Genomic DNA, 144,179 nt, shown 5'->3' on the forward strand with positions numbered 1-144,179 from the left:
CAATTGTGCTGGAGTTCTGTCAAATAATTCTTTCAAACTTAAATTCCTAGCAAATCTGTAAGAATCTGTCTGCCATTGGATTTCATCGAATTTTCCAGTAGGAATAAAGGAAAGTCCTCTGTTAAGGATACTCATTTCAGATGGGGTCAGGTTCCGGTCTGATAAGTTAAAGACTATACTCATTTCCTTTTCTTTGGCTGTTTTTTTGTGGTTCCTCCTCCACTGTCCCCCCCGCCTCATACAGGTTTTCCTGGGGCGCCCCGCTGAGTGCGTGTGCGAACCCCTAAAGGGGGCTTAGCTGTACTGGACATGGTAGATTCCTCTCGTTCACTGTGCGAGATATAATCAGCACTGGACGTGTCTGTGTCGAAAGTCCTAGGAGCCCTCCTTCTTTCTCTGAACCTCTGTTGGCGTGTGCTGTTGGGGTTCTGTACCCAAGCATAAACCTTCCCTTCCTGGTAATCCCTTTGTACCGCTGATAGTTTATCTCTTTTGTATTTGATAAGATTTTGTTTATAAGAATCAACTTGCACCTTGAGCTTATCCAGCCAGTCAGTTTGCTTATCAGTTTTTAGAGACTCCATGTGGGCATTTTCAAAAGATGTAATTTCAGTCTTAATAAGTCCAAGTTCCCGGGCTGACTCCTCAATGACTAGGAGGATCAAATCATAGCTGCACTTATTAAGCACAGCTACCCATCTCCTGCAAAAGTCATGATTATACTTCCCTATGGTCGGGGTATTTTTAATCCTGAATCCTCTAGGGATATGTTTACTTTTGTGATAATCGGAGAGTGTCACCCCGTGCATGAAAAAGTCCAACTCCTTTTTCTTGAGCCTCAGAATTTTATAGTATAGTTGTTCATTGGAGAGTGAACCTCCAGTTGTCTCAAAATCCTCATTGAAATAGATGTCACTTGCTTCTGCTTCAGAAAAGCTTAACGTCTCCCCGACAGGGAGTACAATGTTACGGTAACCTCTGCCATCCTGCGCCATGTTGTTAAAGGGTTGGTGCACTCTCACCACACACCCGTGTCACTATGTACAGGTGAAACACCATGTAAACTCCACACCAATGTCGGTTCACAGTGAAAGAAAAATGCAACCGGTTGCCTTGCTTGATAACTGGTATATATATATATATATATATGTGTGTGTTTGCCTCTGTCTCTCTATACGTGTGTGTTTGTGTATCTCTCTCTCTCTCTCTCTTTGTAACGTAAACACATACTCAGACCAACTCCACCTGTATATTATGTACCTGCCTGGGTGCCCTCCCAGGTATCCAACTACATATATGTATGTAGCTCAAGTACAATGAATGTGTTGCAAGTGCCACCTGCAAAAACATCTATTATTTTATATATATATATATATATATATATATATATGTGTGTGTGTGTGGGGGGGGAGGCATTTGATATGCCGGCTGTCGGGATCCCGGCGCTCAGCATACCGGCACCGGAATCCCGACAGCCGGCATACCAACAACTATTTTCCCTCCTGGGGTGTCCACAACACCCCTGGAAGGAGAATAAATAGCACAGCGCGCCACCATGCCCACAGCGAACCCGCAAGGGGCTCTTTTGTGCTCACCCCGCTGCCGGCATGCTGGCGATTGGGATCCCGAGCACAGGCATACCGTAGTAGACCCATGTGTGTGTCATAGTTATTGCAGAAGAAGAGACCGGCACTTCAAACTTAGTAGCAATGATCAGCAACGTTTCAAACACTCAGGCACTTTCTTAAGCCAAGGGTCCAAAACTTTGTATATTGCCAATAAACCGCTGTGTATAAGTAAATGATAGTTTAGAGTGCCGGTTTCTTCCTTTGCATTAACTATCAATATTTAATAAAGAATCTTCAACATTTACAATGTTATGATTTTAACTTTTACTTTAGGGCCCCCCTGTCTTAAGTGCTCTGGGCCCCCCATAGCCTTAATCCAGCTCTGAGGATGGTGTCTATACTGACCCCTCAGATTCTGACCCTGATAGTTCTGATGGGAAGGCTGGTTCACAGGTAGATGTTCCTGACTTGTTGGAGGCGATCAGGATGATTCTTCAGATCACTGATGCCATTCCTAAGAAACCGGACAGGTTCAAACGTAAGAAAGTGGTTAAGCATGTTTTACCTCACTCTGACCACTTAGTGGACATACGTCAGGAATTCTGGGAAACTCCAGGTAAGAAATTCACACCTCACAAGAAGATACTGGCTCGCTATCCTCTTGCTGCGGAACTAAGTAAAAATTGTGAGACTCCCCCGCCAGTGGATTTGCAGGTGGCGCGGCTGGTAGTATCCTCAGCTCTGCCTGTGACTACCGTCACATCTCTGAAGGAACCGACGGATAAGCGTGTGGAGGATTGTTTAAAGGCGATTTACACCCTAACTGGTGCTGCGCATGGACCAACTATTGCAGCAACTTGGATGCAGAGGCCATTGAGGCGTGGGCCCAGGAGTTGGAGGCAGAGTTGCCTTCCAATGCTTCTGATCACGCTAGACAATGCCTGTCGTATATTGTCACAGTTTCTCATTATGTGAAGGAGGTGGCTTCTGATGCCGGTATTCTGGCCGCCAAGGCTTCTACTACATCTATCCTGGCTTGCCGGATTCTTTGGTTGCGGTCATGGTCCGTAGATCTGGATTCCAAGAAAACCCTGTAGGTGCTCCCTTTTAAGGTAGACATTCTTTTTGGAGAAGACCTCAACAAGAATGTGGCTGACTTATCTTCTGCTAAAACGGCATGTCTGCCTAGTACTGCTCCTTCGGCGCCGAAAAGCAAGAGGTCAGGCGTACCCGAAACACGTTCGCACTTCCAAACCTGCTAAACCCAAACCCAAATGGGCCTGGGCTGCCCGTCAGCCTGCTTCCAAAACTGACAAGCCTGCTGCATGATGGGCCGGGCCTCCCCCTGGGGAATCCCAGGGTGGGGGGCCGACTTCTAGGGTTTACCCAGGAATGGTTGAAGACCATTTCTGATGCCTGGGTACTGGAAGTCATCACTCGAGGTTACGCCGTATCCTTCAAGAAACGTCCCACTCATCGATTTTGCCTACCAGACCTTCCGTCGGACCCAGGGAAGGCAATCACCTTTCAGTCGGTGGAACAATCCCTCCTGGACACAGTGCCTCGGGCTCAGAGAGGCAAGGGGTACTATTCACCGCTGTTCCTAGTCCCGAAACCGAATGGGTCCTCCCGGCCCATTCTCAACCTCAAGTCCTTGAACAAATTTGTCAGGGTTTCCAAGTTTCGTATGGAAACCCTTCGCTCTATTATTCTGGCCTTGGAACCTGGGGCTTATATGGTCTCCCTGGACATACAGGATGCATACCTGCATATTCCCATTGCAATGTCACATCAGCAGTACCTGAGGTTTGCGGTTGGCAATCTTCATTACCAATTTCAGACATTACATTTTGGCTTGACCACGGCTCTGTATGTTTTCACCAAGGTCATGGTGGTAATGACGGCTGTACTCCGCCGTCAAGGGGTAACGATCCTACCGTATCTGGACGACTTGTTGATCCTGGCGAATTCCCCAGAAGTTCTCCTATGCTATCTGGATCTGACAATCCAGTTTCTGCAAGCCCACGGGTGGCTTATCAACTGGAAGAAATCTTCCCTGGTCCCTGCGCAGAGCATGGTGCACCTGAGAGTGTTGTTGGACACCCACAGCCAGCGGTTGTTCTTGTCTCAGGAGAAGGTCCTGAAGCTTCAGGACAATATTCGATACTTCCTATCTCGTCCGCAAGTGTCAATACATTCGGCGATGCAAGTGCTAGGTCTCATGGTGTCAGCTTTCGCATGGTGGAGTATGCTCAATTCCATTCACGCCCTCTGCAGAAACTGATTCTTGCCAAATGGGACGGCCTGCCTCACCGGATCAGGTCTCACATGATCTCCTTGTCTCTGGAGGTCCATCTGTCACTGAGCTGGTGGCTGCAGGACCGACGTTTGAGCAGGGGTTGTCCCTTCTGGATCTCCAACTGGGTCCTTCTGACGACAGATGCCAGTCTGAGAGGCTGGGGCGCGGTGTTGGAGCAACACTCCCTCAGTGTCGGTGGACCAAGGAGGAGTCTCGCCTCCCGATAAACATTCTGGAACTGCGGGCGGTGTTCAACGCGCTAGACCTGGCCCAGCATTTAATTCAGAACAGACCGGTTCAGGTACAGTCAGACAACGCCACCATGGTAGCGTACATAAATCATCAAGGCGGCACTCGAAGCCGCATGGCAGTGAGGGAAGTATCAAAGATTCTTCAATGGGCGGAACGCCATCTGCCAGCCATATCGGCGGTGTTCATCCCGGGGGTCCTCCACTGGGAAGCGGACTTTCTCAATTGTCAGGACGTGCACGCCGGGGATTGGAGCCTCCATCCAGAAATATTTCAACTCCTCGTGGACAAGTGGGGCACTCCAGATGTAGATTTGAGGGCGTCTCGACACAACCACAAGGTTCCGGTCTTCGGAGCAAAAACAAGGGATCCTCAAGCAGCATTTGTGGACGCACTGGCAATCCTGTGGAACTTTCGGTTGCCATATGTGTTCCCTCCAGTGTCTCTACTGCACAGAGTGATGAGGAAGTTCAAACAAGAAGGAGGCATACTACTTCTGATTGCTCCCACGTGGCCCAGACGGCATTGGTTCTCAGACCTACAGGGGGCTTCTCGTTAGAGCGTCCCCTTCTACTTCCACAATGACCAAACCTCGTTCAGGGCCCTTGTGTCTACCAGGATTTGGCCCGACTGGCTTTGACGGCGTGGCTCTTGAAGCTTCCGTACTGAGGGCCAAAGGTTTTCGGAGGCAGTCATTCAAACTATGTTGAAAGCCCGTAAGCCGGCTTCTGCTTGGATTTACTATAGGGTCTGGAATTCTTACTTTGCTTGGTGCGCGAATAACAATCATGACGCTTACAGGTTTAGTACAGCCAAACTTTTAGCTTTTCTACAGCAAGGCCTGGACTTAGGTCCTCGTCTGGCCTCCCTCAAGGTTCATATTTCTGCCTTGTCGGTATGGTTTCAGAGAAAAATTGCATCTCTGCCTGATGTTCATACCTTCACTCAGGGTGTGTTGCGCATTCAGCCTCCTTATGTCCCGCCTGTGGCCCCTTGGGATTTGTCTGTGGTTTTGGAGGCCATGCAAGAATCTCCATTTGAACCTCTTGCATCCGCGGATCTTAAGTGGCTTTCCCTTAAGGTCTTGTTTCTGCTAACGATTGCTTCTGCTAGACGCGCTTCGGACTTGGGTGCCTTGTCCTGTAAGTCCCCCTATCTTATTTTTCACCGTGATCAGGCAGTTCTTAGAACGCGCCCTGGTTACCTACCTAAGGCGGTGTCTTCCTTCCGCCTTAACCAGGAGATTGTGGTTCCTGCCTTTGATTCTCCGGAGTTGTCTTCCGGAGAGCGGTCTTTGGATGTGGTACGGGCTCTCCGTATCTATGTGAAGAGAACTGCTTCCATTCGGAAGTCTGAATCTCTCTTCGTACTGTTTGGTTTTCACAAACGTGGCTGGCCTGCTAATAAGCAGACCTTGGCCAGGTGGATTAGAATGGTGATTGCACATGCTTATGAACAGGCTGGTATTCCAGCTCCTGCTACCATTAAGGCCCATTCTACTTGGTCTGTTGGACCTTCTTGAGCAGCCCGCCGTGGTGCGACCCTTGAACAATTGTGCAAGGCGGCTACGTGGTCCTCAGTGAACACGTTCCTAAGGTTCTATGCCTTCAATACTTTTGCCTCCCAGGATGCTTCCTTTGGATGCTGGGTTCTTGTGCCCGCTACAGTGCGTCCCCTCCCATAAGGAACTGCTTTAGGACATCCCTGATGTTATTCCCTGTGGAGCCCAGTGTACCCCGCAGCAGAAAATTAGATTTATGGTAAGAACTTACCGTTGTTAAATCTCTTTCTGCGAGGTACACAGAGCTCCATAGGGTGCCCACCCTGACGCACTTAGCTTCTTTGGGTTGGTATGGCATTAACCGCTGACACCCTCTCCTGTTGTGAGTGTGTAGTGTATGTGGCTACTAGCGATTGTCGTCTCTTTTACCTGCTACTTCATTGGACTGGTTGACAAAAACTGAGTTCCTGTGCACGGAGGCAGGGTTATAGAGGAGGTGGCGCTATGCATTTTGGGAACAGTCAAAGCTTTGAGCCTGTTGGTGCCTCGCATCAAGATCCTACTCTACCCCCCCCCCCCCCCCCCAGGGATGTTATTCCCTGTGGAGCCCAGTGTACCTCGCAGAAAGAGATTTAACAACGGTAAGTTCTTACCCTAAATCTCATTATTTCTCCAATATTTATCAATAGATATGTGGTTTGATTTTATGGAACCTGTGATTTGCCGAGTGCATGGAGTAACACTTCTCACACATGTCTTTCATACTGTTTCTTTCTTATATAGTTTAAACCTGTGAAAATATTCTATGGTGACTTGCATTGTATTTGACCAATACTGTTTAATGATAAATGTGAATTCTATGAGTAGCAATTGTTTGTTGAAATACATCCTTACGATTTACATTCTATATGACTGGCGTGCATTCTTCCATGAATAGAACATTCCTAATGATTTAAAGATATATGTCTTGGTAGAACCTCTGAGAGTATGTTATTAAAAGGTACACAGTTAGTGATTAATTATTATAAATCACTAAATGGTTAAAATTATACATTTGCTTCAAAGATATGAAATACAGTAATATAATACAAACAATGGGAACAGACAGAGAAAAGGAGGGATAGAGCAAAATACCCCTTATCACTGCCGAATATGTCCAGTGGTACTGCCGTTTAAATCTAGTGGTACTGGCATATGAATCCAGTCCAGTGATACTGCCGTATATGTCCAGTGGTACTTCCGTATAAATCCAGTGATACTGCCGCATATGTCCAGTGGTACTGCTGTATAGATCCAGTGGTACTGGCGTATAAATCCAGTCGAGTGATACTACCGTATATGTCCAGTGATACTGCCGTATATATGTCCATTGGTAGTGCCGTATAAGTCCAGTGGTACTGCCATATAATTCCAGTGATACTGCCGTGTAATTCCAGTGGTACTGGCGTATAAATCCAGTGATACTGCCGTATAAATCCAGTCCAGTGGTACTGCCGTATAATTCCAGTGATACTGCCATATAATTCCAGTGATACTGCCGTAAATTCCAGTGGTACTGGTGTATAAGTCCAGTGATACTGCCGTATAAATCCAGTCCAGTGGTACTGCCGTATAAATCCAATGGTACTGCCGTATAATTCCAGTGATACTGCCGTATAATTCCAGTGATACTGACGTATATGTACATTGGTACTGCCGTATAAATCCAGTGGTACTGGCGTATAAATCCAGTCCTGTGGTGCTGCCGTATTAGTCCAGTCCAGTGGTGCTGCCGTATAAGTACAGTGGTGCTGTCCTGTGCTGTATATTATTTACTCCAAATAAAGGGGTTATTAATATTTAATCCAAATAATTTTCACAGGGTTTGCCCTGTGTGGTGTAGAGGTACACTCGCCTGTGCTGCATATTATTATAGTAGCTCCAAATAAAAGGGTTATTATCATCCAAATTAATTTTACAGGCCTTGCCGTGTGTGTGTGTGTGGTTTAGGGGTACGCTCTCCTGTGCCACCAATATTGTGCGTGTATTACATCTGGGCAAATTCCAGCATGCCCATGTTGTTTGTGCCACACACTTGTGTCGCTTAGCTTAGTCATACAGCTACCTCATTGCACCTCTTTTACTTCTTTGCATGATGTGCTGTTTGGGGCCTAGTTTTTTTTAAGTGCCATCCTGTCTGCAACTGCAGTGCCACTCCTAGATGGGCCAGGTATTTGTGCCGCACACTTGTGTCGCTTAGCTTAGTCATACAGCTACCTCATTGCACCTCTTTTACTTCTTTGCATGATGTGCTGTTTGGGGCCTATTTTTTAAATCTGCCATCCTGTCTGACACTTCATTGCCACTCCTAGATGGGCCAGGTGTTTGTGCCGCACACTTGTGTCACTTAGCTTAGTCTTACATCCACCTCGGTGCAACCTTTTGGCCTAAAAACAATATTGTGAGGTGTGAGTTGTTCAGAATAGACTGGAAATGAGTGGAAATGAATGTTATTGAGGTTATTAATACCATAGGATCAAAATTACCCCTAAATTCTGTGATTTTAGCTGTTTTTATGTTTTTTTCAAAAATCATCCAGATCCAAAAACCAAAACCAAAACTCGAAAGGGTGGTTTTGGCAAAACCAATCCAGATCCAAAACACGTGCATGGAAACAGAACCAAAACACAAAACACGAAAGTGCCCGCTGCACATCTCTTCTTTCATTACACAAAATCTTTTTGTGCATGTGTGTTATAAAGTAGAATCACTCACACACCTAATCAACACTCAACATGGGAAGCCCCACTCTGCAAAACTCCTCCCTTTTTGCACCACTCATGGATTCAGCAATCTTGACTCACAAATCCATATGCCTATCATTAACACCAGCGGCAGGATGTAATGGCGTCCAAAATCGCTGGAGGTGCGGGATGACGGACGTTCTCAGACGTTTTTTTTTAAAGGGTAATCACTTACAAGGCAAAAAAAAGGACCAGATGCATCATCACTTGGAAAGTGATAAAATGGAGAGTGAAAAAGAACCAGGCAATCAGCTCCTAACTGTCATTTTACAGGCTGTGTTTAAAAAATGACAGTTAGGAGATGTTTGGCTGGTAGTTTTTCACTCTCCATTTAATCACTTTTCTCTGACGTCCTAGTGGATGCTGGGAACTCCGTAAGGACCATGGGGAATAGCGGCTCCGCAGGAGACTGGGCACAACTAAAGAAAGCTTTAGGTCACCTGGTGTGCACTGGCTCCTCCCACTATGACCCTCCTCCAAGCCTCAGTTAGATTTTGTGCCCGGCCGAGGTTGGATGCACACTAGGGGCTCTCCTGAGCCCTTAGAAAGAAAGTATAGATTTAGGTTTTTTATTTTCAGTGAGACCTGCTGGCAACAGGCTCACTGCATCGAGGGACTAAGGGGAGAAGAAGCGAACTCGCCTGCTTGCAGCCGGATTGGGCTTCTTAGGCTACTGGACACCATTAGCTCCAGAGGGATCGACCGCAGGCCCAGTCCTTGGTGTTCGGTCCCGGAGCCGCGCCGCCGTCCCCCTTACAGAGCCAGAAGCAAGAAGAGGTCCGGAAAATCGGCGGCAGAAGACATCAGTCTTCACCAAGGTAGCGCACAGCACTGCAGCTGTGCGCCATTGCTCCTCATGTACACCTCACACTCCGGTCACTGAGGGTGCAGGGCGCTGGGGGGGGGCGCCCTGAGCAGCAATATTAACACCTTGGCTGGCAAAAATACCACAATATATAGCCCCAGAGGCTATATATGTGGTAAATACCCCTGCCAGAATCCAGAAAAAAGCGGGAGAAAAGTCTGCGAAAAAGGGGCGGAGCTATCTCCCTCAGACACACTGGCGCCATTTTCTCTTCACAGTGCAGCTGGAAGAAAGCTCCCCAGGCTCTCCCCTGTAGTTTTCAGGCTCAAAGGGTTAAAAAGAGAGGGGGGGGGCACTAAATTTAGGCGCAATATTATATATACAAGCAGCTATTGGGGAAATTTCACTCAGTTATAGTGTTAATCCCCACATTATATAGCGCTCTGGTGTGTGCTGGCATACTCTCTCTCTGTCTCCCCAAAGGGCTTTGTGGGGTCCTGTCCTCAGTCAGAGCATTCCCTGTGTGTGAGCGGTGTGTCGGTACCAGGGGCGGAACTACTGGCGGGGCAGGCAGTGCATTGCACTGGGGCCCCGCCGCACTCAAGGGCCCACAGCCGCCGGCCGGCATTACATGAATGAGTCACAATGACTCATTGTATGTCATGCCGCAGCCGCACACCAGCGCTCCCGTGACCCGCCCGTCATAAGGAACGATTCTGGCCACCCGCACACGAAGGAGGGAGGAGGGTCCGTCCCTCCCTCCCTCATATACAAACAGGTCACAGTCTCTCAGTGAAGGAGAGAGCCGCAGCAGCGCTTTGTTACTGGTGGAGGCGCTGCTGCTGCTGCTCCTCTGCTTCACTATAGGCTGTCTCTGAGAACAGCCTATAGGGAAGCAGAGGGGCAGCAGCAGCAGCGCCTCCACCAGTAACACAGCGCTGCTGCGGCTCCCTCCTTCACCTCCCTCCTCCTTCTTCTCTACTGCCCGGGAAGCTGCACCGAGGAGCCTGAGCCAACAGAGAGGGTAAGTATAATTCTTCTTTCTTTCTTTCTTTCTTTCTTTCTTTCTTTCTTTCTTTCTTTCTTTCTTTCTTTCTTTCTTTCTTTCTTTCTTTCTTTCTGTCTCTTTCTTTTTTTATTTGTTGGGACTGCCTGCCGCAATGTGTAAAAAGGGGGGACTGCCTACCGCTATGTATAAAAATGGGGAATCTGCCTGCCGCAATGTAAAAATGGGGAATCTGCCTGCCGCAATGTGTAAAAATGGGGAATCTGCCTGCCGCAAAGTAAAAATGGGGAATCTGCCTGCCGCAATGTGTAAAAATGGGGAATCTGCCTGCCGCTATGTATAAAAATGGGGAATCTGCCTGCCGCTATGTATAAAAATGGGGAATCTGCCTGCCGCTATGTGTAAAAAGGTAGAATCTGCCTGCCGTAATGTGTAAAAAGGGCACGCTATCTGCCGTTATGTGTAAAAGTGTATGGTGTCTGCCGTAATGTGTAAAATGGGGACGCTGTCTGCCGTAATGTGTAAAATGGGGACGCTGTCTGCCGTAATGTGTAAAAAGTGCACGCTGTCTGCCGCTATGTGTAACGAGGGCACGCTGTCTGCCGCTATGTGTAACGAGGGCACGCTGTCTGCCATTGTGTAAAAAGTGTATGCTGTCTGCCGCTATGTGTAACGAGGGCACGCTGTCTGCCGTTATGTGTAAAAAGTGCACACTGTCTGCCGTTATGTGTAAAAAGGGGAATCTGTTCGCTGTAAGGAGTAAAAGGGTCTCTACCTGGTGTAGTGGTGCTACTGTGCGGCGTAATTTGAAGAATGGAGACTACTGTGCACCGTTTTATGAATTGGTATTATTTTGTGGACACACCCCTTCCCCACGAAGCCACGCCACTATGTATTTTTGCGCGCGCCTACGGCGCGCACTGCCCATGGGGTGGACTTGGATGGGATGTGGGGGGGGGGGGGCCAAAGCATTTTGTTGCACCTGGGCCCACCGCTTGCTTGTTCCGCCACTGGTCGGTACAGCTGTGTCGACATGTTTAATGAGGAGGCTTATATGGTGACGGAGCAGATGCCGATAAATGTGATGTCGCCCCCTGTGGGGCCGACACCAGAGTGGATGGTTAGGTGAAAGGTATTAACCGACAGTGTCAACTCCTTACATAAAAGGGTGGATGACGTAACAGCTGTGGGACAGCCGGCTTCTCAGTCCGCGCCTGCCCAGGCGTCTCAAAGGCCATCAGGGGCTCAAAAAACGCCCGCTCACTCAGATGGCAGACACAGATGTCGACACGGAGTCTGACTCCAGTGTCGACAAGGTTGAGACATATACACAATCCACTAGGAATATCCGTGACATAATCCCGGCAAAAAAAAAAAAAATGTGTTACACATTTCTGACATTAACCCAAGTACCACTAAAAAAGGGTTTTATGTTTGGGGAGAAAAAGCAGGCAGTGTTTTGTTCCCCCATCAGATGAATGAATGAAGTGTGTGAAAAGCGTGGGTTCCCCCCGATAAGAAACTGGTAATTTCTAAAAAGTTACTGATGGCGTACCCTTTCCCGCCAGAGGATAAGTTACGCTGGGAGATATCCCCTAGGGTGGATAAGGCGCTCACACGGTTGTCAAAAAAGGTGGCACTGCCGTTTTAGGAACGGCCACTTTGAAGGTACCTGTTGATAAAAAGCAGGAGGCTTTCCTGAAGTCTGTATTTACACACTCAGGTACTAGACTGAGACCTGCAGATCGTGCTGCTGCAGCGTGGTCGGTGACCCTGTCACACATGAGAACATATTAAAGACGTCGTCTTATATATGAGGGATGCACAGAGGGATATTTTGCCGGCTGGCATCCAAAATGAATGTAATGACCATTCTGTCAGGAGGGTATTAGAGACCTGTCACTGGACAGGTGACGCTGACTTTAAAAGGCGCATAGAGACTCTGCCTTATAAGGGTGAGGAATTATTTGGGGATGGTCTCTGGGACCTCGTATCCATTACCTCCGGTTTCCTCACAGACTAAGAAAGCACTGTATTATCAGGTACAGTCCTTTCGGCTTCAGAAAAGCAAGCGGGTCAAAGGCGCTTCCTTTCTGTACAGAGACATGGGGAGAGGGAAAAAGCTGCACCAGTCAGCCTGTTCCCAGAATCAAAATTCTTCTCTCGCTTCCTCTGAGTCCACAGCATGACGCGGGGGCTCCACAGGTGTAGCCAGGTACGGTGGGGGGCCGTCTCAAAAATTTCAGCGATCAGTGGGCTCGCTCACAGGTGGATCCCTGTTTCATTCAAGTAGTATTTCAGGGGTACAAGCTGGAATTCGAGATGTCTCCCCCCCGCCGTTTCCTCAAATATGCCTTGCCGACAGGGAGGCTGCGCTAGAGGCAATTAATAAGCTGTATTCCCAGCAGGTAATACTCAAGGTGCCCCTACTTCAACAAGGACGGGGTTACTATTCCACACGGTTTGGGGTACCGAAACCGCATGGTTCGGTGTGACCCATTTTATGTTTAAAATCCTTGAACACATACATAAAAAAATTCAAGTTCAAGATGGAATCGCTCAGGGCGGTTATTGCAAGCCTGGACGAGGGGGATTACATGGGATCCCGGGACATCAAGGATGCTTACCTGCATGTCCCCATTTACCATCCTCGCCAGGAGTACCTCAGATTTGTGGTACAGGATTACCATTACCAAGTCCAGACACTGCCGTTTGGACTGTACATGGCACCGAGGGTGTTTACCAAGGTAATGGCCAAAATGATGATACTCCTTCAAAAAAAAAAGGGAGTTTTAATTATCCCGTACTTGGACAATATCCTTATAAGGGCAAGGTCCAAGGAGCAGTTGCTAGTCGGGGTAGCACTATTTTGGAAAGTGCTACAACAGCACGGTTGGATTCTAAACAGTCCAAAGTCACAGCTGGTGCCTACGACACGTCTACTGTTCCTGGGGATGGTTCTGGACACAGAACAGAAATAAGTGTTTCTCCCGGAGGAGAAAGCCAAGGAACTGTCATCTCTAGTCAGAGACCTCCTGAAGCAAAAACAGGTATCGGTGCATCATTGCACGCGAGTCCTGGGAAAAAATGGTAGCTTCCTACGAAGCAATCCCATTCGGCAGGTTCCATGCAAGAGGGCCGCAGGTTTGGCATACAGGACTAGGTCCTAGTGACCATGGATGCCAGCCTTTGAGGCTGGGGGGCAGTCACACAGGGAAAAAACTTCCAGGGACTTTGGTCAAGTCAAGTGACTTCCCTACACATAAATATTCTGGAACTGAGGGCCATTTACAATGCCCTGAGTCAGGCAAGGCCTCTGCTTCAAAACCAGCCGGTACTGATCCAATCAGACAACATCACGGCAGTCGCCCATGTAAACCAACGGGGCGGCACAAGAAGCAGGATGGCGATGGCAGAAGCCACAAGGATTCTCCGATGGGCGGAAAATCATGTGTTAACACTGTCAGCAGTGTTCATTCCCGGAGTGGACGACTGGGAAGCAGATCTTCTCAGCGGACACGACCTCCACCCGGGAGAGTGGGGATTTCATCCAGAAGTCTTCCAAAGGATTGTACACCATTGGGAAAGGCCACAGGTGGACATGATGGCGTCCCGCCTCAACAAAAAGCTATAAAAGATATTGCGCCAGGTCAAAGGACCCTCAGGCGATAGCTGTGGACGCTCTGGTAACACCGTGGGTGTACCAGTCGGTTTATGTGTTCCTCCCTCTGCCTCTCATACAAAAGGTACTGAGAATAATAGGAAGGCGAGGAGTAAGAACGATACTCGTGGTTCCGGATTGGCCAAGAAGAGCTTGGTACCCAGAACTTCAAGAAATTATATCAGAGGACCCATGGCCTCTGCCGCTCAGACAGGACCTGCGGCAGCAGGGGCCCTGTCTGTTCCAAGACTTACCGCGGCTACGTTTTGACGGCATGGCGGTTGAACGCCGGATCCTAAAGGAAAAGGGCATTCCGGAGGAAGTCATTCCTACGCTGATTCAAGCCAGGAAAGATGTAACTGCAAAACATTATCACCGCATATGGCGAAAATATGTTGCTTGGTGTGAGGCCAAAAAGGCCCCAACAGAGGAATTTCAACTAGGTCGATTTCTGCACTTCCTACAAGCAGGAGTGTCTATGGGCCTAAAATTAGGCTCCATTAAGGTACAGATCTCGGCTCTGTCGATTTTCTTCCAAAAAGAACTAGCTTCAGTACCTGAAGTTCAGACATTGTAAAAGGAGTGCTGCATATTCAGCCCCCGGTTGTGCCTCCAGTGGCACCTTGGGTTCTCAACGTGGTGTTGAGTTTCTTAAAATCACATTGGTGTGAGCCACTAAAAACCGTGGATCTAAAATATCTCACGCGGAAAGTGGTCATGTTATTGGCCTTGGCTTCGGCCAGGCGTGTATCAGAATTGGCGGCTTTGTCATATAAAAGTCCTTATCTGATTTTCCATATGGATAGGGCAGAATTGAGGACTCGTTCCCAGTTTCTCCCTAAGGTGTTATCAGCTTTTCACTTGAACCAACTATTGTAGTGCCTGCGGCTACTAGGGACTTGGAGGATTCCAAGTTACTGGACGTAGTCAGGCCCTTGTCCGTAGTGGATGCTGGGCGCCCATCCCAAGTGCGGATTGTCTGCAATACTTGTATATAGTTATTGCCTAACTAAAGGGTTATTGTTGAGCCATCTGTTGAGAGGCTCAGTTATATTCATACTGTTAACTGGGTATAGTATCACGAGTTATACGGTGTGATTGGTGTGGCTGGTATGAGTCTTACCCGGGATTCAAAATCCTTCCTTATTATGTCAGCTCGTCCGGGCACAGTGTCCTAACTGAGGCTTGGAGGAGGGTCATAGTGGGAGGAGCCAGTGCACACCAGGTGACCTAAAGCTTTCTTTAGTTGTGCCCAGTCTCCTGCGGAGCCGCTATTCCCCATGGTCCTTACGGAGTTCCCAGCATCCACTACGGACTACGAGAAATAGATTTACCGGTGAGTAAAATCTTATTTTCAAGTGATGATGCATCTAGCTTAAAACCATGATTTGTAAGTGATTGCCCCTTAAAAAAACATCTGAGGTTGTCCGGCATCCCGTATCTCTGGCGATCTCGGACGCTTTTACATCCTGCCCCATATGTTTGAAAAAATAGATTTGAAGAGAGCATTCACCTAATCTTTTTGCTTATTATGGCTTTAGAGCAAAGCTTCACTCTTAAACAATGATTGCAAAATTAAAATTACGGGATTGTATAATGTAAATAACCTTTGATTTAATTAAGAAAATAAATAATAAAGATGATGGTGACTGCACTTTTGCAACTTAATAGTAACTAACTAACACGTAGTAAATTATACTAAAACATTACAGAGGACTTTTGTGTGTAGGGGACAAATAAGGACGCAGATGTGATGGAAAATGAATGGAAAAAATCTAATTAATAACTGCAATTCCAGCTGACAGCTTCATAGGGACACGTGGCTGGGTTTGTTAGTCTGACATAAAGGTAGATTAGGAGTTTCTCTTTCCTTTGAGATATTAGCCATCAATGATCTGCATGTAATGCACTCTGCCCTTGTAAGATTGATGTCCTTTAGTTGACTCATTGGACTATAACCAGGTTAGAGACTGAGATGGTGAGGTAATCTTATCTTCTCTGGGGCCCTCATTCCGAGTTGATCGGTCGCAAGGCGAATTTAGCAGAGTTATACACGCTAAGCCGCCGCCTACTGGGAGTGAATCTTAGCATCTTAAAATTGCGACCGATGTATTCGCAATATTGCGATTACTAACTACTTAGCAGTTTCAGAGTAGCTTCAGACTTACTCTGCCTGTGCGATCATTTCAGTGCTTGTCGTTCCTGGTTGACGTCACAAACACACCCAGCGTTCGCCCAGGCACTCCCACCGTTTCCCCGGCCACTCCTGCGTTTTTTCCGGAAACGGTAGCGTTTTCAGCCACACGCCCCTGAAACGCCGTGTTTCCGCCCAGTAACACCCATTTCCTGTCAATCACATTACGATCGCCGGAGCGATGAAAAAGCCGTGAGTAAAATTACTTTCTTCATAGTAAAGTTACTTGGCGCAGTCGCAGTGCGAACATTGCGCATGCGTACTAAGCGGATTTTCACTGCGATGCGATGAAAAATACCGAGCGAACAACTCGGAATGAGGGCCTGTGTTTTTAGCATTGCACGTGGGGCTGCTAATTTAACCTTTATGAGAAAGGGATTCACATGCACTTAATGTAGTTAATGACTCTTCTTCGTAAATTACAAAAAAACCCCAACAACAATATTTTGGCATGCAATTCCCAGTTTTTCACGCAAACCTGCATTTCTTTTAAATGGATTAAAAAAGAAATTTAAAAATGACAGAGCTGTAGACATGTCTTCCTTGTGAGGCACACTTTGCAAAACAAAGTACAGTGACTCTTTTACTGGCTGACACATCTTATACTGCAGTTATGGTCAACTGTAAGCTTAATGGCGAAGCTAAATGGTTCACTGTAGTTACAGGGTGCCCTGATGTTGGTGCATAATCCCCATGTGGAAGCTAAATGGTTCACTGTGGTTACAGGGTGCCCTGATGTTGGTGCATAATCATCATGGCCAATGCTTAAAGTGGTCCTAGAGAGGTGGTGGAACTCCCCCCCCCCCACACACACACACACACACACACACACACTGCCCATGTACAGTAATAAAGGGATTGCGCTCCAGAAAAGGGGCATGGTCTCAAATAGAAAGGGGCCGTGGTCATGTAATAGTATCCCCATTTAAAATTATGCCGCACAGTAGCCCAATCTTGTTCACATTACTCCACATAGTAGTGTCCCTTATTCATGTTATGACACACATCAGTGTCCCTTATACACAAAACCCACAGTAAGAGCAATCCTAATACACATAATGTCCACAGTAGTAGCACCCCTAATACACATTATGCCCACAGCAGAAGCACCCCTTATACAATGCCCAGAGTAGAAGTGCCCCTCATGCAATGTCCACTGCAGTGGCAGTGCCCCTTATGTAGAGACCATTGTAATGGTGCCCCTTATGCAATGCCCCCAGTAGTAGTGCCCGTTATGTCCCCAGGAGTGAAGTGCCCCCTATACAATGCTCTAATTAGTCCCCAGCAGTAATGCAATTAGTGGTAATGCCCCTGTGTAGTATTGCCCCAGTAGTAGTAAAGTAGTGCCACCTGTAGTAATGCCCCCAGTAATTATTCCCCCAGTAGTTTAGCCCCCAGTGGTAATGCCCCCAGTATTTATGCCCCCAGTAGTTTAGCCCCCAGTGGTAATGCCCCATAGTTATGCCCCCAGTGGTTTAGACCTCAGTGGTAATGCCCCCAGTAGTTTAGACCCCAGTGGTAATGTCCCCAGTAGTTTAGCCCCAGTGGTAATGCCCCCAGTAGTTATGCTCCCAGTAGTTTAGCTGCCGTAGTTATGCCACCAATAGTTATTTGCCCAGTAGTTTAGCCCCCAGTGGTAATGCTCCCGTAGTTATGCCCCCAGTAGTTATGCCTCCTGTAGTTTAGCCCCTGTAGTTATGCCCCCAGTAGTTTAACCCTCTGTAGTTTAGCTGCCATAGTTATGCTCCCAATAGTTATCCCCCAGTAGTTTAGCCCCCTGTAGAAGTGCCGGCGCTTACACACACACACATACACAAAAACCACTATACATACTAAGTCCCGCTCATGCTTCCGGACCTCTGCCCTCCGTCTGTCGCCTGCTCCTCAGAACTATGGGAGAGACGTCATGACATCTCTCCTATAGAGCTCAGCTGCACACTGCCAGAGCCAGAAGCCAGAACTCAAGAGTGAGCTTCTGCCTCCGGCTGCTGCTGTGGGGAGGGAGTCAGGCGACCGCAGGTAACACAATCTCTGCGGGTGCTCAGCATTTCCCTGATTCCGTCTCCAAATGAGACTGATGGAACGCATGAGGAGGAGACGCTGTAGAGGCTGAGGAGACGCTGTAGACGCTGAGAAGCCGTAAGCCGGAACCGGAAGTGACGAGCGAGTACGGGTGCGCGGGAGCGCGCGCACGAGCAGGAAGGGATGGTACGGAGGGGCAACTGTAAGGTGCAGGTGCCGCTACCAGTGCCGAGCCGAGTGCGGGCGGAGGGCAGTGCGGCAGTGCGGCGAGGGAAGGGCCGCACATTGAGCCAGGGAACCGCGCCAAGAGGGAGATCCGAGCAGGGAGCAGTGCCAGGAGCCTGAGCCTGAGACGCTGCACCTGAGAGCATATAAGAAGAAGGGAGCAGATAAATATCAACTTTATCCTTTACTGTAAAAATTGTATTATTTAATTTCTATACGTATCAGTTCTTTTTATTTATTATTTATCTATTATTTATTGACCCCTCATACCTTATATATTGTCCTATACATATAGATTGTCCCTCTCTTTTTATCTGTCACTTACTGTTCAGTGGTACTTTGTATTTGTACTTAATTTATTCCACTTAATTTATCCTTTATTGTCCCTTATTTATCTGATTATTTATTGTCTTTTGTCCCGCATTTATTGTATTTTATATTGATTGTCCCTGTGTTTTTTTCTCTTTAAGGTAACAGGGAGTTAGTACATATTAAAAATGGGTGGAGCCGAGATTGGGGATCTCACTCAGTGCGTGTCATGCATGATGTATGCGCACCTGGCTCAACTGTCCGAGTGCGGGTACATCTGTGCGAAATGTGAGCGAACGGCTGCCCTGGAAGCCCAGGTAACTGATCTAGAGCAGACCGTTAAGCGACTGAGAGACATTCACAATCGAGCAAAGTTTAGACAGAATGGTGGAGGAGTTGCAGGGGGGATCACTGGTAGATGAGGAGGATCAGGTAGCCAGCTGAGTCACAGTTAGAAGGAAGAAAAAAAGGGGGAGGGGGAGACAGGACACTTCCGATCTGCCAAACCCCAACAAATTTGCCTGATTGGCCAAAGATTCTGGGGATGACATTGAGGAAATGACGGAACTGGAGGAGACTGTTTCCTCTAGCAACCAGAGGAGCGGTCCCTCCGGTAGAGATGGGAAAAAAGATAGTGAGGTACCTAGTCAGATTGTGGTGGTAGGGGATTCTATCATCAGGAGGACAGATAGGGCAATCTGTTACAGGGACCGTGATCGCCGTACAGTCTGTTGTCTCCCGGGTGCTCGGGTACGGCAAATCGCGGACCGGGTAGATAGATTGTTGGGAGGGGCTGGTAAAGACCCGGCGGTCTTGGTGCATGTTGGCACCAATGACAAAGTTAGTGGTAGGTGGGATGTCCTTAAGAAAGACTATAGGGAATTAGGCAAGAAAATAAAGGCAAGGACATCTAGGGTAATATTCTCAGAAATATTACCAGTGCCACGCGCTAGCCCAGGGAGACAGAGGGAGATTAGGGAGGTAAATGTGTGGCTTAGAGACTGGTGTAGGAAGGAGGAGTTTGTGTTCTTGAAACACTGGGCGGACTTCTCAGTCAGGTGCCATCTTTTTTGTCGTGATGGATTGCACCTGAATGAGGAGGGGGCTGTGGTGCTGGGGGGGTAGGATGGTTAGAAGGTTGGAGGAGCTTTTAAACTAGGAGCCTGGGGAGAGGGTTTAGCTAGTATCTACGGGACAAAGAGGGAGAACAGTAAAGATCGGGGTAAGGAACAATTTGGGGGAGGAGAAGGGGGGAGCGAAGGATCAGCAGGCAAGGGTATCTGCATGAGTATTGACACCGGATTTATGGACACTGGTATTGTCCGAGATATTCCAAAATTATTACCTACGGATGAGTATTCCACTACAATGCAGAATATAGAAAAGGATGTCCAAAGCATAAGGGAAGATACTAACATCAGGGGGCAGGACATAGAAAGACTTATTACGTCAAATAGTGCTAGTAGTGAGGAAGGAGGTATTAAATATGATGGGGGTGGTAATGGGGGGAGGAGATTAACAATAGGTAAGAGTAATTCCAGAAAGACACTTGTAAATACAGATAAGATACCATTAAAACAAACCGTCAAGGGAAACACTATGCTAAAATGTATGCTTGCGAATGCAAGAAGCCTATCGGGTAAAATGGGAGAATTGGAATGTCTTGCATCAAAATTCCAATACGATATTATAGGTATTACGGAAACATGGTGGGACGACTCTCACGACTGGGATGCGTTTTTGGAGGGTTATTCTCTTTTTAGGAGGGATAGGGCTACCAAAAGGGGAGGAGGGATATGTCTCTTCGTTAAACCATCTCTTAAACCATGCGTAATAGATACTATCTTCAAGGGGATTGGAGATAACGTGGAGTCGCTATGGGTTGAGATCACAAGTTAGGGCACTGAGGCAAAGAAACTAGTCATTGGCACATGTTACAAGCAACCGGATATCAGCATACATGAGGAGGAACAACTCCCACAACAAATAGAAAAAGCAGCAGGAATGGGGGACATCCTAGTGTTAGGAGACTTTAACTATCCTGATATAAATTGGAGGAACGATTCATGTTTAAAAACTAGAAACAGCAGGTTTTTAAATCCATTGAAGGATCAATTCCTGACACAATTAGTCGAGGACCCAACTAGAGGTAAAACTATTCTGGACCTAGTTATTACCAATAACGTGGACATTATATTAAACATTAAAGTTGGGGAGACCTTGGGAAACAGCGATCATTATATGATCACTTTTGACATCAGTTTCAAGAAAAATAGCTATAAGGGAGCAACCAAAACATTAAACTTTAGAATAGCTAACTTTAATATGCTGAGACGGGCACTAAACGGCATTGACTGGGATGAGTTGTTTCATGGCAAGGACACTTCGGAAATGTGGGATACTTTAAAAGGGTTGCTAGAAAGCAATATTCACAAATTAATTCCAATGAGCAGTAAACGCAGGAGTATTAAGCACAAACCAATGTGGCTTAATAAGGAGGTCAAAGAAGCAATGGCTAATAAGAGGCGTGCTTTTAAAACATTTAAATCTAATGGAGGGGAGGAGTCATTCCGGTTTTACAAGGAATGCAATAAAAGAAGCAAAAAAGTAATAAGAGCAGCTAAAATTGCTAACGAAAAGCAAATCGCTATTGAGAGTAAAACCAATCCTAAAAAGTTTTATAAATATATAAACAGTAAAAGGTTGAAGAAGGAGAACGTGGGCCCATTAGAGGATGAATTGGGATCCTTGACAAACGATGACAAATTAAAAGCTGAAATATTGACCAATTTTTTTTCATCAGTATTCACCAGGGAGGATGCACAGGTGACAGTATTGCTTAACGACAGTGAATGTAATGACTCTTGGCTAGATACCTGTTTAAGTGAGGAAGTAGTCCTGGAGAGAATAAGCAAAATAAAGATTAATAAATCACCATGCCCAGACGGTTTTCATCCGAGGGTTATAAGGGAGCTTAGGACACAGCTAGCTAAACCCCTATACCTGATTTTCAGTAGTTCGATTAGATCAGGCATGGTACCAAAGGATTGGCGCATAGTTGAGGTAGTGCCTTTATGTAAAAAGGGAACTAAAAATAATCCTGGAAACTATAGACCAGTTAGTTTAACCTCTATAGTGGGTAAAATATTAGAAGGCATTTTGAGGGATAGCATAGAGGAGCACCTACATGCAACTAAGTTTATTACTAAAAGTCAACATGGGTTTGTAAGGAACAGATCATGTCAAACCAACTTAATTAGCTTCTATGAGGAAGTGAGCAGGAATCTTGACCATGGAAAAGCAGTGGACGTGGTTTACTTAGATTTTGCAAAAGCCTTCGATACAGTGACACATAGGAGACTGGTCCACAAATTAAGGGAACTTAGCCTAGGAAATACTATTTGTACTTGGATAGGTAATTGGTTGGATAACAGGGAACAACGAGTAGTGGTAAATGGGATGTTCTCCAGCTGGGCACCAGTAGTCAGTGGAATACCACAAGGGTCTGTTCTTGACCCACTGATGTTCATTATATTTATCAATGATCTAGGAATAGGCCTGGAAAGCACAGTGTCAATCTTTGCAGACGACACGAAACTGTGTAAGATAATTAACTCAGAAACCAATGTGGAGTCTCTACAGAATGACTTAGTTAAACTGGAATTCTGGGCGTCTAAATGGAAAATGAGGTTCAACATAGAAAAATGCAAAGTTATGCATTTTGGGACAAAAAACACACTTGCATCCTACACTCTAGATGGAGAAAATCTAGGGGTAACTATGGTGGAAAAAGATTTGGGGGTGCTCATAGATAATAGACTTAGTAACAGTACACAATGCCAAACTGCAGCAAAAAAGGCAAGTAAAGTGCTTGCGTGCATTAAACGGGGCATTGAGACCAAGGATGAGGATGTAATCCTGCCGTTGTACAAATCATTGGTACGCCCACACCTGGAATATTGCATTCAGTTCTGGGCCCCATATTACAAAAAGGATATCGTGGAACTAGAAAGAGTTCAAAGATGAGCTACTAAATTGATTAAAGGTTTAGAGACACTCGAATATGAGGAGAGGCTTACTAAATTAAATATGTATTCACTAGAAAAGAGGAGACTAAGAGGAGACATTATTAATATCTTCAAATATGTAAAGGGGCATTACACGGAGCTAGCAGCAGATTTGTTTATTAAAAGAACTCTGTATAGGACGCGTGGGCACTCACTGAGGCTAGAAGAGAGAAAATTCCGTACGCAACGTAGGAAAGGGTTCTTCTCTGTAAGGGGAATAAAGATTTGGAACTCACTGTCGGAGAAGGTAGTAATAGTAGACTCTGTAATTGCATTTAAAAACGGATTGGACAAATTTCTAACAGGAAAACGTATCAAGGCTACTAATGTGGGCTTTGTGCATAAGGAGCACTACTAATGTGTGGTGTAATATTAGTAAGACTGTGCTACCGTGCGGCATGATTTGAATTGGGGATACTATTGGGTGACCACGCCCCCTTTTTTGCGGCACGTGCAATCCCTTTATTTCACAGCCGTGGTGGTGATGGTGGGGGGGGTGAGTTTCACCTCCTCTCTAGGACCACTTTAAGCACTGGATGAGTCATTAACACTAACAGTGCATTTATGTGAAGAATTGATACTGAACCAATCAGCAATTAGCGTATCTGTCTAATAGGCCCTACACACTGGCCGATCCGCCGCCGAGCTGCCCGACGGCGGATACGGCCGGCGGGCGACCCGGCGGCGGGGGGGGGGGCAGTGACGGGGGGAGTGAAGTTTCTTCACTCCCCCCGTCACCCGGCTGCATTGAAGTGCAGGCAAATATGGACGAGATCGTCCATATTGGCCTGCATGTACAGCCGACGGGGGACCAGCGATGAAAGAGCGCAGGGCCACGCAACGTTCATCGCTGGAGCCTCCACACTGCACGATATGAACGGTATCTCGTTCATTAATGAACGAGATCGTTCATATCGTGCTGTCATGTCGGCCAGTGTGTAGGGCCCTTTAGACATTGAATGCAAATGTATTATTGGTTGCTGTGATTTAGTGCAAATGCATATGGTGAGCATAAATGCAATGTTTACTAAATGAGCCTCAGTGTAGTGAACTGCTGTTATATATAAGATAAAGACGACTGAACAGTAATGTAGGATACCTCCTAGTGCTTCATTTTTCGGCCAGTCCCCAGTAGTCAGAGCAATGAAGAATTGTCCTAGCTCAGTGGTAATGTGATTAATTCCTTGAGCTGGACCTTAATCAAGAAGAATGGGATTAGTGACAGAATATAAATCCTTTGCCAGGTCATATGTGTTAGTGGACAGTTTTATGACTTCTTTCCAGGAGAAAAGCAGCAGACACTAATCTTGGTACATAATAGGTACAGCATATCATACCAAGTTTATTTGGTAGTAACAGCACTTATAGCTCTTAAAGATTCCTGAAAGTTGCGAGGCCATGTGCTTTTACTTGCAGTGTTTATTGACTGCATAAATGCCAACTGTCTCTAATTTCCAGGTTTAAATGATTTGTCCCTGAAAATGTCCCTATTTTTTTTTTAACTCAGACTAATTGCATACCTCCCAACACGACCCTCTCCAGGAGGGACAGAATGCTCTGCTCCTGGACTTCCCTCTTAATGTATAATTTCCATCACCTGTGCTGAAACAACTTTCTTATCCATGAACCTGTTCAACACAGGTGATGGCAATCCTAAATTAAGAAAAAAGTTCATAAGCAAAACATTGTGTCCCTCCTGGAGAGGGTCATGCTGGGAGGTATGTAATTGTCCCATACAGTCATTTATATATATTAAATGCAATTCTCACTATCTAGCCTATATTCTCTTTCTACATTAATACACAGGTTCTCAAACTCAGTCCTCAGGAGCCCAAACAGTTCACGTTTTCCAGATCTCTTCACAGAATTACAGCTCCACCTGTAGATTTTTTTTAAATGTATCAGTGATTAATGAATACACCCGTGCACCTGCTAGGTCAGAGGTTCTCAAACTCGGTCCTCGGGGGCACACACAGTGCATGTTTTGCAGGTAACCCAGCAGGTGCACAGGTGTATTAATTACTCACTGACACATTTTAAAAGGTCCACAGGCGGAGCTAATTATTTCACTTGCGATTCTGTGAGGAGACCTGCAAAACATGCACTGTGTGTGCCCCCGAGGACCGAGTTTGAGAACCTCTGTGCTAGGTGATCTGTTAAACATGAACTGTGTAGGGTCCTGAGGACCGAGTTTGAGAAGCACTGCATTAATATATACTGAATGCCAGCATTTTGAAACAGAGATGTGCACGGGGGAGGCATTTGATATGCCATCTGTCGGGATCCCGGCGCTCAACATACCGGCGCCGGAATCCCGGCAGCCAGCATACCGTCAACTATTCTCCATTTTGGGGTGTCCACGACACCCCTGGAGGGAGAATAATTAGTGTGCCCGCAAGGGGCTCTTTTGCACTCACCCCGCTGCCTGCATGCCGGCGGTCGGGATCCCGGCGCCGGTATGCTGAACGCCGGAATCCCAAGCGCCAGCATAACGTACTACACCCGTGCACCCTCAAGTGCTTTTGTTCGGATTTGGATTTCAGTACAGTTTAAAATTGGTTAAAAATAAATAAATCAATAATCATTTCTAAAAAACAACAACAATAACATCGCTAAAATCATGTAATATTTACAATCCAAAACACAAAATTTTAATTTACAATACGAATTCAGAACCGTGGGACGATTCGAACAGGGACTCGGTTAGGATTCAATCTCCTTGGGTGTTCAGGACCGGTTTTGGTCCAGTTTGCATCCACAAAATTCAGGTGGATTTGGATCTCTGGAGAACTGAACCACACATCTCTAGCTTTAAATAAAAAAAAGCTAAATTATAGCTACTTTAGTAAACATATTTTATGGAGATTATAGTACAAGAAGGTATACCAAGGTAACAGTGTGCATGTTATTAACATGTCTGCCCAACAATGTCTCCCTGGAAATTATTTTAGAATATAGGTAATTATATGATTGCTGGTAGGACAACATAGCACAGTAAAGGTGTGTACAGACAGTGGGATATTGATTATCTCTGATTTTGACTATGCAATTTCCCTTGAATTCCCCCAGAGCCCAGAAGCACCAATTTTGACTAACTGTACCTTTAATTTTGACTATGTGCGATTTTGACTAAGTGCCAATTTTGACAATTCCTTGTACTAGATAGTAAACTATACAGTAAGATTGTTTTGCCTGCACAGGCTATCTTTCCTTGCGATACCGACCCCGCGGGAGTGCACATCGGTATCGCAAGCTGACTAACACTGTGCGATCTGCACTAACTTTCCTTGCGATTTTGACTATATAGGCAAAATCTCAAGGATAAATCTCACCATGTGTACATACCTTAAAACACAGTGCATGCTACATAGTACACCAAACCTGCGTACTCTCCCAGAATGTCCAGGAGGCTCCTGAACCTTGAATGACTCTCTCGGACTTCGGGAAGAGTAGTAAAGTTTCCTGGGGGCTGTCAATGTGTTACACCTCTACAATTTATTGTGTATGGCCTGCAGTACCTTTGTACTGCCAGAGGTGCTGCTGTTCTGTCTGGTCTACAGTACCTCTGTGCTATCAGACGTGCTGCTGTCATGTTTCTGGCCTGCAGTACCTCTGTGCTGCTATCAGAACAGTATTCTTCTATTTGCATCTCAGCTGCAGTATATTATTGCCTTAGGTCCTGTGTGCAGCATACTAGCTGCAATGTATTCTGTAATCAAGGGGGCTGGGGTGCCATTGGTCATTGCTCCTGATAAAAGACAACCAGCCCTACACAAACCTGTTGGTTATATTCCTTGTGTTACCTTGTCCTGAGGACATTACTTGTATTCCTTGTGTACCTTGCCCTGAGAACATTACTTGTATCCTGAGAATCCTGTCCTGCTTGTACCATGTATTACCTCAGTGCTAAACTGTGTTTCTGAGACACAGAGGTCTATTTACTAAGCCTTGGATGGAAATAAATTAGATGGAGATAAAGTACCAGCCAATAGGCTCCTAACTATAATTTTTCAAACCCAGCCTGTAACATGGCAGTTAGGAGCTGATTGGCTGGTACTTTATTTCCGTCTGCTTTATCTCCATTCCTGGCTTAGTAAATAGACACCCTAGTCTGGGAGTCTGCTCAGCCGGCTCCAGCTCCAGCCTTGCCTAATCCTGCCTGGTCTTGCCTTGCCTGGAGTCCAGGAGACACTCTCTCTCTAGCTAAGTGACCTTGTTTTCATGCCTTGCTGTGTTCTGCCATATTCTTAAAAGACTTAGGGGGATATTCAATTTGCCCCAAAGAGACAGTGGGAGTAAAAACCCCCGATGTTTCTTTGGGTGCTGCAGTCGGTAAAAAGTGCATATACACCCGTAAACACACAGGTTCAGTGAAACCTGTGTGTTTTCGGGTGAAATGGCCACGTTTTCGGATGAAAACGGGGCTGTTATCAGGGATTTTACTTCACCTGACGAAGGCAGGTGAAACAAAATCCCAGATAAGCCGCGGCACGTGCCGGCTTATCGGGGTTAATTAGATAGCCCCCGGCGACGATACATTACACCCAACTTGCTGTCGGGGTAATTGAATATCATTGTTATACCTAAGTTACCCAGTGCCTGAGGTCTGACATTACTGTGGACTTCATCTTTACCTGCATGCATTCCTGTACCTGCTCTGCAATCTTTGTTTCATTGGATTCTTGTTCAATTGCTTCATTACCCCACTGCAAATCTCATACTGGACTGCCATTTAAACTACAGATGTAGCCATGCATATCTTTGCTGCAATGGAACATGTTGCAACACGGCTTGCTTCATGGCACGCCAGGCTGTGACTATTCGCAGCTGTGACAGGCTGTGACAGTATTTCTTTAGATTCAGTTAAGGGGTCAGCTTGCTGGGGGTAGCTTGCGTGGAATTTATTAAGTGTGGATTTAATAAGTGTGTTATCCGAGCAGTTAAAAAAACAGTTGAACAAACATTGAACAACATCAAGGAAAGGTAACTTACTTTAACAACTTACTCCAACTCCACTTAACCCATAAACCACAAACAACCTCAGCATGTTCATCAAACTACTGTTTCTTGTTTCAGTTCATGGAATTCTCACCAAATTTAACACATTCTACACTCACCCTGAAACTCACCCCTCTGTACATATTACAGCTTCTATTCTCCACTCCCCTCTTCTAAACACTCATGAGCTTTATACTTACTTCTCTGCAAGTACTTTGACAACCACAATTGGCCACCAGAATAAACACTCGCAAACATCCACCAATATTTATCTCACTCTTCTGCTTTTATTAGCTGGTGACATATCACCAAATCCAGGCCCCAACCACCTTTCCCTCTCACACTCTGCTGTCTCAAAACAACATAGAAATCCATCTAACCTCATAAATATCACGTTTCTCCCATCCCCCTCCAAGTCACTAAAATTATTGAATGCACACTCTGTAACAAATTAACATCCATCCATGACCTCTTCATATCTCACAACTTTAATCTGCTGGCTATAACAGAAACATGGCTCACACAATCAGACACTGCCTCCCCTGCAGCACTGTCACACGGTGGTTTCCACTTCTCACACACATCTAGGCCAAACAATAGTAAAGGTGGTGGGGTTGGAATCTTACTGTCACAGTTTTTCACATACACTGTTCTACCTCAGGTTCCATCGCTCGCATTCACATCATTTGAAATTCACTCTATCAGGATTTTCACCCCCTTCTCTCTGCGTGTTGCAGCTATCTATCGCCCTCCTGGGCAACCTAAACAACAATTTCTAGAAGATTTTTCTGCCTGGCTCCCACACTTCTTATCCTCTGACATCTCCACCATCATTATGGGCGATTTCAATATAGCTCTTGACAGTCCACAATCTGTTCATGCATCCAAACTCCTCTCTCTAACCTCCTCTCTTGGCCTAACCCAATGGTCCGACTCCTCTACTCACCAGGAGGGCCACTGCCTTGATCTTGTGTTCACCAGGCTCTGCTCAGTTTCCGAATTCATTAACACTCCTTTCCCTCTCTCTGATCACAACCTGATCACTTTCACAATCTCTTTTATTACTTTAAATTCTAGGACACTAAAACCAAGCAAGCCTCCTCTAACCCGCAGAAATACTAACAATATACATTTTCAACAACTTTCCACTTCTCTGCAACAACTGCTCTCACCAATCTCTACATTTACCACACCTGACACTGCTGTATCCCACCTGCACCAGACCCTAGAGAGTGCACTTGATGAAGTGGCTCCAGCTACCCATCACACTCCATGTAGGCTTAGATGCCAACCATGGCACTCTAAATCAACAAGACACCTACAAAAACTGTCACGTAAAGTAGAACGTCAGTGGCGGAAATCACAGAATCCAAGTGACTTTCTCACATATAAGACTACCTACCACTCCTATCGTCAGGCCCTGGACACTGCCAAACAAACATATTTCCAATCTCTCATCTCTTATCATGCCACCAACCCCAAGCGACTTTTTAATACATTTAAATCACTTCTTTACCCTCCCTCACCTCCCCCACTAGCTACTATCCGTGCACAAGAACTTGCTTCCTACTTCAAGGATAAGATTGATAAAATCCTAAATGAAATGGTATGCTCTAACTCAGCCAGTGAGCTGCTCAATTCCCTACCTGAACCCTCTGGCACTTTCTCTTCATTTGATCCCACAAGTGAAGATGAAGTATCAACACTCTTTTCATCCTCCTACTCCACTACCTCTCCTCTTGATCCTATACCCTCACAGGTCAGTAAAACTTTGTCTCCTGTGCTTATCCCAACCTTAACTAAAATCTGTAATCTCTCTCTCTCTCTCTACTGGTATATTTCCCTCTCTGTTTAAACATGCAGTGATTACTCCCATTCTAAAAAAACACAATTTTGACCCAAACACACTCTCTAACTACCGTCCCATTTCTCAGCTACCCAGTCCCTCCAAGCTACTTGAGAGACTTGGAAAAAAACACCATGAAAGCAATTGCGCATACAACCCACAAGTGCAGCCCAGGTCAACTCAGATGGCTCACCACACCATAATCAATATATACAATGGAAAAGAGAGAGACCCCGTGGCGCAAATATGGTAAAAAACAATTGTTGATATACAATACAGTCCCCCTTTATTTCCCTTAATAGGGTTAGCAGATTCTCTCCAAAAATGTCGTTCTCCTTTCAAGGGATTCACTCCAGACAAATACCTCAAACAGGGAAGAGAGATATTCTTAGTGTAACACTGTTGTATCTAGATAAATCACACTTTTAACATATGATGTCGCACTCACATTTTATAAGTAAAATATATTTGCCCATCATCCTCCACATGTGTAATTTCTTCCTTCACCGCAGTACATAAAACTCGAATAAGGAAAAATATTTAGTGCAACACTGTTTCTTAAAAGCAAGAAAGATTTATTACAGGGTTACACTCACAATGATTAAAAGGAAACAAAGCACATAGAACCTCCTCAGAGGATCAAATTACTCTCACGACAGCAGGGTTCGGAACCAGCCGGTCCAGCCGCCAGAAGCGTCAGCGTCCCCAAGATGTTCCCGGAGGGAGTCCAAAGTCCAGAGCACAAAATCCACCTGCTTTACATGTTTCGGACTCTAAGGTCGTTCGTCAGTGATGTTGATGAAAAAACCTCAGCATTCATACTGGGAGGTATAGAATTTATTTTGAAAAATAACTATTTCTTTTATGATGGATCCTACCATTTGCAGTCTGTTGGAAGTGCCATGGGTACCAGGTTCGCCCCCAGTTATGCCAATCTTTTCATGTCCTACTGGGAGGAGCAATTTATTTGGCACAATGGTTCTCTGGGGGCGGGCCTGGTATCCTGGCAAAGATTTATAGACGATATATTTTTCATCGGGAATGGGACAGAGGAAGATCTCCATGTTTTCTGTAATTCTTTAAATATTAATGATTTCAATATCACTCTTACCTTTCAAACAAGTAAAAGTGAAATATTTTTTTTAGATTTATTGATATATATCAAACACGGTAAGATTCAAACAAAGAACTACCGAAAGCCCACTGACTGCAATAGTTACATCTATAGGGATAGTCAACATCATGACAACTGGCTGAGCGGTATTCCTTTCGGGCAGTATAGCCGCATTAAGAGAAATTGCTTAGAACCTGAGATCTGCAAAGAGCTTATTAATGAAACAAAAGGACGCTTTTTGGAAAAGGGCTATACAATGGAAGAATTAAATAAGGCAGAAGACCAACTTGATAAAATAGAAAGAAGCGATCTGCTAAAGAATAAACTAAAAGTATCAAATGATAACAGCTATACGTGGGCATTTACAAGTAGATTTAGCTCCAATTCTAAAGAAATAGAGAAATGTATTAAGAGAAATTGGTTCCTACTTCGTAAAGATCCAATTATTGGGAAGGAGCTTCCATTTAAACCATCCTTTATAGATAGAAAAGCCCCGAATTTAAAAAACAAATTGGTGCGTAGTAGCATTGATGAAGTTAAACGAAGTAGCCTTAGAATACAAGGTTTTCATCGATGTGGATCCTGCCTAATGTGCAAGACCACTACTAAGAACAATCCTTCTAAAATGAGAGAGTTTTTTGTAAATGGTAAAACTTACCCTATAAGGGATCTTATGACATGCAATTCTAAAAATGTTATTTACGTTATACAATGTACCTGCAATTTACTTTATGTGGGTAAAACAACAAGAAATTTAAAAACTAGGCTAGCAGAACACGTATATAATATTAAAAAGGGCTTAGAGTCACATACAGTATCGGCCCATTTTAAAGATAAACATCAATCTAAGGAATGCCATGTCAAATCTTTTTGGGGTATTCAATTAATACAACATAATTGGAAAACAAGGGACGTAGACCTTAGATTATCTAAAGCTGAAATGAAATGGATTTATCTATTAAAGACTCTGGTTCCCAAAGGTTTAAATGGGGACTTTGAGCTTAAACATTTCCTCTAGACTATAGTGCACTTTCTTTATTACTTTCTTTTTTACTCTTTGAATGGATTTCTCTTTCCTCTTATGATATTGTTACTTAAATTACTTATTGTGTTGTTTTAACTTACTAATATGTATTATATTCATTCTAGACCACTTTCACCCCAAGAGAATGTGAGCCGCTGTAAATGCTAACCGCGTTACTATGGAAACCCCTATTGATATGCTTCCGAATCAGCGTGTAGACAGCGCATCGATGGAAGTTTCAAGTGCGGCCGCTATGGAACGCGGTGCAACGCAATTGTCACTTCCGGGCGTTACCTGAAGTGACGTTACGAGGCCTGACGATCTAATGGAACGCGGTGAAACGCATATTTCTACTTCCGGAAAATAAGAAGTGATGTTATGGAACTTGAAAAACGGCTCTGTTTATACTATTGGTGGTTTTTGAATTTGGCGCCCATTCTCCGGTGGGGTGGGGGTGGTTTTCTTTGTTTGTATTTGGGTATAAAAATCCAATTAGTTTGTACCTCCACCATGCTTCTGACGAAGGACCTTAGAGTCTGAAACGCGTAAAGCAGGTGGATTTTGTGCTCTGGACTTTGGACTCCCTCCTGGAACATCTTGGGCACGCTGACGCTTCTGGTGGCTGGACCAGCTGGTTCCGAACCCTGCTGTCGTGAGAGTCTTTTGATCCTCTGAGGAGGTTCTATGTGCTTTGTTTCCTTTTAATCATTGTGAGTGTAACCCTGTAATAAATCTTTCTTGCTTTTAAGAAACAGTGTTGCACTAAATATTTTTCCTTATTTGAGTTTTATGTACTGCGGTGAAGGAAGAAATGACACATGTGGAGGATGATGGGCAAATATATTAATTATAAAATGTGAGTGCGACATCATATGTTAAAAGTGTGATTTATCTAGATACAACAGTGTTGCACTAAGAATATCTCTCTTCCCTGTTTGAGGTATTTGTCTGGAGTGAATCCCTTGAAAGGAGAACAACATTTTTGGAGAGAATCTGCTATCCCTATTAAGGGAAATAAAGGGGGACTGTATTGTATATCAATAATTGTTTTTTACCATATTTGTGCCAAGGGGTCTCTCTCTTTTCCATTGTATACTTGAGAGACTTGCCTACACTCGCCTTACACACTTTCTTAACTCCCACAACTTATTGGACCCACTTCAGTCAGGCTTTCGTGCCCAACACTCCACAGAGACGGCACTGACCAAAGTAGTGAATGATCTAGTCACTGCTAGATCAAAAGGCCATTACACACTACTTATTCTTCTAGATCTCTCTGCTGCTTTTGACACTGTTGACCACTCTCTTCTCATACAAACGCTACAGTCCCTAGGTCTTCAGGACACAGCCCTTACTTGGTTCTCATCCTACCTATCTAATCGCTCTTTCAGTGTACACTTCTCTGATTCTACCTCCTCTTCTCTACCTCTATCAGTTGGAGTACCGCAAGGCTCAGTCTTAGGTCCTCTGCTTTTCTCAATCTATACCTCCTCTCTTGGTAAACTAATCAGCTCCTTCGGATTTCAGTATCATTTGTACGCTGATGATACTCAAATCTACCTATCCTCCCCAGATTTGTCACCATCAGTATTGGCTCGTGTCACTGGATGCCTGTCTGCCATTTCATCTTGGATGTCATCTCGCCACCTCAAACTCAACATTTCCAAAACAGAATTAATTATTTTCCCACCAGCTAAGAGTAGTTACCAACCTGATATCTCCATAACTGTTGACAATGCAACTATCCACCCTACCCCACAAGCTCATTGCCTAGGTGTCACCCTTGACTCTGAGCTGTCCTTTGTTCCACACATTCAATCTGTCTCTAAATCATGTTACATGCACCTTAAAAACATATCCAAAATACGCCCTTATCTTACACAAGACACTGCAAAAACTCTAATCCATGCACTCATCATCTCCCGCCTTGATTATTGTAATAGTCTCCTTACTGGTCTTCCCAAACATAGGCTCTCACCACTTCAATCCATTTTAAATGCAGCTGCGAGGCTAATCTTTCTCGCCAGACGTTCTTCATCTGCTGATCCGCTTTGTCAGTCCCTCCATTGGTTACCGGTATTCTACCGTGTCAAATATAAAATACTTTTACTTAAATACAAGGCTATTACCCAAACTGCACCATCATACATCTCCTCACTCATCTCAAAATATCTCCCTACCAGACCTCTCCGCTCTGCCCAAGATCTGCGTCTCTCATCCACATGTATTACCTGTTCCCACTCAAAATTACAGGACTTTACCCGGGCTTCACCCACTCTGTGGAATGCACTCCCACGCACAATAAGAATCTCCTCTAGTCTCCAAACCTTTAAACGTTCCCTGAAAACTCATCTCTTCAGACAAGCCTACCAAATTTCAGACCCACACACATAACCTTCAATGCTTCCCTATCCAGTTACATCCCCTCTGTACACATAACCTCACATTTTGTCTTCCAACATTGCTGGGTGATCATATCATACAACCCATTAAGAACCTAGCAATCTGGGGAACCATTATGTAACAGGTAGCATCTATCCTTGTGTATCAATACCTATTTCCCTATAGATTGTAAGCTTGCGAGCAGGGCCTTCCTACCGCTATGTCTGTCTTTGCCCTGTTTTGTTCTATAACTGTTGTTCTAATTGTAAAGCGCAACGGAATATGCTGCGCTATATAAGAAACTGCTAATAAATAAATAAAAATATTCGTAGCCAGCGATCGCTTCATTAATTCCTAAAGGAATTAATGAAGTCACAGCTGGCTACGTATAGTCACAGCATGGCACGCCATGCAGCATGCCGCATAGCAGTATGATGAGCATGACTACATCTGTATGCATCTGTTTTACCTTAGATTATCATTGTGACTCCACTGCAATACATTATCACTCTACTGCCTTAATAAAGTGCTTGTATTCCATCACTTCTGTGGTCATTCCTCACCTGCAACAGTGATTATTGTGTTACATTCTAATCCTGCATTCTGATTATAACTGTGTGTTCACTCATCTGCTGGTTCTCACCTAAGTATAGTGCTGCTCTTCAGTCTCCACAGTCTGCCATGAGTTTAACATTATTTTAATATTACCTAAATGTGCTAATGAGCAATTGGAGGAGAATTTAGAAAATTGTCCTTCGAACCATTAAATTCGAATATTTAAATTTTTAGTAAGCATATCACATTTCCTATACATGTAATTGGGAAATGCGATCTGGTCGAATTTACTAAAATCTAATTGTAAAAAAATACTGGAGGAAGCCCTGTGATAATAATGCTATCTCCAGATAGCTATGTCAGGGCTTCCTCCTGTTTCCCTTACTCTACCTCAGCCTTCCCTGCATTCTGGCAGTGAAGGCTGAGGTCGGAAATGCTGACAGAGATCAGCCATGTGTCTAAATAGATCACAGGCTTAGTAAAAGAAAACTTACCTACACACTGCTGTAGCCCCGGATTGGTGCCTGGTTCCTTATCTGTCTGTCCCCGGTCAGCTGATGCTGTGAAACTCTCACTTTACATCACTGATGCCAGTTGGGAGTTTCACAGTAGCAGCTGACCGGAGACACGCAGAGAAGGAGCCAGACACCGATCTGTGGCCGTAGAAGCGTGTATGTACAGTAAGTGATAGGTCAGCGGGGAATGGCGCGGGGGTCATGAGGTAGGGTATTTTTCGTGAAAATTACCCTGAGAATTGCAATAAGTGGATTTGCAGGACAGGGCTTTCTCGCAAGCTCTGTCCCTACATTATATTTTCTGCAGCGGGGTACACTGCATTCCACAGGGAATACATTGGGGTGTAGAGATGGATCTTGATCCAGGCACCAACAGGTTAAAGCTATAGCTGTTCCAAGATGCATTGGGGCCTCCTCTATAACCCCGCCTCCAGGCACTGTGAGCTCAGTTTTCCTGCCCTGGAGCTGCTTCACACTCTCCCTCACTCCCTGACTGAGACACTGGGCGCCATTTTCTAAAATAGATGCGACTGGTCTCCGGGACTGCAGGGCAAGGTCTCCTTTGTAAACTCGCCTGTACATCAGCATTGTATTCTACATTTCGATATTAAGTATTCTACATGTCGGTATTAAGACAGCGTTAGTTAAGAACAAGTGTACCTGTGCCAGAATATATTGTACGAGTATTCTGATGTATAATTCCGGTCTTAAACCGCGTATATATATATATATATATATATATATATATAAATTTATTTATTTATATGTGTTCATATAATAATCCAATGCAATTTTATTGTCATGAAAATAATTATCTGCATTGCAAACGTGACTATGTGTGCCTGTATCTGCTATGCGATTTCACTGCGGTGTATTTCAGATATACAGTATCTATCATTGTATACTGTACCCTAGGGGACTAGGTGCGTCTGGGTCAATATATAGTGCCTCGCAGTATTTACCTATTACGTGTAATCTACTGTGTGCTCAGTCACATAATACTGGATTTATTTGCAGGTGTTGTGTACTGGGTACTCAGTCACATGCTAATGGATTTATTCGTAGGTATTGTACTCTGTCTGGCTTCATCGTACTAAACCATTCTCTGTTGCATTTGTGTATAATGTTTAACATGTAGGGCAGTAAATCTGGGGAAGCTCCTGCATCCTGCAGAGCATGCGCAACGGATTTACCTGAGGACGAAGTTTTGTGTGATGGTCTGCGTACTATGTGGGTCATTCCGAGTTGATAGCTCGCTAGCTATTTTTTGCAGTGCTGCGATCAGACAGTCGCCGCCTGTGGGGGAGTGTTTTTTCGCTTTGCAAGTGTGCGATCGCTTGTGCAGCCGAGCGGTACAAAACCAGTTTGTGCAGTTTCTGAGTAGGTCTGAACTTACTCAGCTGCTGCGATCACTTCATCCTGTGCGGTCCCGGAATTGACGTCAGACACCCGCCCTGCAAACGCTTGGACACGCCTGCGTTTTTCCAACCACTCCCTGAAAACGGTCAGTTGACACCCATAAACGCCTTCTTCCTGTCACTCTTCTTGCGATCGGCTGTGCGAATGGATTCTTCGTTAAATCCATCGCCCAACAGCGATCTACTTTGTACCCGTACGACACGCCTGCGCATTGCGGTGCATACACATGCACAGTTTTGCTGAGTTTTGACCTGATCGCAGCGCTGCAAAAAATAGCTAGCGTACGATCAGGTCGGAATGACCCCCCGTGTCCCATACATCTCCCAGTCAGTCCGCAGCTCCTGTAATCAATCTGGAGCCAACCTGTGCTGCATTCTCAAACCTACTGGGTACTCTAGTTGAACGCTTTATGCCCCCTATGGGACCACCTGTAACATTACAGTCACTGATGTCCCCATGGTTACTCCGCTTTGGGTGGGAAAATTTGACCTCACTTACCTTACCAAATTGATATGTTCACACATCAGAGGGTAAATAAAACTCTGTTACCACAGTCTGACCATTAAGTGTACATTATACAAGACCGATGATCTAATCCAGGGAAGACATTCCCACTGTCTACAACGGGCATTAGCTCGATATCCTCCCCCTGCAGAGTTCTATAACAAGAAGGTAATTCACTGGTGAACTCATGTGTGAACTTATGTGTCCCTCATCGGGTGTCGTCCACTCTGCCTCTCACCACTGTCCCCTCACTGTAGGAACCGACAGATAAGCGTGTGGAGGGATGCCTGAAGTCTATTAGTCCCTTACGGGTGTTGTACATAGACCACAATTGCATCCTCTTGGGGCTGCAAAATAGATTGATGACTGGATCAGGCATTAGAGGAACAGCTGCCCGAGGATATATCTGACAATATCAGACATTCCCTGTCTCACAATACCACCGCCACCTTTTTCTACACCAGGGGGTGTCCCCTGAGGCGGGTGTGTTGGCTGCCAAGGCGTCGAATACGTCTGTCCTGGCTCGCCGTATTCTGTGGTTGAGGTCATGGAAGGTGGATCTGGACTCCAAAAGTCCTTGGAGGTATTCCCCTTTACTGGGGACATCTTATTTGGGGAAGACCTAATTAAAAATTGGGTCTGAATCGGCGGCTACTATGACTGCTTTTCTCCCAAATGCGACTCTGCACACGAGGCATAAGGTACCACTTTTCCCTGCTTTCAGCCTTAAGGGAAAGCGAAGGTCAGGCATACCCGAGATTGTCTCATACTCCCAACAACCACTAGGCCCAAGGCCTAACTATCATGGGCTGCTCGTCAGCCTACTTCTCATGACAAGCATGCTGCATAACGGGACAGGTCTCCCCCTAGGGGGATCCCAGGGTGGGGGGCTGACTTATATGATTCATCCAGGTCTTGTTAATGACCACTTCAGACACATGGGTGCGAGAAGTTGTCTCTCACGGATACACAGTCTCCTTCAAGAGACGTCCCCCTCGCCAGTTCTGCACAACGGTTATCCCTTCGGATCCGTTAAAGTTGCAAGCTCTACAGATGGTTGTGGGTTCCCTCCTGGATAAAGGAGTGGTAGTGCCAGTACCTATGTCCCAGAGTGGCAGATGATGATACTTGACCCTGTTTCTAGTCCCAAAACCTGATGGATCTTTCTGGCCTATTCTCAACCTCAAATCACTGAATAAGTTTGTGAGAGTGTCCAAGTTCCGTATGGAAACACTGCGCTCAGTTGTACTGGCCATGGAACCTGGAGGCTATATGGTATCCCTGGATATACAAGATTCTTACCTGCATATGCCTATTGCCATATTGCATCAGCAATATCTGCGGTTTGCTATTGGCAACCTTCACTATCAATTCCAGGCTCTGCCATTTGGACTGGCCACGGTCTCTCGGATCTTCACCAAGGTTATGGCCGGTATGACAGAGTCAGGATCCTGCCGTATCTGTACGATTTGCTGATTCTGGCAAACTCCCATGATGTCCTCCTCAGTCATCTACAACTGACGGTAAACTTCCTACAAGCCCACGGGTGGCTCATCAACTAGAAGAAGTCCTTGCTGGTCCCTGCTCGGAACATGGTGCACCTGGGGGCACTACCGGACACACAGTCAGCGGCTGTTTCTGTCTCCAGAGAAGGTCCTGAAACTTCAGGACAGAATCATATACTTCCTTTCTCGCCCAAGAGTGTCGATACACTCGGCAATGCAAGTACTAGGCCTCATGGTGTCGGCTTTCGACATGGTAGAGTACGCTCAGTTCCCTTCCCGCCCTCTACAGAGGTTAATCCTTTCCAAGTGGGATGGCCTGCCTCATCGGATCAAGTCTCACATGATCTCCTTGACTCCGGAGGTTCATCTGTCTCTGACCTGGTGGCTACAGGACCAGGAGTAGAGCAGGGGCCATCCCTTCTGGATCCCCAACTGGGTCCTACTGACTATGGACGCCAGTCTGAGGGGTCGGGCGCGGTGTTGGAGCAACCCTCTTTCAAGGGTCGATGGACCATGGAGGAATCACTCCTCCCGATAAACATTCTGGAATTGTGGGCAGTGTTCAATGCTTTGTCTCCCGCCCTGCCTCTGATACAGAACAGGCCTGTTCAAGTACGGTCAGACAACGCCACCATGGTGGCATACATAACCATCAAGGCGGAACACGAAGCCGCATGGCAATGATGGAAGTGTCATAAATCCTTCGTTGGGCGGAACGCCTTCTGCCGGCAATATCGGCAGTGTTCATTCCGGGAGTCCTCAACTGGGAAGGTGATTTGCTCAGTTGTCAGGACGTGCAAGCCGGAGAGTGGAGTCTTCATCAGGAAGTCTTTCAACACCTAGTGAACAAGTTGGGCCTACCAGATGTAGACCTGATGGCGTCTCAACACAATCACAATGTTCTGGTCTTCGGATCAAGAACCAGGGATCCTCAAGCAGCGTTTGTGGATGCACTGGCAATTCCATGGAACTTTCGTCTGCCATACGTGTTCCCTCCAGTGTCACTCCTGCCCAGGGTACTACGGAAGTTCAAACAAGTAGGAGTAATACACTTCTAGTCGCTCCAGCATGGCCCAGACAGCATTGGTTCTCAGACCTGCAGGGTCTATCAATAGAGCGTCTTCTTCTACTTCCTCAACGCCCAGACCTCCTCGTTCAGGGCTCTTGTGTCTATCCAGACCTGGCCAGACTGACATTAATGGCGTGGCTCTTGAAGCTTTACTCCTGAGGGTCAAAGGATTCTCTGAGGTGGACATCCAAACTATGCTGAAGGCCCGCTAACCGGCATTTGCGCAGATTTATTATAGGGTCTGGAATTCTTACTTCACATGGTGTGCTGCTAAGAATTACGAGGCTTACGAATTCAGTACTTTCAGACTTCTGGCTATTCTGCAACAAGGCCTGGACTTAGTCTGGCCTCCCTCAAGGTTAATATCCCTGCCTTGTTGGTATGGTTTCCTAGAAAAATTGTGTCTATTCCGTACGTTCATACTTTCACTCAGGGTGTTTTACGGATTCAGCCTCCCTATGTCCCTCCTGTGGCTCCATGGGATCTGTCTGTTGTTCTGAATGCCCTGTAAGAGTCTCCATTTAAACCTCTTGAGTCACTGGACCTTAAATGGCTCACGCTCAAGGTCCTGTTTCTACTGGCTATTGCCTCTGCTAGGAGGGTTGCGGACCTAGGCGCTTTGTCCTGTAGTCCACCCTTTCCCATATTTTACTGTGACACGGCAGTTCTTAGAACTCTCCCTGGTTATTTGTCTAAGGTGGTGTTATCTTTTCACCTTAACCAAGAGATTGTGGTTCCGGCCTTCATCTCTTCTGGTTTGTCCTACAAATAGCGGCCTTTATATGTGGTACGGGCTCTCCATATATACTTGGAGAGGACTGCCTCTATCAGGAGGTCAGATTCCCTTTTTGTAGTTGTTGGTTTTCACAAATGTACCTGGCCTGCGACTAAGCAAACTTTGGCCAGATGGATTAGAATGGTGATTGCACAAGCTTATGCACAGGCTGGGCCTCCAGCTCCTGCTGCTATAAAAGCCCATTCTACTCGGTCTGTTGGACCTCTTGGGTGGCCCACTGTGGCGCGTCCGCAGAACATTTGTGCAATGCGGCTACGTGGTCCTCAATGAACACGTTCATTAGGTTCTATGCCTTTGATACTTCCGCCTCCCAGGATGCTTCCTTTGGACGCCGGGTTCTCATACCCGTTAAGGCGCATCCCCTCCCTTGAGGAACTGCTTTGGACATCCCCAATGTATTCCCTGTGGAACACAGTGTACCCCGCTGCAGAAAAGGAGATTTATGGTAGACTTACCATTGTTAAATCTCTTTCGGCGAGGTACACTGGGTTCCACAGGGCACCCGCCCTGACGCATCTAGCTTCTATGGGTTTGTATGGCATTAGTCGCTGGTCCCTTCTCCTGTCGTGTGAATGTGGTTCTATGTGACTAACATCTGCCTTCTCTTATACCTGCTCCTGCATTGGACTGGTTAACCAAACTTAGCTCACAGTGCCTGGGTGCGGGGTTATAGAGGAGGCCCCAATGCATTTTGGGACAGCTAAAGCTTTAACCTGTTGGTGCCTGGATTAAGATCCATCTCTACATGCCTATGTATTCCCTGTGGAACCCAGTGTACCTCGCAGAAAGAGATTTAACAATGGTAAGTCTACCATAAATCTCCTTTTATACATCCCTGCAATGTATTCAAATATCGCAATACAATTTGAGCAAAATTATTACATCCCATCCGCATCTGAGATGCGCATTGTGGTAAATATGTCCCTATATGTGTACTGATCACTTTAGCTATTCCATTGGGGCTTATTTAATAACATTGCAAAATTCACAAGAGACACGCATTGTCATGTGTTTGGAAAATAACATCTTTAATCTTATTGGTTACTGTAGATTACATCACTTTGCATGGTATAAATTAGATAAACCTACAGTACGGGTGTAGTATGTTATGCCGGCAGTCTGTCTCCCGGCAGGCAGCATACCGGCGCCGGAATCCTGACCGCCGGCATACCGACAGCTGGACGAGCGCATATGAGCCTATTGTGGGCTCGCTGCGCTCGCCATGCTGCGGGCATGGTGGCGCGCTATGCACGCCACGCTATCTATTCTCCCAACAGGGGGGCCGCTGACCCCCAAGAGGGAGAAAAGCTGTCGTTGTGCGGTCGGGATTCCGACGCCGGTATGCTGGTCATTGGGAGCCTGGCCACCGGCAAACTGAAGACCACCCCTACAGTACATGTGTTTCAGGCTTACTGAGTCTTTGAACTCATAATAGATTTATTTACCGTTCTTTGTGATTTTTTTTTTTTAACAATATAATAGTAAGTATTGTTTTGTGGTCTCAATATACAGGTCAGTACTTGCACCTGTAAAGTAATATTTATATTTGCTGACAGTCTGAAGTTTGGACCAGCCACCACTGCTTACTGACCCTATTTAGCATTGTCCCTGGTGAGTTGTTACTGTATTTACTGCAGACTATCACAGAGCAATCATTCTTGGGTAAAGGACTTACAGAATCCCCTGAACAACACTCTCCCTTGTGTCAGATGACACTGCAACTGGGGAAATGTGAAGGATTTATCCACAATAAATCTTACAAGAAGACAGTTGAAGGACCCTGCAAATGAAACCGCTTCATTCACATTGAATGCCAGAGCACAATGGTCTAGCATCTGTTCATTTATTGTGCTTGGGGTCATTAACAGGCCGCGGTATAACATTATTATCATCTATTTACAAACCACTAAAATATTCTGCTGTGCTGCTCAGATAGCAGCAGATAGGTTGTAACAATAAAAAACCACTATAAAAATAATAAACTCTCATCAGAAGATCACATGAGCTCATATTCTAGAATATACAAAGTCGATTGAGAAGACAAAAGTAAAATATACCTGAATCCCTGGTATTTACACTAGAATTATTATGTATAACATTGGCAGAAGAATGGCATAACTCCAGCCACCTACCTTCTAGTACCCCTATTGTATTTCCTTGTCTCCTGTTGGTGCCGTGACTGCAGATACAGTGCCAAGTAAACTACATACCCCAAGGAAGAATGATATGACCCCATAAATACTGTAAATGGAGATAACACAAATGTTTTATCTGTGCTGAATAATTGATAAACTGCTACTATAATTACTCATTATTATCCCTTTTAACACACCTCCCAACTGTGCAGTGAATCCTCCTTTGGTACAGTTAATTTAATTTTACCTACAAGATCGCTCTATCGATTTTTTTATAAAATTATAAAAGGAATATATGCCCTGTTGGGACCCCCTTCCAACCATTATACTTTGTAGTATGTGGTTTATACAATATTGACTCTGTAGCACATGTGCAAGCTCATAGATACTGGGTTAATGGTGTCAAATAGATGCAGAAGTAGCACATTACATTTTTGTTTGTCTGGAGGCTTGCCAGTGGCGCCGAGAGGGGGGAGAGCGGGTGCTCTTTACAAGGGCATTTTGGAGGGGCCCGGCGGTGTCAGGGGTCCCGTTGACCCCTCACTTCCCAGATGTAGACTGCGGCACTTGGGACAGGGAATGAGAGGACTGACTGCTGCTGCAGCAGAATCTCTCCCCAGCCCTGCACACACTGCTGTTTGTTTTGCTTGGAGAGAGGCAGCTACAGAAGCAGTCAGTCCTCTCTCTCCCGGACCCCTGTGTGATGTGCAGGGGAGAAGAGGTGGGGGAGCGGGATTGCACAGACCTAGGGTGCTGGTGCATGCGGACTGCATTGGTCAAGTGCATGTCTGTGGTCAAGTGTGTGCCAAAACCCACTCTTTTAATCAGATTTTAATTGAACTGAAAGATGGAGTCCCTATATCTCTCTATGATGGCTAAGCAGTGCAGGAAGAAGCTGCTGTCTAATACACATGAGAGCACCTCCCCCCATTAACCAGTTTCTATCACACAGGGGTGTCAAGGGCGAGGGGGATATGTATTAGTTGTTGGAGGGGCTGGAGGGTCTCAGGTCAGTTGCGGATGGGGACATTGTCTCCCTTTCTAGCACTGCTGAGGGAACAAATGTTTTTGGTTTTTTTAAATGTATCCATACTTTTTTATATCTAACACATGCTGGGTGGTTAGAGAAGGTCTGATTAACTAAATAAGTTAACAAGGTTAAAAATTATTAGAAATCCAGGAAATTCTTTTAGGTCTTTAGAGGTTATCAGTCTTCCAAAAGGCCTTTTCTCTATGAGGGTTGAATCGCAGAAGCCAGCAGTTCAGTTTGGGACCACAGATGCTCTGGCAGAGGCCAGATAAGCGGCTTCTTTCAGACCTGGGTAACAAGAGGTGCCGTATCCACCATGAGATCTCCTCCAGAAGAGAAAAAGGATACGATAAATCCTATACAGGTAACCTCCCACCTTGGCCTCTTGGAGCCAGATTACAAGTGCCTTCTAAAAATTATGTGTTGTCCCTACCACTTATGCGTTTTCCATACCAAATGTTCCCCTTTTCTAGAAACTGGAGTCCTCTATTAGATGATATATTCTCCTGAGCTCTATCCCAAGGCAAAACAGAGTTAGCAAACATTTCCAAAAAAGGTTGAAGAAGCCACCACTTCCCTGTGCTAAAGCAGGATGGCTCTTACAGGCCCGTTTTGAACATCAAGTCTCTAAACCTGTTAATAAAAGAAGAACATTCAGAATGGAATGTCTAGCAGACAATCCATTCTTCCTTTCCCAGAATGACCTCAAGGAAGCCAATCATTCCATCCACATCCATCAGAACCACAGAAGGCTTCCCCTTGTAAGACGCATAAAAAAGAATGCTAATGGAATTGGTTAACTCTCCCTATGCCTTTCTCCAGACCTCTCCTAGACCCTCTACCAGACATATAATTTCCTCTACATCTACCCTTATGGGCCAGGGGGCTTTCACACAGGACAGTGTATGATCCATCCAGGAATTCAGTTGCCAGATAAATTTCCTGGAACTAAGAGTAACTAAGTTAGCCTAGTTATCTCTAGTTTCCATTCACCTCCAGATAATTATCTGCCTGGACAACAAAATGGCAGTTTCTTATATTCACAGCATGGGAGGCACCCAATATATCCTTTTCTGCTGAAAAGCAGTAAAGATCTGAAATTGGGCAGTCCAGATGTCTATCTTTTTGTCAGCTGTATATATTTCTGGGTAGCTGAACAAGCTAGCAGTTTCCTTGTCAAGGAAATGTGTTACCGTCCAGCTCCAGGGTCTGGACCTAGAAAGCCTTCCACATGGATGCCATGTTTTTTCCATGGACAGATCTCTTCAAACCTTATGCCTTTTTTCTTCCAGCCATTGAGTATTCAGATTGTGCATCTCGTCGCATTTTAGTTTATCCTGTATAGCCCACTAGAATCTGCTTCCTCTTGATGACCCCACTATGAAAGAGAACTAAAATTCTGCTAGGATTTTCCAGAGGCTGCTTTCAGGTCTGCTTTGCTGCTGAACCTATTACAGCCTCACTGCAGCTTCAGCAGTTGCTGACTGCTTGTGGACTCTTCCCTGGCCGCCTTACTCCCCAGTTACCTTACTTAACCTGTCCATCATGTTGTGAGCTGCTGACTGACTTGGGAATTGACTCCTGCAACACACTTAAAGGACAGACACCATCTTGGTTATACACCGTTGTTGGCTTTCATGCCTGGAGCTGCTTTCAAGCACCTAGCAGAGACTCTGATGTTAGTTTGGAAAAAAGGTGTCGGGATGGTCCTAACTGGCGCTAAGCTGCTCAGGTGTCACAGATTTCAAAAATAAATGTCACCACATTTACATCAAGAAATAGAAAACCAGCAATATGAAACACTGTCATACACCACAAGCGCTAAAACAAGATATCACCATAACGTCCCTTTTAGGCTGAGTGACGGGTCCTTTCCTCTCAGGTATAACTCCCATTCAAGTTATCAACCATAGGATTCACAGGTGTAGATATCATAAAGAGAGATAAAATACAAAAAACAAACAATATGTAGTACGTAATGTCAAGTCCTATTGATGTATATATAATGACTTTGGATGATTTAAGCTGGATTCAGAGCGTACCCCACTCACACTATAAGTGGAAATGTAACACACATCAAGGTTTCTTTTACAAAGGCGGCTTTCATTTATTCATATGGCGGCCGATGTGTTAGAGATAGGGTATCACACAATAGTGAGTGATACCCTATCTCTAACACATCGGCCGCCATATGAATAAATGAAAGCCGCCTTTGTAAAAGAAACCTTGATGTGTGTTACATTTCCACTTATAGTGTGAGTGGGGTACGCTCTGATGTTAGTTGTTCTGGCTCCCACTTGCAACTCCATGACCTTGTTGACTGCCTCCAGGTGCAGCCAGGAGCTCTGCCGGACAAAATGCTGACTTTCCTCGAGGAGGTATTGCTTCTGCTGGATGGCTCGAGGGGATCTGAGAACTCTCACCTTTACTGCTGGGCTCCTCTGCTTTTCCCTTGACGGCCAACCCTCCCTCTGAATAGGGGCACTAACGTCTTTTCTCCAGCTCAGCTTTGTTTACTCTTTAACCTTTCCTGGGTGACTGGAGACAGTGCAGCCCCAGCAGTGATGTAGAATAGTCTCCCATCTGCCTCATAGCTGTGCTGCTTTGCCTGTGCTGCTGGAGGATATCCATAGCCTGCATGCTGTGCTCACTGTGCCTGGTCCCAGCGTGCTCATATCTCATGTGCCCCTGCACCATCAAAGTAACTGCCTACCCCTCAACTCATCTACACTGTCTGCCAAAGATCAAGATTCTCAACTTCCATTGGGTGCCTCCACATCCTACTCTCATGCCTCTTCATTGATGGACGTGGTCAGATGGTGGAAATTATAACGCATCTCAAATCGCTTATGACCTTGATCTCCAATCTTTGGAAAAACACATCCATGAGGCGATTCAAATCCAAATTTGGTTGGTTTGGACAGACTACCACAACCCGCTTAGATAAAATACAGGATATGCTGGACTGTCAACTTAAATACTCCATAGAGTATACTAGGTGCTTGGATGATGTTGATAATAGAGGTAAATGCAATAATCATTGGATGCAGGGCATTCCAGAGGATGGACCACCTTCTGGGATCGAGGATGCACTCACAAAAATCTTTTAAAAATTTCTTGGACAATGACCGTGACACCCAGATAGTATTTGACCGAGCACACAGAGCTCTCCATCCTCGAGTTCTCCAGTCTGAACAACCCTGAGATATGTGGAAAGGCAAGCATATGGAAATCATTGAATTCAATGGACAGCCGATTCAAATAATGGGGAAACAGCGACCACAATATGGTCACAATTAATATCAGATTTCATAAGCAGTCCTATACTGGCTCAACAAGGACTCTAAACTTTAGCAGAGTTAACTTTGACATGATGAGGGAAGCTTTAAGGGATATTGAATGGGAAATTTTGTTTCAAGGAAAAAATACTACGGAGAAATGGGATGTATTAAAATCACTGCTAGTTAAAAATACTCTCAAATTTATTCCCACAAGCAGCAAAAAAAGAAATAAAAATCCCAAACCAATGTGGCTTAACAAAAAGATAAAGGAATTTATGGGCAAGAAAGGGCGAGCATTCAAAAAATACAAATCTGACGGTAGTGCAGAGTCATTTCAGCACTATAAGGACTGCAACAAAATATGCAAAAAAGAAATAAGAGCGGCTAAAGTAGAAACTGAAAAACTAGTAGCAAAGGAAAACAAAGCGAATCCCCAAAAAATCTTTAAATACATCAACAGCAAGAGATTAAAGAAGGAAAGTATAGTGCCTTTAAAAGACAAGTTGGGAGTCTTAGTCAAAAATGATAATGACATAGCGGACAAACTAAATGAGTTTTATTCAATGGCTTCAATACAGAAAAGTGTAAGGTAATGCACTGTGGTAGCAAGAACAAAAATTACACCTACATACTAAATGGGGTAACATTAGGGGATTCTGTACTGGAAAAGGACTTAGGTGTTCACATAGATAGCAAATAAAGCAGCAGTACCCAATGTAGGATTGCAGCAAAAAAGGCTAATAAGATATTAGCATGCATAAAACGGGGAATTGATGCAAGGGACGAGAGTGTTATACTCCCATTATATAAATCACTAGTGAAGCCACATCTTGAATACTGTGTGCAGTTTTGGTCACCATACTACAAAAAGTATATTCTGGAGCTAGAAAAGGTTCAGAGGCGGGCGACCAAACTAATTAAGGGCATGGAGACGATGGAATACGAGGAAAGGCTTGCAAGGCTAGGCATGTTTACATGAAAAAGAGGAGACTAAGAGGGGACATGATCAACATTGACAAATATATAAGGGGACAATACACAGAGCTTGCGCGGGATCTGTTTTTGGTAAGATCAGCACAGAGGACACGTGGACACTCGCTTAGGTTAGAGGAGATTCCGCTCAATGCGGCACAAAGGTTTTTCACAGTAAGGACAATACGTGTTTGGAATTCCCTGCCTGAGGGAGATGTAATGGCAGACTTAGTCAACACCTTTAAGAATGGGTTAGATAAATTCCTAATGGATAAGGATATCCAGGGTTATTGTGCATAGTCGCGCACTATAGTTACTATGAAAAGAGGAATAAAACACAATGGCTGACATCAGCATCAGACAGAATTTAGACCAAAATATTCCTGCATAGGAGACCACAAATAGGTTGAACTTGATGAACAAATTGTCTTTTTTCAACCTTCGATACTATGTTACTATGTTAAATCTTCCCAGATATTTCCTGGAGCACTCTCCACCAAAGGCTGACCTCTCACACATGCACTTAAATGGAAAGACATCAAATTCCACTGGGGCCTTCCCTCCCTATCTTGAAAGTATTTGAGAACTTCTCATTTTGAGAAACCCTTAGGGGTGTATTAAATAGCTGTCAGAAGCTGCCGTCTTGTTGGAAAGACGGCAGCTTCCGACAGATTTCGGTCGGAAGGGGTTCCGATCTATTAAAAAAGAGCATTTTTTTTCCAACAAGTCGGGAATTCCCGACTTGTCAGGAAACACGTGGATTGGCGGAATAGGCGCCGATCCACGTGCTTCTGTCGGAAACAGAGCCAAATCTGACAAGGTTTTGGCCCCCTTTCCGACAATCTCAATCCGACGTTAAAAAAAGTCGTATTGAGCAGGGCGTCCCCCTGGCCAGGCACCTCACCCACCAGCCGCCGCAGACATCACCCCCACTACTGAAGACTTTTCCCTCCACCGGCCGTCGCTGGCAGCTACCCCCGCCGCTGTCCAACTCCCCCGCTGCCCACCGCTGGCAGTTCCCTTCACTGCCCGCCACTGTCAGCGCACCCGGCAGCCGCTGACAGCAGCAGTAGGACAGGACCCCTGGTACAGCCAAATCCGACAGTCGTATTTGGCCGTCCATTGAATAGCCCTTGTCGGATCCATTCTGACAAATGCATGTCGGAATGGATCCGACACTTATTGAATACACCTACAATTACCAATTGGCTATGCCCCTTAGCTCCCACAGAGATTCCTCGGCCTAGGTGTGAACCCTGGCGTTCAGTTCACATGCAGCGTAATACCTGCTCTGATATTGCCACCTCTGGTGTACCATGAATATAGCTTCCAGAATAAGGCATACTGGCCCTGCTTACTCCTTTAAAGGCATATGATTTGTTGATAGCAGTCTAGTTTTATTCGTTCTCCTACCTTTATACTTTTTTACTTTACTTTGATCTAAGATGGCTTGATTTAGTTATACAGGTTGAGTCTCCCTTATCCAAAATGCTCGGGACCAGAGGTATTTTGGATATGGGATTTTTCCGTATTTCGGAATAATTGCATACCATAGTGAGATATCATGGTGATGGGACCTAAAGCTAAGCACAGAATGCATTTATGTTACATATACACCTTGGCCCTCATTCCGAGTTGATCGGTCGCAAGGCGAATTTAGCAGAGTTACACACGCTAAGCCGCCGCCTACTGGGAGTGAATCTTAGCTTCTTAAAATTGCGACCGATGTATTCGCAATATTGCGATTACTAACTACTTAGCAGTTTCAGAGTAGCTTCAGACTTACTCTGCCTGTGCGATCATTTCAGTGCTTGTCGTTCCTGGTTGACGTCACAAACACACCCAGCGTTCGCCCAGGCACTCCCACCGTTTCCCCGGCCACTCCTGCGTTTTTTCCGGAAACGGTAGCGTTTTCAGCCACACGCCCCTGAAACGCCGTGTTTCCGCCCAGTAACACCCATTTCCTGTCAATCACATTACGATCGCCGGAGCGAAGAAAAAGCCGTGAGTAAAAATACTTTCATCATAGTAAAGTTACTTGGCGCAGTCGCAGTGCGAACATTGCGCATGCGTACTAAGCGGATTTTCACTGCGATGCGATGAAAAATACCGAGCGAACAACTCGGAATGAGGGCCCTTATACACACAGCCTGAAGGTAATTTTAGCCAATATTTTTTATAACTTTGTGCATTAAACAAAGTGTGTGTACATTCACACAATTCATTTATGTTTCATATACACCTTATACACAAAGCCTGAAGGTCATTTAATACAATATTTGTAATAACTTTGTGTATTAAACAAAGTTTGTGTACATTGAGCCATAAAAAAACAAAGGTTTCACTATCTCACTCTCACTCAAAAAAGTCCGTATTTCGGAATATTCCGTATTTCGGAATATATGGATATGGGATACTCAACCTGTATTGCTTTCTTATTGCTTACCATAATTATATGGTGATTCCTGTTATAGAGTACATTGTTATTCATTTGTAGGCCTCTCATGACCATTACCTCCACTTTATTCATTGAGCCTCCAATTCACTATTGCTCCTTAGTTCCCATCCCCTTCCTCAGATTATAAATTTGTCCATGGACCCTGTTGTGGTTTACATAGCTTCTCATGTGGAATTATTGTTATACTGCCTATTAAATTTGCTATGTTTCTCATCTGTTCTCCTTTTTTCTCCCAACATCTGTTTTATTTCTGTTTCCTTTCTATCTGTCCCTTCCCTCTTTCTCCTCCCTCCTTCTCACCCATAGTTCTGTGGACTTGATCCTGCAGCTCTATTCGTCACAGTTGATGTATGTATAGTATGAAGCCCCATGTACATTGGCACTGAGGGGGGGTACTCTTTACCCGGGCCTGTTGGAGGGTTCCGTTGCCCCCCCTTTCCCCATTGTAGACAGCGTGCGGCCACTTGTGTGCAGGGAGAAAGAGGACTACTGCTGCTGCAGCAGCTTCTCTCCCCAGCCCTGTACACGCTACTGTGTGCCTCACTGGGAGAGAGAGGCAGAAGCAGTGTCCTCTCTCTCCCCGCCAATCCACGTGCATGGGTGAGTGATCACACCCACTCCTCCCACTCCCCCCGCTCAGCGACGGCTTCCGCCGCCCATTAGTACTCACCCGGCGCGCCCCCACCCTTGGAAAATCAGTCACTCTCAATATTCACCTATAGGTCGCACCGTTCACATATCAAATGTTTGGGGCTTATGCTTTCGGGGGGTTTGTCTCAGCTTGTAGCCCTGAACCATTCCCCTTTACTGAACTGTATTGGCTGATCTTCTCAAAATTCTCCTGGTTTGGTAAGATAAATATAATTACTGTACTTGTTTCAGACTCTTCCAGTCAAGGTCCCCTCTAGCTTCCTTTCTGAACTACACCGTACTATAAGACAATTTGTTTGGTGTGGGAGGAGACCCAGGTGCAAACATGCAGTACTCTTCTGGCGGAAACATCAGGGTGGCAAACAGCTCCCAGTGTTCTCCAGTTACTATAAGACAATGACACTTAACAGAATCTTGGCCTGGACCAGGGGTGAGGGTGAGAAGCAGTGGGTTTTGATAGAGGACTTGGACTCTGTGGTCCCTTTATGTTACCTTTCTTGGTGCCAGAAGATCCCACATATTCCACACCCTTCCATAGGCCACACACGTGATCTCTGGAGGCGTGTGAGATCTAGTGGGGGCATATCCACTGCAATCTCTCTTCTTACACTCCTCCTCCATAACCCCTGGTTTCCTCCCAGCACTCGACCATCTGCTTTTCACTCTTGGAATGATGCATGGCAGGATAAACTTGGTAGTCTCATGTCTGTTGGAAAGGTTAAATCCTTTGATGATCTGTGTGAGTGCAGTACCGGGTCCTATGCAGTGACAGGAGCTGGGTGCTGCACATAATGTCACAGTGTAGCACCCGGCTCCTGTCACTGGAGTGGAGTTGCACTTTGGTGTCACCTCTTAGCGGGTGACACCCGGGTGTGAGCCGCACTCCTGTTGTGATGACACTGTCCACTGGTCCAGGGTTTTGGCTTCTATCCTACTCCACTATCCCAGTGGCCACTTATTAAAAATCTTTGCTTAAGCATATAACTAATCCAGCTAAAGAAGTTATTCCAGTCCACTGGTGCGCCTACTCTTATTCATTATATTTTTATATATAAATGAATTAATCATTCACGGTCAGTTAATCTGTGGAGCGTGCTAGGAGTAAGTCACCACAGGCCGGATATCTAGTCTATGTATGGACAGCGGTGGGGCTGCGGGCGGCTGCTGCTGTCTATAAACTTCTTCTAACAAGTCTCTCTGTGACAGTTTGCCCTGCGGGAGGTGGTCTTGGGCTGCTCTTCGGTGGTGGTCAGCTACATGACGTCACATCGGCACCACCGAGACCAGACCAAGTGATGAGGGTAACTGGGGGAGGGGGCAGGGGATGCAACCTGTTAATGTTTTTTTTTTTTACTTAATTGATGTGGCAGAGCGGACAGTTTCTAAAGCATTACTAGACGCTGGGACCAGTTTTCTGTGTCCTTGATTCTAGAGGCACCCCTGACCCCTGGGGCCCGGTACGGGTGTCCCCTTTGACCCTCCCTGTTGCTGGGCCTGGCGACTGCAGGTTCCTGGCTGTCAGCAAGGGGCTGTTGCTTCTGAGGACTCGTCAAATATTCCCTTTGCACACCACTGTGAATCTGTTTATACAGGCAGGCGGGCTGGGGGGAGGGGGATGTATATACTGTATATAGTGTGTGTGTGTATGTATATATATATATATATATATATATATTAGTGGTGGGCAACGATTAAAATTTATAATCGCGATTAATTGCATGATTTTCTCAGATTAATCGCAATGTTATACGCAAGATTCAATAATGAATTCAAAAGTAGTGTATTGCGCACATTTAGAGAGCTCCAGACTTGTCTGTCAGCTTGGTGAGTCCCATGTGCTGATTTTGCTAGCCGCTGCTTCCTCTCGTCTCCTCCATCTTGCCGGGCGCCAGCTGCTTGTGAGTCCAGCATGGGGATGTAGATGCAGCCACTGGAGCTGGGATAAATGCTGCATTTGCTTCTTCCTGTGTGGGCCAATCTTGGAGCCATGGAGACCGTGATAGTGCCGGCGAACGCTGGGTGTGTTTGTGACGTCAAACCAGGAACGAAACTGACTGAACTGATCGCAGTGGCAGAGTAAGTCTCGAGCTACTCAGAAACTGCTAAGAAGTGTCTTTTCGCAAATCTGCTAATCTTTCGTTCGCAAATCTACTATGCTAAGATTCACTCCCAGTAGGCGGCGGCTTAGCGTGTGCAAAGCTGCTAAAAGCAGCTTGCGAGCGAACAACTCGGAATGACCACCAATATGCTATCACAGTAAAATCTGTGTTTCATACTGTGCCACTTCATGGTGATGTATACTGATTTTAGATGTGTTTTTCTGTTCTCTCATGGCAGATACAGTAATCAAGCTGTTATCTTGTGGTTATGATATTGGGCTAGTCTAAGTGCACACTAATGATGGTGATCTGTATTAAAGCAAGCTTACAGACAGAGGCATTAAAGCTGTAGAGATGTGTACACCGCTGTGTATGGGTGAATAAGTGCATTTAGTTCCATATACGCAATGTGGGAGTAATTATGGTTACTGGGCCTAATTCACTAAGGATTGCAGATGCAAAGCTGCTCGTAGCAACTTTGCAATTGCAATTGGGACGTTAAACCGCGACAGCAGACTGATTAAGCTTAAGCTTTCTCAGCCTTGCCGATGCAGTTTGGCTTCCAAAGCTAAAGTAACCCCGCGCCTCCCAACAAACATTCACATATCTGCGCCACAATCGCAGGACCCATTTTGCACGTGCCAGGACTCAAACATTGGGGAAATGCAGTAAGGATTGCATCAGAGATCCTGAACTAGCCGCACTATCCCTCTGTAACTGTAATTTCGTTATTAATAATTATTTTTCAGTGTGCCATTGTTTATTTCCATTGTCTCATACTGTAACTGTAGTAGTGGCTCCTGTATAATGGGTATTGCAGCCACCTACTTATGTCAGTCTTCGGCAAGGATTGTACGAGTTCACCTTGGCAATTAGATCCTTTGCTATATGGCACAATGTCCCAGAAGCTTCTAGACTCAAAGCTTCTTATTTTAATTAGCACGATTCAATCAGCCATACAAAAGAAAGGAGGCTGGCAGAGTAATTGAGGTTTGTCAAAGCCAGTTTTTCATTTCAAAACGCTTCTTCCACTCCTCTCTCCTCCCACTCTCCTGTCCTCCAGCTCTGACCTGTTAGAAGGATGGGGTGAAGCCATTAGAATTTGAACAGCTGCCAATAATACTAAAAAAAATAATAATAATAAATAAATAAATTAAAAAAACAAAATGAAAACAATAGAACACATAAGTAAACAGGCTGGACTTTCCCAAACCTGAAACAGCAAATACAGTATAACCGTTCAATGTCAGTATTCATGTAAAGAAATTAATATTTGTACGATAGCAGAACAAACAATTTATAGGAAGATGTCACCTTGCACTGACAAGTCTGGGGTTGGTTTTCACTATGAGAAAGGCCCAGTGCTTGTGGTCTACTTATTATGGTGAATGCCGTTCCTTGATGACTGAAGTTGGGGTTGCTAGAGCTTTTGATGGGGAGAGGCAGATCCAGACCTCCCTTGACCCCAGGTTCAGTGTGATAATTCCCCTTGTAACACTTCTCCCCTGCCCACTACCGCTGGCTGCTGTATAGCAGTGCAGCGGAACATAGGGAATGGAGAGAGAGAGAGAGAGAGAGAGCAGACTGCAGGTGCTCAGCGGCTGCAGCCTTCCTGGACCCTCCGCAGCCCAGCACACATCAACGTGTGCTGGGCTGGGGAGTGCAACTTCTGCCACTGAGCAGCAGGGGGTATGGGTCGTTGGGTCGACTCAACGTAGGCCGACAGTCATTAGGTCGACCATGGAAGGTCGACAGGGTCATTAGGTGGACATGGTCATTAGGTCGACAGGTCAAAAGGTCGACATGGGTTTTTGGACTTTTTTTGTGTCGTTTTCTTTGTAAAGTGACTGGGAACCACAATTAGTGCAACGTGTCCCCTCGTATTGCTTGCTTCGCTCGCCAAGCTTCGGGCAAGGTGCCTCGCTCCGCTACCGCTGCGCTCGGCACAGGATACCGTTCCCAATTGTAGTCCACGTGGATCGTAAAGTATGAAAAAGTCCAAATAATGAAAAGATTGTGGAAAACTCATGTCGACCTTTTGACCTGTTGACCTAGTACATGTCGACCTAATGACCATGTCGACCTAAAGACCATGTTGACCTATTGACCATGTCGACCTAATGACTGTCGACCTTCAGTGGTCAACCTAATGACTGTCGACCTAAGCTGTGACGACCTAACGACTGTATCCCGCAGCAGGAATCCCCTTTCTCTCTGCCTGTCTGATATGCTGCAGCGCTGCTATACAGCAGCCATTGGTAGTGGACAGGAAAGAAGTGTTACAGGGGTGGGGTGATTGCACTGACCCCCCCCCCCCCCCGGATCTGCCTGTTCAAGTTGGGTTATCCAGGGTTTTTTATTTCGTCTTTCATGAATTAACCCTTTTGCTCCACTTATGCCTTTCAACTGCTCTAAATGTTTCCTTCCTGACCTGTACCATTACAGAAACAATAATATGGTACAGCAGGGTATATTCATTTGGTATTTATATCTACAGCACTGCATGAGATAAACATTGCCAAAACTTAACATGCTACAGACTTGCAGTAGAAGCATAATAATGATAATAAATATGAAGAGCCTAGTAATTAGTGCAGCACACAAAGTTAGAGATGTGGGCGGAACCTCATGTTTTTGTTTGGTTTAACCACCCTTAAGTGTTTTGGTTTGGATTCAGATTTGGTTTGGGATTTTTTTTCATTGATATAGACAGCTTAAATTTGGGCCTGTTTTTGATCCTACAGAATTAACCTCAATAACATTAATTCTCAGTATTTCCAGTGAATTTTGACCACCTTACAGCTCACAGTGTTGTTCACCAATATTGACCAAAGGCTGGCTGCTAAATTAGGCAAAAGAGCAGCAGCACAACATGGCAGTAACTTTAAAAGAATATAGCACATCTATGAAACATTGCGGAACTGCAGTGGCAGACAGGATGTCAGTTTAATAAACTATGACCCCATAAAAAGAATGGTTTCATTAATCAAGAAAAGGCCCCAGGGCAGTATAGGGAAATGGAAAAGCAGTGATTAATTGATTGATTTACTTATTGATTGATTGATTGAGTAATTAATAGGAATTGATTAATTTAGAAAATTAAATTTGTCTGTTTTGCAGCAAATGAGAAGAGAAAAGGTTGTAAAAGAATATAATGGTAATAGCCAAGTAATAGTAAATATTAGGTGGCTGACCTGGTGTCCATACTGCCCCCCCCCCCCCCCCTCCAACACCCCTATCATAGGCGTTTCTATAATGCATGCAGTGTGTACACACGGGCCCCTGGGTCCAGGGAGGTCCACACCGTACACCCTGCACCCATATTGTATACTTACCCCTCCGGAGTCTCGCAGCGGCCCTGCAGTGCGGCCATTCCCGAATGATTTGCACATGCGCACTGGAGATGTAACTGGGAACAATGCACAGTAGACTCTGGCATTATGCCAGAGTCTACTTGCTGCCAGGAGGGTAGGGGGCCTGCAACCGAGGCAGCACGCGGATCCCCTCCTCTCTTAAAATACCCCTGTAGTACATTTATGAGGTGCACCAGAGAGTCTGATTATGAGGGATAATATCATGTTTTTTCTCCTAAATGCAGTCCACAAGCAGAGAGATGTTCTGCTTACCCATGATCTACAAGCTTGCAAACATTTCTGTTGACTATTGTGAATATTTTTGTTTGTGAGGCACCACGTTATTTCTGGTTGATAATATGTTGCAAATTAGTAATGTACTAGAGCAGAGGTTCTCAAACTCGGTCCTCAGGACCCCACACAGTGCATGTTTTGCAGGTAACCCAGCAAGTGCACAGGTGTATTAATTACTCACAGTCACATTTTAAATGGTCCACAGGTGGAGCTAATTATTTCACTTGTGATTCTGTGAGGAGACCTGCAAAACATGCAGTGTGTGGGGTCCTGAGGACCGAGTTTGAGAACCTGTGTACTAGAGCAATAGCCAAGAAAAATACTGATCTGCTTATTATTATTTTGACAGATTTTTCAGATTTTGATAAACAATTTGCATGAATTTGCTGTAACAGGGACAAGGTGCCTAGATGTTTAACGGGGGTAATTCCAAGTTGATCGCAGCAGGAAATTTTTTAGCAGTTGGGCAAAACCATGTGCAGTGCAGGGGAGGCAGATATAACATGTGCAGAGAGAGTTAGATTTGGGTGGGTTATTTTGTTTCTGTGCAGGGTAAATACTGGCTGCTTTATTTTTACACTGCAATTTAGATTGCAGATTAAACTCACCACTTCCAAATCTAACTCTCTCTGCACATGTTATACCTGCCTCCCCTACAGTGCACATGGTTTTGCCCAACTGCTAAAAAATGTCCTGCTGCAATGAACTTGGAATTACCCCCAACATCCCTACCTCTACTAACTTTGGACTCACAAATGAGACAAATGCCTTGACATATGTCAGGTTTGGTTAAAAGTAAGAATCATTTTGTAGTACAGACAAATAGGCTGTGCGTATCAGGCAAGCACTAAGTATGTAACACAAACCAGCTAATATAATATGATCAGGGATGTAACTAGGTGTGTGCGGAGTGTGCTCCGCACATAGCACTGCAGGGTAGGGGGCCCTGTTTGCAGCACTTGTCAATTATTAATTATCTAATTACTTTTACTTGCAGCTTCTCTCCTTTTTGAAGCCCAGCATCTCCTGACGGTCCCTCTTTCCTACCCCCACCCTTTTTGTTGCTAATATCTATACAACATTCATGGACTTGAATTGATAACTCTTTGTTGTTCAGTCGCACTGCTATTTATTACATTTTGGGATGCTGATGTACCCGGGATTTGAACCCATTGCCTATGACATTGCAGTTGGACACTCTGTTGATTGAGCTATCTGCCCTTGCATAGTAAGCTATAATATTCCAAGCTGGAGAGTTCTAACTTTGTGAAGGGGTGATCAGTGTTGTGGCTGGGCAGATCTATGTAGTGTGTGGCTGCAAGGGATTGGATGTGTGGCTGCACATTGCATGGATCTGCTTGGTGCTGGTTATGTTTTTACGGGGTACAAGTAGCTTCATATAGTTATAAATCTCATAGTTTTTATGCAGGATCAAGTGGTTCGGTGGGTGGGGTGTTTGGCTAAGATGCAGCAGGTTGTGGGTTTGAGTCCTGGGTGTGGCAGTATATTGAAATGAGGGGTATTGTGGCTGAAAGGCAGCAAGCTCTCGGGTTGAGTGCAGGAATGTGGTATAAAGAGGATTTCAATTTTATTACATTGTTCTATAAATGTGTGTGTATATATGTCATGCCCCTTCTCCGCGAGGCATTCATATTTTGTCCATATCGGTAAAATGGGCACTGATTCTCTTTCTGGCAAGGGGCACCAAAAGTCTAGTTACGGCTCTGAATATGATATGCACTGTGTCACTTGTTTTAATTTTGAAAAGAGCAGGAACAATTGGTCAACTTCAATAATAATAATAAGAATTATTTTGTAATAGACAAATTGGTGGTTGGTATCAGACAGGCACCTGGCAGTAACACATTCCAGCTAATAATATAGTATGTACAGTATGCTGCGTCACTCTTAAAAATAAGTGTTTTTATTTAAACAGGAAAAAAATGTATTTTTGTAATGATTATTCTTTTTTTTTTAGAACAGCTAGGAAAACATTTAAAAGATGGCTTCTTGCTTCCTGGGATGCAGCTCAAGGTAGACATAGCAAGGTATTTTTTTTTAACAGATAATCAAATCAACACTTTCTGCAAAGGCTCATACACAAGTGACAAGCAATACTGCACTGCAGAACAGGGTCACTTTAACAAACAAGAGCCTTTTTGTTTTTTGTTTTTACTTGTTTTCGCAGCACCACACAGTTTGCATGTGTTTGCATTGTAGTAAGGGGGTCATTCAGACCCTGCCGCTGTTGCGGCACACAGCACAGTTTGCCCGTGGCTCTGCGGACATACCCATTGCGGCCGCATCCATAAAGGACATTTGTGGAGCAGCGACGCGTCATTGTGGAGGCGGGTTGAGGCAAACAGGGACCGTTTTTGGGGAGACTATGTGATGGCCGCTGACCACCTAACAATACAGCCAGGGGTCAATCTTAGATCCGACGTGTCCGCAATCCAATTGCGAATGCATCGGGGGGCGGCCTCACACATGCTGGGCAGCCCCCAGTATGTACATAGATGAACGCAGATCTGGCGCCATCTGGGTTCATCTCTGAATAGCTCTATATCTGTGTGTGTGTTGTGCACTGGGCAGTGTGTGTGTGACAAACACTGACGATGATGCCTGCAGACACTGGCAGCCAGTCACCATTCCCAGTTCCCAGGTACCACTAAGTAAGTGTAGTATATACAGGGTCGGATTAAAGCAGGGGCGACAGGGTAGGTCGTCCCGGGGCCCCTACACATTAGAAGCCCCCACAAACTGTCCCCCCGAATCGGATCCCAACAGAGGCACCATTAAAGTTGGAACACAGCCCTTAGCTGTGTCTCTCTGTTGCCCCCAATTCGGCTGCTGAGAAGCTACAGTGCAGCAGTCAAATCCTGCGAGACACTCACTCCAACAGAGCCGCTCGCAGCCCACTTTGATACTGATGAAGGAAGCTGAGTGAGGTGCCATTTTCTCGCAACTCAGACAACCTCAGCAGAGCTGGCGGCAGTGGCGGTTTGGCTCCCTGGACCCCTATACCCTGGATCCTGCTCCTTGGTGGCTGTTTTGCCAGTGACCTCCCTCAGTGTTGAGCGGACCGTCCTTCACTTGAAGACAGAGAGGCAAAGTCATCATGAGCCCACCGAGAGTCATTGGTGAGTAGTTGTAGTGGGGGCACTGTGTGGCATGTGGGGGACACTGTGTCATATGGAGGACAATGTGTAGCATAATAAGGACATTGTGGCATATGAGAGACCCTATGGCTTAATAGGTAGTCACTGTTCATCATACTTAGTTTTGGGGCACTATATGGCATATGGGGGCACTATGAGACACAATGTAATTTCTTTGGTAATTGTCCACACACATGAGTTAATCCGGCCCTGAGTATATACAGGTTGAGTATCTCTTATCCAAAATGCTTGGGACCACAGGTATTTTGGATATCAGATTTTTCCGTATTTTGGAATAATTGCATACCATAATGAGATATCATGGCGATAGGCCCTAAGTACATTCACACAATCCATTTATGTTTCATATACACCTTATACACACAGCCTGAAGGTCATTTAATACAATATTTTTAATAACTTTGTGTATTAAACAAAGTTTCTGTACATTGAGCCATCAGAAAACAAAGGTTTCATTATCTCAGTCTCACTCAAAAAATTCCGTATTTCGGAATATTTGGATATGGGATACTGTGTTATATATCTACCTACTCCTAATAGCACCTGTTATATCTGCCTCACCTGCAGTGCACATGGTTTTGCCCATTAGAGAAAGATTTTGCTGTTGCGATCAGGTCTGAATTAGGCCCTAAGGACACTATTTAGTAAGGATGGCAAAGTCTGCTTTTTAGCAGAATTTGTAATCCTTTTGATCACATGCTGGGGGCCGCCCATCGCAGGGCAACGCAGCCCAGCATGCTACCCTCTGTCTCTCCTCTGCACCCACAATGAAATTGCAGTCGCACCGCAATTTCAGCGTGATCACAGAATTTGTTGATGCCTCCTGCTGCCGACCTGATCACGCCCCCAGGCCACGCCCCCATTCGACTGCCACTGCTACCGTTTCCATGATGCCGCCACTGCATTGCTCTGTTTCCACCTAGGAAATGGAGCGTTGCCACCCCACAAACACCTCTGCCTGATTGACAGGCAGAGGTATTCACATTTACTGCGGGGCACCCGCAGAAAATGCAGGCGCATGTGCAGGATGGGCCCTGTGCATACGCCTGCATCATCTTAGTCATTTTTGCATTTGGAACGCTAGTCGCGATCTTTCCTGAATGAGGTCCTAAGTTTGCTGTTATGTCAAGGTCGATATGGTCAAAAAGTTTACACATTTTTTTTTGTGTGTGTGTGTAATTTTGTGATTTTAAACATTTTTTTAACCCAAATTTGTTGAAGTTCGTCCCCTCGCGGGCACACTTTGCTCACCACACTACGGAGTAAAGGTAATAGTTTGTAACATGGATAGTAAAGGAGGCAAAAGTTGTCAAGCATGAAAAAACTCTAAAAAACATGTGTCGACCTTTTGACCTGGTCGATCTTTTGACCCTATCGAGTTTTTGACCCTGTCAACCTTTTCACTGTCAACCATATGGTTTTGACCTAATGACTGTCTATCTTTTAACTGTCTATCTATACATTGGAACCCAATCCAAACTGGCAGGAAATTAGATCAGTTTAGTTAGCCCAAGTTCCTTGTACCTTGTGGGTGCAAATGGCTGATTTTAACTGGTGCGACTGCTATGGTTGCTGCGTCCCTCCATGGCACACCTCAAACTCAGGCTTGCCATCAAGGAGGGTCTGTGGGTACTTGAGTCCCGGGCCCAGCCAGAAAGAGGGCCCTGGCGTCAGCAGTGTGGCACTTTATATGTAGTGCTGGACCCACCAGTGTTCCAGGTAGCACGGCAGCGGCAGGCAGAAGCCGGCATGTGGAAAGAGACAGGAACAACTGCATTGTAAGTATGACATGGGCTGCGAGCCAATCGGAGCTCGAGGACTGGCAGTCAATCAGGAGCCACTGGCTCCTGATTGTCTGTCGGTTTGTGAGCTCTGATTGGCTCGTGGGCCGCGTCTGATTCCACATTTAAAATGCCACTGTCCTTGTCTCTCACTACATGCCAGCTACTGCCTGCCGCCGTTACTGGTGGGTCCAGCACTACATATACCATACCACACCGCTGACACCCAGGTCCTGAAGCAGGTGCTGTAGTGAACGGAGGCCAGAGGGGGAGGAGGAGCCGCTGAGCTGCATCTCTCCTCTCTGGTCCTTTGCTTTCCCTTTCTGTGTGACTGCTGAGCTTGGGTGCTGGGGATCTGACGTCATGTTCTAGTGACCATCCCCAGCGCCAAATGTCTATAGGAAAGCTGACAGCTGTTATCCAGGCCAGGGAGGAGAGGAGGAGGTCTGTCTGGACAAGAGGAGGAAGGCCACCCCCACACCCTTCAAACCCCTTATCCCACCCGCCCACCACATTTCCTCCCTCATGTCATCTCTCCCCAAGTCCCCTGCGCTTCTTACCTCTGCCAGTGACTGCCTGATCTCTGAGGAAGTTCTCCACCTGCCCTTGCGACCACTGATGTGGATCAGAGGTGATGCTGCAGCTCTGCTGTATGCCCAGGTAAGTAAATTGTAATTATCACTATATTTATCACCCTTTTCCTGTCATGTTTAGCCTCTCCCTCTCTATTTATTCCAGTCACTCACTACCTCTCCCCATCACCCTCTGCCATTCATCCTCTCCATCACCATATGCCTCTCACCGTCATCCTCTCCATGTCACCCTTTTCCTTTTCCTGTCACCATCTTCCTTTTCCTGTGACCCTCTTCCTCTCACCATCATTCCCTCCCTGTCACTATCTTCCTCTCAATTTTTAAACTGGTTTACGCACCAATTGATGTCCCACTCCCGCTGTAGCTCCACAAATATTCGCAGTTCCGCCCACCTCTGCATCCCGCCCTTCCCTGGGGAAGGGATGTGGGGCCCTGCCCATTTTGTCAGTCCCGGGCCCCACAATTTCTGATGGCAGCCCTGCTCAAACTCCTAAACTCTGTTCAAAGGGCCTAATTCAGGTTGGATCGCAAAATGCGATCCAACCGGAATCTTTGCGTTCGCCTGGTGAGTGCATGCGTAGGGCCTGTCTGGTGAGCATGCTGGGCGGCCTTGCCCTGTGATGGGCGTCCCCCAGCATGCATTACTAAGGATTGCAAATTCTGCTAAAAAGCTGAATTTGCAATCCTTACTGAATAGGGTCCAAAGTTTGTACCTTTAAAGCAGGCGTGTGGAACCTCCAGCCCGCAGCCCTATACGGCCCGCAAAGCCGTTTGTTCCAGCCCACCCGCTTGTTTGGCAGCGAGACACACCGCCGCTCAGTCCGGCGGCAGCGTGTCTCAGCTGTTAGAGCAGGGAGGAGAGCGTGGCTATGTGAGGCAGCGGCGGGTAGGATCCCAAACCAGCCGCTGGTTCATGAGCCAATCAAAGCTCGTGGACCGGCAGCCAATCAGGAGCTGCTGCTGCCGGTCAGCGAGCTCTGATTGGCTCAAGAACCGGCGGCTGGTTTCAAGTCCTACATGCTGCCGCAGCCTGACATAGCTGCTCTCTCCTCCCTGCCATGACTCGACAGCTGAAACCTTCCGCCACCGGACGGAGCTGCAGGAGCAGTGGGTGGTATGGCACTGTGGGGGCATTTGTATATCTGGCACTGTGGGGACAATTGTGTATCTGGCACTGTGGGGGCATTTGTATATCTGGCACTGTGGGGGCATTCGTGTATCTGGTACTGTGGGGGCATTCGTATATCTGGCACTGTGGGGACATTTGTGTATCTGGCAATGTGGGGGCATTTGTATATCTGGCACTGTGGGGACAATTGTGTATCTGGCAATGTGGGGGCATTTGTATATCTGGTACTGAGGGGGCATTCGTGTATCTGGCAATGTGGGGGCATTCGTGTATCTGGCACTGTGGGGGCATTTGTGTATCTGGCACTGTGGGGGCATTTGTGTATCTGGCACTGTGGGGGCAATTGCATATGTGGCACTGTGGGGGCAATTGCGTATCTGGCACTGTGGGGGCATTTGCGTATCTGGCACTGTGGGGGCATTTGTGTATCTGGCACTGTGGGGGCATTTGTATATCTGGCACTGTGGGGGCATTTGTGTATCTGGCACTGTGGGGGCATTTGTATACCTGACACTGTTGGGGGCATTTGTGGATCTGACACTGTTGGGGGCATTTGTATACCTGACACTGTTGGGGGCATTTGTATACCTGACACTGTGGGGGCATTTGTATACCTGGCACTGAAGGGGCAATTGTGGATCTGGCACTGAGGGGACAATTGTGGATCTGGCACTGAGGGGACAATTGTGGATCTGGCACTATGTGGGCAATTGTGGATCTGGCACTGCACTATTAGGGGCATATGTGTATCACGTCCCATTTTAATTGGCCACGCCAATTTTTTTTTTGGCGCACGCGCAGACAGTACCTCTAAAGGGCAGACCTACTGGGGGCAGGGTAATTTTTTAAGTTGAGAATTTTTGTATGGCCCCCGAAGGATTTTCTAAATTTCCAAATGGCCCTTGGTAGAAAAAAGGTTCCCCACCCCTGCTTTAAAGACATAAAAATAAACTATATTACAGTATTTTTAAAAGGTTTTCTTTTTTGATTTAAATCGCAAACATTACAATGTTTGTATTTAAATTTAGCATGGAAAACAGGTTTCTCTCATTTTTACTCTGAAGAGAAGCACACATTTCAAACTTTCGAACTAAGTTGACAGACATTTCAAGACTCGATATGAAACAAATCAGTAATTATTACATTTCCAGTGGTAACATTCATTTTTAAAATATGTCTTTTTCAGTTAAGAGAAATTCATGAAATAAGGTTTTTCTTTTTTCTTACAGGGGCGGATCCAGGACAAAATGACAGTGGGGCACCATGACGGGAAAAAGTGTGGGTATTATTTTTTCCGCACAGAAAGCAAGAACGCCCCTGGGAAAGTGGGCCTGGCCTTGCAACAAGGGTATAACCTCTCGACAAAGGGTGTGGCCTCAAAGGGGATGCAGTATCCATATAATGGGGAAGAGTGTGATGCCTTGAAGAGGCAGAGGGTGATAGGACAGAGAGAGTGATTGGGAGATAGTGATGCAGGGGAGAGGCAGTGGATGATGGGGATAGATAGTGGGAGATGGAAAGGCAGTGGGTGATATTAAGAGGCAGTGGGTAAAGCCAGGGATTAGGTGACAAGGGAAGGAAGTGGGTGTTGCCAGGGGTAATCAATGGGTGATGTATAGGATGATAGTGAGAGGCAGTGGGTGACAGTGAAAGATAGTGGGAAATGGAGAAGCAGTAGGTGAGGGGGGGAGGCAGTGAGTGGCTGGAAAGGGGAATGAGGAAAGGGAGTAGGTGACAGAGAGAGGCCGGGGGTGACAGTGAGAGGCAGTGGGTGAGGGTAGGGAGTGACAGGGAGATGGTGGGTGACTGGGGAGGTAGTGGATGACAGAGAGAGACGGAGGTGACATGGAATCAGTGGGTAAAAGGGGGAGACAGTGGATGACAGGCAGATAGTGGGTGACTGGGGAAGGAGCAGGTGACGTGGGTGGCATAGAGAGGCAGAGTGAAAGGGAGGCAGAGGGTGACATGGAGGCTGTGGGTGACAATGAGTGATGGTATAGGGTGACAGAGAAAGGCAGAGAGTGACAGGGAGATAGTGGGTGACAGGGGGAGGCAGTGTGTGACAGGCAGATAGTGGATGACTGGGGAGGCAGCGGGTGATGTGGGTGGCAGAGGTGATAGTGAAAGGAAGAGGGTGACAGGGAGATAGTGGATAACATGGAGGCAGTGGGTGATAGAGAAGCAAGGGTGACAGAGAGGCAGAGGGTGACAGGGAGATAGTTGGTGACTGGGGAGGTAGTGGGTGATGTGGAGGGAGCGGATGACAGGGAGGCAGAGGGTGACAGGGAGATAGTAGGTGACTGGGGTGGTAGTGGGTGATGTGGAGGGAGTGGATGACAGGGTGATAGTGGGTGACAAAGAGAGAAAGCTAGAGAGACTGAGGGTTACAGGGAGATAGTGGGTGACAGAGAGACTGAGGCTGACAGGGCGATAGTGGGTGACAGAGAGGTACTGAGGGTGACAGAGAGAGATACTAATGGTGACAGGGAGTAAGTGGGTGACAGAGAGAGACTGAGGGTGACAGGGAGTAAGTGGGTGACAAAGTGAGACTGAGGGTGATAGGGAGTAAGTGGGTGACAGAGAGAGACTGAGAGGCAGGTAGTGGGTGACAGAGAGAGACTGAGGGTGAGAGGGAGGTAGTGGGTGACTGTGGAGTGGATGACAGAGGTGGCAGCAGCAGCAGTCTCCTTGCTTCCACCTCTGTCCTGACCTTCCTGCTGTCTCTAAGTTCAACCCCATCCGCTCCACACCCATCCCATCCAGCACTGCGTCTCTTCTCCTCACAGCACCCCTTCCCCAGCCCTCAGCAGCAGCAGACCTCCGACCTCATCCACTCTAGACATCCCTCCTCAGCAGCAGCAGCAGCCTTTTGACGTCCAACTCTTGGCCCTTCTCCCTGCACACAGCAGCACCACTACTCCCCAATCCCAGACTAATGACAGCAAGGCCAGGGCGCCATCTTCTGATTCAGGTCAGCGCCCACCTCGCGGCCTGCTGAGCATCCGGACCACGGCATCGGCATTCTCGTGGTCCTGATGGCTGACCTGGCTGGAAGTCCCTGCTGTGATGGTGCGCTGTGCCTCAGCAGCACTGGGTCCACCTCCTCCTGGTCCCATGCTGATGGCTGGGCTGAGCTGTCAATCACACTTGCATTATCGCATCCGCGTGGTGACTGCTGAGCTCCTCTGCACTGTACTGCACATCACGTGTGCACTGTGCAGGGAGCCAATCTAGATCAAGCCTAGCCCAGCAAGCAGAATGTTGGAGGCAGAGCTGCTGACAGGGGAGGGCTGACAGCAGCCTAGAGTAATGAAGCTGTCCGCAGTATAAAAATAAATAAATCTCTAAACGACAGGGAGGGGGAACGTGCCTTGGTGCCCCCACCCCTGTATCCACCACTGCCTTCTTATATACATAATAATCAGACTTGGATTTGTGGAAAAGTCAGATATCCTCAGGTCTAGGTCAGACCTATAGAATGCTAGGCTACCCCTTATTTTTTTATCTGACTATGGAAGATATTTTGCAAAGCTTGGAGAGAGATAAAATGGAGAGATAAAAGCACTAACCAATAAGCTTCTAATTCTCATTGTACAGGCTGTGTTTGAAAAACGACAAGAGCTGATTGGGTAGTGCTTTATTTCTCTCCACTGTTTTCTTCTCCATGCTTTGATAAATAACCCCCTATACAGTATGTTATATATAGTCCTGTTAACATAACCAAACAACCCCTTTTCTTTATTATTTACTGTAAGTACATTCATTAATTTTACACAGATGGGAACCAATAGAATTTGTGGCCATTAACAATTGCAATCCCACGAAAGCAATATAAAAGTGTCCTGGGAATGGTGTTGACAGGAGTTAAGCCTGAACCCGATAACAACATTAAAAATGATTAACATTTTTTTATTATGTAGACGCCTGGGAAAAAAATGAGGCCTGAAGAGTGAAGTTGGTATGAGAGATAATTGGAGCTGTTCCTGAGATCTCTTATTTCACAATGCTTTATGGAAATCAGACAATAGTAATATGCTTTAAAATGGGCATTAAATAGCAAACAATACAGGCCAGGTGATTTGTATGTGCCATCACCTTCCAAATGAAAAAAAAAGATAAAGAAGCAGCTAAATTGATTAAAAATGTTTATAAACTGGAGCAGGACCGGTTGCCAATAAGTTAAGGTGTGAAAATATTGAAGCAATTTAATGAAGCAATTACATGGGATTAGTGAGCCTTTTCCAGCTGCTAAAAGTCACTGCTGCTTGGCTGATCCTGTAAGTGGATTTTTCAGAAACAATATTTCTATTACTCTTTCTTTTAATCTTAAATATCTTCTTTTTTCCTTTTTATAAAAAGATCCAGCTTTTTAAAAACTGTGGGAGATTTTTAATTAACTTTTTCTTCTCTAAGTGGTAAGAAGGATCCTGCTGATGTGAATGAGTTTGGAGTATAGTCGTGCGTGAAATTCGGTTTTTAGACAATATGTCCTCTCCATTTCACATTTTTTTAGCCGGAGAAATTACTATTATGAGGCACGACACAGCTTGATTGGAATGGGTATAAAATGGTAAAGACCCATGCCATTAATTTAATATTTTTAAGTTTATTAAATAATATTATAGGGTGTGACAACAAGTCGGGTAAATAAAGACTGGTTATACGACTATATGACAAAAATCATTAATAAACTACAAAAATAACATGCCTCAACCGGCCCTAAGTTTTAATTAGAATTACAATAAGTTTGTGGGAGGATGAGATAATATATCCAACATGTTGTTGAATACAGAATTTAAGGCAAAGATAGAAAGTGATTACAAGAACATGGAATTGCTGAGAGCACATAAAAATGACAAGAACAAGATAAATTTATGACAAATATAGGTACAGATGGGTCCTCACTGATTTTACATGATACCTATGTTTCGTGGTAAAATAACCGCTGCAAGTGTGTCTGCGAACCGCAGCATGTGCACAACCCATTTGCTTACAGCGGCTAGCCAGACTTCGCAAGCAAGGACACTTCTATAAAAAATTGTTTACATTTCTAGTGAATTTCCAGGAAGAGTACAAACAGATAATAAATGCCATCCTATTTTCCACTTTCCATTTACATTGCTAAACTAGGGCTAATTATTGTAAGGTTGCGATCAGGGCCCTCTTACCTCCCATGACTGTTTTTTTAACCCCGTTTTGTCTTCTAATTGTGTCTAGTTGTAAAGTGCAACAGAATTTTCTGCACTATATAAGAAACTGTTAATAAATAATAAATATATAATTATCTTGCAACAAACCCGCTATATTGCATAGCAAATATCACAGTTTCTGCTGGCCCTTACTGATGCAGAGTGTCACAATCCGAGGCAGGGCGATTCCCCAGATACGCCAATCTGCAAATCCCTGCCACGTGACACCTTTACTGGATACCTGAGCGCATGTGTTCATTTCACAAAATCACTGCCACCAGCCAAAGTAAAAACGTTTAGGGTATGACCCAAGGAAAACTTATGGCTTTTGCCTCCACCTAGATTATTAATATTTTGGTAACGCCTCTTTCAGAGAGTTGGGTTGGATACACAACAGAAACCAGATCTAAAATTAGATTATTTAATTCAAGTAAAACACTTCAAAGCTTATGTTACAGAAAAAAGAAAGTTACAAGAATATAATGATAAAAAGTCAAAGTCACAACAGCAAGACAATGTAAATACCAAATTGCTTTCTAAAAAATATTTAAAATGGCCGCTCTAATATATACTGCAGACGCCAGGCGCATCTTATTACAATATATGATAAAAGTGCACTGTACATCGCAAAACACTGCATCCCATAAGAGAAAACAATACACCCACACATTATCTGAGTTCCAAAGCTCATTGATGTATATATTTGTTATTAAAAGGATATGGATTCAATATATTACAATGTACAGTATACATATAGTTACTTGGTTACCATTTATACAGTAATCAGTTAATACAAAATACATACAGTTACAGGCCAGCATACCATACCATTCCCTCAATGCATCTTCCTCTTATTATATCTCTCTCTCTCAGCAAATAAATACAGGAACTGATCTAGAAGCACCTCCATCATTGTCTGGCACAAAACAGCAACTCGCAACTGTGTGCCTCTGTAATGTGTTATCTAGTTTTTGGGGAGGGAACTTTCTCATTCATGATGAGTCACTAGTCTGTTCATATGATAAACAGGTTCAGCCTTGAAGACATCAAAAGGGGCTGGCCTGAGCTTCCTGTCCACTATCCTAATAAGAGTGATTTTAGCTTTCATACATTTAATCATAACTATTTGTTGCAATGTCCTACAACTTAATAACAAGTATCAAATTAATCTACACATTAATCTGCTTGCTTTAATATCAAATATGACAGGCCTAACTTGCTTCATTCCAATAATACACATACATGACATTACTCCATTATATAATGTTAAATCATTATGATGTCTGGCGCTTGATATTATTATAATTATGTACTGTATGAAATAAGTGTCGAATCCATCTCTGTGGCATGCCCGTGTAAATGCGTGTGTTACCATATATTGCTGTGCTCGCTGCGCGTATTTGCAAGTATAGCGACTCATAATGTGTGTAGAGTCTGTATGTTCTTTCTATGTAATAGTTTTGACTTCGACAACAATTTCAAGAAAATAAAAATAGGGAGATAAACCCACCGATCCTAGCACGCATGCAGAGTAGAACGATGAGGTGAAGTGAAACCGCTTTGGATATCGGAACATTACAGAGCCAGAATGTTCTCTTGACTCGCTTCTTTGATAATGGACGCTTTGCAGCCTGTGCTTCTCCTATTTAAAACTCAGGTTGCCCGTTCAGCCCCCCCTCCCCCTGGAGAGTTTGTTTTTCCTTTTCCAGATGAGAGTTAATTGTGTAATTCAACTGTAACATGGGGTCTCTTGGTCATATACGCAGGGCTGGCTAATTACTCTTCCCCTTCCTTTTGAAGCTGGGCAATCAGCTTTATCAATCATACTAAGACACTGTTTTAACTTATACTGTGGGGTGTCTTAGAAATACTAGCAGGCCAAATTGCCTTATCTTATTTTAATTGCTTGTTTGAAGCTCTGGCCATGGTCCTTGTGTAAACAAATGGCTAGTTCTAGTCACAAGGAATTTCACACCTAAACAGTCAGTGTGTCTCTGAGTTCTGTGGCTACAATGAAATGCCAGCAGATCAATCAAGCTTCTACCATTTAACATGCAAAGACAGTTATCACATACTGGCACATTGATACATCAATTGGAATAATACAGATTTCAATCATGCCCATTTTGATATAACCCAGATGCGTTGTCATCACATCCATTGATACGTCACTCGGATCTCCTGGTGTCATCTATATTGATATCACACTACTTATTAACAGGACTATTCCTACTTGAAATAGCCTGGATCATGACACCTCCCCCTTTAAGATCAGCATGGGAGCAGTGGCACGTCAGGCCTAAGTCTCCTATGACCTTTTCACACAGGATTTATACATAACCACACACAGGGCATTTGCAGACATTGATCAATACAATATTATTTGCAGTTATGCACGTTCTGGCATCAGAATGGCGTCCAATCATGACACAGAGTGACAGCAAGTTGCATCACTCTTGTGATGAGATGTAGTTAAAGCCTGATGATAACACTGGCAATATTCATTATGTTGACACCAAAATGTTTAAAGTTATGATGCTGACATTGTTAGAATGTCGACAGGCAATATGTTGACATTCTCAGACATTTCGGATAGGGTTAGGTTGCGGGGGGAGGTTAGGGATTAGGTTTAGGGATAGGAGAGAAATACTTACCGGAACGCCGGTGGATCAGAACTCTGCCCCAGAAGTGACGTTCACATGTCCACTGGGACAGGATCTGGTCTCTAGGTCAACAGTAACTAGTTCGACAGTAACTAGGTCGACCACTATTGGTCGACAGTAACTAGGTTGACAGGGTCTCTAGATCGACATGTTCTAGGTCAACAGGTCAAAAGGTCGACATGACTTTTTCACAATTTTTACTTTTTTGAACTTTTTCATACTTAACGATCCACGTGGACTATGATTGGGAATAGTAACCTGTGGCGAGCGCAGCGAGCCATGTGAGGTGACACAGTGCACTAATTGGGGTTCCTGATCACTGTACGGAGAAAACAACACCAAAAAAACATAAAAAACGCATGTTGACCATATGATCTGTTGACCTAGACCAGGGGTGGGGAACCTTTTTTCTACCGAGGGCCATTTGGATATTTATAAAATCCTTCGGGGGCCATACAAAAATTCTCAACTTGAAAAATTACCCTGCCCCCAGTAGGTCTGCCCCTTAGAGGTACTGTGTGTGCGCGCCGAAGGCGCGTGCGCCAAAAAATGGGTGTGGCCACTTAAAATGGGACGTGATACACATATGCCCCCAATAGTGCGGTGCCAGATCCACAATTGCCCCCACAGTGCCAGGTATACAGATGCCCCCACAGTGCCAGGTATACAAATGCCCCTCACAGTGCCAGGTATACAGATGTCCCCACAGTGCCAGGTATACAGATGTCCCCACAGTGCCAGGTATACAAATGCCCCTCACAGTGCCAGGTATACAGATGCCCCCACAGTGCCAGGTATACAAATGCCCCTCACAGTGCCAGGTATACAGATGTCCCCACAGTGCCAGGTATACAAATGCCCCTCACAGTGCCAGGTATACAGATGCCCCCACAATGCCAGGTATACAGATGTCCCCACAGTGCCAGGTATACAGATGTCCCCACAGTGCCAGGTATACAGATGTGCCCACAGTGCCAGGTATACAGATGCCCCCACAGTGCCAGGTATACAGATGTCCCCACAGTGCCAGGTATACAGATGTCCCCACAGTGCCAGGTATACAGATGCCCCCACAGTGCCAGGTATACAAATGCCCCTCACAGTGCCAGGTATACAGATGCCCCCACAGTGCCAGGTATACAGATGCCCCTCATAGTGCCAGGTATACAGATGTCCCCACAGTGCCAGGTATACAGATGCCCCCCACAGTGCCAGGTATACAGATGCCCCCCACAGTGCCAGGTATACAGATGCCCTGCCCCCCCTCCCCTCCGTGCTGCTTACCGTGCTGCTTTCGGTGGGACACGGAAGAGAGCGCGGCTATGTTGGGCGGCGGCAGCATGTAGGACTTGAAACCAGCCGCCGGTTCGAGAGCCAATCAGAGCTCGCGGACCGGCAGCTGCGGCTTCTGATTGGCTGCCGGTCCGCGAGCTCTGATTGGCTCACGAACCGGCGGCTGGTTTCAAGTCATACACGCCACCGCTCCCACCCGACAGCCGCGCTCTCCTGCCTGTTCTGACAGCTGAGACACGCTGCCGCCGGACTGAGCGGCAGCGTGTCTCACTGACACAAGCTGGTGGGCCGGACCAAATGGCTTTGCGGGCCTTATACGGCCAGCGGGCCGGAGGTTTCCCACCCCTGACCTAGACCATGTCGACCTAGAGACCCTGTCGACCTAGTTACTGTTGACCACTAGTGGTCGACCTAGACACTGTCGACCTAGTTACTGTCGACCTTCCATACCACACCCACTGGGACATGGAAGATGCCAAGAGAAGTTACTGCTGGGGCACCTGGAACTATGGGTGGGATGTACCACCCTGGCATTTTCTTCAATATTCATCATGGAACACTCATCAAATTATCACTCCCGAAAACCTGGACTTTTTGCCAAGTTAGTTTTTCAGGAAGTGATCATTTTCCCCTCTGGCTGCCCCCAGCTGCAAAAGGGAGCACTGCCGGAGCTGCTCAGCTGCCAAGTCATGCTGCTGCCACGGTGTCCCCCCTCCCCGCCGGTAACCTTATTATCGGGAATTATAGGCTGCCGGGTCATGCCGCAGCTGCGGACTGAGGATGCCAGGCTGTCAGAGGTATTTTGCCACCGCGGCCCCCATCTGCTATAGAAGCTGTATAAGCTACCGTCCCCGCCTTCTTACTGTGTGTCCGGCTGCAGACACGGCCCCCCACCTTCCCCGCTGGCACCTTATTACCGCCCGTGTAACCTCCCCCCTACCCACCGGCAGCACAAGTCAGCTGAAGCCACGGCCCCCTACCCCACTACCGGAACTTGCAGCACGGGTAGGTGAGCGCACAGCCGCAGCTCCCCCACCCGCCTCTTATTGCCAGGGCTGCCAGGTCTTGCTGCATCCGCGGCCCCACCACCATTCCCCGCGACCTTTCTGCAGGGCTGCCCGGCTGCGGCAGCTTGTGCTGAAATTCGGATGGCGAACAGTTTCATGTTCAAACTCCGGAAAAAATGTTTTTCTAGAGTTTGATGAATGTCACAAGTTCTACATCCCCTGGGGAATGTAGAAACTGTGACATTTAAAAGATAGTGAATATGCCCCAAGTCCAAGATGACCACAGCCAGCATGCAGGGTTAGTAAACAAACATGTCAGAGACCATAGTCTATAGCTGGAAGTTCAGGGTTAATAGGAGTCAGAATAACAGGATTACTGCAGTTGACATAGGAGTGTATTAAAAAGCAACTACAGTAGTAAGACTTGTTCAATTAGTAGCTGCAGTCTGGGACTCACAAGTGCACAGAGGATTACTGAAACAGCACAGAGTCAGAACAGAGCAATGATGAGATTGGAGACTTGGAGCTGATATGACAGCACTTGGTTTGGTAAGTAATGCTAAGACTCTGATGCATGACACCAACCAGTCAATGAAGCTATGGTATAGGAGACTGGGTCATCTAGGGTAAGCACTCAATCCAGAAAGACCAGAATGTGAAAATCGGGTGAAGGGTAAGAAAACACATTGGGGGTGATTCAGACCTGATCGCTGCTGTGCATTTTTGAGAGAGAACTGATACTTTGTGATGCTCACAGATCAGTGGTTCCCAACCTCGGCACTCAAGTACCTCCAAGAGTTCATGTTTCCAGGTCACCTAGCAGTTGAACAGGTGTATTCATTACTCACTGACACATTTTAAAAGACCCACAGGTGGAGCAAATTAATTCACTTGCAATGCTGTGAGGAGACCTTGAAAACATGAACTGTTGGGGGTACTTGAGGACCGAGGTTGGGAACCACTGTCATAGATGAAGCGACAAAAGTGATGCACATTTACTTCCTGAATACAGAGAATATAGTTATAAATAACATTGTGGTATTCAAGAATCTAGGGGAAACTCAAATGGGTTGGAAGTTAAAAGTCCTAAAGTGTGATAATGATGGAGAATATGAAAATAGAGATATACTGTAGCTGTCTACCTTAAGAGGAATGACATAAACAACAGCTAACAATTGCTTACACAAAGGGCAAACAACAATTTGGATGTGTAAAGGTCTCCAATTCCCCTACCCTTAATCATGATGCAAATATAATGAGCCCAAACCACCTGCAGCAATGTGGCTAGTTTAAAAATAGATAAAAGTGGGTTAGGAGCTGTGTTTTCAAGTTATGTTAGGGTTTATGGATTCCAACAACTGAAGTAAAGCATCCAGGAGACTGAAACAGAACACGCTCAGCAAAATATTGAGGTACCACAGAGGCTACGTTCTTACATGGGTGGCTAAACCTAAATACAGTGTTTAATGGCATGCAGATGTTCTGCCTCAACCATAAAAGCTTAATGAACCTGTCAAAAGTTATCTTGAAGCAGACACTGGGGGAAATTCAGAGTTGATCGCAGCAGAAAATTTGTTAGCAGTTGGTCAAAACCATGTGCATGTGGAATATCACAAACCACATTTTCCAGATACCTAATGCAGGTGATTGCAACTTTCAAGACATTTACCTACACCTACATCAGGAGTCACAGTGGCATGAAGGCTTGAGTGCTTTAGACTACATGCACATTGGGCTGAGATCATCTAAGAATAGGGGAGAGATCTACCTTAATAGACACTATGGCCCTCATTCCGAGTTGTTCGCTCGCAAGCTGCTTTTAGCATCTTTGCACATGCTAAGCCGCCGCCTACTGGGAGTGAATTGCGAACGAAAGATTAGCAGAATTGCGAATAGACACTTCTTAGCAGTTTCTGAGTAGCTCCACACTTACTCGGCAACTGCAATCAGTTCAGTCAGTTTCTTTCCTGGTTTGACGTCACAAACACTCCCAGAGTTCGCCCAGACACTCCCCCGTTTCTCCAGCCACTCCCGCGTTTTTCTCAGAAACGGCAGCGTTTTTTCACACACACCCATAAAACGGCCAGTTTCCGCCCAGAAACACCCACTTCCTGTCAATCACATTACGATCACCAGAACGAAGAAAAAAAAACGCGTAATGCCGTGAGTAAAATTCCTAACTGCATAGCAAATTTACTTGGCGCAGTCGCAGTGCGAACATTGCGCATGCGCAATTAGCGGAAAATCGCTGCGATGCGAAGAAAATTACAGAGCGAACAACTCGGAATGACCACCTATGCCTATTTAATAAATGTGCAGGTGGTGTGTGATGCAAAACTAAAAATAATGAGTGTTGTAGTGGACTATACCTCTATGAGAAGTTTGAGGTAGGACAAATGCCAGAGAGATGGCTTCTAGGTAGCTTCTAGGTATGTACACATTACTGTGGTTCCTTCTTGATGATACATGTGTAACTATTCTTATTATAACATTCAACTACTATCGTTTTTGCCCTTACAGATAATTCTGGTTATGGCTGCTGCTCCTGGCTTCTGACCACATTGTTGCTTCTGGATACTTCTGCTGAGCATTACTATAATGATGTGCATAAGACCACTAGATCAGTGGTAAAACACAGTTTTGGGCTATTAAACTGTCATTTCAGGTAATTTGACAAATCTGGTGGGATTTTGTTTTATTCACCATCTAAACTGTATGACATTGTGCTCTGCTGTTGTCTATTGCATAATTGGCCTTGCAACGACCTCCACAACCAGATTATGCAATAACCAGTTAGCAGGTATGGTTATTTTTAACATCAGGTGACTCTGAGAGCATAGACCGTGGGAGGCAGGTCGGCGATCACTAATAAACAGTTTTTCACTTGTAAGTATAATACACAACATTGGTAGTTTTGCCTTCTCCCTAAAGTTTATGTTCAAGTTGACCAGACCTACTATACACTGTCCCAAGAGTCAGTGTTAGATTGGTTTATTTTTTAAGTCACAATGTGACAAAACTGTTATACATAATTACGTCTGTTCTGTAAATTTCCAAAACAAAACACGCTTCATAGTATTAGGGTTGCTAATAAGATATGGAAAACACCATTACTTGTCCCATGTTTAGTCCCTGAATTAGCATGATACTACAGTTATATATATTACTGCCCCCCCCAAAAAAAAGTATATATATATATATATATATATATATATATAATATATACAATTAACTAGCAGTATGTAATCAGTGTAACAAACATTACCTTTTCATGCAAGAAAAGAGACAAAATGTGTGTTTTTTTATGAATGTACAACGAATTGTGTGTTGGATGCCAGAATTGAAAGACAAAATATTTTTATATTTTTTTTATTTATTTTTATAAATAACTTTACTGTAATGCTGTTAATAACATATTTCAGCCACCAGATGACTAACATTTTTATTATTTTTGCCTTTTTGGGGGCTCAGTAGGAGGTGGGTATGACGCTCTCTATAGCTGTTCTTAGTGCGTGTCCCAACATCTACTGTAGGTAGTGTGGTGGCTGGAGAGTCTGTATGAGGCAGGGCAGTTGTGGAAGTGCTACCATGTGTTTCAGGCCCGGTGGCGAACACAGGATCTATTCCCACTCGGTTTGTGGTGTGGACCCACCAACCGAGTGGAAATACCGGGCGGGTGTTGGGCTGGCATCCGTCGGTAAAATGCCAGCTATCTGTATGCCAGTGTCTGCTTCCTGAACACCAGGATCCCGACAGCCAGCATTTTAACTGCACCCCTGGTTGCATGTGTTGGAAATCACAATTTTTTTTGTTTCTTTTAAATTTATGTTATTAACACTTTTAGGCACTATACACTGGTCGATCTGACTGAAAGATATGAATGATATGAAGGACATACCATTCATATCTTTCAGTGTGGAGGCACAAGCGATGAATGATGCACGGCCCCGCGCTCGTTCATCGCTGGTGCCCCGTCGGCTGTGCATGCATGCTAATATGGACGATCTCGTCCATATTTGCCTGCACTTCTATGGAGCCGTGTGACGGGGGGAGTGAAGAAATGTCACTTCCCCCGTCACTGCCCACCCGCCGGCCGTATACGCCGTCGGGCAGCTCGGCGGCGGATCACTTAATGTGTAGGGCCATTTAGTTAATAACATTAGAACAAAATTGATTCACTCCTACATTGACCCCAGAGACTGTGTGATGTTGCCTGTGTAAATGTTTGTTCAATTGGGACAAAAGTTTGATTTGCTGGCAATTGGTCCAATGTGCCTGTTCTCAAACGTAGCCTTTCCCCCCCCACCACAAATTGTGGTTGTTGCTTTTTCAGCTCTGTCCGTGTCTCCATGCTGACGGACATGCATAATGTGTTACACCGTTTGTACTGAGGAGGACATAAAGAGGGTTGGAGGAGTGAAAGCAAAAACAGCGTCCCATGCTAACCACAAGAAAAGATGCCTATGCACCTGTTAGGAGGAAGATCATTTGCCCCTGGTGTAAAATGCGATCTGACGATAATTGTCAGGAAACTGTGCTTGATTGACTGAATGCACCTCCTTTATGCTAAATGCTAATACTACAGAAATGTTGCCGCTGCTATCTATTCATATTATTACAGTGACATTAGCATTCAGTCTGCAGAAAGAAAGCAGATTTCAATTTAATCTTTGAAAAGAGACGGTGGCGGATGTGTGCATTGATTTGAACTTAAGTAATACTTTCAATTTGGATTTGCTTCTGATTCTAATTTCCTTTTACATGGTAAATTGGTCTTGATCAGTTATTAATAACACTGGCCCTCATTCCGAGTTGATCGGTCGCAAGGCGAATTTAGCAGAGTTACACACGCTAAGCCGCCGCCTACTGGGAGTGAATCTTAGCTTCTTAAAATTGCGACCGATGTATTCGCAATATTGCGATTACTAACTACTTAGCAGTTTCAGAGTAGCTTCAGACTTACTCTGCCTGTGCGATCATTTCAGTGCTTGTCGTTCCTGGTTGACGTCACAAACACACCCAGCGTTCGCCCAGGCACTCCCACCGTTTCTCCGGCCACTCCTGCGTTTTTTCCGGAAACGGTAGCGTTTTCAGCCACACGCCCCTGAAACGCCGTGTTTCCGCCCAGTAACACCCATTTCCTGTCAATCACATCACGATCGCCGGAGCGATGAAAAAGCCGTGAGTAAAAATACTTTCTTCATAGTAAAGTTACTTGGCGCAGTCGCAGTGCGAACATTGCGCATGCGTACTAAGCGGATTTTCACTGCGATGCGATGAAAAATACCGAGCGAACAACTCGGAATGAGGGCCACTGTTCAGTTAGTTACTATATTGTGTAGAAGTTATGTACTGTAGCCAGGGCCGGTGCAAGGTCTTGCGGCACCCTAGGCAAATCTTTTGCCCCTCTCAGACGGGAGATGCAGGTGCCCACTAGGTGAGCTGGGGTGAATTGCATCATTATACATATACAGAGAAACGGGACAACTCTCAAGGAGTTTTAAAGTTTTTGTGACTTTTTTCACAATATACTGTACTTTCACTTTAAAATTCCTTCAGTGCAATCTATTCTTTATCTACTCTATAATACTGTATATGGGATATGGGGGGGATATTCAGTTGGGATTGGGTACAGGATGCACTGGCCAGAATATCCAGCAGCATCCGGACCACCATAATTCCAAAATTTGAATGAAATTAATTAACCTTACCCTTTACCCTAGCCCTCCCTCCCCCCAGCCTAACCCTAACCGTCATACTAACATTCAGGATGCTGGCTGTCGGGATTCTGAATGTATGTGTATACATACATATATACACACAGAAATACATATATTTCTATGCTCCTTATTGTGTTTCATCCTCCCATCTTTAAGTTCATTACTAACCTGCATACAGACAACATGCTTCATTTAGTTTTTCACTAGATCACAGGTTCTCAAACTCGGTCCTCAGGACCCCACACAGTGCATGTTTTGCAGGTCTCCTCACAGAATCGCAAGTGAAATAATTAGCTCCACCTGTGGACCTTTTAAAATGTGTCATTGAGTAATTAATACACCTGTGCACTTGCTGGGTTACCTGCAAAAGATGCACCGTGTGGGGTCCTGAGGACCGAGTTTGAAAACCACTGCACTAGATGAATTCAGTGGTGCCCTCCAGTGGCTGGCGCCCCTAGGCAGCCGCCTAAAGCTGCCTAATGGTAGAGCCGGCCCTGACTGTAGCTCTAGCATTTACTACTACAGTGTCTCTGTGATGCCACATCTCCTGTTGAACACCGGTTGCATATATGGCACATATGCTACACTTGCTGAGCTGCATGCACCTTGTTCATATGGTCACCTCTGCAATCAAAATACACCTTTCTCTGGGGCACATTTCATCCAACTCTGCAAGTGTACAAATTCTAAAAGTGGAAACCTACCTACGTTAAATCTGCAGTGATCACAATGCTCAGGATAGAAAGTAGAGATGAGCGGGTTTGGTTCGCCGAGAACTGAACCCTACCGAACTCCACGTGTAAAACACGGTTCCGAGCCAGGCTCGGATATTCCCGCCTGACTCGGAAAACCAGAACGAGGCAAAACGTCATCATCCCGCTGGTGGATTCTCGCGGGATTCGGATTCCATATAAAGAGCCGTGCGTCGTCGCCATTTTCACTCGGGCATTATAGAGAGTACAGAGAGGACGTGGCTATCAGTGCTCAGTATCAGTGCTCATTGTCTTGTGCTGCATCGTGCTGCTCAGTAATACTAGTACAGTGTCTTGTGCTGCATCTTGCTGCTGTAGGGTGCTGTGGTAGTAGTGTCCCGTGACTGTGCATCAGTCATCATCATCATTCCAGTCACAGTGGTATCTGGGGGGTGACAATTCCAGAGTGCTTTTGTGCTGCTCACTAATACTAGTACAGTGTCTTGTGCTGCATCGTGTTGCTCAGTAATACATTACTAATACTAGTACAGTGTCTTGTGCTGCATCTTGCTGCTGTAGGGTTCTGTGGTAGTAGTGTCCTGTGACTGTGCATCGGTCATCATCATTCCAGTCACAGTGGTATCTGGGGGGTGACAATTCCAGAGTGCTTTTGTGCTGCTCACTAATACTAGTACAGTGTCTTGTGCTGCATCGTGCTGCTCAGTGTCAGTTTTCAGTAGTATCATCATTGCTCAGTATCACTGCTCATTATCACTGCTCAATAGCAGGGCCGGCTCCAGGCCTACTAGCACCCTGAGCGAGAAAATGTAAAAGTGCCCCCCCCCCCCCATGCGCGCGCCTTCGGCGTGCGCGCTCCTGGAAAAGTGGGTGTGGCCTCCTGGAAAAGTGGGCGTGGTCTCGCCCCCCCAGCAGTGCCAGCTACACATGACATGCCCTCCGGCAGTGCCAGCTACACGTGACATGACTCCCAGCAGTGCCAGCTACACATGATAGTGTTCACTTTTTAGGGCAGTTGCTGATCACAGGGAGGGCACATTTTTAAGTTAGGTGGGCAAAATGATGTACATATTGTAATGCTTGTTGTTCCCATTTCCACACGCTAAAGCATGGACAGTGCGCACCGAAGGCGCGCAGCAAAAATTTAGGGGAGTTACTTCGTGGGGAAGGTGCGTAGCCACATTATAGTGGCAATTCACATTACACCACACAGTAGTGCAGCTAATACACATTGCACCAGGTAGAACCTCCTATAAGAGCACGTTAGACACATTGCGCCAGGTAGAGCACTGAGACACACTGCCCAGCCACAGACACCTAGCGGGAACACTACATGATATGCCCCCCAGCAGTGCCAGCTACACATGACATGCCCCCCAGCAGTGGCAGCTACACGTGACATGCCCCCCAGCAGTGCCAGCTACATAAATGGCCACACAGTTCCAGATGGATAAATGCCCCCACAGTGCAGATATGCCCCCACAGTGCCAGATACATTAATGCCCTCACAGTGCAAGATATGCCCCCACAGTGCAAGAAATGCCCCCACAGTGCAAGAAATGCCCCCACAGTGCCAGATACATAAATGCCCCCACAGTGCCAGATACATAAATGCCCCCACGGTGCCAGATACATAATTGCCCCCACGGTGCCAGATACATAAATGCCCCCACGGCGCCAGATACATAAATGCCCCCACGGCGCCAGATACATAAATGCCCCCACGGTGCCAGATACATAAATGCCCCCACGATGCCAGATACATAAATGCCCCCACGGTGCCAGATACATAAATGCCCCCACGATGCCAGATACATAAATGCCCCCACGGTGCCAGATACATAAATGCCCCCACGGTGCCAGATACATAAATGCCCCCACGGTGCCAGATACATAAATGCCCCCACAGTGTCTGATACATAAATGCCCCCACAGTGCCTGATACATAAATGCCCCCACAAAACCAGATATGCCCCCACAGAGCCAGAAAAATGCCCCCACAGAGCCAGATAAATGCCCCCACAGTGCCAGATATGCCCCCACAATGCCAGATATGCCCCCACAGAGCCAGATATGCCCCCACAGTGCCAGATATGCCCCCACAGTGCCAGAAATGCCCTCCACAGTGCCAGATATGCCCCCACAGAACCAGATATGCCCCCACAGTGCCAGATATGCCCCCACAGTGCCAGAAATGCCCCCCACAGTGCCAGATATGCCACCCACAGAGCCAGATATGCCCCCACAGTGCCAGATATGCCCGCACAGTGCCAGAAATGCCCCCCACAGTGCCAGATATGCCACCCACAGTGCCAGATATGCCCCCACAGAACCAGATATGCCCCCACAGAGCCAGATATGCAATGCCCCCCACAGTGCCAGAAATGCCCCCCCATAGCCAGAAATGCCCCCACAGTGCGGATCCCCCCAATACCTGCGGCGCTGCTGGGGAGGAGTACTGCTGCTGTCCGCCTGTCCGAGTGTGCTGGCGAGCGGGCGGGAGTGCTGGCGGGCGGGCGGCCGGCGAGTCAGAGTGAGCCTGGGTCCGGGTGGCCACTTGTGTGCACTATGGCGCCGGCGTCTGACGTTAGACACCGGCACAGCGCGCATAGCGCACAGTGCACACGGGCCAATGCTGCACACACAGGGCCGGCTCCAGCATCGAATATGGCGGCGCCAGCGCGCGGCGCCCATTAAGGGTGGCGCCCTGCGCGGCCGCTCTATTCGAACATGCCTAGAGCCGGCCCTGCTCAATAGTATCATCAGTGCTCAGTATCACTGCTCAGTAGTATCATCAGTGCTCAGTATCACTGGTCAGTGCTCAGTGTCTTGTGCTGCTCAGTGTCAGTTTTAAGTATCACTGCTCAGTAGTATCATCAGTGCTCAGTATTACTGGTCAGTGCTCAGTGTCTTGTGCTGCTCAGTGTCAGTTCTCCGTATTACTGCTCAGTAGTATCATCAGTGCTCAGTATCACTGGTCAGTGCTCAGTGTCTTGTGCTGCATCGTGCTGCTAAGTGTCAGTTCTCAGTATCACTGCTCAGTAGTATCATCAGTGCTCAGTATCACCGGTCAGTGCTCAGTGTCTTGTGCTGCATCGTGCTGCTCAGTGTCAGTTCTCAGTATCACTGCGCAGTAGTATCATCAGTGCTCAGTATCACTGCTCAGTAGTATCATCAGTGCTCAGAATCACTGGTCAGTGCTCAGTGTCAGTGCACCTCTTTTTCTCTTTTCTTTGCATCATGTGCTGTTTGGGAACTATTTTTTTAAAAGTGCCATCCTGACACTTCCGTATATGTCCAGTGGTACTGCCATTTGATATAATTCCCGACATTACTGCCATTTAATTCCACTGATTTTGTAATTTTCTTCCAGTGATTTGGACCAATAATACCATTGATTAGAACAAATAATTCCTGTGATACTGGCTTTTAATTCTAGTGATTTTGTCATTTTCTTCCAGTGATTTGGACCAATAATTCCATTGATTATAACGAATAATTCCAGTGATATTGCCTTATAATTAACATGATACTGGAGTCTAATTCTAGATGGGCCAGGTGTTTGTGTCGCTTAGCTTAGCCATCCAGCGACCGCCATCCAGCGACCTTGTTGCACCTCTTTTTTCTTTGCATCATGTGCTGTTTGGGGACTATTTTTTTAAGTGCCATCCTGTCTGACACTGCAGTGCCACTCCTAGATGGGCCAGGTGTTTGTGCCGGCCACTTGGGTCACTTAGCTTAGGCATCCAGCGACCTTGGTGCAAATTTTAGGACTAAAAATAATATTGTGAGGTGTGAGGTGTTCAGAATAGACTGGAAATGAGTGGAAATTATTGTTACTGAGGTTAATAATACTATAGGATCAAAATTACCCCCAAATTCTATGATTTTAGCTGTTTTTGTGTTTTTTTCCAAAAATCACCTGAATCCAAAACACATCCGAATCCAAAACCTGAAAGGGTGGTTTTGCTAAAACGCGTCCGAATCCAAAACACGACCGCGGACCCGAATCCAATACCAAAACACAAAACACGAAAAATGGCCGCTGCACATCCCTAAAGAAAGTAAAACATTGACTCAAAGGCTTCAATGTATATGAACTACTCAGAAGTGACAGCTTCAGGAATCAACATGTTTAAAACGGGGTGTACTATAATTGATCAACAACGTTATGGTTGACGTGCATTAGGTTGACAGATGACAGGTCAACAGTGGGTAAGGTTGACGGTGCCAAAAGGTCAACACAAAAATAGTCACCACAAAAATGGTCAACGTATTTTTTGTTTTGATTTTTTTGTGTGAAAAAAAAGCGTGTGCGCTTTGCTTGCACACGCTTTTGGCATGGTGACTTGCTCGGCTCTGCTTGCAACAGGTTACTATTTCCAATAGATATCCACGTAGATAGTAAATCAAGTAAATGTTATGAACACATGTGAAAACCCCCAAAAACCATGTCGACCATCTGTGCATTGACCATTGTCACTGTTGACCTTTTGAACCTGTCAACCTTTTTTTTGCCTGTTACATATAAGCATTGAATTTGACGGCAGACAAGAACCTCTTGGCCCATCTAGTCTGCCCCTTTTTTTATCCTTTAGACAATCTCAACCCTTTTTGAACCTTAATTGTAAGGTTGTCCTTAAGCACTGTCGACCTTTCATCTGTTGACCTTTTGTACCTTTTGACCCAATGCATGTCAACCGTATGTTGTCAACATATTAACCGTCGGCCAATACATTGGCGATCTATCGTCTGCATACCTAATTACCCTAGGGGGGAGTTTTTACATTCAGAGTAGCATTTTTCATTTTATCAGTGTTGTTCGCTTCTATTAATTGATTCATCTTAAAAAAAAGAAAGAGAAAAAGAAAACACCTGTCATCTACAATAAAACAAAAACCTAAAAGTGGTTCCAAATCTACTTTGGCAACGGCAATCACAAATGTTCTTTAGAGTATGCAATGTCAGACTAATGGAACACTTATCATTCACCGCACTCATATCTAAAACAAATAACCTGTTTAAGAAGATGATGCCATGCATCTGTCTATAGAATGATGGGTTTTCAGCAAAGACAAAGTTGAGTAGTGCGACAGCCAAATACCTTTTTAGTGTCCAAGACACAGGTTACGGAGCCAGCTCTGTGTTTTTCTTCTGCAGATTAAAAACTTACAAATAAATAATTTGCAGCTGAAAAAACAATTTGATTTGGGGAATGAGGTGAAATAGGAACCTTTTCCAATAGATGCGTGTGCTAGTTCATACTAAAAGATCAGGCACTATTCATCCGTCAGGCAAGGGTAAACTCTATTTTCATTGTCATCCATCTCACTTGGAGCGCTGAATATCCATTGAGCTTATATGCTTTATTTATAAGTCCAGGATAGCTGTGTATTCCTACTGTGCATGCTTTTTGGAAACTTTCTGATTCTGTTTAATAACTAGTCTGCATCCTTGTACTTTATTCTTGAAGCCACAAACCCACTGTGTGTGCCTGTGTGTATAGTCTGTTTCTTAGGTGCATGTTAATACTATATCCCCTCTACCTGTCTTGAAACAGACCCAGCAGGCTGCATATTGCTGAACACTTTACTGTGCTCCTACACTGACAATATTAATTTTCATATTGAGCTGCTATATATTGATTAGACAGGACAAAGAGAAAGGGAAATTGCTTCAGTGACTGTTGATAAATATACAGCCGCCTGACACTGCCTGATGAGATTCCTGGACCAAAATATGATGGATTGTTTCCTATTAGCCCCAGAGCAGGTGAGAGCTGTATGGAGAATGAGCTGAAGGTAGATTGCAGGTGTAAGCAATCACTTCCTCCCAATGCCAGAAAACTGGGGACCTAAACTTAACCCCTTCACTCTCCCACATCCTCAGTACTGGTATCTCTGCTGCCAGATGGTTCACAGTCACTTTAATGTTATTATTAATAATGAATAAGTAAGCTTTCTAACTGACCACTCATATAATAAAATTTAGGTTGCAACATCAAACATTCAAATGGAAAGCCATCTAAAATAAAACTGTACATATCAGGGAACAAGACGATTTGTAATTTATTCAGTCATGGCTGCCCAGAAAGCATGAATGTGGTCAACGCAGTAACAGGTTCAACCATTTTACACTAATCATATATCAGGGCCGTAACTGTGTAGGTGTGTGCGGAGGGGGCACCGCACATAGCGCTGCAGGGTAGGGGGCGCTGTTGGTGACACTTGTCAATGCTCTCTTTTAATTACTTTCACTTGCAGCTTCCCCCCTTTCTAAAGCCCAGCATCTCCAGGCTGACCACCCCTGTCTCCTTCTGTCGCTAATACCTACTGTATACAACATTCATGAACTCAATATAGTGATCATTGTTTTTATGCAGGATAGCTCAATGAGTAGGGTGTTTGATTAGAATTCAACAGGTTATAGATTTGAATCCTGGGTATGGCAGTATATTTAAAGAGTTATTTAATAAAGGGTATTGTAACTGAATAACAACAGGCTCTCAAGGTAAGTGCATGAATGTGGTATAAAGGGGATTTGGTCCAAATCCATTTTCTTGCATGGGCTCTCTCTTGTCATGCTCCTTCCCCACGCAGCATGCGCCTTATATCCCTATTGGAAAAATGGGGGGGAGGGGGCGCTAATTCTCTCTCCTGCAGAGGGCACCAAAAAGTCTAGTTACGGCTCTGTCATATTTAGGCTTACCGTACCATCCCTTTAAACATGGACACTCATGGATTCATTACACAGGTTCTCTAGCTGCTTAAAACCAGGTGAAATGCAGGTTTGCAGTCAGCCAGCCACAGAACCTGTGTAATTCATGAATGTCCTGGTTTAAAGGGATTGTATGGTAAGCTTACTGCTTATACCCTTTTTAGACATGTGACCCGGGAATATGCCGGGTCCAGCAGCCAGCAAATTCCCGGGTCTCAGCTCCGTGACCCTGGTCGGGGACCCCGGGCTTACTCCAGGGTTGTGTCCTTTCACACATGTAGTCATGTAGTAATCCCTGGTTGATGAGCGTTCACGTGATACAAACACAGGATTTAGATGCATGTCTGAAAGCAACATTTAGTAACAGCAAGTTTAATGGTTATATTTATGGATCTGACATGCAGCAAGTTGCAATACTAAACTACCTGCGCAATTTAATACTGCTCTAGTGCAGGGACAGCTGTTGTAACCCTTTAATGGTCACATATGTTGTCCCATATAATAGGGATTGACACCTGTCATAAGGGACCACTTGTTAAACATATAAAAGTCACACAATTTTATATTTAGAAATCTGTATATAAAAATCCTAATCTACACAGAGGGCATTCATTTTCCACAAGGATTTCTAATTCATCTACCTGGGATTAGAGCAAAGTACCTGAACATCCCCCTTCTATAATAACTGTATGATTCAGATGGAGGAACTGCAAAGAATAGAGAAAGGTGAAAGATATACCAGTTACGTATTCACCCCCACAGCACAACACTACAGTCTAGGGGGTCTATTCAATTCTAGTCGGACCTGCCGTCTATTTGGAAAGACAGCAGTTTCCAACATTTTTAGGTTGAATCATTATTCGACCTATTCAATGGGGCTGCCGTTCTTTCGACTTGTCAGAAAACACATGGATCGGCGGATTAGCCGCGGATCCACATGTTTTGTCGGATTTTCGGCCATATCCAACAGGTTTTAGTCCCGTTTTCGATAATGTCAATCCGACTTTAAAAAAAGTCATATTGACATTGTCGGAAACAGACAAAACCTGTCGGAGTTGGCCTCAAATTGAATACTGAACTGTCGGATCCTTTCTGTTGGAAAGGATCCAACATCAATTGAATAGACCCCTAAGAAAGAGGTGTTATGTGTATGTATGTGATTTTACTGTATATATAATAACCCACCAATCATCCAGATTTTGGCAGGACAGTTTATGGGAACTGTCCCAAAATTCTACACACTGGTAAGGGCAGACTTAGAGGTTAGGCGCCCCTAGGTAAAACAGTAAGCCCCCCCCCCCTAATTTTTATTATTTTTATTGATTGGTTACAAGATCTCATTTGCTGATAGCCAAGTTAATAGAATAATAAAAAAGCCACTATGACATTTTTTGTTTAAAATAGGATTTTTATTACCTACCAGTGAATCCTTTTCTCGTAGTCCATAGGGGATACTGGGAATCCATTTAGTTTCATAGGGTATAGACAGGTCCACTAGGAGCCTTGGGCACTTTAAGAATTTGATAGTGTGTGCTGGCTCCTCCCTCTATGCCCCTCCTACCAGACTCAGTCTAGGAAACTGCCCGAGGAGACGGTCATACTTTGAGAGAAGGATAGATAAGGAAAGTGGTGAGATTACGAACCAGCACACAGAACAATAGGAAAGCCATGCTAACCAAACTTGAAAGGAACAGCAACAACTGAACAAACCAGAATACATTATCAAGTAACAGTGCAGGAAGAACGAAGCACTTGGCGGGCGCCCAGTATCCCCTACGGACTACGAGAAAAGGATTTACCGGTAGGTAATTAAAATCATATTTTCTCTTACATCCTTGGGGTACCATGTGAAGTACCAAAGCTCCCAAACTGGGTGGGAGAGTGCTGAGGTTCCTGCAGAACTGATTGACCAAACTGAAGGTCCTCAGAGGCCAAAGTATCGAACTTGTAAAAGTTTGCAAATGTGTTCGAACCTGACCAAGTAGCTGCTCGGCAGAGCTGTAAAGCCGAGACACCCCGGGCAGCCGCACAAGAAGAACCCACTGACCTAGTAGAGTGGACCTGTACATATTTTGGAACCGGCAGTCCTGCCGTGGAATAAGCATGCTGGATAGTGAGCCTGATCCAGCGTGCAATAGACTGCTTTGAAGCAGGACACCCAATTTTATTGGGATCATAGAGAACGAACAGCGAGTCAGAATTCCTGTGACAAGCTGTCTTCTTTACGTACACCTTCAAGGTCCTCACAACATCCAAAGACTTTGAAGTAGCAGAGGTGTTCGTAACAGCCAGAACCACAATAGGTTGGTTGATGTGAACGTGGACACCACCTTAGGAAGAAGTTGCTGACGAGTTCTGAGTTTAGCTCTGTCCTCATGGAAAATTAAGGAGAGACTCTTGTGAGACAAGCCCCTAGCTCTGAAACACGTCTAGCTGAAGCCAAGGCCAACAGTGTGACGGTCTTCTACGTAAGGTACTTTACGTCAACCTCCTGTAATGGTTCAAACCAAACCAATTGGAGGAACTGCAGCACCAAATTGAGATCCCAAGGTGCCATGGGAGGCACAAAGTGAGGCTGGATGTGCAGAACTTTAATGGAGCCTAGGCATAGGCCCACATCCACTCCCGACTGCAAAAAAAGCAGGAGACATCCCAGATAAAATTCCATCGCAGAATATTGTCTGCTCTCACACCAAGAGACATATTTCTTCCATATGCGGTGGTAATTTTTAGGTGTAACCCCCTTCCTGGCTTGGATCATAGTTGGGATGACGTTGTCAGGATTCCCTCTCCTGGCTAGAATCAGCTGTTCTACTTCCATGCCATTAAACGTAACCAGGCCCTTCGAGGCCAGTCCGGAGCAATGAGGATTGCTTGAACCTTTTCCCTTTTTATTCTCTTTAGAATTCTTGGGATCAGAGGAAGTGAAGGAAACACGTACACCAGCTGGTAGACCCACGGAGTTGTCAGAGCGTCTACCGCCACTGCTTGTGGTCTCTCGACCTGGAACAATGCCGCTGGAGCTTCTTGTTGTGTCAAGAGGCCATCATGTCGATCTGTGATATCCCCACTGACTTGTCAACCACTGGAACACCTCCGGGTGGAGGTCCCACTCCTCCGGGTGCAGGTCGTGTCTGCTGAGGAAGTCTGCTTCCCAGTTGTCTACTCCCGTAATAAAGACCGACAACAATGCCACGGCGTGTTTTTCCGCCCAGAGGAGAATTCTTGATACCTCTCACATTGCTGCTCTGCTTTTCATTCCATCCTGTCGGTGTATGTACGTTACCGCCATTACATTGTCCGACTGGACTTGAATAGCCTGATTCTGAAGTAGAGATGAGACCTGCAGCAGGGCATTGTAGATTGCCCTGAGTTTCAAGATGTTTATTGGAAGGATGATTTACTGACTTGACCATCTTCCTTGAAACTGCACCCCCTGGGTGACTGCTCCCCAACCTCTGATGCTTGCATCTGTGGTTAGCAGAATCCAATTCTGAATCCCGAACCTCCGACCCTCGACGAGGTGAGAAGTAGCCACCACAGAAGGGAGATTCTGGCTCTTGGCGACAGACAGATCCACTGGTGCATGTGAAGATGCAATCCGGACCATTTGTCCAACAGATCCAGCTGGAAGCGCCTTGCATAAAACCTTCCATACTGAATCGCCTCGTAGGAGGCCACCATTTTCCCCAGAAGGCGAATGCACAGATGCACCGAGATCCGGGTTGGCTTCAGTACAGCCCAAACCATCGACTGGATTACCATAGTCTTCTCCGAGGGAAGGAACACTTTCTTAGACTCTGTGTCCAGTATCATTCCCAGGAAAGGAAGCCTCTGCGTCGGTTCCAGGTGAGATTTTGGTAAGTACAGAATCCATACGAGATCCAGGAGTAGCCTAGTTGAGAGGCCAATGCTGTCCGACAACCGCTCCCTGGACGGTGCCTTTATCAGAAGATCATCCAGGTACGGAATTATGTTCACTCCCTGTTTGCGGAGTAGAAACATTGTCTCTGCCATCACCATGGTGAACACTCTCGGTGCCGTGGAGAGACCAAATGGCAAGGTCTGGAACTGATAGTGGAAGTCCTGCAGTACAAACCATAGATAAGTCTGATGAGGCGGCCAGATTGGAATGTGAAGGTATGCATCCTTGATATCCAGAGACATTACGAATTCCCCCTCTTCCAGACCAGAGATCACTGCTTTTAGAGACTCCATCTTAAATTTGAACACTCATAAGTACGGGTTCAACGACTTGAGGTTCAAAATCGGTCTTACCGAACCGTTCAGTTTCAGTACTACAAACAAGTTGGAATAATATCCCTTGTTTTGCAGATGAGGTGGAACTGGAACAATAACCTGTACCAGTTTTTGAATGGCGTCCTTTAAGGTTACACTTGCTTCCTGTGAAACTGGTAAGCCTGATTAGAAGACTCTGTTGGTAGGAGCTCTTGAAACTCCAGTCTGTAGCCCTGGGAAATAAGATGTATGACCCAGGAATCCTGGCATGTTGTCCAGATGTGACTGAAAATTTTTAGTTGGGCTCCCACCTGCCAGTCCTCCAGGCATCGCTGTCCAACGTCATGCTGAGGGCTTTGAGGAAGCAGAGCTTGAGCTCTGTTCCTGTGAACTGGCAGTTGCTGGTTTTTGTGGTTTACCTCTAGCGCCTCTGGTGGTTGTAGAAGAAATTCTAGTTTTGCCTTAAACTTGGCAGTCTGAAAAGACTGTAGATTAGGTCCTGAGTAGGCCTTCCTGGTTGGGGGAGCTGCAGAAGGAAGAGATGTGGACATACCCGCAGTAGCTTTAGAGATCCATTTGTCTAGTTCATCTCCAAATAAGGCCTTTCCTGTGGAGAATAGGCCTTCCACAGCTTTCCTGGAGTCCGCATCAGCAGTCCAGTGGCGTAGCCATAAGCCTCTGCGTGCTGACACTGTCATAGCAGTGGTGCATGCATTAAGCAAGCCTATTTCTTTTATGGCTTCCACCATAACATTCGCAGAGTCCTGCATATGTTGCAGGAGTAAAATTATCTCCCCCTGAGGTAAGGTACCTAACCGCTTAATTAGGTTACCCGACCATGGCCTTAGTAATCCACCCACATGCTATAGTGGGTCTCTGGGCCACCCAACAGCTGTATACAAAGATTTTAGTGTATTCTCAATTCTACGATCAGCCATGTCTTTTAGGGAGGCTGCACTCTGGACAGGCAATACAATTTTCTGTGACAACCTGGATACTGATGCATCCACTATCGGTGGATTTTCCAATTTTTTCCTATCCTCAGGAGGAAAAGGAAAAGATGATATCAACCTTTTAGGGATTTGAAACTTCCTATCAGGATTAACACACGGTTCTTTTGACACAGGAAAAGTGGCTGAGGATTTCTTTTTTATATTAAATTAAGATTCCTCAGTCTCTTCTGTTACCTTATCAGGGATATGCAGAACTTCTCTGATAGTTTATATGAGAGCCTCTATTCCCTGTGACAAAGTAGCCTCCCCCACCTCTGAGTCCACCTCCCCCTTCTCCATGCCTGACACGTCATCATCAGACTGCAGGATATGGGCCAAAGGACGTTTTTGCGGACAAATGGCAGGGGACTGAGACGCTGGTGTGGGTACTTAATCTCTGTTCATAAACTAACGATTGTCTTAAGTATTGCGTCTCTTTCTCATTGCAGGACAATTTAGAAGAAATATTGGAAATCATTCCCCTAATAGAATCCAGCCAAGCTGGCTCTGCCCCGCTAGCCTGGAAGGGTATACTGCACTGAGTACAATGCAGTAAACCCCCTGGAGAAGAGGAACACTGTGCCTTACGTGAAATACACTCTTTGTCTGACATACTGGGACAGTGACACACACACACACACACACACACACACACACACACACACACACACACACACAGGTTAAATGCACAATTAACCCACAAAGAACCCTTCCAGAGAGACACAGAGATAGTATGGAGCCAGCACACGGCGCCCTTAGTGCTAATGACAAACTTAGCCTGGTTGCAGACTAAGTACCCAGTACACTAGTAAGCGCTCCCCTCCTGCTATGACCCCCTGGTACTGCTGAGGTAATCTGGAGTCTCCCCGGAGGAGCTGTGCTTCCCTGGCGCTGGCGAGCTGCTGGATCCACTCATAGTGAAGCCTCGACCCTTCAATGCGACGCGGTCTTCCCGCACTTTTTTATACTGGCTGAGGTAAGTTTAGTGCTTAAAATGGAGTCAGCCGCCCTTTAAGTCTGTGATGCCAGTCTGGGTACTGTGTACACCCGTAGTGTACTTAGGCTCAGTTCGCTCGCTCAGAAGCGGTGCGTCCGCACTATGTACTGAGTCTGGAGACCCAGCCGCCCCACATAGAATCTGTGCATCTCCGTACCCTCGTGCCGCCATATTGGTACTCACCACTCTTCATTCTTCTGGCTCTGTTAGGGGGGGCGGCGTGCTGCGGGAATGTACGCTCGACGTGACTGGCTTCTCCGGGCACATTTTATAAACTGAGTCTGGTAGGAGAGGCATCGAGGGAGGAGCCAGCGTTCACTATCAAATTCTTAAAGTGCTCAATGCTAGACTCCATGGTACTAAATGGATTCCCAGTATCCCCAAGCACGTAAGAGAAATTATTGTTATGTGTACATATTTACTAAATAGGACAACTTGTAGGGGCAGTATGTGCATGTCCTACCCATTTACACTCCATTCAAGATGGCATATGGTACAATGCAGTGTCGGGCAGTACGGATGGTGTAATGGTTAGCATTACTGCCTCACAGCAGAGGTCATGGGTTCGATTCCCACCATGGCCATAGCTGTGTGGAGTTTGTATATTCTCCCTGTACTTGCGTGGGTTTCCTCCCACAATCCAAAAATATACTGGTAGGTTAATTGGCTCCCCACAAACATTAACCCTAGCATGAATGTGTGTGCGTGTACATGTGGCAAGGACTATAGATTGTAAGCTCCACTGGGGCAGGGACTGATGTGAATGGTCAAATATTCTCTGTAAAGCGCTGCGGAATATGTGTGCACTATGGCCCTCATTCCGAGTTGATCGTTCGCAAGGCGATTTTAGCAGAGTTGCTCACGCTAAGCCGCCGCCTACTGGGAGTGTATCTTAGCATCTTAAAATTGCGAACGATGTATTCGCAATATTGCGATTACAAACTACTTAGCAGTTTCAGAGTAGCTCCACACTTACTCGGCATCTGCGATCAGTTCAGTGCTTGTCGTTCCTGGTTTGACGTCACAAACACACCCAGCGTTCGCCCAGACACTCCCCCGTTTCCCCGGCCACTCCTGCGTTTTTTCCGGAAACGGTAGCGTTTTTTCCCGCACGCCCATAAAACGGCCTGTTTCCGCCCAGTAACACCCATTTCCTGTCAATCACACTACGATCGCCGGAGCGATGAAAAAGCAGTGAGTAAAAATACTATCTCCATTGTAAAATTACTTGGCGCAGTCGCAGTGCGAATATTGCGCATGCGTACTAAGCGGAATTTCACTGCGATGCGATGAAAAATACCGAGCGAACGACTCGGAATGAGGGCCTATATAAATAACTGGTAATTATTAATAATAATAATAAAAAATAAATATTCAATTACTGGTACATTTTGGGCTGACAGTATAAACACAAGCATCCAAGTGTTGCCCCCAAACAAGTGCCACCCCTAGGCATGTCCCTCACCACTGCCACTGCCCACTGGACACATTGTCTCGAGAGAGGAAATGAATAGAGGGAACAATTTCACCTACTGCAAAAGTGTTCATTTCTTTAATAAATCCAGGGCCACCATCAGGGGTGGTCAGGGGATACTGGTGCACAGGCCCCATCTGAAAGGAAGACTGTTCATGTCTGCAAACTACTTCTTATTCCTAGGCAGATGTCTGCCTTTGAATAAGAAACAGCTTGAGAGTAGTTTTATAGGTGCTGCAGGGCCCACTATTAGCCTGTCATCTTTGGATCCACACAACCAGCCTCTCTTAGGGGACTTTAGCTTGCACTTCCCCTCCTTCCAGTGCCCAGACTCCGGAGGCAGACATTTTTGCTCCTCTGCATATGAGACGTATGTGTGGATAAATTTGTTATGGTGTGACCAGGGGTATAGCTAGACTTTTGTTGGCTCCATGGTAAAAATTTTGAGAGCCTGCAGAGCGCTCCACCAGAATGATGCAGAGGTGGTGGTGGGGGATGACAGTGTAGATCTAATAAAAGACAAAACTGTATACACTATACACTAATGCAAACACACTCTAATCTTAAAACTTGGTCTGCTGGTGTACCCCCACCATACTCTAACCTGGCACATCGGATCAACAGCAGCTGCATGTTATGCCACCCAAGACTTTACCTCTCACAACCAAACAGCATTATCCACTTAGCTCTTCTTTGTTCCATGCGCTCTCTACTCCATCCTGAACCACCTGCTCCTTCCTTACTTAAGGGAGGGAGGTCCTCTCATGTCTCCCTCTATTTTCCTGCTTATTGCCCCCCTCCCCCCCCCGCGCTAACCCTCTCTGTTCTGGGTGCAACCCTCATGCTGCTGTCCCTCTCTCCCCAGCTAACGCTCTCTATTCTCCTGTAAGCCCCCTGTTCCCTGTTGCTCTCCCTCTCTATCCCCAGTTAATCCATGCTCTTTGCTAATCCCCCTTGCCCATTGCAGGTCTCCCTCCTGAGTCACCACCCAGCAAACCCTCTCTCTTCTCCTATAACCCAGTCCTGCTACACATACAGCTCCCCTTGCTCATTGTCTGGCCCACTCTTCTGCAAGTCCATCCTGCCCCCTTTCATCTGGCTCACACCCTCTCCTATCAGCCTACCCACTCTCCTCTGACCTCTCTCTAGCCAGCCCCATGTCATCTGGCCTGCACTCTTACTTCTAATCTAGCTCATCCCCTCTCCTCTCCAGCCTGCCCTATTTCCTTGTCCAGCTTGTCCCCATTATTCTTACTCTGCCGTGCATAATAGCAGCAGGCAAATGCACGCTTGTGGGGAAGATAGTGCCTCAAAGAGGGGACCTTGGAACATGTGCCTCATTGTTGCCCCTCGGTCCACCTCCTCCCAACAGGGCAGGCAGCACCACAATAGCTAGTTTTGTTTTGTGGGTGTGACTTACAGACAGTGCTGCATGACTGGATGCAGGGGGAGCAGTGAACCCTGGATGCAACCCAGGCCCCCAGCAGCAGTTACCTCTATGGGTGTTACCTTTTTTAAAAGAACACTGATAATTTACAATATGTATATTATTGAAAAAAAAATAGTAAAATATATAATCATGTATAATGTTAATACACAATGGTATGCATACCAGGAGTTAAGGTTTATTGTATTATGACAATGTACAGCCATTCTCACAGTAAGAACAGCAGATAGCGGAGAGGGAGTGGAACATACAGAGGACCATCTGATAATACTCTGGCAGTCAAAATTCCAGTAGTGCGGTCGGTGGACATCTTAGTAAAGAATAGGCGTAACTACCGCTGGTGCAGCGGGTGCGGCTGTTACGGGCTAAATGCCTCAGTAAATGCAAATCATAGATAGCATAGGAGCACACTCCATTACCTATAAAGGAGGGGTTACAATATTCAAGTCAGGAAATAATGAGTGAGTGTATGAGAGCTTTTATTACTTTATGGTGAAGAAGGGGCATACTGTAAGTTGGTAATGTTGTAGAGGAGGAGGTGACAGGACTTTGATAGGATATGGGTATGATCTAAGAACTTAGCATGTGGCACAGCATATAAAGAGGGCCCTGATATTTCCATTGGCCCATGGCCACAACACCACATATTTTGTTACACCCACTAGTAGCATTGCCTGATCTCTCTCAGTCCCGGCTGAAGCTGAGGACAGAGTCAAGGATGACTACAAAGCAGTGGGCCTTGGGGACAGTGTAGAGTGTGATGTTGTCAACTGTGGGATCAATGGTGACATTAACATGGAGAAAAATAACTGGCTCAGCTTTGTACGTTTTAAATTTGAAAAAAGGTGGGACACAAGGGGGCAGTTGGATACATAGAATAGGGTAAATGGATAGTGGTCAGGGAACGAAAGGTAGAGCTGGGTGTCATCAGCACAGAGGTGGCTACAAAAGCTGAAAAATCACAAGATTTTGCTGAGAAGCTATTCACTAAAATAAAATAATCTCTTCTTAAAGGAGAAGGAAACCCATACCATATCACATTATGTGACATAGTTCTCCGGAAGTGTACTTATCCAAATAAGATGTCATATGACTGGATATGATCATGTGTAGTTCCATTCACTCACTAGTCTTTAACTAATCAAAGTCAGGTGTTGCTAACTCTTCTGGAGCAATGTGTTACCTTCTGCCCTTTGCCAATTGAAGTCAAATTAAAACTCATAGATAAACTCCAGTAGAAAAGTGCTTATTATTACTGCCTAGTATTACTAAGGAAAATATACAAGTTTCATACTGATAGTCATACAGATACTTTGTCTGTTGTGGTTGTTGACCATTGGCCATAGGCAGGCTTGGACTGGCCCACAGGGGTACAGGGAAAACCACCGGTGGGCTCTACTGCCTGGGGCCCCACCTTCTGCTCTAAGGATCAGGTTCCAGACTGTGCACTTGAATTATACATATGTTACCTTATACTGGGCTATGGTGTATTTTCTACAGTGCATTGCTGTTATGAATCTGTTATGAATCTGGTACCTTATCATGCATGCAGCAGCTGAATTTACTGTATATATTTATGATGGGGCTCAGATGTTGCACTCTCTAATGGTTAGTCAAACCAATGAGGTGGCAGTCCACACCCCCTCTGCAGACTGGCCACACCCCTAATACAGGCCCCCACCACTGCATTCCCCTGGTGGGCCCTACATGCCCCAGTCCGACAGTGGACATAGGTGAGGGAGAGACTTGATATAATCAATTTTAGTCCCAATGCTGGCAAGAATGTCTTGCTTATTTGAAACTGGGGGTGTTTGAAGAATAAACTGGAATGTGCCAGTTTTGGGGATTGTTTTGACTCAGAATTGGATTGTAAATGTGCGTAGAATTTTACGTTTGAGAGTTGCAGGTTTATAAATGGCATAGTGGCCTTGGGATTGAGATATTCAATACTGTACGACCTAGAGGCAGGCAGTTATTATTACTAAGTAATTTCATATATCTTATTTTGATCAATCTTAATGTGGAGCTCTCATGCAACAAAACAATAGTAATAAACATATTAGTACTACAAAATAGTGCATGTTTGAATTTAAGCAATATTTAAAATCACTAATGGACAATGAAGTCATACTTGTATAAAAAAAAAAAATAATCTTTAGAATTCTGACCAAGCATTTTCTAGTGTATGTTGTATTAAACTCTCTCCGCAGCATCAGCCTTGACAGATTTGTAAAGACAGATAAGCTGTGGGTTGTGCATGCATGAAGTATTTATTATTTTAAATAATGCGCAAATTCATAAATGTATTTTGCTGTAATAGCTTTAATAAATCTATGAATAATTTTCAATTTCATGCTGTTTGCCCTTTCAAAAGTTACCTGGCCTTTAACATACAAATATCATGCAGGCTTGCATCTTCCTGGGGTTTGGAAGCAGTCAGTTTATTAAGTGCTGTTTTAGTCATGTTTCAGCATAATGGGGCAGATGTATTAACCTGGCATAAGGAAGTGATAAACCAGCGATAAGTCCAAGGTGATAAACGCACAAGCCAATCAGCTCCAATATGTAAATTAATAGTTAGGAGCTGATTGTTGGCTGGTGCGTTTATCATCTTGCACTTATCACTGGTTTATCACTTCCTTATGCCATCTCCAGGCTTAATAAATCTGCCCCAATGTCCCTTTAAAAACTATCACTTAAACATATTGCTAAGTTGCAATTGTTCAGTTTTACAGTGCTACGAACAAAAATGCTTGCTACAGGGTTGCATAAATTTAAATACAGCACTGCAAAATAAAATCCCTAGTGTTTAAGAGGATATCTGGTCACTATATATAATTCAGGCAGTTTGGATGAATTGTTCGCTGAGGATATCCCATATTTAATCTCTGCCGCTCTGAGGACAGTGGAATATATGACTGTTAAGGCATTCCATTAACAGCACAAGTTCTGCTTTAAACATGTCAACTCTGGAGTTATGAGAGGTGCAGAGGGAACAGAACAGGTCAGTGCAGGAAAGCAAGGACCATTCAGGAATATATAGCTGATGCTTCACTTCACTGCTTAGGGTATCATAAGGACATCTTTTCCACATGTAAAGCAGGTATAGTGAGGGATTGGCTATACTGCAGTAAATAACAAGAATGAATATTAAAAGCTATGACAATAAGGTAAAAAACTAACAGTATTTAACCCAGTTAAATGGCTTCGGGGGTCTGTATTGGCCCTCTGTGGGAGCAATAGATCACAGACAGAATTGGACTCCATGTTCTGTCTAGTGGAATAGACCAGTTACCCCTATGATAATTGCAATGGAGTATCTATGACACTGGTTAACAACATTTTTCTTACTGAAACTAATAGTATTTTTGTGCTGAATTCAGACATTGTTTTAGAATGTCTCTATTACATAAGGATTTTGAGTGACACCCAATTAAACTTTACAATATTAAGTTTTTTAACAATACATACAGTACTTACATTGTTAACTGGAAAAAGTATATGATTTCTGCAGTTTTTTGCCTCAGGAACATCCCTTTAATGGTCCAACAATAGTCAGCAAGCATACTTAAGACTCCACCTGCCCTGATACCGCTTTTCCATTACGGAAAAATATCCTGGTGGAACCGTACACCATGTTCATCGCTGACTGCTTCAAGATTTGCTAGGAAGAAATCCAGGTGTGAGCCCAAAAAATGGATTTTCAAAGACATGTTACATCATGTGATCCTGTAAGATTTTAAAAGATTGTCCATTATTTTTTCGTAGTTGTCTGCTTTATGTTTCTCTAAGAATACTCTTAAAAGACTCCCATGCAGCTTTTCCAGCTTGATTCAACTGACCATTGAAGCTCTCGTCTTGAATCAGCTCTCTTATTTGAGGTCTTACAAAGATCCCTTCTTTGATCTTTGCATCACTTATCCTCTGAAAATTTTTATATGTAAATCCTAGTCCACTTTGTTCCTTTGCTTTATAAAGATCTTCATAAGACCAATTTATATTGAGTGTAGGTGCTGTAAATATACTTTTTCCGGATCAGGTGGTGTACTAACAACATTCTTCTTTCCTGGGTTGAGCAATGTTCGCTTGGGCCACTCTATCTGAGTATAATGATTTCTCTGGTCTCTGCTCTTCCACTCACAAAGTAAACAACAGTACTTTGTGAAACCAAGTTGTAGTCCAAGCAAAAGAGCAATGACTTTTAATTCAGCACAGATATTCCATTTGTACTGTAGTCTTCATATTTGATTACATCCAGCAGGAGTTTCATGTTCTCATACTGTATGTTTATGGAACAAACTCTGACCACCAACTGGCTGGGAATGGTGACTTAGAGGTCTATTTGCTAAGTTTTGGATGGAGATAAAGTGAACGGAGTTAGATTACCAGCCAATCAGCTCCTAACTGTAAATTTTCAAACACAGCCTGTGACATGGCAGTTAGGAGCTGGTTGGTTGGTACTTTATCGCCGTTCACTTTATCTCCATCCAAGGCTTAGTAAATAGACCTCTTAGAGGTCTATTCATGAAGCAGTGAAAAGGGTAATGAAGTGAGCCAGTGGAGGAGTTGCCAATGGCAACCAATCAGCATTGATGTAACATTTATCAAGTGCATTCTATAAACTTATACAGAGCAGCTGATTGGTTTCCATGGGCAACTTCTCCACTGTCTTACTTCTCCACACTTTTCACTGTTTCATGAATAGACCCCTTAGTAAGGGGTCACTTGCTTAGTCATCCTCCTTTTCCTTGTCATGTCCAAAGTGCATCATCCAGCAGAATGTGATTTAACTGTTTATTATTCTGTACCCTTCCTAACTTTTGCTAATCTTCCAACGACAGTATACTGTAAGTATGAAAACAATGGCATTTTATTGAAGAAAAAAACTCCCTAAACTCTGTAGAAATGGGTTATGTATATATTCTTAAAAAAGGCATTATTAAAACTATGGGTGATAAAAAGATTCTAAGTCAGTTTTTTAAATTAGCTTAGAAAATACATACAAAATACCACCTGAGGAGCCCTGTTACAAAATATTTGTTTACCAGTGTGATGGGTAAAGGGTGTGTGGGTAACTGAGTGAACCGCGCATCGTTCATCACTGGTGCCTCCACACTGAACAATATGAACGAGTTCTCATTCATTAATGAACGAGAACGTTCATATCGTTCACTTTAATCTTTCAGTGTGTAGGGCCCATAAGACTGTGTATTAACAGACAGGCAGATAGGTAAGAAACCCTGCTCAAGAGTTTACAACATATGGGTAATGCCAAAGCTTGCTGGTTATGAATTCTAAAACATTGCCTCAATCATTCAGGTTGACTTTATATAATGACACTGATAACCTACAATAGATTAAAGACATAAGCATGATATCACTCTTCCCCAGTTCTACTCCTGACTCACCTTGCCAACCCACTGAAATATAAGTGGATTTTTATTTAGATTGCTGTATCTGTTGGGTAATAGTCATAATGTTAATTATGGCAACATAATTAAAAGCCCATAAAATGACTCACACTTCATTAAATGAGCACTCCGGGCTTTGTAAATATATGAAAAAGAAGGAGCTCCTCCAATGAGTAGAGTACACATTAGAGTCAGGGGAAAGGATGGACAAATTAACTTCTTCCCTGCCACCGAGGCATTGCACACTGCAGCCAACCAATGCTCTCTATGCTATAAAATAAAACAAGGGCAGTCTAAGCAGCACAAGAAATAACCTGCAGATTTATGACCCTGGCACTGAGACTCTCCGACTGGAATTAGTGATTTGCTGATCCCTGGAGACCCCCTCATCACTAGAAAGTGAGAGGCAATTACATGATAAATCTTATAAAAATCTCTCATTGTACAAACATCTTTTATTACTGCATTTATGGTAAATATAGAAGAACAGTTCTATGGAGCTGAGGTGGGAAAAAAGAAAATTTTCTGCTGCTAGAATTTCATTATTTTACTGTGAAGGGTTCCCTTTAGTTTTGTGTTCCCATTCAGATGTAATTAGGGAGAAGAGAAATCAAATAGGAAGATAAGGTACAGTATGAGAAATCAGCACATTGCATGGGATTGGTGTCAGTCTTGCCTCATCCAGGGTGCTGTCAAATCTCAAACTGCCAGATGAGACAGCTGCTCATATTTTTGAGGATTTAATTTGAGGTTTCCTCCACCAGCACTTGGTACATAGAGCTAATGTTATATGTTTGGAATGTTGAGAGTTAAGCTTTTACATTTTCTCTAGCAAGCCCATTTTTCTTTCATATTTCATATGCAAATATGTTTTATATTTTAGATGAAGTTTAAAGCTAGCAAAACAGCAACTTTGGGGGGAAAACTTTCCAAAGAAACTGGATGAAGGTTTTAATATTGCATCAAACCTACTGTATAATAGCAACCTTAACTAAATACCCAAAAATTATAAATAATACATAAAGATTTGAACACAGAAGTTTGGCAAAAAAAGGTCCCAGCATTCATTCATTGATAAAGCTGATACTGGATTATATACCGTGTCAGAAAAACTAGTGCAACCTCGGCCACAGCCATAAAAGTTATTTAAATAAATAAAATTGGTATGGCACCCACCAAAGTGCAAACAAGATTCCACTCCCCCTCAATTGGCATAGTACCTGCTCCTCCATAAGATGGAGACCAGGTAGGGAGGGACAATGGGTCTCAGCAGAGATGGTTGGTAATGCAGCCACTCTCTGAATGTAATTTGCAGAAATATGCATAGGCGGATCCAGGGGGAGGGCACTCGGGCCCGTGCCCCCCCCCCCTGTCGTTTGCGAACTTCTTTTTTTTTTCAAAAGGAGAACAGCAGCAGCACTACTGCTATTTCCGTCAGTCAGATTTGATAAAAGAGCCAGCAAGCACTAGGACCCGCCGCGGCTCTAACAGCAAGTCCGTGTGGTAACCAATGGGGAGGATGGAGCTGCAGCTCCAGCCTCCCCCTGCTCACATCGCAACCTAACTACCCCACTGCCAGCCGGACAGAGTCCAGCCCAGGCGCGGGGTTCAAATGCCAGCATCGAGTAAGACTGTTACTTATGATGGCACAGAAGGCTTCATTAGCCCTCATTGCACCGCACAGTTTCCCAGCGCTTCCTCCTCCACTTCCTTTACCACCATGCTAGCTGCAGTCAAACTCAGCCTCAGCTTTGAGAATGCGGCCCGTGTGATTGTGACAGGGCTGTCCTGCAGAAGTCTTATGCTGCTTGTTGGAGATCCAGCTGGCTGCTTCTGCTAATCAAAGATGGGCAGTTCGTGTCCTGCAGTCTGAGTCTCAAAACAAGGTATGCTGCACCTGCCACCACCAACTAAAAACTTTAATAATTATATTGTGCTGGAGTGCTTTCCAGGCTCAAATAAATAATGAAACAGGTGACCAACATTTCGAGGCAAAAATCAGCCTTTTCATCAGGGTGAAACATTGGCAAAAAACCAGGATGTGCTCCTACAGCCAATCATTATCTGATGGCGTATTCTGTGAGGCCACGCCCCCTGTGATACGACACCCCTTATCTGGGAGCACACGTGCTTTAGGTGCATGTAAATATAACTATTACCGTTCCCCTATCATGGTGCACCCCCTTTCATTTTCTTCTGGATCCGCCCCTGGAAATATGCAAATGCTAATCTCAGCCTTCCCTTTGTGCTCCACTGTGCAAGCAATGAGATGCCCACTTTATGGCTCAGTAGTCTGTGCAATTTTGATGGAAATTGTAAACACTTCAACTGTTTTTGTGTTGACTTTAGTTTAGACACCTCCAAGTCTCCATCCTGATCATAAACCCCAATGTTGTACACAATTCATCAGACACTTGGTTTTGTGGGTTTCCAGGACTTTTTGTGCATGCACAGTAGCAGTAGCGGATCTTGCCACGAGCAAGCAGGAATTTTGCCCGGGGCGCCGCCTTCCGGAGGGCGCCGGTGCCATCCGGAGGGCGCCGCACCATGGCAAGATCCGCTGCTGCTGTGCGCCCCGCTGCCCGGTCTGTCCCGCTGCCCCCCGCTGTGAAGGGAACTAGACGCGTAGCGTCTAGTTTCCCTTCATGGAGAGGACCTTTACTGTGCGGTGCGTGATGACGTCATCGCGCACCGCACAGCAAAGGTCCTTTCCACGAAGGGAACTAGACGCGTCATCGCGCACTGCACATCATTTCAGCGGCTCTCATACTGTACAGGGGGCGTAACTGACCACGCCCCCTGTATGAAGCCACGCCCCCATTGCCTGCCCGGGGCTCTGCAAGCGCTCCAACCGGCCCTGCACAGTAGCAAAGCATCACTCTACCATGTACAATGACACAAAACTCACTTAACCACTCTTGCATACGAGGCACACTTCGGTCACTCAGGCCAAATGCAAAATTTTGCTGCCACTAGTAAAGATCTCAAGAAAGTCTTTATGTTTCCCACCCAAATATTAATATTTCACACGTATTTACACATAGGCACTGTATGTAGCTTTGATCTCAGGGGCTTGTGAGTGCCACAAGAGACATAGGGAATATACTAGTAAAATGTTTTTTTTATGTGCTGTATATTTCCAAGGTTTTTGGTTAGAGGAAAAGGAATATTACAAAATATGGACAACAGATTATATTGCATTGGTTTCAGAAAATAAACTTGAAAAAACAAGGAAACCAGATTCAAGGTAGCTTTCATATGAGTCCTAGTTTCTTGCCATGGGAGATATTACAGAAAATAAGAGCGCTCGTCTCAGTCAAATTTGACTTCTTTCTGATTACATATGATTTGCCGGCAGACGGGATGCTGGCTGTCAGTATCCCAATAGCAGCATCTCACCTGCCAGAATGCCGGCACTGGGGTGAGCGCTAAGAGTCCCTTTGCGGGCTCGCTGCACTCGCCACGCTGCGGGCTCGGTGGCTTGCAGGGCTCACTATTCCCACTCTATAGGTGTCGTGGCCAGGAATGCCCCACTCCCAAATGGTACACAAAAGCACCAAGATATGCTTCAGCCACCACCTTGTCCCTAACAACAGGTGGAAAATCTCTTGCCAACTTGAGGTTCCCCTTAGCTTGTACCAACATTGGTGAGAAATAGGATAACAAGCCCTAAAAAACCCCACAACAAAAAGTCTGCCTCCTCCAAAAGAGGATCGCTGCTTATCCAACACTCTAAAATCTGCAATTTAATTGGGGAAATAGCTCCACCCTGAGACTTACCCCTTTCAGCTTACTGACCACTGAGCCTTCTACACTCATTACCTGGGTGCCTATGCCTACCTCTGCACAACATGCAGGAGTGACGTTACCTTCACCCCATCCCTTTATTCATTGTGCATGATTAAATGCTTAACACTTACCTCTGCCAGCCCCAAGAAACATGGTCTGGCAAGAAAGAGCTGCCTTCTTACCCTACAAGTCCTCCGCCTGGGCTCTATGATGCTGCATAATCTCAAGCCAGACCTCAACATCCTTAAAGCCAAAACTCAAGCTCCTTCATACTTTCTGTTTTTGGCAAAACAGCCCATCATACTGATGTTAAGCACCACCTTTAGAAACCACATATATGTCGTGGATCAGGTGTATGTATTTTTAAGACATTTAAATATTCACCTGGCCTAGTGTGCAGGTGGGTTCAGTATGACTGACTGGCGGACGGGATGCCAATGGTCACAATACCGATGCCAGCATCCCGATCTTTGACATCCCAATAGGGTAGAGGTAATTATATTATTCCCTTCCCCCTAACCCTCCCTTCCCACAGCCTAAGCCTAACCTCCCCCTTAGTGCCTAACCCTAACCCCCCCTACACGCAGCCTAACCCCCACCAGCCCTAACCCTTACCCACCCGCTATACTTACAGTTAGGATGCCGACTGTCGGGGTTCTGGCGTCGGTCTCCTGACATTGTCGTGATTCCAGCATTGACATTCTGATGGGATTCTGGCATCGGTATTCCGACTGCCGGGATAACAACAGTCGGCATCTTAACCGCACCTCCTGCAGGTAATATGCATAAACACAAACATACCAGAAGCTCTTGAAACATCTAAGGTCTTAGTCTCATTCATAATTGCAAATTTATCCACATACAGTACTGCCAATTATGGATATGATGCCTGATCTTAGCTCTAATACCCTTTCATAATGACCATACTGGAACACTGGACCATACGGTATCCCACGGCGCTTTCGATCACCCCACACTAGCTGCAGCACTAGACCATTTTGAGCCACTATGCTTTCCTTTAAACTGCTGCTAAATAATGCATAAACTTAAGCTGCCTACCAGATGACCTAGAAGAGTCCCTGTCATCACTAGATAGAGGTGCACTGCTCAACACTGCGCCCACAATCTTATTACCTCTGGACTTGGAGGGAACTGCCAAGTCAACACTGTAAACTCCTGAAATTTCCACAGAGCCGTGTACCTACTGCATCATGACTCAACATAGAGGTCTTGAAGCATGGTGTGTCCACTGCTGAATGCCCCTCAATCGGTGGTGCGTGTACCCCATCTTGACCTGCTGATCCACTGACAACAGTAAGAACCTGTGAACTCGCAAACAACAAGAGGTAAAACAGGCAAAGGCAGAATGTCAGGAGAAGCATGTCCAGAAGCAGTAAGGGCTAGAAGTTGTGGAGTGGGTGAGGGGCAACCTGCAATGGGGGAGCCAGTCTAAGAGGAGTGCAATGTAAAGGAGGAGGTGGGGCTGGCAAAACTGCAATGGGCTATGGAAAAATGCTGGTATATGCAGGGCCATACACTAATGGCACTTAGGAATGGAGTTGAATGAGAAACATGAAAAAAAGAAGAGGGAAAGAGGGGCAAGGTAGCAAGGGTAGAAACATGGGGCATGCCAGCAGCACTAGAAGCGCTCCAAAAGATAATCGGTGCTGGATAGATTGTCTGCCAGGTGAAACAACAGGCAATGGGGAGGAAAAGGACGTTCCCCCATGGCAATGGGTGCACATGAAGAAAATCCGCCCAAAATATCAGATGACCGCAAGGGGGAACACTCAAATTAATTTATATTTTGCGATCCAGGAGGAGTGGTGCAGCATATAATAAGCCCCCAAGCTTTTAAAACAGGAGGCGAAAATAGAACTGCTTGAGAAATGGCCAAAAGTGGACTGGCCAGGGCAGTGGGGGAAGGAGGAGCAAGCAGCTCACCACATGGGCCATATGAAGCTGCTACTTGGGTTACGACTGCATCGAAGTTGCAACAGCATCTGAATCAAGCCCATTGTGCGTAACCCACCAGGGATCAACTTGTGACACAGTTTTAGAAGCACTGGTATACTATCTACACAGTACTTCAGAGCACTAGTGGAGTCCATCTTCTATTCTGTTGCTGCTGGAATCCTTTCGGAGAGAGGACCTATGCATTTCTAGACAGCTGCATATCATTTTGAAAAATGCTCAGTCTACTGAATTAAGTGACGTGGCCAACTGATGTTAGGATGGTGGAGATATGGACATTAGAGCCCCCTCATCTCAGTATTTCCTAACATTTTTTGAAGTGTAGGGTGTTATTATCTGGTGGTCACCAGAAAGTAGCCACCGTACTAAGGGGCACAATGTTTGGAAGATTAAACTCCACTCTTTCAAACAAGCATGCCCCTAAGTGAGTCCATTTTCACATTATTTTTGTGAGGAATTAGATTAATATATATGCCCCTAAATTAGGTACCTAAATTAGGTACCTACTGCTCAGTATAATATACCTGTTGTCATGTCTACAATGCAGATCAATACCTATTTCCAAACTAAATGCATAAAGCCATATATAATGTCAACATCAATATATACACGCTACTGTATATTTGACGTGAAGTTTAAAATGCAGAACCATAAAGGTTCAAAAGTGTCTTTCCTGATGCTAAGCATTATATAAACAATCAGACTATAATAATAATAATAATAATAATAATAATAATAATAATAATAATAATAAAAAACATATCATATGCAGAAACGGTTTTGAGATTTATATCTGGGGCAAGTAAAATATGGAAAATCATATTTGCTGTAATGTCAACTTGTGCCAAGTCTAGTTTCCTATGTAGAGCCATACTGTATCTAATGTTCAGTCAGCCTATAACCAGAGTAATGTCTGGTGCCAAGTCTATAATATGTAGAGGCATAGTGACACACTTACTATTTTCTCTTCCAAGGTCATGTGCAAATAGGTGTCACTGTCAAATTATTGCTTGACACTCCTTCCCACAAATATAGGGGGCTCATCATCAAGCCTCCTGGCAAAAAAAACCTAGATAGATAGCCTCTGAGTTCATTGGAGTTCCAGGAAGACAGGAGAATGATATTTTCAAAGCTTTTCTTGGCCAGATAAAATATCATTGAAAAAAAAGGAAACACATAGTAGCATTAGCCCAAGGAGTACAGTAAATATGGACCTATCATACTTTAAACGTTCATACTTGACTTCCTTTTAGACTACTGTATGACGTAATTCAGGATTATGGGGCATACTTATTACAATCTGCATTGCAAATTAGAAGCCCATAGGCTACTATAGGGTGACGCCATCTGGAGAATTGCAAACATTTGTGGATTCCCCATGAAAACAGTTGTTTTGGGGCAATATCCCACAAATATTTAATGATAAACGGTCTCCTATGTATTATACTTCTGAAGCTCCAAATACGTATTCCCTGTTGTGTTTTATTTACTTTTATTTTTCCACAGATTTGCCCAAGTATATAATATTTTTAAGTATTACAATTTTTTTACCACATTTCTTACTAGAAAAACTTTACAGTCAATGCAAAATATATATTAGCTTTTTTATATATATATATATATATATATATATATATATATATATATATATATATATATATATATAATAGAGTGATTATTTTATTATATCTAAAGTTTTGCCTCCTCCATACAAGTTTAGGAAAGTATTTTTTTTGCATTGTTTTGGTTACTCTATTTTGGCAACACTTTATTTTTCCTTGTTACCCAGTACTAGGTCAAGGAGTTTACATATCTGTATGCCAACTTTTTCACCAGGCTTCAGTTTATAGGTAACCTGTGAAATGTAAGCAATTTACATGCTGGAGTCAACAGTAAAATGGACACTGATTATTTCAAAAGTTTATAAATGATGCCCGTGTAAATCCTAACCATTGACTTATTTCAAGTTCTAAAACTATTTCAAATCCACACAGCACTGATCATGACTCTTCAGATCTAAACAAACGTAAGAAACCCTTGCACAGCAATCTGTACCCTGAGAAAATGTGAAAAACTTTAGGACATAATGGAAGTTCACTGTTAAGAGGAGATGTATGCACACGGAGAAATGTATGCTTCATTTCTAAGCAATCTTGCTTAGAAATTAAGCACGGATTTCTCCGTGGGTATGTCCCATAGTGATAGCGATGTGCAGCCCTGCGCGTCGCTATCGCCGGTTCTAGATTGGCCTACATGCAGGCCAAATCTAGTTAGATTGCTCACTTCACCACTAGGTAAAGGGAACGTCACGAACCCTTCCCCCCTTCCTGGCCACCCCTCTCGCTCCACACACATCGCGCTGTGTGCTGAGCGTTCTGTGCTAAATCGCTCAGCACACATCTCTGTACACATCGGTACGTGTGCACACACTTTTGCTTACTTTTGTTCAGTCTGGCCTATCTTGAATTGATATTTTAAACTATACTACAGTCCTATAAATATACTGCCTGTCCTTTTTAAGTTTGTAGCCCTGGATTAATCCAAAACCAACCTAGACAAGGGTCTGCCGGGGAAGGAGTGAGGTTGAGGAGATTTAGGAACTACAGTACTGAACACTGACGTGCTTCCTGGGCAGTATTGTACAATTTTGCCCATTCTATTCACTGGGGATATTCTGAGTAGGCCACAAAGTGGCTGTATTTGCAGAAGACTGATTTACTACCTTATACTAATAAGAGATTCCGTACAACTAATGCAAGGATCCGTGCATCAGCAAGCAGGGCGCAGGGACAACCACTGATTTTAATCCAAGCATTGTATGCATTATAATTAGTCTCTGTACTTGCACCAGCTCCAAGCTAGGCGCTTGTGATCCAGCAGATACAGGCTTCCCTTCCCTGTTTGCATTGAACACAAGCTATACACCCATGACACTCACAAATCAGAGTAGTTCTGCTGCCCAGTTCCTGCCCCCAAATGCCCATTACACTGAAAGACAAACCTAAATGAGTTCCATCCAGTTCAGAATAGGACAGACACATGCAACAGTATGCAAATTCCCCTCTGCACACGTGCTATATGCTAGGTTTACCATGTTTCTAACCTACACAGACATAATCTCTGGTGCAATCAGTTGTTGTTCTTAGAGGTCCAAACAATTGTCTGCAGTCTACTTGTGTAAAATGTAATTGTTTCAGTTGTTTTAAGGATAAATACACCTCTCTGGGGCAATTTCTGAGTCACACACGTAGTGACTATAGTTGTGGGCAGATGGGGAAGTCTGTTTTACTACTTTATGCTAATGTGGGTAATCGTTCAACTAATATAATGCTGGAGTTTGTGCGTGTGCAAGCGGAAACACGCACCACCTATTGATTTTGCATCGGCCCAACTCTCATCAATAGTCTTGCCAATTTGTCTGAAAAAGGCTTTCTCTCTATATATGCACAAGTCAGAATCCATGGAGCTTTTTACACATGCCCACAACACTGTCATGAAACTCCCAGAAGTTAAGGTGGCTACCAGTAATTGCTTTTCCAGTTGCTACTGTATGTCTTTGCTGTCTGTGCAACAGGGACAAATTATTGGTCTAATATTATAGTTGAGGTACTAATCCAGGTGATAAAGGATAGGCCTCCTACAGATATTTTCACCACAAGGACGAATTCAAAGTCTATTATTATTATTATTATTATTATTATTCTAAAAGGGTTGAAATATTATGAAGTATTTACCCCACATTTTAAAGAAAAGTTGAAAGAATAAAAGTTAAGTTTTAAAATTTGTAATCACATCATTAATCAGAAAAGAGTGCTCCTAACAAAGGAATTTTCTTTCCCCTGGTGTGTTTTGGCCTCGGCCATACACATTGGATATATGTAGTTGCTATGTCTTCATAGACACCTCAAACAGTTGATTGGTAAGTGTGCAGGCTTACCAGAATAGGCTGCTCGTTTGACAGATACGGTGGTCTGCAGACAGGTCGGGTAAGTGTGTACCCAGCCTTCGTGAGCAGTTAAATAGTTGGTGAATGTCTAAGTAACAGTCTAAGTAACACATTCACTTAAGGTTAAAGAACATTCAATTAAATTCAGAGAAATGGTTGCTGAAAGCATCACTCTGCATAAGTATTTAAAAAGATTTAAGGAACTTTCATTGCCTGCTGAATTATTGTCAAATACGTTATAAAGATATGAAAAGAATATACTTACTGTACTTGTTAAGGAGGCATAGAGAAGCCTCTATCATCTCTGACAAAGTTAAAGTCCCCCATGGCAGAGATGGGAGAAATTGTCTATGAGAAATTAATTATATCCTGGACACTCCACAAATCTGTATGGGGGAGTGACAAAAAGGATATCATTGTTAAAGTAATACAAATAAAATCTTGAGTTTGAAGGAGTTTTTCACAAAGCCTGCATCAGAACCGCTTACCAAATAGAGGAAAATGCTATAGATTGAAGTGATCCAGATTGGTCTTTCTGGCATCAAGGCTAGAGGTTATATCCAGCTCATATCCAGCACTGCATTTCATCCCGACATCACTCTAACACGTAACTGTGGAGCATAGGACAGCATCCTACTATGGAGATGCTTCTTTGCTTAAAGTATCTAAATGCCACATTCATGTGGTTAAAATTCAAAAAGAAAAAAAAAATAGTGCCCTGGAGTGGCCCAGTGAGTAACAGCCCAGACTTTAATCTCCTAAAGAAATCTATGAATTATTCAAACATTGCTGTTTATGTGTATTGTAGTCCACAGCCAACCAGGAGGAACTTAATTTAGGACCCTATTCAGTACGGATTGCAAATTCTGCAAAAATTCTGCTTTCACATGCTGAGGGCCACCCATTTCAGGGCAAGGCCGCCCAGCATGCTAACCGCTGCCCACCAACTGCGACAACGCTCTAATTGCAATCGCACCACAATTAGTACGTGGTCACCGAAACTAGGGAAGCCGTATTTTCTATCAGAGCGGCTGCGTGTGATGAAGTAAGCATTTTTTAAAGATGAATAACGTCTCTTTCCAGGGCAAAGGATGTCAATCCATTTCCATGTTTTGGCCCAGAAGCTAGTTGCGTGCATAGGATGAAATACAAAGTCATCTTTACCCTGCTGTATAGGAGAGAGTTGGGTAAGATGAGCCCGTTTTTACTTATGTTGTCCCCAAGGCATGAGACAGAATTATAATGAAAACATCTACCTTTATTTCAGAATGCATCCATGACAAAGGGCTGTGAAAATGCGACTTCTCAAAAAAATAGTCTTGTGGATTTGCTTAATCCCGGATTAGGAGAAAATGTATCCAAGTCAATGGGTAAATTGAGCCATTTGGGGGTAGATGAAACAATTGACTTTTTCAAGTGTAAATATGAGCGTAATTAAAAAAAAAATACAGTAGTGCCTTTTCCTTTTTCTAATAGTCTTATTTCTTTTCCTAAAGGAAACGTTAAACAATATAAAACCAACCAAATAAAGTTTGGCATTCAACAATGAAACAATTTTTATACATTGTCTGTTCGCTATTTCAGTGACTATTCAATATTCCACCCATCAACGTTGCAGGGAAAATCAGGTTGAGGTAGCTTGTTTAGCAAATCACTTTGGGAGAGATTTCTCAAAACTTGGAAAGAGACTATTGGACAGAGATAAAGTACTAACCAATCAGTTTCAGTTTAAAAAATGTGTTAGGTGCTAAGTGATTTGTACTTTTTCTCTCTCCACTTTCGCTCTTCAAGCAACGCAGATTTACTGACTTCAGCAGCGGATCAGAGACGGTCATCCTGGGTAACCGGAAGGTTACTCAGATGACCGATAGTCACGCAGTGTGATCCTATGATGTATCTTGAGACGCACTAGTGGATCAAGGAAGCAATTAGATGTCTTCTGCTGCATTTGCATATAAGCTATATGGTATTACACAGCGGCTTCCTTGCGTTAGAAGTGGTGATAGATCTCGCTCAGCTGACTGAAGATATGAAGGACAGATCCAAGAACTTTTACATACAAGCTGAGTATTGATTCCAGTTTGCGTATCATTCTTTTAAACTGAATGCTGTTATGTTAACATAACTTACTGTATATGCACCAATAAACAGTATTTGTATATTTTAATGAAATCAGAAATACTGAGTCTTAGAGTAAACGTATTGATTGACATAGAATAAAAGTGGCAAAGGATTACAGTGGGTCAACTTGTCCACTGGCCCATCTTACCCCACTCTCCCTTACATGTCTTACATGTCATTAGAAACCAACAGACGGATGTTTCTTTCTTTCACATACTGTAGGTCTTTAGGGGGTAATTCTGAGTTGATCGCAGCAGCAAGTTTGTTAGCAATTGGGCAAAACCATGTGCACTGCAGGGGGAGCAGATATAACATTTGCAGAGAGAGTTAGATTTGGGTGGGTTATTTTGTTTCTGTGCAGGGTAAATACTGGCTGCTTTATTTTTACACTGCAATTTAGATTTCAGTTTGAACACACCCCACCCAAATCTAACTCTCTCTGCACATGTTATATCTGTCCCCCCTGCAGTGCACATGGTTTTGCCCAACTGCTAAAATATTTGCTGCTGCGATCAACTCAGAATTGAGCCCTTAGTTTGCAATCATCAGATACAATGGGAAAAAATTATAGAAAAACAGCCCTAAGATATAACGCTTTGGAAGTATAATGCAGGAGGAAACTGGCCCCTACCTTCTGCTCTTGCCATTATGCACATGAAAAACATTTGATTACATTTATTATCTTTGGCAATTAGTTTTTCAGCTTTAATCTTTGCTAACCTGATTTCCTTTTTACATATTTTGCTATTGTTATATTATTCATTCAATTTCCATAATACATTTTCAGTATACAGTATTCTAGTTACAACTATTTCTATTCTCTAAATTTCCAAATGTATATTCCAATACTTTTTTTATTTAACCACATTCCTAGAAATATTGTTGCCATACGGTAAGTACTTGCAATGGTATTTATTTAAAATAAATATTTTTACATTTCCCATTTGTTCTATGTGCTGTTGGGGTCGCTATGTGTGACCGGCAGACGGGATGCTAGAGGCCGCAATACCAATGCCGGCATTCCAATCTTTAAAATCCTGACAGGGCACTACTATGGTGTTCATAATGTGTAAGGGGCACTACTATGGTGGGCATGATTTAGGGCAGTACGGATGGTGTAATGGTTAGCATTACTGCCTCACAGCACTGAGGTCATGGGTTCGATTCCCACCATGGTCCCTCATTCCGAGTTGATCGCTCGCTAGCTGCTTTTAGCAGCATTGCACACGCTAAGCCGCCGCCCTCTGGGAGTGTATCTTAGCTTAGCAGAATTGCGAACGAAAAATTAGCAGATCTGCTAATAAATAATTCTTAGCAGTTTCTGAGTAGCTCCGGACCTACTCACAGATTGCGAACAGCTCAGTCCGTTTAGTTCCTGGTTTGACGTCACAAACACGCCCTGTCGGCCAGCCACTCCCCCGTTTCTCCAGACACTCCCGCGTTTTTCCCTGACACGTATGCGTTTTTTTGCAAACGCCGGGAAAACGCTGAGTTACCACCCAGAAACACCCCTTTCCTGTCAATCATTCACCGATCAGCAGTGCGACTGAAAAGCGCCTCAGAATCCACAGCAAATCTGCTAAGTTTTTAGTTAAATAACTAAGCGCATGCGCCCTGCGTGCCTTGCGCATGCGCAGTTTGCAACAAATCGGAATGACCCCCATGGTCCTGTGTGGAGTTATTCACTTACCAAAAAATTTGGTCTCGGTCCGGCCCAGCACCCATGTAAGCTCTAGAGATGAGCGGGTTCGGTTTCTCTGAATCCGAACCCGCCAGAACTTCATGTTTTTTTTCACGAGTCCGAGCGACTCGGATCTTCCCGCCTTGCTCGGTTAACCCGAGCGCGCCCGAACGTCATCATGACGCTGTCGGATTCTCGCGAGGCTCGGATTCTATCGCGAGACTCGGATTCTATATAAGGAGCCGCGCGTCGCCGCCATTTTCACACGTGCATTGAGATTGATAGGGAGAGGACGTGGCTGGCGTCCTCTCCGTTTAGACACTTGATTTACTAATTTTGGGGAGCATTAGGAGTACTCAGTAGTGTACAGTGCAGAGTTTTGCTGATAGTGACCAGTGACCACCACTTTTATTTATAATCCGTTCTCTGCCTGAAAAAAGCGATACACAGCACACAGTGACTCAGTCACATACATACCATATCTGTGTGCACTGCTCAGGCTCAGGCCAGTGTGCTGCATCATCTATATATATTATATATCTGTCTGACTGCTCAGCTCACACAGCTTATAATTGTGGGGGAGACTGGGGAGCACTACTGCAGTGCCAGTTATAGGTTATAGCAGGAGCCAGGAGTACATAATATTATATTAAAATTAAACAGTGCACACTTTTGCTGCAGGAGTGCCACTGCCAGTGTGACTAGTGACCAGTGACCTGACCACCAGTATATAATATTAGTAGTATACTATCTCTTTATCAACCAGTCTATATTAGCAGCAGACACAGTACAGTGCGGTAGTTCACGGCTGTGGCTACCTCTGTGTCGGCACTCGGCAGCCCGTCCATAATTGTATATACCAGTGACCTAACCGTGGTTTTTTTTTCTTTCTTTATACATACATACTAGTTACGAGTATACTATCTCTTTATCAACCAGTCTATATATTAGCAGCAGACACAGTACAGTGCGGTAGTTCACGGCTGTGGCTACCTCTGTGTCGGCACTCGGCAGCCCGTCCATAATTGTATATACCAGTGACCTAACCGTGGTTTTTTTTTCTTTCTTTATACATACATACTAGTTACGAGTATACTATCTCTTTATCAACCAGTCTATATATTAGCAGCAGACACAGTACAGTGCGGTAGTTCACGGCTGTGGCTACCTCTGTGTCGGCACTCGGCAGCCCGTCCATAATTGTATATACCACCTAACCGTGGTTTTTTTTTCTTTCTTTATACATACATACTAGTTACGAGTATACTATCTCTTTATCAACCAGTCTATATATTAGCAGCAGACACAGTACAGTGCGGTAGTTCACGGCTGTGGCTACCTCTGTGTCGGCACTCGGCAGCCCGTCCATAATTGTATATACCAGTGACCTAACCGTGGTTTTTTTTTCTTTCTTTATACATACATACTAGTTACGAGTATACTATCTCTTTATCAACCAGTCTATATATTAGCAGCAGACACAGTACAGTGCGGTAGTTCACGGCTGTGGCTACCTCTGTGTCGGCACTCGGCAGCCCGTCCATAATTGTATATACCACCTAACCGTGGTTTTTTTTTTCTTTCTTTATACATACATACTAGTTACGAGTATACTATCTCTTTATCAACCAGTCTATATATTAGCAGCAGACACAGTACAGTGCGGTAGTTCACGGCTGTGGCTACCTCTGTGTCGGCACTCGGCAGCCCGTCCATAATTGTATATACCACCTAACCGTGGTTTTTTTTTCTTTCTTTATACATACATACTAGTTACGAGTATACTATCTCTTTATCAACCAGTCTATATATTAGCAGCAGACACAGTACAGTGCGGTAGTTCACGGCTGTGGCTACCTCTGTGTCGGCACTCGGCAGCCCGTCCATAATTGTATATACCAGTGACCTAACCGTGTTTTTTTTTTCTTTCTTTATACATACATACTAGTTACGAGTATACTATCTCTTTATCAACCAGTCTATATATTAGCAGCAGACACAGTACAGTGCGGTAGTTCACGGCTGTGGCTACCTCTGTGTCGGCACTCGGCAGCCCGTCCATAATTGTATATACCAGTGACCTAACCGTGGTTTTTTTTTCTTTCTTTATACATACATACTAGTTACGAGTATACTATCTCTTTATCAACCAGTCTATATATTAGCAGCAGACACAGTACAGTGCGGTAGTTCACGGCTGTGGCTACCTCTGTGTCGGCACTCGGCAGCCCGTCCATAATTGTATATACCACCTAACCGTGGTTTTTTTTTCTTTCTTTATACATACATACTAGTTACGAGTATACTATCTCTTTATCAACCAGTCTATATATTAGCAGCAGACACAGTACAGTGCGGTAGTTCACGGCTGTGGCTACCTCTGTGTCGGCACTCGGCAGCCCGTCCATAATTGTATATACCAGTGACCTAACCGTGGTTTTTTTTTCTTTCTTTATACATACATACTAGTTACGAGTATACTATCTCTTTATCAACCAGTCTATATATTAGCAGCAGACACAGTACAGTGCGGTAGTTCACGGCTGTGGCTACCTCTGTGTCGGCACTCGGCAGCCCGTCCATAATTGTATATACCACCTAACCGTGGTTTTTTTTTTCTTTCTTTATACATACATACTAGTTACGAGTATACTATCTCTTTATCAACCAGTCTATATATTAGCAGCAGACACAGTACAGTGCGGTAGTTCACGGCTGTGGCTACCTCTGTGTCGGCACTCGGCAGCCCGTCCATAATTGTATATACCACCTAACCGTGGTTTTTTTTTCTTTCTTTATACATACATACTAGTTACGAGTATACTATCTCTTTATCAACCAGTCTATATATTAGCAGCAGACACAGTACAGTGCGGTAGTTCACGGCTGTGGCTACCTCTGTGTCGGCACTCCGCAGCCCGTCCATAATTGTATATACCAGTGACCTAACCGTGGTTTTTTTTTCTTTCTTTATACATACATACTAGTTACGAGTATACTATCTCTTTATCAACCAGTCTATATATTAGCAGCAGACACAGTACAGTGCGGTAGTTCACGGCTGTGGCTACCTCTGTGTCGGCACTCGGCAGCCCGTCCATAATTGTATACTAGTATCCAATCCATCCATCTCCATTGTTTACCTGAGGTGCCTTTTAGTTGTGCCTATTAAAATATGGAGAACAAAAATGTTGAGGTTCCAAAATTAGGGAAAGATCAAGATCCACTTCCACCTCGTGCTGAAGCTGCTGCCACTAGTCATGGCCGAGACGATGAAATGCCAGCAACGTCGTCTGCCAAGGCCGATGCCCAATGGCATAGTACAGAGCATGTCAAAACCAAAACACCAAATATCAGTAAAAAAAGGACTCCAAAACCTAAAATAAAATTGTCGGAGGAGAAGCGTAAACTTGCCAATATGCCATTTACCACACGGAGTGGCAAGGAACGGCTGAGGCCCTGGCCTATGTTCATGGCTAGTGGTTCAGCTTCACATGAGGATGGAAGCACTCAGCCTCTCGCTAGAAAACTGAAAAGACTCAAGCTGGCAAAAGCACCGCAAAGAACTGTGCGTTCTTTGAAATCCCAAATCCACAAGGAGAGTCCAATTGTGTCGGTTGCGATGCCTGACCTTCCCAACACTGGACGTGAAGAGCATGCGCCTTCCACCATTTGCACGCCCCCTGCAAGTGCTGGAAGGAGCACCCGCAGTCCAGTTCCTGATAGTCAGATTGAAGATGTCAGTGTTGAAGTACACCAGGATGAGGAGGATATGGGTGTTGCTGGCGCTGGGGAGGAAATTGACCAGGAGGATTCTGATGGTGAGGTGGTTTGTTTAAGTCAGGCACCCGGGGAGACACCTGTTGTCCGTGGGAGGAATATGGCCGTTGACATGCCAGGTGAAAATACCAAAAAAATCAGCTCTTCGGTGTGGAGGTATTTCACCAGAAATGCGGACAACAGGTGTCAAGCCGTGTGTTCCCTTTGTCAAGCTGTAATAAGTAGGGGTAAGGACGTTAACCACCTCGGAACATCCTCCCTTATACGTCACCTGCAGCGCATTCATAATAAGTCAGTGACAAGTTCAAAAACTTTGGGTGACAGCGGAAGCAATCCACTGACCAGTAAATCCCTTCCTCTTGTAACCAAGCTCACGCAAACCACCCCACCAACTCCCTCAGTGTCAATTTCCTCCTTCCCCAGGAATGCCAATAGTCCTGCAGGCCATGTCACTGGCAAGTCTGACGAGTCCTCTCCTGCCTGGGATTCCTCCGATGCATCCTTGCGTGTAACGCCTACTGCTGCTGGCGCTGCTGTTGTTGCCGCTGGGAGTCGATGGTCATCCCAGAGGGGAAGTCGTAAGCCCACTTGTACTACTTCCAGTAAGCAATTGACTGTTCAACAGTCCTTTGCGAGGAAGATGAAATATCACAGCAGTCATCCTACTGCAAAGCGGATAACTGAGTCCTTGACAACTATGTTGGTGTTAGACGTGCGTCCGGTATCCGCCGTTAGTTCACAGGGAACTAGACAATTTATTGAGGCAGTGTGCCCCCGTTACCAAATACCATCTAGGTTCCACTTCTCTAGGCAGGCGATACCGAGAATGTACACGGACGTCAGAAAAAGACTCACCAGTGTCCTAAAAAATGCAGTTGTACCCAATGTCCACTTAACCACGGACATGTGGACAAGTGGAGCAGGGCAGGGTCAGGACTATATGACTGTGACAGCCCACTGGGTAGATGTATGGACTCCCGCCGCAAGAACAGCAGCGGCGGCACCAGTAGCAGCATCTCGCAAACGCCAACTCTTTCCTAGGCAGGCTACGCTTTGTATCACCGCTTTCCAGAATACGCACACAGCTGAAAACCTCTTACGGCAACTGAGGAAGATCATCGCGGAATGGCTTACCCCAATTGGACTCTCCTGTGGATTTGTGGCATCGGACAACGCCAGCAATATTGTGTGTGCATTAAATATGGGCAAATTCCAGCACGTCCCATGTTTTGCACATACCTTGAATTTGGTGGTGCAGAATTTTTTTAAAAACGACAGGGGCGTGCAAGAGATGCTGTCGGTGGCCAGAAAAATTGCGGGACACTTTCGGCGTACAGGCACCACGTACAGAAGACTGGAGCACCACCAAAAACTACTGAACCTGCCCTGCCATCATCTGAAGCAAGAAGTGGTAACGAGGTGGAATGCAACCCTCTATATGCTTCAGAGGTTGGAGGAGCAGCAAAAGGCCATTCAAGCCTATACAATTGAGCACGATATAGGAGATGGAATGCACCTGTCTCAAGTGCAGTGGAGAATGATTTCAACGTTGTGCAAGGTTCTGATGCCCTTTGAACTTGCCACACGTGAAGTCAGTTCAGACACTGCCAGCCTGAGTCAGGTCATTCCCCTCATCAGGCTTTTGCAGAAGAAGCTGGAGGCATTGAAGAAGGAGCTAAAAGGGAGCGATTCCGCTAGGCATGTGGGACTTGTGGATGCAGCCCTTAATTCGCTTAACAAGGATTCACGGGTGGTCAATCTGTTGAAATCAGAGCACTACATTTTGGCCACCGTGCTCGATCCTAGATTTAAAGCCTACCTTGGATCTCTCTTTCCGGCAGACACAGGTCTGCTGGGGTTGAAAGACCTGCTGGTGACAAAATTGTCAAGTCAAGCGGAACGCGACCTGTCAACATCTCCTCCTTCACATTCTCCCGCAACTGGGGGTGCGAGGAAAAGGCTCAGAATTCCGAGCCCACCCGCTGGCGGTGATGCAGGGCAGTCTGGAGCGACTGCTGATGCTGACATCTGGTCCGGACTGAAGGACCTGACAACGATTACGGACATGTCGTCTACTGTCACTGCATATGATTCTCTCAACATTGATAGAATGGTGGAGGATTATATGAGTGACCGCATCCAAGTAGGCACGTCACACAGTCCGTACTTATACTGGCAGGAAAAAGAGGCAATTTGGAGGCCCTTGCACAAACTGGCTTTATTCTACCTAAGTTGCCCTCCCACAAGTGTGTACTCCGAAAGAGTGTTTAGTGCCGCCGCTCACCTTGTCAGCAATCGGCGTACGAGGTTACATCCAGAAAATGTGGAGAAGATGATGTTCATTAAAATGAATTATAATCAATTCCTCCGCGGAGACATTGACCAGCAGCAATTGCCTCCACAAAGTACACAGGGAGCTGAGATGGTGGATTCCAGTGGGGACGAATTGATAATCTGTGAGGAGGGGGATGTACACGGTGATATATCGGAGGGTGAAGATGAGGTGGACATCTTGCCTCTGTAGAGCCAGTTTGTGCAAGGAGAGATTAATTGCTTCTTTTTTGGGGGGGGTCCAAACCAACCCGTCATATCAGTCACAGTCGTGTGGCAGACCCTGTCACTGAAATGATGGGTTGGTTAAAGTGTGCATGTCCTGTTTTGTTTATACAACATAAGGGTGGGTGGGAGGGCCCAAGGATAATTCCATCTTGCACCTCTTTTTTCTTTTCTTTTTCTTTGCATCATGTGCTGATTGGGGAGGGTTTTTTGGAAGGGACATCCTGCGTGACACTGCAGTGCCACTCCTAGATGGGCCCGGTGTTTGTGTCGGCCACTAGGGTCGCTAATCTTACTCACACAGCTACCTCATTGCGCCTCTTTTTTTCTTTGCGTCATGTGCTGTTTGGGGAGGGTTTTTTGGAAGGGACATCCTGCGTGACACTGCAGTGCCACTCCTAGATGTGCCCGGTGTTTGTGTCGGCCACTAGGGTCGCTAATCTTACTCACACAGCTACCTCATTGCGCCTCTTTTTTTCTTTGCGTCATGTGCTGTTTGGGGAGGGTTTTTTGGAAGGGCCATCCTGCGTGACACTGCAGTGCCACTCCTAGATGGGCCCGGTGTTTGTGTCGGCCACTAGGGTCGCTAATCTTACTCACACAGTCAGCTACCTCATTGCGCCTCTTTTTTTCTTTGCGTCATGTGCTGTTTGGGGAGGGTTTTTTGGAAGGGACATCCTGCGTGACACTGCAGTGCCACTCCTAGATGGGCCCGGTGTTTGTGTCGGCCACTAGGGTCGCTTATCTTACTCACACAGCGACCTCGGTGCAAATTTTAGGACTAAAAATAATATTGTGAGGTGTGAGGTATTCAGAATAGACTGAAAATGAGTGTAAATTATGGTTTTTGAGGTTAATAATACTTTGGGATCAAAATGACCCCCAAATTCTATGATTTAAGCTGTTTTTTAGTGTTTTTGGAAAAAAACACCCGAATCCAAAACACACCCGAATCCGACAAAAATAATTCGGTGAGGTTTTGCCAAAACGCGTTCGAACCCAAAACACGGCCGCGGAACCGAACCCAAAACCAAAACACAAAACCCGAAAAATTTCAGGCGCTCATCTCTAGTAAGCACATCATGAAAAGGCGTCCATTCTTTATGTAATCATGTGTGTGCATAATGTGTAAATTACATTATTACTGAGTGCATAATGCGTAAGGAGCACTACAACTGGGCTTTTCCCATGACACCATGCTGCCTTAATATTGTGCAGCACATGCAAAAGTACTCCAGGGGGTGCCAAGACATATATTCACTTACCAAAAAATTTGGTCTCGGTCCGGCCCTGCACCCATGTAAGCACATCATGAAAAGGCATCCATTCTTTATGTAACCATGTGATGCAAGTGCAGTCATGTAATGTGATACAAAAGCCATAGTGGTAACAAAAACATTATAATACTGTAACATGATACAGTATTAGCCAATTATAATATGTGATAGAATGAAGCTAGGTGGTGATAGTGTGCCACAGGTTCTGTAAGGAGCAGAAGGGATTTGCCCACACAAGGGAGAAAAGGCAGGTGTGACCACACTTAGAGGTTGCCCTGTTGAAGCAGGGCCCTGATGGGGCTGGAGCAGACACACAGACCAAGTGGGATTGTAAAACCCAGTGAGTGCTTATTGTGTAAGGAAGCCATTGAGGGCCAGGAGGCCAGTCCAGACCTACATGTGGCAGTGTGGGCTGCAAAACTCTTGGAATGAGCTATATGCTACTTGGACGTAACCAGGCCAGTTAGCCTGAGTGTGAGAACTTGAAGGCCAGGAGGTGCCTTACCAAAGCCTGTGAGTTACCTGCAAGGAAGCATGCCATACTCTGAGACTGTATATGTGAGTAGCTGTGGCAGCCAAGTCAGGCTGTAGCCTGTGATATACCAGCGAGAGACAGGACTGGAAAGACTTTTAGACACTTTGCAGACTAGCTGCCCAATGATCATTGGGAGTGAAGAAGTGAGTCAGTGTCCTGAATTGGGGCTAGGCTCTTTGTTATTTTCAGTTTATTTGTGTTGAATGCTGCCAGTAAAGCTCTATTATTTCACTGAAAAAGCTGTCTTTGGATCCTGATTTAGCGCCTAGACACTACATAAATACACCCGTCTACCCAGCTAATTACCCCATATTCACAAGCAGTTATAAATGTTTTAATAAATACAAATTACAATTAGATGATTAGGAACTAACAAATCAAGCTACTGCATATTATTAAACAAACTTGATTAAATATTGTTTAGAAGATGAAACAAAACAATATTTAAAATCTTATATTATAATCAAAAGTCTAAAAAGGTATCATTAACCACACTCATTATGAGCTCATGCAAACTGATACTGCGCATGGTTACAAAAATATATATTCAAATGGGATTATCAGTGCCATTTCCCTGCATTGGTTATAGTAAGGCACAATGATCCCTACAGCTACATGCATTTTCTAATACGGTTTCTGGGGACCATTTGTGAGTAATCAGAGCCAGTATAGGGGGGTGGAGGTGGCATTTACCCCTTTGCTCTCATACTGCAAATATTTCCCTAACCTGCACAGCCTTTAATTATGTCTGCTGCTGGGAACCGGTTCTGCTTCCTGGCAGTATCACAGACATGGCGTAATGCGCTGCAGCTCTGCCAGTCGGCGATTATTAGTAATGTGCACACCAAAGCTGCTGCTGAGAGATGGTTGACCGAACAGGGTCTCTGGGACCAGCACATACCTCCTGGTCACATCAGAGCGCATAAGCCGGTCGGCACTAAGGTGCACTTAAACATCAGCCTCCGCAGCCACTTGTGCTGCAAATGGGTCTGTATAGCAGCATGGTTGGGAGATAGCCAGTGCACACCACACTGGCAGATACACCAGTAGCCTATCTTCATTTTAGCACTGCTGAAAGAAATCTGGCCAAACAAGGCTCCTGTGACCATTGCCGACTCCTGGTCATATTAGAGACCAGAAGCCATCCGTGACCAAGCCGCACTCAACCAAGGTAAGGGCCCTGGGGCATACTAATAATGGTTGCAGGAGGCAGCAGATGGGATGTCAAAGTATGAGGGTAAATTGTATTACTGACACATGGATTCTGCCCACACGATAAACAAAAAGGAGGTGTGTCCACACCTAAAGGCTGCCCTTTGCACTGAGCCAAGGTGGGACTGCAGAGTACAGTAAGTTAGGGATGGCCATCGGTGTGTTCGCCATCGATGGTTGCCATTGATGGCGAAACTGAGAATGCCCATTGATGCTCACTAATAACTATGCTATAGGAGACCATCGATGGTTTCTCTCATCGATGGCCATCCCTGTTATTTCTGTGAAAGACCCGCGGGCCAATCATAGCCTGGGGGTGGGGCTTTGCAGATGTCAGGGGTGGAGCTATGCTCGGTGCCCTGGCATCTTGTAAAAAAAAATATTCGTTTAGGGCTAGCCATCGATGGAGGGAAACCATCTGGTTCTCCTCCATTGATGGTAAAAGTATGCAACTTCGGTCATAGACCATCAATGATTTAGAATCATCGATGGTCGATGGCCATCCCTACAGTAAGTCAGTCTGGCAGACTGCTGCAGTCAGGAGAGACTGCCTGTTGAGATAGAGCCTAGGAGATCATTAACCTTTGACACTGTATCTGTGGAGGTGTAGCAATGAGAAAAGCCAGGCCAGAACCTGTGTTACTCAGCAGGAAGAGACTGTGAGTAGCTGTGGCAGCAGGGCCGGTTCTAGACCTTGTGGCGCCCAGGGCGAAAGTTTCCTTTGCCCCCCCGACGGTGAAACAGGGTTAGTGCATGCCTCAGGCGTGCGTTAAAAAATGGGGGCGTGGCTTCATAGGAAAGGGGTGTGGTCAGTTTTTCTCCCTATAGTTTTGCCCCTGTATAGTTGTGTACCCTGTAGAGCTGTGCCCACAGTAGCTGTTGTGCCCCCCGCAGCTGTTGTGCCCCCTGCAGCTGTGCCCCCAGCAGCTGTTATGCCACCGGCAGCTGTGCCCCCAGTAGTTGTGCCCCCTGCAGCTGTTGTGCCCCTTGCAGCTGTGCCCCCAGTAGCTGTTATGCCCCATGCAGCTGTGCCCCATTAGTTGTAGCCCCATTAGTTGTGCCCCCCTTAGTGTGCCCACCAGTAGCTGTGCCCCTAGTAAAAAAATAAAAAATACTTACCAGCCCCGTTCCTTCTTCCCGACCACTGCTGAACTCCATTTCCGCCGCCGGCGCTGCTCCTCTGATCTATGGGAGAGACGTTATGATATCTCTCCCATAGCGCTGCACAGAAAGACCCTCTCCGCAAAGGGAAACTAGACACTACCTCACTGCGCGTCTAGTTTCCCTTCATGGAGAGGACCTTTTCCTAACCACCGCCGCCGCCATCCCAGTTAGTAGCGGCTCTTGCCAAGGCGGCAGCTCCCCCGGGACAGCGGCACCCGGGCAAAAGTCCTGCTTGCCCGTGGCAACAGCCACTACTGTGTGGCAACCAAGCCAGGCTAAAAACTGGACTCACAGAATGGCTGCCTTTATTAGTGAGGGCTCAAGAAGTGAGATAGTTGCCCTGAATGGGGGCTAGGCTGTTTGTTGTTTAGTTTTTGTATGTTTATGCTAAAGGTGCACACACTGTGCGATTTGTGCTTACAATGTTGACTATATAGTCAAAATCATAAGAAAAGTTAGCACAAATCGCACCATGTGTATGCACTTGCGATGCCGATGCGCGGTCCCACCAGATTGGCATCGCAAGTAAATACAGTGTGTGCAGGCAGGGTCGATACTGACTAGATCAGAGGTTTATGCCTCCAGGCAGTTTCTAGTCAATATCAGCCGTTAGCCAGAATCGCACCTTGTGTACGCAACTTAACAGTAGAGATGAGCGGGTTCGGTTTCTCTGAATCCGAACCCGCACGAACTTCATGTTTTTTTTCACGGGTCCGAGCGACTCGGATCTTCCCGCCTTGCTCGGTTAACCCGAGCGCGCCCGAACAACATCATGACGCTGTCGGATTCTCGCGAGGCTCGGATTCTATCGCGAGACTCGGATTCTATATAAGGAGCCGCGCGTCGCCGCCATTTTCACACGTGCATTGAGATTGATAGGGAGAGGACGTGGCTGGCGTCCTCTCCGTTATAGTAGAAAAGAGTAAAGACTGAGTGACTTAGTTATAATTGTGGGGAGGATTGGGGACGGGGAGCAGCTGTTAGGGAGTACAGTGATTTAGATTAGGAGAGAGAGAGAGAGAGAGATTGACCTGATTTACTGGAGCTTAGGAGTACTGTAGAAGAGAGTGCAGAGTTTACTAGTGACTGACCACAGTGACCACCAGACAGTGCAGTTTTATTTAATATATCCGTTCTCTGCCTGAAAAAAACGATACACACAGTGACTCAGTCACATACCATATCTGTGTGCACTGCTCAGCCCAGTGTGCTGCATCATCTATGTATATATTATATATCTGACTGTGCTCAGCTCACACAGCTTATAATTGTGGGGGAGACTGGGGAGCACTGCAGTGCCAGTTATAGGTTATAGCAGGAGCCAGGAGTACAAGACAGTCACATACCATATCTGTGTGCACTGCTCAGCCCAGTGTGCTGCATCATCTATGTATATATTATATATCTGACTGTGCTCAGCTCACACAGCTTATAATTGTGGGGGAGACTGGGGAGCACTGCAGTGCCAGTTATAGGTTATAGCAGGAGCCAGGAGTACATATTATATTAAAATTAAACAGTGCACACTTTTGCTGCAGGAGTGCCACTGCCAGTGTGACTGACCAGTGACCTGACCACACTGACCACCAGTATAGTTAGTAGTATACTATATTGTGATTGCCTGAAAAAGTTAAACACTCGTCGTGTGACTTCACTTGTGTGGTGTTTTTTTTTTTATTCTATAAAAAACTCATTCTGCTGACAGACAGTGTCCAGCAGGTCCGTCATTATATAATATATATACCTGTCCGGCTGCAGTAGTGATATATATATATATTTTTTATATCATTATTTATCATCCAGTCGCAGCAGACACAGTACGGTAGTTCACGGCTGTAGCTACCTCTGTGTCGGCACTCGGCAGTCCGTCCATAATTGTATACCACCTAACCGTGGTTTTTTTTTCTTTCTTCTTTATACATACATACTACGACATCTCTTTATCAACTAGTCTATATTAGCAGCAGACACAGTACAGTACGGTAGTTCACGGCTGTGGCTACCTCTGTGTCGGCACTCGGCAGTCCGTCCATAATTGTATACCACCTAACCGTGGTTTTTTTTTCTTTCTTCTTTATACATACATACTACGACATCTCTTTATCAACCAGTCTATATTAGCAGCAGACACAGTACAGTACGGTAGTTCACGGCTGTGGCTACCTCTGTGTCGGCACTCGGCAGTCCGTCCATAATTGTATACCACCTAACCGTGGTTTTTTTTTCTTTCTTCTTTATACGTACATACTACGACATCTCTTTATCAACCAGTCTATATTAGCAGCAGACACAGTACAGTACGGTAGTTCACGGCTGTGGCTACCTCTGTGTCGGCACTCGGCAGTCCGTCCATAATTGTATACCACCTAACCGTGGTTTTTTTTTCTTTCTTCTTTATACATACATACTACGACATCTCTTTATCAACCAGTCTATATTAGCAGCAGACACAGTACAGTACGGTAGTTCACGGCTGTGGCTACCTCTGTGTCGGCACTCGGCAGTCCGTCCATAATTGTATACCACCTAACCGTGGTTTTTTTTTCTTTCTTCTTTATACGTACATACTACGACATCTCTTTATCAACCAGTCTATATTAGCAGCAGACACAGTACAGTACGGTAGTTCACGGCTGTGGCTACCTCTGTGTCGGCACTCGGCAGTCCATCCATAATTGTATACCACCTAACCGTGGTTTTTTTTCTTTCTTCTTTATACATACATACTACGACATCTCTTTATCAACCAGTCTATATTAGCAGCAGACACAGTACAGTACGGTAGTTCACGGCTGTGGCTACCTCTGTGTCGGCACTCGGCAGTCCGTCCATAATTGTATACCACCTAACCGTGGTTTTTTTTTCTTTCTTCTTTATACGTACATACTACGACATCTCTTTATCAACCAGTCTATATTAGCAGCAGACACAGTACAGTACGGTAGTTCACGGCTGTGGCTACCTCTGTGTCGGCACTCGGCAGTCCGTCCATAATTGTATACTAGTATCCATCCATCTCCATTGTTTACCTGAGGTGCCTTTTAGTTGTGCCTATTAAAATATGGAGAACAAAAATGTTGAGGTTCCAAAATTAGGGAAAGATCAAGATCCACTTCCACCTCGTGCTGAAGCTGCTGCCACTAGTCATGGCCGAGACGATGAAATGCCAGCAACGTCGTCTGCCAAGGCCGATGCCCAATGTCATAGTACAGAGCATGTCAAATCCAAAACACCAAATATCAGTAAAAAAAGGACTCCAAAACCTAAAATAAAATTGTCGGAGGAGAAGCGTAAACTTGCCAATATGCCATTTACCACACGGAGTGGCAAGGAACGGCTGAGGCCCTGGCCTATGTTCATGGCTAGTGGTTCAGCTTCACATGAGGATGGAAGCACTCATCCTCTCGCTAGAAAAAAGACAAGACTTGCGGCAAAAGCACAGCAAAGAACTGTGCGTTCTTCGAAATCACAAATCCCAAAGGAGAGTCCAATTGTGTCGGTTGCGATGCCTGACCTTCCCAACACTGGACGGGAAGAGCTTGCGCCTCTTTTTTTCTTTGCGTCATGTGCTGTTTGGGGAGTATTTTTTGGAAGGGCCATCCTGCGTGACACTGCAGTGCCACTCCTAGATGGGCCAGGTGTTTGTGTCGGCCACTAGGGTCGCTAATCTTACTCACACAGCTACCTCATTGCGCCTCTTTTTTTCTTTGCGTCATGTGCTGATTGGGGAGGGTTTTTTGGAAGGGACATCCTGCGTGACACTGCAGTGCCACTCCTAAATGGGCCCGGTGTTTGTGTCGGCCACTAGGGTCGCTTATCTTACTCACACAGTCAGCTACCTCATTGCGCCTCTTTTTTTCTTTGCGTCATGTGCTGTTTGGGGAGGGTTTTTTGGAAGGGACATCCTGCGTGACACTGCAGTGCCACTCCTAAATGGGCCCGGTGTTTGTGTCGGCCACTAGGGTCGCTAATCTTACTCACACAGCTACCTCATTGCGCCTCTTTTTTTCTTTGCGTCATGTGCTGATTGGGGAGGGTTTTTTGGAAGGGACATCCTGCGTGACACTGCAGTGCCACTCCTAAATGGGCCCGGTGTTTGTGTCGGCCACTAGGGTCGCTTATCTTACTCACACAGTCAGCTACCTCATTGCGCCTCTTTTTTTCTTTGCGTCATGTGCTGTTTGGGGAGGGTTTTTTGGAAGGGACATCCTGCGTGACACTGCAGTGCCACTCCTAGATGGGCCAGGTGTTTGTGTCGGCCACTAGGGTCGCTTAGCTTAGTCATCCAGCGACCTCGGTGCAAATTTTAGGACTAAAAATAATATTGTGAGGTGTGAGGTATTCAGAATAGACTGAAAATGAGTGGAAATTATGGTTTTTGAGGTTAATAATAATATGGGATCAAAATGACCCCCAAATTCTATGATTTAAGCTGTTTTTTAGGGTTTTTTGAAAAAAACACCCGAATCCAAAACACACCCGAATCCGACAAAAAAAATTCGGTGAGGTTTTGCCAAAACGCGGTCGAACCCAAAACACGGCCGCGGAACCGAACCCAAAACCAAAACACAAAACCCGAAAAATTTCAGGCGCTCATCTCTACTTAACAGTAAAGCATAATTTAATTTGTTCCCTCAAGAAGCTGTGTGTGGACTAATCACCTAGACACTGCACCAAATACACCCCTCTACAGAGCTAAGTACCTGATATACTCACAATTGGTGGACAATTTGCTTGTAAAAAAAAGTCTATGCCAGGCATTCCCAACCTCAGTCCTTAAGGCACACTAATATCTCTTTTACATCAAATACCGCGGGTCACAGCTGGGAGCCTGATATGGGTGCTACCCAATTACGACCCGCCTCAGGCCCCTTTCCCACTACCATTGGCACCCAGAAAGACCTCCAATTTCACTTAACACTGTCAGGTGCCTAATTTCAAAATTCCGAGAAACTGGGACTGTGGCTGACAAGTCACGGAGTGGTCATCCAAAAAGTGCTACTGGTCTTTTTGGGTGCCGGCTGTTAAAATCTGCAGCTACGACATGGAAACTTTATTCTCCAGACATTAAAATAACCTCAATGCTCTCCTCTTTTGTCAAAGCCATCTTCAGTTACCTGCAACAAAAAAGTGTTGTAACTTTTGAACCATAACTGCTATTTCACATCTGTTTGCAGCAATAAACTTTTCAGCAAATTCTAAGGTTGTTTGACATGCTACCTTTTTATTTGAAAAAACTGACTTAGATTCAAGATGGCTGATTTCAAGATGGCGCCCATGTTCGGTACCAGTGGCGTAAGTTCGTCACAGTCGCCCGGAGGCAAGATAAATATTGGTGCCCCCCTATTTCCTATATTAAGATAAATATATGTATGTATGTGTGCGTGTATTTTTATGTGTGTGTGTGTATGGAGTGTTCTGAAAAAATATATATACTGTATTTATACATTTAATTGTCTTTTATTTTAAATTACACATTTCTTAGCAGTCATACCCAGGGTTAGAACCCATGTCATGTTACACTAACAGCAGACACTTTACTGATGGAGTTATTTGCTCCTGTAGAGGAAGCATGAGAATTCTAACTATATGAAGTTACGTGTAATTGTCAGAGAAGTAGCTTCATATAGTTAGAATTCTCATATTTCCTATACAGGAGCAAACAGCTTAATCAGTAAGGTGTCTGTTGTCAGTGTAATAGGTCATGGGTTCTAATCCTGGGTATGACACTTGTAAAATGTGTATATTCAGTATAATAAAGTGGGTGTGATTTGTAAGGTGCAGGGACCAGTGAGGAAGTCAGCCACTGAAAAGACAGCGGCAGCTATCAATTAACTTAATTCAATGGTGTCACAGAATGGGAGGAGAGGTGCCCCCCTTCAGAGCAGGAGCTCGGCGGCAGATGACTCTGTTGCCTCCCAGAGTTCTGCCTCCGTTCGGTACATACCCTAAAAGATAGCCCACCTCACCCATACCTTACTGGAGTATTCAATTTTCCCATTTCCTGCACAGGTTTTGAAACAAAAGGGTGTACTGCGACTTTTGAATCACTCTGTATATTACCTAATCTTATAATTATCAATTTATGTATGCATACTTTTTAAATTAATATTAAGATTACCACCAAGATTATAACTGTGTTTCCGAGATATTACCCACACACCAATTACAGAAAAGAATTAATTATGCAGCGACTCATTATGATGACCAAAGGAATTTTTGGAAAAAATAGAAGTAGAAAAGGTGGTGCAATCTGAAGTACAAGGAGCAGCAGAAACTCCACAGAATTCATGTTAACATCAAAAAAGTGAGTACATCCACCTTTGTAAATAGTATACAAAAGCTGGTTTGTTTTTCTGTTTAATTGGGGACCTTCCTGGTTGACATTGTCACTTTAATTTCAAAGAGCAAAAATCATGGAAAATGCACTGAATCTTCTGGAACAAAAAAACGCAAAACAGAATATAGACAGCTCTAGCAGACTAAATTTAAAATAATTTATTTTTGTTGACATAAAAATTGGTATCCCTTTTATAGCTTTTAACGCTGATTTTTACATGGATATACAGTAATTATTGTTTTTGCAGAAAAAGACATAGTATTATACACAAAACAGTTAATTACATTCACATTGACACAAACATGGCCATTTTCTATATGATCTTACTATATAATATACTGTAGCTGTCTTCTATTAGAAACTTTGTATCCATATAGGCATGGATGTCAGATGTTAGTAATTTGGTAATCAGGCAAACTGTTGCCACAAGGTTTCTTATGGTATACAGTCAATACAATGTTAATATTTATTCTCCCTGTACTTGCGTGGGATTCCTCCGGGTACTCCGGTTTCCTCCCACAATCCAAAAATACAGTATACTGGTAGGTTAATTGGCTCCCAACAAAAATTAACCCTAGTGTGAATGTGTGTGTGTACATGTGGTAGGGAATATAGATAGTAAACTCCATTGGGGCAGGGACCAGAGGCGGAACTATCGCCAGCCAGTGCGTTGCACTGGGGCCCGCCACTGTCCAGGGGCCCAAAGCATGTAATGAGTCAAACTGACTCATTACATGCCGCTGTGTGCTGCTGGCAACCGCTGCCCACAGCACACAGCTGCTCGGAGAGGAGCGCAGCAGACACGGGGGAAGGGGGAGGAGGGAGGTGGGAGCCGCAGCAGCGCTGTTTTATTGGTTGAGGCGCTGCTGCTGCTGTTCCTCTGCTTCACTATAGGGTGTCTTCCGCCGCTGTGAAGCACATCCCAGCATTCACGGCGGTGGAGGACAGCCTATGGTGAAGCACTGGGACAGCAGCAACAGCGCCTCCACCAATAACACAGCGCTGCTGCGGCTCCCTCCTCCACCTCCCTCCTCCTCCTTCTCTCCTGCCCGGGAATCGTGATCTCTGCTAGAAGCTGCACCGAGGAGCCTGAGCCAGCGGAGAGACAGTAAGTATAATTCATTCTTTCTTTCTTTCTTTCTTTCTTTCCAAAAAGGGGGACTGTCTGCCGTAATGTGTAAAAAGGGGGAATCTGCCTGCCGTAATGTGTAAAAAGGGGGAATCTGCCTGCCGTAATGTGTAAAAAGGGCACGTTGTCTGCCGTAATGTGTAACAAGGGCACGCTGTCTGCCGTAATGTGTAAAAAGGGGACGCTGTCTGCCGTAATGTGTAACAAGGGCATGCTGTCTGCCGTAATGTGTAACAAGGGCACGCTGTCTGCCGTTATGTGTAACAAGGGCACGTTGTCTGCCGTAATGTGTAAAAAGAGGACACTGTCTGCCGTAATGTGTAAAAAGGGGACGCTGTCTGCCGTAATGTGTAACAAGGGCACGCTGTCTGCCGTAATGTGTAACAAGGGCACGCTGTCTGCCGTTATGTGTAACAAGGGCACGCTGTCTGCCGTAATGTGTAAAAGAGGACACTGTCTGCCGTTATGTGTAAAAAGGGCACGCTGTCTGCCATTATGTGTAAAAAGGGGGACGCTGTCTGCCTTAATGTGTAAAAAGGGGACGCTGTCTGCCGCAGTGTGTAAAAAGGGGATGCTGTCTGCCGTAATGTGTAAAAAGGGGAATCTGTCCGCTGTAAGGTGTAAAAGGGTATCTATCTGGTGTAGTGGCGCTACTGTGTGGCGTAATTTGAATAATGGAGACTACTGTGCACCGTTTTATGAATTGGTATTATTTTGTGGCCACACCCCTTCCCCATGAAGCCATGCCCCTATGTATTTTTGCGCGGCTACGGCGCGCACTGCCCCTGTTTTGCATGCAGGGGTGGGGCTACGATGCCATTTCTTGCACACAGTGCTAAAATGTCTAGTTACGGCACTGTTGCTAGGCATCCATTTCTCTGGCCCTGAGCAGGTCCCCCTCATCAGATCCTCTCCAGGGGTGAGGGGGTGGACTTGGATGGGATGAGGGGCGGGCCAAAGCATTTTGTTGCACCTGGGCCCACCGCTCGCTAGTTCCGCCACTGGTAGGGACTGATGTGAATGGGCAAATATTCTCTGTACAGCGCTGCGGAATATGTATGCGCTATATAAATAACTGGTAATTATATTTAGAAGATCTGTATCCAGCTAAAGAATTAGTAGATGTTAGAAAACTGTGCCGCTTTTATAAACACTGTAGCACGTTTTTAGCTGCCAAGCCTGCAGGTGTTAGTAATCATACAGATCTTTAAAGCAGTTCTTTAGTTGAACTTTTCATGCAGAGCAATTGCTATAGAACATGGCCATGTTAATAAATTTATAATTACCACATCCTCTTTCTGGTTGTTATACAGTTCATTTAGCTCCTGGCTCTGGTGCTTCCAACCTGTCAGTGAGCCTTATAATTTTATCCTTTTAACCTGGGACACTCATGAATTACACAGGTTCTGTGGCTGCTTAAAACCAGGTGAAATGCAGGTTTGTAGTCAGCCAGCCACAGAACCTGTGTAATTCATGAGTGTCCCAGGTTAAAGGGATAATATGGTCAGCCTACCTTATCCGGAGATGTAATAATGTTTCCAGTCATGAGGCAGGTAATCTCCATGCATTCACCAGTTATAATTTACAACTTAAAACAGAGATTAGTAACTAGTCATTTTAATCGAGAAATAGAATCATCACAGATGAATACTACTTGGATACCCACCAGACCTCCAGGTTTCCACAGATGTGGAAACCCTACATGTAATACATGTCTATATTCAAGCAAGAAAGAAATTGAATTTGTCTCGCACCAGAGTGGTGAGAAATTCAAAATAAAAAGCTTTATCAATTGTAAATCAATGTCTGTGATATACATTGTGCAATGTGACTCTGGCAAACAATATGTGGGACGTACAACCCAAACGCTACATACTAGATTTATGGAGCATTGGAGGAATATAAATAAAAATGTAAGATCACACCCTCTGTCCAACCAAATTGCACAATGTAGCAATTATAAATCCTATGATATAAGAGTGATTGGGATTGAACAAATCAAAACAACCATACGTGGTGGAGACAGATTAATTACTCTTTGTCGCAGGGAAGCTTTATGGATATACCGGTTAGGTACATTGTACACAAATGGCCTGAACAATATGGTAGAATTGAATCATATTGAATAAAGAAGAATAAGATAGAAACTGATCAGTCCGGTTGTTGATAATGTCAATATTATCTTAGACCGCGAAGCTATACCTCTAAATACACTATTACCGTGGAGCCGCTATGGCCGCTAGACTAATTGCACGTGCTACGCACTTTGTACGCTATTTGCGTACAGAGTCCTACACGTGGTACGTACTTGGCGTACACACGCCGCGCTGAGTGTACGTAGTACGCTCAGCATGCGCACACACAATGGATAACCTTTAAACCTTGTTAATGATACAATGTAATGATATGCTTTACACTTTAAACCCTTAACAGTAAAGTACTGCAATGATGTTAATCCTTTAAACCTTAAGTAGCGCTGGCGATACAAAGTACCCGCAGTGCGTACACCTTATCAATGCTTATACACCTTATACAGATAAATCTACTTTAAAGCCCATGCAGGAAAGTGAAAACACAACACTGATTTGTAGTTGCAACCACAGGGTTCTAAGGCCTCAGTGGATTAATTCCAAAAGGTAAAACAATACAAATCATACACTACAGGCTAACAAGTAAATCTAAACAGAATAATGGCTACAGAGAATGTACATACGTGAGAATGTTCGCAAGTGCAACCCGGCCGATCCTCCGCTGGTCATACAGATAGCGTTCAGAGTCTTCTGACCGGCCAGGCAACAATGGTCTTTTTATACACAACATGCATACACAATACAATGGTCACTGTAATCTCATTGTCCATTGGACACAGGGATGTGTCTCTACATTACAGAAAAGGTCATAGGTGGATTTGAATAGGTGGGCGATGTCTTTCCCCAACTGCTCTTGTGGGTGGTATCCTCTGGATTCCCGCCGCATACATAAAATACAGTAAATACAGTTAATGTTCATATTCTACTTTTGCACATAACTATATGCAGGAATAAGCGATCTTTCTCTAACTAACACCGTAATGTTACCCTCAAAATACCCTACAGCTGGATACTAGACATCACCTTCCAACCTTTATCTGACCCTTCCTATCATGCAAAGGCGAATCCCTCTGTCCAGGAACTGTTTAAACTAGTAATACTCGCTGACATGGTCTAGGGGAACTATATCTAAAATGTACACTATTTGGGTTAAATATGTAATGTTCTAATAACCCTCTATGCGTTCACAAACCCTACCGTAAATGCGCATACCACGCGCTAAGGCGCATGGCCGTGAAAAGCTCCATTACGCAAATTGCGGATATGCGCACGCACGGCAGACTGAGTGCACGCGCAGCGGGCATGTGCATGGGGTTAGTACGTTAGGCATGCATTACAATATTTTTCGACTTTGACAACGTAGTTATTTAGGGAGTCGTATGTATTCGCTTGTACTATGAGGGGCGGGGTGGGGTGGGATTAACAGTGATCGATGGGGGCAGACACCAGAGGTACAGCTATGTAGGGTGCATATTTTTGTGATATTTATAGTATTACCAAATATCAATATATATTTAGGAAAAAGAAAGATTTTTTATACATATTTACACATGTGTGGGAATCGGTATCTTGCTGAAGTAATATGTATCTATATAATAATGGATTTCTACAAAAATAGTATGAGAATGTGTAGACCAATATATAAAAGTAAAATGTATGAGAACATGTGGAATAAAATTATAAATTACTATCCTTATTTTAGATGTTTAACCCACGACAGATGTTTTAATACATCACATGTATATATTGTATATACTATATGATGCATGTCTAGGAGAGATCAAAGACAGGGATTATATTTTGACATGAAAATACATTAGGCAATACAAGGACAAGTAGCCCTAATTTAAATCATAAATTGAAAGTAACTAAATATTAGAAAATGTGAATTCTCCTTTTAAATATATTAGCTCAGTTTTGTAAAGTGTATGAGATGTATAATGGATTTGAAATGGTATTTGTCAAAGTTGAAAAATATTGCAGTACACACATCACGTACAAACTACACACAGATGGCCTCCGTGCGCATACTTATTCTGCCGTGCGTGCACATATCCGCAATTTGTGTATGGTCGCTCCCGCGGTCCTGCGCATTAGAGCATGGTATGAGTATTTACGGTAGAGTTTGTGAACGCATGGAAAGCTATCAAAACACATTACATATTTAATCCAAATAGTGCACAATGTACACATAGTCTCCCTGCACCACATCAGTAAGTTACAACAGTTTAAATGGTAACAGAACAAAGGGATTCACCTTTACAGGATAGGAGGGGACAGAACAAGGTTATAAGGTGGTGTTTGGTATCCAGCTGTAGGGTATTGTAAGGGTAATATTCCAGTGTTAGTTTGAATAAGATTGCATGTTCCTGCGAATAGTTATGTGCAGGAGCAGAATAGAGAAATAAACTGTATTTACTGTACATTATGTATGCGGCGGGAATCCAGAGGAGACCACCCACAAGAGCAGTTGGAACAGACATCGCCCACCTATTCAAACCGACCTATGACCTCTCCTGTACTGTAAATGACCATCCCTGTGTCCAATGGACAAAGAGATTACAGTATCCATTGTGTTAGGTTTTGGAAGAATTGTATAAAGAGAGCCTGCTGCAGGCCTGGTCAGACACAAGATTCACAAAGTTATCTATCTAGATGACGGAGGACCAGACTGGGTAGCGCGGCAAAATCCAAACAAGTATGTAACATTGACTGTAGCCATTATTCTGTTGTATTGTATTGTATTGTATTGTATATATTGTAACCCCCTTTCAGTAATAATATGCTGTGGTGTCGGAACCCAGCAGTTTAATTACAATCTGGTGTTGTGTCTTCCTTTCCCTGCTAAGGTTTAAAGTGTATTATTATCGCATTGCATAGCTGTTAAGGGTTTGCGGTGTATCTCTGGGTGTGTACGCGCTGTGTGTACTTTGTACCGTCAGCGCGGTGTTTGTGCGCAAAGTCCGTACACAGTACGGGACTCTTTACGCTAATAGCGTAAAGAGTCTGTAGAGTGTGTATTAAGTATAGCGGCCGCAGCGGCTCCATGGTAAAGTGTATTTGAAGTGTGTTTAAGGTATATCTTTCATCCCTGTATATAAATCAGCATTATCAATTGGGGGCTCCGTCAGGGATTCCACATACTCACAGCCTAACAGTTCACAGCAGACTTAATCTTTCAGCAAAAGGGTGAACAGAAAGTATCCTACGTAACCTTTTCTTGGTCGGTGGATACACTAAAAACCCTACTTGTGTGCTGATTAGATGACGTCTGCTCTGTATGGTTTGTAGAGATGCTGGTAGAACCCGTAAAGTAAACAGGAAAAAAGCTATTTAAAAATCTGTGAATTTTTTTTGGTGCCAAAAGCGTACACAACAAAAGGCACCCATACCCTTTGTATACCCTCTCACATTGTTGCCATAAGACTCAAATTGTTAGATTCATTTAGATCTGTGTGAAACCGGTTACATTTTGTTGCTATATAGTTAAAACTAAAATAAATGTTTAAGGAAGTAAGTGTAAAGCACAAACGCAGTCTGGCCTGGTTGTAAAGGTTTATACAGAAAGAAAATGTGTTGTGTTAAGTGAGCAATTGTAGTTAGTATTGCTCACATTTATAGAAGTTGTGGGATTTGTTTTATTGCGGACGTACGGTTTTGTACACGTGTCTCGGACAAAGTACAGGAATGCACACGCAGCGTAAGAGACACGCACGGTCGCGTGTTTACGCAAAGTGCGTAAGAGTATGGGTGCTAAGTACAAATGACACAATAGTTTGTTTAGTTTAAAGGTGGGACAGTAGCCACCCTACAATAGCACAAAACTGCCCGGTTTCTAAAGCAGATTAATATAAAAAATTTTTTTTAGTATAAAAACATGTTTTTTAAATTACCTCTGGGGTAAAGCTGCCAACCTGAATGAATCCAAATTTTCTGTACAGAAAAACAAAGTGTATTTGAGTGAGCGAACGTAGGAGTGAGTGGATATTTGAACCCAGGGAATTCGGGATCCCATCGTGTGGTACATCAAGTAAGTGGAGGCTTGGTGGCGTGAGGCGGCTGATTCACGTTAGTATAAGGTTTAATACGCAAATCGTGAGGTGATTTGCAAAGGAGCGTGATAGTGCATAAGTATTGCGAAGTATTGAAGTAAAAAGGTTTTTGTATTACGCTCTGGGCTGAGGGTCACAGTTTGTACATTGACCCGTGGTTGTACGGCAGATAGGTAACAAGTACCTATACGCTGTGCAATTGGACCGCGCGTTTGTGGGTGCGATATATACAGCGCAACTTGATACCCCTTTATGAACTTTTGCGTAATATCGCGGTATCATTAGCGCTGTGTAGAGCATACGCAAGCGTGATTTGTGTATAAGTGTATAGGGAGTTTTCGCTGGTCTCTCTCAGGAAAATCTCCAGGGTTGTATATTCACTGGAAAAGGTAAGTCACTCCTAAACACTTCCAGTGAATAGAAACCAGATAGGGGCCTCACTGGGTTCGCGGTGGTCACTATTGGAGTGAGTCGTGGTACTCAGCGGAGAAGGAGTGGGGGAAAGCGCTCTAAGAACTTTCACCGTCTATTCGTATTGTGCATTGGGGATTGTGTAAAAAAGGAAAAAGTCTGCGATGGGATCCAATTGCACAAGCTTTGGATGTTTTGTAGCCAGGGTTCAGGTTGAAGAGCCGCGGCCCAAGGGGTCAGCGAGGTTTGTTATGTGTGGTAAATATGGATCACACACGGAAGACTTTTTGTCTGAATGGGTACGTATGACTGGCAAAGATAGGGTACCATTCCCTAGGGTGGGCAGCTTTGAACCAGAGGTATTACATAACTTAAGGATAAGGATATGTCTGATAAAATCCAAGAAACAAAGGATTACACATACAGATTGTTTAAATTTATGGCAACAGGAGGGGGATGTGCAAAGGGAATTAGCTCGCGCAGCAGGTTCCAAACCTAGCGGGAAAACAATGTTGTGTCCACAGGTAAGTACGGTACCATACATTATGCAGAGACAATAGCTCCCCACATTGTAGAATCAAACCAGAATGATGTAATTGAATTAAATCCTGTCAGGGTGATTGCAGTCGCCAATGGGAAGACTGACGCTCAGGGAGTCACTCCCATCAGGAACATTGCCATGCACTGTCCCTGGTCCCGAGCAGAGTTAAGGTGAATTATGTCAGAATTTCCCGATCCCAGAAAAGATCTAGTCGCATGCCAGATGTTCATTAAAGAGTTAGGTAACGCCAACGAACCCACGAACAAAGATTGGCGAACAGTGTTACGGGTATGTTTACCCTCAAATATTGACCCCGCAAAATTCATAATTGATTATAAGTTAGACGCAGAAGTACCTCTCACTGATGAATACAATCAGGAGAATGTACAGCAAATCAATCTGCAATTAGGAGTATATTTCCCTACTGTTGTCAAATGGAATAAAATCTTTTCCGTAAGACAAAAGGAAGGTGAAATGGCATCCGAATATTTCCATCGAGCACTACAGGAAATGTCTAGATACACTGGGATCGAGGACATAAAAGATAATGCGCATCACAGGGAGGTAGCTGTTACTGTATTAATGGACGGGTTAAAAGAGGCATTAAGAGCAAGGGTACAGACCTCTCTACCAAACTGGAGAGGTATCTCGGTGGCTGCATTGAGAGAGTCCGCTATCGAGCACGACAGGAACATCAGTAAGCACAGGGAGTCTCAGGGGGAAAAGCTGATGACAGTGAGTATAGACGCACTTACCAAAAAGCTATATCAGCCGAAACCCCAGACCCCTGATGGTAAGTCACGTATAGTAACATGCTATGCTTGTCACCAGGTAGGACATTACTCGAGGGAATGTAAGAATAAAGGTACACATAATGTATACCGACCCCCTAGACCAGGATATGAACCACACTACAATGCACATAATTGGGATCAGGGACCACTTAGGAGAAATTATGAGCCACATGCAGGGGAAACAAGGAGGTACCCACCAAGGAGAGACTGGCAGGCCTCCGAAAATTCTCAGCTATCCCCTTCACATATTGTAGCTGCCAATGCGCTGCGGGAGGGTCTCAACACACAATAGGGGTTGGGCCACACCTGTAGTCTGCAGCCAGTGAAGTTGATTGCTAGCCTTGGTAGAGAACCTGAGGTAACGGTTGATGTAGCTGGTGTACCATTACCTTTTCTCGTAGATACAGGGGCAGCCAGGTCAGTGTTAAATTCAACGATAGGTATAAAAACCACGGGTAAAACAATTTCGGCAATGGGAGTAACAGGAACTGTGCAACAATACCCTTTGAGTAGACCGGCAGAGATTACGATAGGGCCTTTGCAAACCAAACATTCTTTTCTGCTGGCTGCATCGGCTCCGACTAATCTACTCGGCAGAGATTTATTGTGTAAAATGCGGTGTGTCATATACTGTACTCCTGAGGGTGTCTTATTGGACATACCTGGGAACCACGCTCAAGAAGTACAAGATATATTAGACACCCCTCAAAGGCTAATGTCGCATTCTACTGTTATAGAAAAGTGTCCATCAAAGGTAGAGGAAATAATCTCACAAATACCGAGTTCCCTTTAGACCAAAGATGAACAAGACACTGGATTGATGGCGAATGTATCTCTAGTAGTAGTACAAGTAAAAGATGGTAGGATAGCTCCAAAAATCCCTCAGTATCCTCTGAAGCCAGAGGTAGAATTAGGAGTGTACCCTGTCATAGAGCGGCTGCTACAGCAGGGCATCCTAGTCAGGACGTCCAGCACCGCCAATAGTCCCATCTTCCCTGTGAACAAAGAGTGGGGGGAGGGGTTATAGGCTAGTGCAGGATCTAAGGGGGATAAACAAGATAGTTGAGAGCCAATTCCCCGTAGTGCCCAATCCAGCAGTCATCCTCATGCAAATTCCCTCTACTGCAAAATATTTCACTGTCATTGACCTCTGTTCTGCTTTCTTTTCTGTCCTCTTCACCCTGACAGCCAATACCTTTTTGCTTTTACATACAGGGGAGTACAGTACACCTGGACTCGTCTCCCCAAGGTTTCATTGACAGCCCGAGTATTTTCTCTCAGGCCTTGCATGACTGTTTACAATCCTTTCAACCTGAGAGTGGATCAGTGCTAATACAGTATGTCGATGACTTATTGTTGTGTTCTGACTCAATCGAATCGTCCTTGAAAGACACGAAACAGCTTCTGTTTCATCTTTACCAAACGGGACACAAGGTTTCAAAGGATAAGTTGCAGTTGTGCCAGACCAGGGTAAAATATTTGGGACATTGCTTGACCCAAGGACTTAGACACCTCACCGCTGATAGAATACAGGCGATTCGCGACATGACTCTGCCACAAACGCAACAACAGATCCGCACTTTCCTTGAAATGTGTGGGTACTGTCGAAACTGGATTCCAGGGTTCTCTATACTGGCTTTACCTTTGCAAGAAATTGTCTCTTCAAACAAACCAGAACGGGTCTCGCACACAGATGAGTCCGAACTGGCATTTGAGAGACTCAAACAGTGCCTATCACAGGCACCTGCATTAGGTATGCCAGATTATGAGAAGCCCTTTGAATTGTACGGTACAGAAAGTGCAGGTTGCGCGGCAGGGGTTTTAACACAGAGACATGGTGATGCCAGCAGACCGGTAGCATACTACAGTGCACAGTTGGACACTGTAGCGTGGTCTCTCCCCACTTGCTTGCGAAGTGTTGCAGCGATAGCTTTGCTGGTAAGTAAAAGCAAGGACGTAGTGTTAGGACATGACGTGACCATTCATACACCTCATGCAGTATCAGCCTTACTGAACTCAGCCCAAACCAGACATGTCTCATCTGCTCGGTTTACAAAGTGGGAATTATCACTGATGGCCCCGGTAAACATCACCATTAAGAGATGCAGCTCACTAAATCCTGCAACTTACTTGCCAAGTGTGCCTGGACAGGCACAAAGGGTGGAGGATGAGAATAATGGTGAAGGGGGATTTAGTGCAGATACTGATACGCATGATTGTATGGAATACCTGAATCAGACTTTCACAGCGAGACCTGACATCAGTGACAACCCACTGGAAGGAGTAGACTTTACCTTCTACACTGACGTAGTTGCCACAGACAGACAGAATCGGGAGACCTGTGTACTGGATATGCAGTTGTAGATGACAGAGTTATCATAGAAGCTGAACCCCTGGGCCCACCGCACTCAGCACAAGTTGCTGAGTTGGTCGCCCCAACCAGAGCATGTGAATTTTCCAAGGGTAAGTCAGCTAATATATACACAGATTCTAGGTACGCCTTTGGAGTAGTGCATGATTTCGGGCCCTATGGCGCCTCAGAAATTTCATGACGGCAGCTGGCACACCTGTAGCGCATGCGTCCCACATAAAAAGGCTTCTAACAGCAATACAGGAACCAGACAGAGTGGCTGTTATCAAGTGCAGAGCACATACTTACAGTCAAGACCCAATTTCACTTGGTAACAGCCGGGCAGACAAAGCTGCTAAATCAGCAGCCAGCACCCCCATACAAACGAACATCACATCACTGATGACATTTAACTTGATCAACACACAACAATTAATTGAAATGCAAGATTTGTGTTCTTTACAGGAAAAGGCAGTCTGGAGGTCAAAGGGGTATGGCCAGGAATCCTCAGGACTGTGGACAGGTGGACAAGCTAAGCCGGTGGCCCCCAGATCATATCTTCCAAGCTTAGTTGAGGCGGCACACGGTCTGACTCACCTGGGCAAAGAGGGTATGTGCAAGCTGGTAAGAGCCTACTGGTGTGCGCCAGGATTCTCTTTTCATGCAGGTAAGAGAGCAATGACATGTTTTACTTGCTTGAGGAAGAATATTGGAAAGTCAATACCAACAGAGCCATCCCATATCCCTCCGACAGACGGACCTTTTCAGGTAATACAAATCGATTTCATACAGTTACCACCCTGTAGGATTTAAAATGTGTTTGTTTGTATTGATGTATTTTCCAACTGGGTAGAAGCGTTCCCTGCTGCCACAAATACTGCTACGTTCACTGCAAAGAAAATTGTGCAGGAATTTGTGTGTAGATATGGTATCCCTAAAATAATTGAAAGTGACAGGGGTACCCAGTTTACAGGTGAAGTCTTTCAGGTCATGTGCAAACTGATGGGAATTAATAGCAAGCTGCATACTCCGTACCGTCCACAGGCCAGTGCAAAGATGGAGAGAGTGAACAGCACTATTAAGAACAAGCTGAGCAAATTAATGGCTGAAACTGGATTGTCGTAGCCAGAAGCTTTGCCACTAGTGTTGTACAGCATCAGAACCACTCCCAGGTCTCCCCTTAACCTATCACCCTTTGAAATCCTTT

General features: G+C 44.9%; 1 protein-coding gene across 1 annotated transcript; it reads left to right on the plus strand.

Moving 5' to 3' along the window:
- The first annotated feature begins 43,897 nt into the window (after nt 1–43,897).
- Nucleotides 43,898–112,402, plus strand: LOC134910911 (putative nuclease HARBI1). Its single transcript, XM_063919298.1, has 7 exons — nt 43,898–43,945; nt 56,163–56,227; nt 58,668–58,737; nt 64,601–64,649; nt 76,044–76,188; nt 112,023–112,126; nt 112,207–112,402. The coding sequence occupies exons 1-7, from the start codon at nt 43,898–43,900 to the stop codon at nt 112,230–112,232; spliced, it is 507 nt and encodes a 168-aa protein (XP_063775368.1). The 3' UTR covers nt 112,233–112,402.
- The last annotated feature ends 31,777 nt before the right edge of the window (nt 112,403–144,179 follow it).

This window comes from Pseudophryne corroboree, chromosome 4 (assembly GCF_028390025.1).
Source record: "Pseudophryne corroboree isolate aPseCor3 chromosome 4, aPseCor3.hap2, whole genome shotgun sequence".
Taxonomy (NCBI): Eukaryota; Metazoa; Chordata; class Amphibia; order Anura; family Myobatrachidae; genus Pseudophryne; species Pseudophryne corroboree.

Coding starts and splice junctions, on each gene's coding strand:
- LOC134910911 (XM_063919298.1), top strand. CDS start 43,898: ATGAGATCTCCTCCAGAAGAGAAAAAGGATACGATAAATCCTATACAG. Junction 43,946..56,162: donor ATACGATAAATCCTATACAG/GTAACCTCCCAC, acceptor TCTGTTTTGCAG/CAAATGAGAAGAGAAAAGGT. Junction 76,189..112,022: donor CTATTAAACTGTCATTTCAG/GTAATTTGACAA, acceptor GTCTCTTTCCAG/GGCAAAGGATGTCAATCCAT.